This window comes from Cydia fagiglandana, chromosome 1, assembly GCF_963556715.1.
Source record: "Cydia fagiglandana chromosome 1, ilCydFagi1.1, whole genome shotgun sequence".
Classification (NCBI taxonomy): domain Eukaryota; kingdom Metazoa; phylum Arthropoda; class Insecta; order Lepidoptera; family Tortricidae; genus Cydia; species Cydia fagiglandana.
This window is the reverse complement of record NC_085932.1, coordinates 18,366,156-18,506,628: the sequence shown is the minus strand read 5'-3', so window position 1 is coordinate 18,506,628 and position 140,473 is coordinate 18,366,156. Positions and strand designations below refer to the sequence as shown.

The 140,473-nt window shown below is 38.9% G+C and overlaps 3 protein-coding genes across 3 annotated transcripts; 1 reads left to right on the top strand and 2 right to left on the bottom strand.

Annotated features, from left to right (window-relative positions):
* Nucleotides 1-14,094: 14,094 nt before the first annotated feature.
* Nucleotides 14,095-23,674, bottom strand: LOC134666073 (uncharacterized). The gene is made up of 5 exons (XM_063523191.1): nt 23,544-23,674; nt 16,435-16,556; nt 16,152-16,178; nt 15,114-15,362; nt 14,095-14,398 (listed from the first exon to the last, which is right to left on the bottom strand). Exons 2-5 carry the CDS (start codon nt 16,507-16,509, stop codon nt 14,261-14,263), a joined length of 489 nt encoding a protein of 162 aa, XP_063379261.1. The 5' UTR covers nt 16,510-16,556; nt 23,544-23,674; the 3' UTR covers nt 14,095-14,260.
* A 9,721-nt stretch (nt 23,675-33,395) lies between these two features.
* LOC134664600 (adenosine 3'-phospho 5'-phosphosulfate transporter 1) lies at nt 33,396-45,146 on the bottom strand. Its single transcript, XM_063521368.1, has 12 exons — nt 44,972-45,146; nt 44,174-44,278; nt 43,500-43,603; nt 41,945-42,135; nt 40,966-41,190; nt 39,606-39,756; nt 38,875-39,095; nt 38,661-38,801; nt 38,461-38,587; nt 38,233-38,423; nt 35,503-35,628; nt 33,396-34,871 (listed from the first exon to the last, which is right to left on the bottom strand). Exons 1-12 carry the CDS (start codon nt 44,992-44,994, stop codon nt 34,725-34,727), a joined length of 1,752 nt encoding a protein of 583 aa, XP_063377438.1. The 5' UTR covers nt 44,995-45,146; the 3' UTR covers nt 33,396-34,724.
* A 31,869-nt stretch (nt 45,147-77,015) lies between these two features.
* On the top strand, nt 77,016-131,900 carry LOC134665891 (prostaglandin E2 receptor EP3 subtype). Its single transcript, XM_063522935.1, has 6 exons — nt 77,016-77,286; nt 81,726-81,902; nt 107,881-108,064; nt 109,148-109,392; nt 131,186-131,374; nt 131,650-131,900. The coding sequence occupies exons 1-6, from the start codon at nt 77,020-77,022 to the stop codon at nt 131,785-131,787; spliced, it is 1,200 nt and encodes a 399-aa protein (XP_063379005.1). The 5' UTR covers nt 77,016-77,019; the 3' UTR covers nt 131,788-131,900.
* The last annotated feature ends 8,573 nt before the right edge of the window (nt 131,901-140,473 follow it).

The window sequence follows — 140,473 nt, the reverse complement described above, 5'->3', positions numbered from 1 at the left end:
CCCATGACGACTTTTATGGCATAGTGCATGGCCGCCATTTTGGACTCCAAAATGGTCATCATTTTCAAAATTGGGGCCCCCTAAAACGTATAAAACAACATCCATGACGACTTTTATGACACAGTGCATGGCGGCCATTTTGGATTCCAAAATGGTCATCATTTTCGAAATCGGCACTCCCTAAAAGCTATAAATCGACACCCATCTCGACTTTTATGACAAAGTGTTTGGCTACCATCTGCATGCAAGACATTTCTATTATTTTTACGTACATAAATGGCCCCCTGTCAACTTCCAACCGAGATTTAATCGATAATTTATTCGATTAATGTTCAGATTAATTCAATTTCAATCTATGTTAGGTCGACTAAACTAATCGTGATTAAAATTTGAGAATTAACTTTTTTTATTCCATTAATTAGTCGAATAAACAGTTAATCTATTAAGTCCCATCTCCACGGCATTTTTACACTTTGAGAATATCTGAAAACAAATGAACACAAGGAGCCATTTTGCAAATCCAATAACTTTGTTATTACTTTTGACAGCGCGTGTCATGTGTCTACACAGAGTCGACACAAAGTCGAAACATTTGCGACTACTTTGTGACTGCAATATTTCTCAGCCTTAAACCATATTTATACATCATAATTAACAAGTTTCGTAGTATGTAAAGCGTTATTTCTGTTATTTAAGTATAGTATACGCATCGAAGTACTAAAAATGCATCAAATAATATATTTATGAACACAGGCACTGAGAAGTAATCAATTTCATTTCCGGCTAAACTAAAACAATTTGGTGGCGCGTTGATTATATTACACTTAGTTTATCAAATCACTCGAGCAGTTTAATTCCCCATAATAATTTAAGTCCTATTGTAATATAAATGCAAACAATATATAATTGACCGAAGCGAAGCGAAGGTCTACGTTTTGACTCGGGCATTTTGCTTTCGTATGTCCGGATGTTCTCCTCTACAGGTCGCAATTCTTAACCGATTCTCGTGAAATTTTGTGACCGAATTTTATGACTAAATAAAATTTTTTTGTCAATCCGGTTTTTGGAATTTTTTAAAAATGGCGGAGTTGTGATACCTGGCGCCTAAACAAATAGTCGTATCGATATCATAAGCCTATTTTCTTTTTGAAACATGTTTACAGAGTTAATAGCAAAAAATGCAGAAAAAAATTATCGCTGGTTTAGGCGGTATTTAGATATTTAATTTTAACTAATTTTAATTTGAGAAGGAGTAGCTAAATTTCGTCAACCCATCTAAGAACTATTTGGCTCAGTTTGTAAACGTTCGCTTTTACTGTTTGCACAGAGGGTCTGGGTTCGATCCCCAGTAATTGTATGCTGGGATATTATAACTTTTTGTATTTTTTTACACATAAATTTCGTATTGTTTTTCTTTAATTTACTATACACCGTGTTTTTATTGAATTCCGTTAACTTCGGGGTATAGTTAAGTACGTTTATAAGAACTAAATGGCATAGTTAATTAAAAAAAAAAAAAAGTTTTTTGTTTTTTTTTTGTTTTTTTTTTTGTTTAAAAAGTAATTAAATGTAGCATATAGCGTTGTTGTAACACGGGCATTACATTTAACTCAACCAAACAATTGAAATCTGTAACATATCAATGTCATTTCGTACATCAATCGACCGAGATTGTACTTAAGTTTAGTAGCAAATGTATGAACTCATTCTAAACACTAATCAATATGTAAGCCGGCCCTAAGGCAAGTGTACACGCTTGTAGAGGCCTTATAGTAAAAAAATAAATTATGGATTATCTCCGAAATGGACTTAATTAGAACATCGGTGTCTTTGAGAAAGTTACTTGATTTAAGCTCAGGAATGCACCCTTGAAATTAACGGAAATCAAAAAAAACACGGTGTATTTAAAGCTCTTAGCACCATGTTATTTCAAGCTCTGCTCGCGAGGTCTACAGCTCAGATTAAATGTCCAAAAATTCAGAAAATTTGTATCGCTGGTTTTGGCGGTATTTAGATATTTCGTTTTTACTTGAGAATGAGTAGCTAAATTTCGTCAGCTTTAGTAAGAACTATCATGGCGCATTTTGCAAACGTTCGCTTTTTTTGTTTGCATCGGGAGGTCCCTGGTTCCATCCCCAGTAATCGTATGCTGCTACACAACTTTTTGTATTTTTTTATACTTAAATTTCGTATCAATTGTTGTTTTTTATTTTATTATTTTATTTTGAAAAGCGCGGGCTAAGCGTATTCGTTTAATTTTTGCAAGAGATGATGGCTTTTTGCGCTTTAAAGAAAATTTGATTCTTGAATATACGGCGCCCATACCTTTGGCCTCCATGCTCGTCTAGATGGCGACACCATTTTATATTTAACAATTTTTACTCATATCAGTAAAAGAACATGGGTCAAAATCATATGGCGTTCTAAAAATAAAAAAAATCATTTATCCATACATATATACATTTATTGATATTTTTTATTCATTTTCATTTTAATCCTGTATCGAAAGATGGCAGTAAATTTACAGCACTGATTTACAGTGACTACAAAATTTAGTATGACAATAACCCTCTACTATAGGGACCGTGCGCGTTGGAGGGTCTGCCATCTTGTGGCCTAAATCGGAAACATGTACATTGCCAAAGCAAGTTCTACCATCTACCGTTCTTGTAGGTACGTTTCCTAATGCATAGGTGCATAGTATAGGTTCTGTCATCTTGTGGGCTACATCGGAAGCATAAACGTCACATTTACGCCTCACGCCAAAAATCTGACGGCTCCTATGCCGCCCCCTATAGTTCACGCACGCCCCTTATAGGGACCGTGCGCGTTGGAGGGCCTGCCATCTTGTGGCCTGAATCGGAAACATATGTGCACATGTACATTGCCAAAGCAAGTGCTACCTTCAACCGTTCTCGTAGGTACGTTTTCTTGTGCATAGTAGGTTCTGCCATCTTGTGGGCTACATCGGAATCATAAACTAGACATCTACGCTTCGCGCCAAAGATCTGACGGCTCCTGTGCTGCCCCCTATAGTTCATGCACGTCCCCTATACAATCTATTCTTTTTAGAATTTAGATTAGTTAGATATTTAAATTCTTACTCGAAATAAGTAAGCAAATTTCGTCAGCTCAACTAAATGCTATCATAGCGCAGTTGGAACTCTGCCGCTTATAAGCAGGGATATGGGATAGGTACCCAGTTCGATCCCCAGTAAATGCAACTTTTTTTATTTTATTTTTGCACCTGAACATCGTATTGCTGATTGATCAAGCGAGCGCGAGGTAAGCGTATTCGTTTGAGTTTTTTTTTGTTGAACTAACATTATCCTAGAGCCTTTTAATTTGGATCGTCTCGCTAAAATTAAAAGCATGAAACTCCTTCTATTGCGACTCGAGGAGGAACAAAGACTGAAAAGACTGGCAAACCAAACGTGCACGAAGCTTCTCAGTTGCAGTTTACAGGCTAATTAAAAGGTAATGTTGGTTCCCTAACATAAGTAGAGTTAGACCAAGAAAAGTCTGCAGAGATTTTGACACTGGCACAAATAACATTGGCACTGCGTGTGCTGTCAAAATCTCTGCAGACTTTTCTTGGTCTAACTCTATCCACTTTTCTATACAATTAGTATGGCGACGTGGATACTTAAGTTGGGGCACCGACCGTACACTGACATCGGAATGATATTTTTATCATGTTATTTAGTAGTCATCGTGCGTCTCGCTTGCGCCAATACATGTACGGACAAGAACCAGCGAAATGCACGATAACTAAATGACATCAGTTAGACGTCATTCTGATATCAGTGTACGTTTGAATTGGCCTGTTAGCCAAAAATTGTTTCGTATGTCCATCTGTTCTACTCTACTGGTCGCATTTCTAAACCAATTCCCGAATTTTGTAAGCAGGTTCGATAGTTAAGGTTTTAATTGTCAAATTAGATTCTCTAAATTCTTCTAAACAACGAAGCCATACATTTACTCAGTTTTAAGCTCAGCTCGCGAGGTCTACAGCTCACAGAGCCACTAGTTACGTCTTGTAATCCGTTTTAGGGATGGCGTATTAATGTCACTTATTTTTATTTAACTATTTTTCCATCTGACAGTTTCCATTTGACAGGAACAAAATGAACGAATGAACGAATGATTTTGGCATAAAGTAGTCGCAAACTAGTAACAATGTGTGCACACGGCGACCACACTTTATGTCACTTTGTGTCATGTGTCGACCCTTCCCCATTTCTGGTAACTGTGTCGACACGGCGACGACTCTGCGACTGGAATTGTGACCGAAACAGACGGTGTCGACACAAGATGTGTCTACACCGCGTCGTAACGGCGACTGGAAATGGTTGTATGGGTTGGGACTATGCCAGAAGTGTAAGAGAGCCGGAAAAGACGCGTTAAGACCGGTGCCAACTCAGGAGCACACATCTTCAGCACAATCGCAGGGATTCCATCAGGCCCACTCGACTTATGAGTGTCGAGGGAAAGAAGTGCTTTACGCACTGAGCTTTGGTTTAACCGGATATCCGGCATACAGCTCTCGCACCGCGGTATGGTCGGCGGCGCGTATCCCCCGTCATCCAAAGTCGAATTGGACGCAAAGAGTTTGCCCAGAAGATCGGCTTTGTCTTTTGCGTCGTGGGCCAATGAATCATTTCCCATGTGCAGAGGCGGAAAAGATGGCGTGCAGAAATTCCCCTGGATAGCTTTGGCCAGAGACCAGAACGCACGAGTTCCCGAAGGGAAGCGCTCTAATTTCTCGCCAATTCTACCAATGTGCAGCGACTTTGCTTTGGCAATAACTCTTTTGAAGGACCTGGAGGCAAAGTTATACTCCTTTTTTAATGCGCTAGTCTTTACATCCCGTACTGCTGCTGCATCTACCCAGGCTTGGTAGCACTCTTGCTTTCGGCGAGAGGCCTTTTTGCAGAAGCGACCAAACCAAGGTTGGGATTTGCCACCAACAGGAACCACAGAGGATGGAATGAAAAGCTCCATTCCCTGCAGCACCACGTCAGCAACAGAATCAGCAACGACATTGGGATCATCCGGCGTGAAGCAAACCTGCCTCCAAGGGTAGGATGCAAAGAAGGAACGCATCCCGTCCCAATCTGCTGACCTGTAGTGCCACACACGGCGGCTACAAGCAACTCGCCGACGCGGCGGGCACGCGAGTGGCACCGTACTCCGGATCAGGCAATGATCCGACGAACCAAGTGGGGCTTCAACGGATACATTGTAGTCAACCGGATGAGAGGTCAGCAGAAGGTCCAACAGGGAAGGTTCCTGGCCTTCCACATCTGGGATTCGCGTAGGCGCAGTGACCAATTGTGTTAAGCCATGTGCCAGAGCAAAGTTATAAACAGATCTGCCCGCATGATCAGTCTTGCTAGAGCCCAGCCATTCGGCGTTGTGGGCGTTGAAATCACCAAGTATAATGATCTCAGCGGATGGGATCTGTTGCTGCACCGAGTCTGCAGCCGTTTGGATCTGCTCAATGAGTCGGTCAGTTTCGGCATCACCGCTATGGGACCTATATAGGCATGAATAGACACGGGGATGATCATCGTTGTCTATACGCAGCCATAAGGTGGAGAGGTCCCTACCTTCAAGATTGCGGAGGCGGCGAGAACTGATATCGTCTCTAACGTACACGCACACCCCAGCCCTAGGCGAAAAGGAGTGTTCCAGTCCATACCCAGGGTAGGAGAGATAAGATGTGTCCGCTGGAGACGATATCTGCGTCTCGGTCAAAAAGAGCAAGGCCGGCTTAGCTGTCTCGAGGTGTAGATGGACAGCATTAAGGTTGGAATGTAAACCCCTGATGTTGCAGAAGTCCACGGCCAGTGTGGCAGGGGGTGCCGAAGTTGCTTTGCTCTTGCCTCGGGCAGATGGCAGATGATTGAGCGCGGTTTTGCCCCCCCCAGAGTACGACGTGGGGCGGCCTCGGCGTCCACGCTCAGGCATAATGTTACCTGAGCATGGAAGCCCAGTGAGGGGTTCTCCAGCGCTAGCGCAGCTGGTACCCTCCTGGGGTAGCCTCTTTAACTGCGACATCATCATTAAGAGAAGAAAGGGGGGGGGAGGGGTTAGAGCTCTGGGAACCTTACTCACCATCAGAAACACAGCACTACAAACCTACAGAGTAAGCAGCAGTGCTATTATGGCTGTGGTCTTCTGTAAGGTGGAGGTACTTCCCCAGCTGGGCTGCTCCAGTTTCAAGCGTGATGACATTACGCTGTGCCCTACCTCTCTTGTTGGACGTAGTTTAAGGACATACCCGGGTCCATAGTGTCGCTTATAGTGTCGCCATGTCTGTCTGTCTGTCTGTCCGTTTGACCGAGGCTTTGCTCCGTGATCGTTAGTGCTAGAAAGCTGCAATTTGGCATGGATATACAGGGTCATTTTTGGACCATTAGCCATATTGTGCGAGGTGATCAAGTAGGCCATACTGAACAACTTTTTCTATAAGACCAACCCCGAAATCCCAAAAAAAAAAAATTTGGCCTTCCCATAGAAGACGTCGACATTCACTCGACCAAAATGTAACGGATAAATTTTTTTTTGTGATTTCGGAGTTGGTCCCATAGAAATAGTTTATCAGTATAGCCTCGTACAATATGGCTAATGGTCCTAAAATGACCCTGTACAAATCAATAAATCAGAAAAAGTCAAAAATATTTTTTTTAGGCTAAGTACCTCCCCTACACGTAAAGTGCGGGTGTAATTTTTTTCCCCTATGAGGATTGTACAGTCATTTTTCTCGTGGAGTGTAGTATTGTAAGTCTACAACAAACAATACCACTTATCGGCCTTAAAATACAATCGATATCTAGTTCTATTACTTACCAGCAGTCTAATCAAGTTGTCCCGGAATATTGTGAAAATCAGTATGGTCGCAATGACAGCAAACAATAGCGACATGGTAAATTATGGGTAGGTATCGTGTGGTACTCTGCACTTAGTTGTTATGTGGAGATGTCGCCTGGCCAACTGGTGGCCTTTAAGCAGAAGATGAGAAGGAAATTTATTGCTAGTTTTTGTATTTTTATAATTTTGACGTCACATATGCCTTCATAAGGCTTCCATAGACAGAGTTTTATTCTTAAGAAACTGTTTGAGGTGGGTTCTAAAGTGCGTCAAGCAAATCTTGTCAGTAGCAATGTAAAGCAAACTAAAGTAGGGCAACACTCAAAGAGTAGTATTGCGCTAAGAAAAGCAGCAATGTACAATGTACATCGAACCTAAACTTTTTTTTCCGCTGAGCGCGCCCGTCAATTCAAATTGTCACTCGCGGATTCTCTATTGGAAATGTTTGAAATTGTTATTAATAGGTATGGACGGACAATTTAAAAGCGGTGTGTGATGTTGATAAAAATGATTAACTAATTTGAAGATCTCAAAATAAAATTAGAAGTGGACTATGCCGTTAAACAAGAATGTATGAATAAAATCATTGCTTCAGCAGGTAGATGTCCTACTACTGGATTTTAATATTTTATTAGATTTCTCAGTTGCCACCGTAGGCATTGTAGGCGTCTTAGCTTTGATTAAGCACAATCTTATTTAATATATTCGTATTTAATGGTGACACAGCAGAAATATCTCTTGAAATAGAATCGATTCAGAATGTAAACAAAGATGATGGCTGTCATTCGCGATCCACATTCCACAGATAAAGCATAGATGACACGCGATTTTCGAATTATTCGAACACAGTGTTGCTAACCCGCGATTTTTCAAATTTGCCGCCGTTTGCTACTGACAAGATTTGCTTGACCCAGTATATTTTATCGGTACAAAGATGCGTTAGGCAGTCTGTGCGAAAAGAGAATAGAGTCGGACCAAAAAAATCTGCATCGGATTTGATAGCCCACGCAGTGCAAGTGTCATTTATACGTCATAATTTCATAGAAGTTTGACGTTTAAGATAACACTTTCACTGCGTGAGCTATCAAATCCGCTGCAGACTATTCTTGGTCTGACTCTAGTCGTAGAGTGTATGGGATCCTATACATTTCACGACTCTTCTCTTGCCGCACAGACTCTATATAAATTATTTCTAGTATTTCTACCCTTATATGTTATTTGATTCAACGAATATTATAATATACATTATATTGTATTCTAGATATACTCATAAAATAAGCATAATCGTAAAATGACAAATTTAGTCGTCTTTCGATAAACATTTTTACATATTATCTAAAAGTAACTATGTATAAGATGTATAAGAAACTATGTATAAGAACTTGCAACCTAACTACATTTACGTTTAGCTTTATATAAGGTGAACCAGGATCTATTGAGGGTGCGCCATGTTACGGAAATTTGTTGGTACTAATTTCTAGCAATGGCAACAATTTTAATAATAGACAACATCTACCCTCTATGATAGTTGTCAATATTGACAATGTAAACATTGCTTTGTCTAGTTTCGTGTGAATTATTATTAGACTGCAATAATTATGCCGAAAGTTTTAGATTTTACAGAGAAAAAGTTGTAAATAGTGTACCTATATAGTTATTTATTGGAAAAAAAAACGTGCGGGAGAGGAATTTCTTCCATTAGAAAACATAACGAAATTAGCATCTGAATTGACGGGTAAGTTTCAAACTTATGGACAAATGTCACTATAGTCAGGTCGTCACGATTTGGTTGATGTCTTGTAATAATTTGATTTAGAACATATTTGGTACGTTAAATAATTTAATTTGTAAAATTATCAATATAAATTCTTACTTATAACTCTTGCTTACTTATTGACTTTACGCTATTCATTTTATCTAAATCGAGTCAGCCATTTAAGCGTAAAAACCGAAGAAATATCCAAAATCCAAACTTCGCACTTATTAAAGTTGTCGGAATAAAACAAAAATCATCTGCCAATTTCCATTGTCCCCACTATACAAATTGTTGCTATATAAAATTCAAAACGAGCGCCCTCTTGACAATACTCCCAAAGTTCTGGTTTACCTATACATTACATGCTGATTACATGCCATATTAGTGACGAACTGACGATACCTTGTAGGTAGGTACCTAGGCGCGGTCATCGACTGTACCCAATTATGACACATTAGCGCGTTTTGTTGCTGATAGGTACTGTCGAATAGACGAGACCTTACTTAAGAACTATATTTGAGTGGATCTTTATGAGCGAATAAAATTACCTCTCGTTTGTAATACCCAATAGTATCTTAATGATTGGCCTACGTTACATTGTATTAATTTAAGTCACTTAAGTTTTCTTCTCCAAATTTTTCATATTTTTGGCCCATACGTTTCAACAGTTAGATGGTGGACACATTTATTTTAATTTTGGAGCGAATGTCTCCTAAGATATCCACTGAATGTTTCAAAGCCCTTATTTTGAAAGACCCCGCCAACAATACCCTACATCGTAAGGTATACCACATTAAAAAATCAAAATTTCAACTTATATCTATTTAATGAGCTTGCAAAGAAAATCATTATAAGAACTTTGGAAATATTCAATGTTGTTTTATCCCCACTTTTATGTACTTATAAACAAAGTACTTTATCAAAATTACCTATTAATTCAATTATTCCTACAGAAATTACACACAAGGCGTCAACGTGAACTAGGTACCTATTGGAAATAGTCTGTCAAGTATTTTCAATACTCATAGCTGCTCATAGTTATTATAGTTAATAGAGTCAGACCAAGAAAAGCCTGCAGGAATTTTGATAGCACACGGAGCGGAGTGCAAGTGTTATTTAATGCGTCATAATTTCATAGAATTTGACGTTTAAAATAACTCATGCACTACGTGTGCTATCAAAAACGATGCAGACTTTTCTCGGTCTAACTCTACCAATAGTTGATGTATTATGTCAACTGGTGATTTGTCGACATATGAGTATATATATATGCGTTTTAATTTAATTATCTACACTTTATTCGTTCATGATTCATGGCTGTAGCTGTGGGTGGCGCCCACTGGCGTCGGTTCTAATAATTATGTCAATAAACAAATATAATCATGCGCAAGATACTTACTGGAACATGATTTTGCGTTAACTAAGACAAATTATTGTGGAAGACAAAAAAATGTTTACCTATCGTTACATGTACCATCATGGTCCAATACAATTTTAGAAAGGATATACCTACCTATGTAAGTAGGTATTCCGGATTCAGAAGCATCGAGGTGCTCAATAATATCTAAACACGCCTCTATTGTCAAGGTGTTAGTGTGTTTATATATTTTTGAGCACCTCGACAGCTCCGATATATCTGATGGCGACTGTACTTACTCGTAAGATGTACTTAAAACTTGTATTAACATGATTTTTTGCAATAAATGCTATGTTATTATAGAAACGCGGGAGCTCAGGAGGACAAACTACAAAATCTAATAGTTAGGTAAATAGGTACTAAATAGTTTACCTAGTCTCGTAACTTAGACTAATAAACTTCGTACATTATTACCTACGTACGTAGGTATTTACATTTTAAAGTTTACATTACCAACTTGCATGCCTATTTGAATTTATTAGACCTCATGAAGATATTCATAAAATAAAATTATAGGTAGCTCTAAATGGCGTGAAATCGTCACAACTTGCATCCCAATAAAAAGCGAACGGATCAGTTTATAATCATATTACCATTTGCCAAGTTAATGCTCTGCTTTGTCCAAGTTATTTATGGAATCTGTTATGACTATAACCAACCTAAATCAGGTCTTGCGAAACGTGCCGTATGGCCTTACGGGCGATACGCCATATCGGCGATATTTGGTTATGAGTGTAACGCCAAAAGACCAACCTCCAGCCACCCACGGCGCTCACGCAGGTATGATGGACAGAGTGGCTTGTATTTACAGCAAGGCTGTTAACTGACCGTCAGTGGACCTTATTCCTTTGTAATAAGGTTCACGAATGGTCATTTGACAGTGTTGACGATGGCAGATAATACATCTATTAAGGTATAGTTGCTGGTAAATAAACCATTTTGCCATTAGTGTAGGTAGACCCTAATGTTCCCATTATTCTGAAATTATGTAGAGGAGCGTTGTTAGGACCGTTTGATGTGTACGGAGATAATACATCGATGTTTTCTATGCTCCCATATTTTTATTTAGTTAAAGCGGACAAAATATTTGTTTTCACCACTTCAGCAGGTACTTAAAGTCCACATTTGGGGCAAAGTAATCAGATGCAAATTTTGAGTTGTTTCCTTATGTTAGCTAGTAGAATTGACTTTCAAAGGATGATATTGAATAATAAATACCTATAATATTCCACTCGGGGCCAAATTTGTTTAAACCGCGTGCTTTGAAACCCTCGCAACGCTCAAGATTCCATTTTTCGAACCACTCGCTACGCTCGCTCCTGGTCCAATTATGGATTAATTCCCTTGCTCGGGTATCAATATTAACACGAGCGGTTAAACAACAAGTTTGCCGTCTTGTAAAACAAATAACTATTTAAATTAATTAGTATGTACCTATAATAAATTAATTAGGTACCTTTCCAGTGATTTGAATGCGTGAGAAAAATCCATACCATTCACGCCAGTGAAGTTCATTCATACCATTCACTCCACGCCAGACATTCAAATTTGCATCCCGCAGCCGTCCCGGATTCCTGCTTAATTTGCCTACAGCAAGATTTAGGCTTTCGAATGATATGCGCATTCGATTCCCACGCTTGGCAAATATTCGTCAAAGTATGCAAGTTGAATGTATGAATGGTTTGCTTCATCTACTTACTCGTACTCTTAACAGCAGGAATTTGATAAAACGACCAGTATTTTTAACCGACTTCTAGATTTTAAAGGGCTTACATACAGTTGGGTCCCATTTTTGTCAAAACCCAGCTCTGATATTGGGGTCAATGAGGAATGGTGGGAACTCTTCAACGAGACATAGTTATTTCGAAATAATAGATTTTCTAAAAAAAAGTCTAAATTTTTTTTCTCGTTTAGGTACTGCATAGATACCTACATTATGAAGATAATACCGCATACCTATGAGTTTTTGCGCAAATAATTTTTACTTAACTCACTTTGTGGCAATTTTAATTTTTAACTTAAATCCAGTTTTTGATAACATTGCCCACTTCGATTTAATAGTGAAATAAAGTCCGTAAGACGTTGGAATACAGGTCACTACCTTATAAAGTGTAATAATCATAGCATTCCTTTCTAAAAATTTGGGGTTTTGTATGAAATGGGTGGGTAATGTTACCTAGCCATTTTTTGCTTTTTTTCCATATAAGTCGCATAACTACAGCATTTTCAAAAGTGTTAGGGTTAATTGTCACTTAAGAAAATCTGTTACAATAGTAGTGTCAGTAGATCTTTTCCATGTACGTAAGTAGATCTTCTTCTTGCCAACTTAGAAAAGTGTCGTAACATCCTGCTGGATGGAAAACTGCACGATAACTTTTCATTAGTCAGTCATCGGTATCCCTGTAGCTAACTAACTTTTTTTATATATATTTTTCCTAATTAACAATCAACTTACGTTTCACAGCAGTATTCCAAAAACTCTCTCCAAATCCAAACATTAGCATCCAAAGCTCATAATCAATCACAACACAAATCACAATAAAACTAAGTAATCAAATGGCTAAATAAGTCACAAGAAAAACTTTCAAATTCACCATTCAAGTTTGGCGCGTAAATGTCATTACGAACTCAACAGATTAAAAATCCAAGATGGCGTTCAGGAGCGAGGCTCACACGATACTGGCATTCTGCTACTGCAGCGGGACCGTGGGCTGCCAGCCGCCCACTGCTGATCTCACGGGCCAATTCACACTTGCTGTGCCTCCGGTGAATGTTGCTAATGACATGCTGATTTGGCACCGTTGCATAAAGGACTAGTTGAAGATGTAAATACAAACTGGTCCTTTACTAGATACTATATAGATGAATATTGTAAGGACTACCTATACGTCAGCAGCGACATTTTTGTTATTTTATTAACAATTATTACCTATGGATACAACGTTTAATTCAAACGGTTGCAGGTTGATGAGAAGTTATTAAACATTATTACGAGTGTCTTCTGTGTGATTTCCACCTTCGCTGAGACAAGGCCTATGTGTAACTCATAATTGAACACATTCCCATGGGGTAAGGATGGGGTAGGTATTTCGACTCGCAACAACTTTGCCAACTTTTAAAACAAATAATCTATTTTGCCGAAACTGTCTTCTTCGGCGTATTACGGTTCCCATTAACATTAATCATGATATCATGAGAATTCAGTGACGGTTTCGCATTGATTCAATAGCTGGCAGCGGCTGTTGACTCTGTGACGAATCAATAACTGTACCTACTCGTAGTTACTGTATTTATCACTGTACCTGTTGATGTCACATCCGATATCAGCTTCAAAATAAATGGGAAATGGTGGCAGATTAGTTTAACACAAGGAACAATCGTGCGTGTGAAACTGATTTACCTACCCTATTCTGCCTGCAAAAAATTGGTATATAGATACATAAATATGTAGGTAAATGGTAACATACGGGTTACCTAAGAGAAAACTGTTAACTGTGGATTGCGTTACGTATAACAATAACTCTAATTTTCTATTATTTGTTGAATAAGTATTATTTAATATTAAATTTCCTTCAAATGTTTCGGACTAGTAAACAATTTCAGGAAATTGCGACACATCATCAGTAGAGGCCGATATGCTTCTCGGACCCGTTGAGATTCTTAGAAGGCAAAACCACGAATAAATTGTCGTTGTTAAGTTTTTATACTCAGACCTACGTAAGTAGGTAGGTATTTATCAGCGAGTGACGTTAGTGTGTAATAACGTAGCGATCTTTGTTTTGTCCCAAATATTATACATATTCAACAATACATTCTGCGAAAATGATACGATGATTATAATAAGAAAGAGATTTCAGCAGGATGTTTGAAATATCGTTTACCTAAAAATTTAATTGTCTAAGGTATAACTATTATTTACTCTGATGTTAACAATTAATACTTACTTCAAATTGCAATGTATTTATTGGAGAATATTATATCCATGTGTCTCGGGTATCTGAGAGAATTCTGCTCTACCATCGCTTCAGCAAATTAAAACGTGATAGAGATTTTGAGATATTATTTTATTTGAGGGAAACACAACTAATTTACATTGTTGCAAGTTCAGTAATAGAATTGGAAATGATAACAAGACACACAGTATAGCAATAGCGGCATTTACCGATGAGGCAATACTAGAGAGAATGATGTCTTTGTACTAGTCATTGGCGCTATGCTTCCAGAGTGCTCGTTGCGTTGGGCATGTAGTCAAAGAGAATAGCTTTCTTGTTGTAGGCGCATCGGAACAGGTTCCAGGTCAGGTCCTCGGGCGCGTTACCGTACTGGTGAGCAGCACAGTTCTCCAAGATCTAAAGAGAGTAATAAAGCCACAGTTAACCGATGGTACTCAAGACGAGAGAGGCCAAATATATGGCCTGATCTTGTCGCCATGATAGAAGCCCGATTAGCAGTTATTATATTGCCCTATGATTGGTAATCAACTTATTAGTTAACCTTTAATTTGGCAAAATCACGGAAAGTCGTGAGTGCAAAGAAAAAACAATACAAAAAGAGGGTATAAGATTGTGTACAGTATTTAGGACACGGCCAAATTAAGGGTTAACGTTTTGAACGCCAGACTGTGAATAAGGAATACCTATGCCGTGCCCCGGACACCAGGTTATCGCGATTATTTCAGCAAAATTGCATTGGCGAAGCTGTCGCGTTGTTGGCGTCCTTGGCAAGACTTTCCGATGACAACCACAGCCAACTGTGGCCACAGAATATATAATAGTTAATAGTACTGCGGTACAGAAAGGAAACTTCCTACAAAACCGAAGTTTGACACCGGTTCAGGGTCGAATCATGCTGTCCCTTTCTAATATCCACTATCCCTTTCGGCTATTTAGGGTTGACAAAATTCAAGCCATTATCTGTGGTCGTGCACGCAAAGGGACGTCAAGTTGTGTCAACCCTAATAATTGCTCGGAGCAATGCTGAGCCGAGCGGAGCCGAGTTTGGCCGAAGTCAGGAGTTTCGCACCCCTGCTGTGGCGGCGGTCAAAGGTTAATAACAATAAATCACCTTAGCAACATCCTTTCCGTTCCCGCGAACAGCGGGCTTGTCAAAGACGGCCGTCTTCTGCAGCTTGCCGTCTTTGCCGACCACCTTGCACTTCAACAGCACGCAGTACACGTGAGCCCTCAGCTGGGGTGTGTCCAGGAATTCGCCGCGACTCAGGGCGTCCACCTGCCCGGGGTCCGCTCTGGACGTGGCCAGGCAGGCGTCGGAGTGGGTGCGGAACATGGCCTTCTCTTCCTTGCCTATGGTCTGCTAATGATGGTAGGGGGTGTATTTAAAGACTAATAAGTAATAAAGGTAGTTACTCATTAAGGAAATTCGAGAAACTCAATTATAAAGTACTATTGTATGGTTTTTGGAAGGAGTTTGTTACTTGAGGATTCTAAAATCCTAAATAAAATTCTAAATTGGACTAATCCAATAAAGAGGTGTAATTTGACACATTAAAGTTTGAGATTAAAGCGTGAGAATGGCATAGGTAAAGTAAGGACGCAAAGCACAAAGAAATTCGCACATTGACCCCCCATTTCCTATCAATATAAATATAAATAAATAAATAAATATAAAAATATATTATTAGGACATTTTTTTTTACACAAACAAATAATATATGTATTTTATTTCACGCGCGTAATTATATTGCTGTCCTGCCCATGCGCCCATGGTCATGCCATTATGTGAGGGTGATAGCAAAACCTTACAACCTTCCTTTAGTAACTTTTAACTTATAGGTATGTGACGTTTTCAACCACATTGTCGCTTGTCGATAAGGTTGATTTCAAATTGAAGCTATATGGAAATAGCGCCTTATTGACAACCGACAATAAGTAGGTACAGATGTAGTGATAATGATTTCCCATCGTGTTTTCACGGAAACGTACGAACGTGTGCATTATATCATAGTCCCGGTACAAAAAGCACTGAGGTTGACTGAAGTAGCATGGCAAATACGAACGTTTCCGAGAAAATACGATGGAACCTACATTTGTATCCTTTTGGTTGAGAATATCACATATGTTTCAAGTGTTATTTAATACTTACTGAGCAATGTTTGCAGCCCGCTGAAGCCTGAAAAACAGAACTTAATTATATTTTTGCACCCAGTTTTTAAAACAGTCCTCGTTTAAAAAGTTTAAATAAAAAAAAACGACCATGTTTATTCATTATCTCATTTAGATCTTATACTTCTCTGGAATAGCGGGTGCCTATATACTTACACTTTATTTTTCGGCTTCACACTTTAAAATCACATCAACAAGGTGTGGGTAAAAAGTGATTTATTTTTTAAACAGAAACTGAAATTATTTTTTCCGATGTCACTGACCTCGTGAACTCCAGCCACCATGCAGAGCACCATCATCACCTTCGTCATGGCTCCCAATCTCATCATCTCCCACATTTCTTCAGTACGTGATCACGGGATTTTGATCGGGATTATCCGTAGTTCTTGAATACATAGCAAACATAATTATAATAACTAATTATTCGGTATTCGACATATTTTTCAATACTCATATTCTTAAACGGCCTAATGGTTCGGTTCGAACTGCCGAATATTTACCGAATAAACAATTTTTTTAAGGGCGACCGCTAGTAGAGCGCGGACTCACTTCGCGAACAGGTATTATATACAGACGTTTCTGTAGTTTGTTTTTTTAGCATTAGAAAGATAATTTTTAAGAAAAAAAAACCGACTTCTATGGGGCCCGGTGAAATATTATGGTAGATGGTGCACTATGTAGAAAAGGAGGTAAAACCAGTACTTTTTAGTAGCATTTCGTTTCCGTAAGGGTCGCAGTTCTAGCCTAACCTAACCCACTTCTCTGATAGCAGTTCGGTTCTGTGAGGATCGCAGTTCGAACCTAATCAAATCCACTTTTCTAGTAGCATTTCGTTTCTGTAAGACTCGCAGTTCAAACCTAACCTAACCCACTTAACGGCGCATGCGGTGCGGTGTACGGGAGTTTGAGCGGGACGGGTTTGGCATCATCATACCCACATTTTATGGTAGGTAATCATAGTGGTTTATTTAGTTTAGGTATCATAGTGGTTTTCCGGGTCAAGGTCCGGGTCTCTGAGTCAGAGTCCGGGTCCGAGTCCCGGTCCGAGTCCGGGTCCGGGTCCGGGTCCGGGTCCGAGTCCGGGTCCGAGTCCGGATCCGAGTCCGGGTCCGAGTCCGAGTCCGAGTCCGGGTCCGAACCGGACCCGGGTATGAGTCCGGGTCCCAGTCCAAGTCAAAATCGAAATTCGAAATCACCAAACATGTACTATGCGTCGTTGAAGAGTTCTGTTCTGATCATCATCAGCAGTTCCACTTCATCAAATGCGACAGTTTTTAATGAAAATGCTTGATTTTCTGATGAAAATACAAAAATCTCTATACGCATGCCTTTAAAATTTGAGGAGTTCCCTCGATTTCTCATGGATCCCATCATCAGAACTCAAGCTTGACAAAATTGTGGCTTAAAAACTTAACTTGCTTAACAAACATAACGAAGAGGACAAATCGCTAAAGGTGAACTATGCGTCGTTGAAGAGTTCCGTTCTGATCATCATCAGCAGTTCCACTTCATCAAATGCGACAGTTTTTAATGAAAATGCTTGATTTTCTGATGAAAATACAAAAATCTCTATACGCATGCCTTTAAAATTTGAGGAGTTCCCTCGATTTCTCATGGATCCCATCATCAGAACTCAAGCTTGACAAAATTGTGGCTTAAAAACTAAACTTGCTTAACAAACATAACGAAGAGGACAAATCGCCTAACGTGAACTATGCGTCGTTGAAGAGTTCCGTTCTGATCATCATCAGCAGTTCCACTTCATCAAATGCGACAGTTTTTAATGAAAATGCTTGATTTTCTGATGAAAATACAAAAATCTCTATACGCATGCCTTTAAAATTTGAGGAGTTCCCTCGATTTCTCATGGATCCCATCATCAGAACTCAAGCTTGACAAAATTGTGGCTTAAAAACTTAACTTGCTTAACAAACATAACGAAGAGGACAAATCGCCAAAGGTGAACTATGCGTCGTTGAAGAGTTCCGTTCTGATCATCATCAGCAGTTCCACTTCATCAAATGTCACGTTTTTGAATGTATATGCTTGATTTGTTGATAAAAACACAAAAATCACCATATGTATGCCTTTAAGATTTGAGGAGTTCCGTCGATTCCTCATGGATCCCATCATCAGAACTAGATTTTGACAAATAGCTGGGGTTCTAAGGTCCACCACCTTGCATTTTGGAGACAAAGCAAACCGCTTGGAACAGGTGTTCCTGGGGATGATCTGAGCCGATTAAGCCCGGTTGCCAAGAGGTTCCACCCAGCAGGTGGGCAGGGGAGGGGGGGCAAATGTGGCTCCGGCGCGCCTCACTCTAAGCTATATATCTGCATACATCTAGCAAGTATATCAAGTTTGGTGTCTTTTTCGTGTAATTCGAGGATGAAAAATTCATTTCTGTGACTAAATTTTCACTCTTCCATACAAAAAAATCGAGAAATTAAAAATTCCAAAAAAATCTTTTCACTTTTTTTTTCGAAAATCCTCTACAAAATTAAAACTATGAGGATTTGCTCTAGAAAAAAAATACCTGTGAATAGCCCAGTTATCTTACTATATAGAATAGTAAACTTGTTAAACATTTTTTTTTCATAACTCTGTTAAAAAAAATGTTTTGTGTCGCGCGGCGTACCTGCATTGTAAGAGCGGTATGCAGCGTTTAAGATTTTTAAGTATGTTTCGATGGTTTCTGATAAGTTGTTATTCTTCTGGTTGTAGAAAATTACTTCTGGACGTGATATATATACAAATATAAATTAAACGTATAAATATAGATGTTGGGAAAACTTTCGCCAATAGAGTTATTATAAATGTGATAAAATTAACAAAGCAGATGTTTGATTAAAATGCGGGTTAAAATACGAGTAAGATATATATTGTTCGCAATTGCCACTACATGCCCATGGGTCCGTGCATTTTAGTTTTTTCTTAACGCAGTTGCACCTCCCTGTCCATTTTGTTTTGCAGCGGCAACGAATAAGCTCTAAACAAGCAGCAGCCGCCGCAGGTAGGCTTGTACATATGGGCTCCCAATAACCATTTTGTTTGGACCAGCTCCAGTCAGCAGGACATGGAAGCTGTTGCTGAGGGGCTATAATCTGTCCCCAAACATAGCCTCCTTGGTAAACTGCACGGAGAATATGTTTACGTAGGTAGCGCATCTTCCATTGGAGGCAGATTCTCTAACTGAAGATTATTTTTTGTAAAAAGTACTTTTCGGCACTCTTTTACACTTGTACTTGAACCTGATCCGAACACTGTAACACAATGCATAGTATCAAAATAATGTCTAAGGACCAATTCACATCTCGTAATTCAAATCTGTTCAGATTTAATATTGTAAGACTCTTACTTGTCATACAAGACAATAACATTTTTTTCCAAAATTGGCTGCTCAATGTTGTTTTGTTTACCGTATTTAAATCCCTCCGGAACATTACAAGGACCACTAAAACCAGGATTGTCAGATCCCTCATATTTCCCACTTTTCTGTATGCTGTATGTCTCACATGGACACTAAGGGCATCCGAAAAACAGAAAGTGAATGCACTAGAGATGTGGTGCTGGAGACGAATGCTGGGCATATCATGGACTGAGCATATATTATTGAGGAGCTTGGCATTAAAGAGCGGTTGCTTTCTACGGGCAAAACTCGGTACTCAACTTCTTTCGACACGTGTCTCGTCGAGACGGAACCTCTACAGAAAGTCTAGTTGTGCAAGAAAGAGTAGGAGGTGACAGGGCTAGGGGAAGATCTCTAATGAGATGTACTGACCAAACCAAATCAGTGTGTCGGTCACAGTAAGCGAATGCTTACGGAAAGCAGCTCTACGGGAGGAATGGCGACGTGTCGTTAAATGAGTCGCTCAAAAGTTTTCATAATGGCCACGACCACTCTATCAAGAGTGTAACGAAGAAGAAGGCCCTCCGTTACAGCAGGATATGCGCTTTAAGCTTGAAATACGCTTTTTTTCCCTTTCCACACACAAAAGAAACTGTGTTGTAACCTGAAAAGGCGTGGAAGAATGGCAAGACTACTATCCTTTCTGGTCCTGTAAAATAAATCATATATCTATGAGTTACAAATAAAATCATATATTTAAAGAAAGTTTGCAGCACGTGACCATTAGCCCAGTTGACCTGTCTCTTATTGCGGTGACATATTTATTTATTTTATTTACAATTAATGGAAGAACTACAAACGTTAGCTTAAGAAAATGCAATAGCATGGCACGAGAGGAACAGGTGATTCTTTCCTGTGCCAATCCTCCATTAATTGTAAATAAAATAAATATGTCACCGCAGTATACGAGACAGCTCACCAGGGCAATTGGTCAAGTGCTGCAAACTTTCTTTAAATATATGATTTTATTTGTAACGCATAGATATATAATTTATTTTACAGGACCAGAAAGGTCAGAAGTCTTGTCATTCTTCCACACCTTTTCAGGTTGCGACACTGTTTCTTTTTTGTATGGACAGGGAAAAAAGCGTATTTCAAGCTTGGAGCGCATATCCTGCCGTAACGGAGGGGTTTAAATACGGCAAACAAGGCAATATTGAGCAGGCATTGCCAATATTGATAAAAATTGTGTGGATGTCTTGTATGGCAAGTAAGAGTCTTACAATAGTAAGTATGGACAGATTTGAATTACGAGGTGTGAATTGGCCCCTAGACGTTATTTTAACAAAATGCATAGTATTTTGTTACTGATTTTACGAGTACATCAGGTACAAGTACGAGTGCAAAAGAGTGCCGAAAAGTACTTTTTACAAAAAAAAATCTTCAGTTAGAGAATCTGCATCCAATGGAAGATGCCCTACCCACGTAAACATATTTCTCCGTGCAGTTTACCAAGGAGGCTATGTTTGGGGACAGATTATAGCCCCTCAGCAACAGCTTCCATGTCCTGCTGACTGGAGCTGGTCCAAACAAAATGGTTATTGGGAGCCCATATGTACAAGCCTACCTGCGGCGGCTGCTGCTTGTTTAGAGCTTATTCGTTGCCGCTGCAAAACAAAATGGACAGGGAGGTGCAACTGCGTTAAGAAAAAACTAAAATGCACGGACCCATGGGCATGTAGTGGCAATTGCGAACAATATATATCTTACTCGTATTTTAACCCGCATTTTAATCAAACATCTGCTTTGTTAATTTTATCACATTTATAATAACTCTATTGGCGAAAGTTTTCCCAACATCTATATTTATACGTTTAATTTATATTTGTATATATATCACGTCCAGAAGTAATTTTCTACAACCAGAAGAATAACAACTTATCAGAAACCATCGAAACATACTTAAAAATCCTAAACGCTGCATACCGCTCTTACAATGCAGGTACGCCGCGCGACACAAAACATTTTTTTTATCAGAGTTATGAAAAAAAAATGTTTAACAAGTTTACTATTCTATATAGTAGGATAACTGGGCTATTCACAGGTATTCTTTTTCTAGAGCAAATCCTCATAGTTTTAATTTTGTAGAAGATTTTCGAAAAAAGAAGTGAAAAGATTTTTTTGGAATTTTTAATTTCTCGATTTTTTTGTATGGAAGACTGAAAATTTAGTCACAGAAATGAATTCTTCATCCTCGAATTACACGAAAAAGACACCAAACTTGATATAGTTGCTAGATGTATGCAGATATATAGCTTAGAGTGAGGCGCGCCGGAGCCACATTTGCCCCCCCTCCCCTGCCCACCTGCTGGGTGGAACCTCTTGGCAACCGGGCTTAATCGGCTCAGATCACCCCCAGAAACACCTGTTCCAAGCGGTTTGCTTTGTCTCCAAAATGCAAGGTCCCCTTAGAAAACAGGACCTTAGAACTTCTGCTAAAAAACGGGACCAATCTGTATGCATATACATACAAACAAAAAAATAATTTTCGAAATCGGTCCAGTAATGACGGAGATATGGAGTAACAAACATAAAAAATAAAAAAAATAAAAAAAATAAAAAAAATAAAAAACATACAACCGAATTGATAACCTCCTCCTTTGGGATTTGGAAGTCGGTTAAAAAGGTAAGGGATCTTGACAAGATTTAATTACAAAAGACTTTTTAAAAATCAGTAACTATTAGATATGAAAGCAGAAGTTATATATTCTTATTATAAATGATCGTATTAGATTCATAATTGTTATATATTTGCCGTGACTTATTTTTAAAACGTGTTTTTTAATACAGTTGCTCAAAAAGTGCTACTTTACGTAGCTGTTTAGCGTGCGGAAAGTTGGTTATCCAAACTAGTGCTTTTTACTTTTCCAATTTTTTTAAATTTATACTTGTTCCAATTCACGACTACTTATTGATGAGTGTTAATATTAGTTTCCTTTAAACGTCGTAATCAGCATAAAAACCTACCGTTAATGTAAGAATACGAAAAATATTACATATTTCATATTTAATTACTTACCTCATCATCAATATAACACGTTTATTTTTTAATATTCAATATTGAAAATTCCGTTCTTAATAAGTTAACTGAATGGAACGGAATAGCTGCCAAACGCCCATAGATATAATATACTTAAAGACGACGTCTAACCGAGCTGTCACTTTTACCACTTTTGTTTAGTGTACGATTAACAATGTTTTTCTTATTTTTTCGCAACTGTATTAAAAAACGTCGTTCGATACACGTGCGGAAATGTCATTCTTCACTCGTCCCGAGTCTTGCCACTCGCCTGCGGCTCGTGGCAAGATATCTCGGTACTCGTGAAGTAATGACATACCTTCCGCACTAGCATCGAAATGTACTATTTCAATTAAAAGATGCATCAAGATTGTTTACCTTTTTTCTAATGCTAAAAAAACGGACACGAACATAACCGGTCAGTCGCAAGGAGAAGGGTAAAAAAAATACGTAGCCTGATGTTGACGATCTATTAATTATTAATTAAAATGTATGGACATAATGTGGCTTGTTATTGTAGGTTTGGTACCTAAACTAAAGGTAAATGGAATATAAATGAACTACTCGAATGCACAAACCAATTAACTGATCCTTGTAATTCATATTCTTAAATTAATGACTTATTTATACATAGAGGAGCGGGATTTCCTGATACAGGTATTTCTTTACCTAACAGGAAGTCTCTACCTTATTGTCATATTGTTAAAAAGTCTTTAAGGAAATAAATATTTTTGTATTTTTTGTATTTGTGGTGTTTTAACTAATGGTTTACCCAATCTATTAATTTAACTATAGCGGCATTCATCAGCTTATGTATATTTTGCGTAATATTAGGACGGGTCTGAAAAATTTCGGAACATAATATCTAGAAAACATATTTAGGCAGTTCAATTCATCTATTTATCTGTTATGCTTTCTATGTATGTAGGTACTAGGTACCGTACCTTTTAAACGCGCAGTGACAGCCGCAACACAACGTGACGAAGCGTAGATTGATGCACTTCTTGCACTTGCACTCGCGAGCATGTGCCTTCGTGCCATGATATATGCGAGCTTGCATCCTGCCCCGTACCACGATACTGAAATATTGCGACCTATTATTGCAATCGACTACTTAGCTGTTTCAGAGGCAACGTGCGTTTGGCGTGCTGTCCCTATACTGGATGATGCAAATGGTTTTACAAGGAAATTCAGACTGTTTATTAATCTTTTCTAAATACATATGTCTACTTTACTGTTCTTTTACCCCACACCGTGTAAGCGACACGTGTCGCTCTCAGGTACCTTAGCCATCAGGCCTTCGGCTTGAGATACATAGGTAGATTAGGTAGGTTAGCATTCTGATAGCGCTCTAACGGTCGATGTCAAAATTTCTATGAAATATAGATATATGCTCAGTAAAACTGTAACAGGTTACTGTTACGTGGTACAGGGCGATGTTGTGACAGCGAACTGCACTCTGTTTATAAACTATCTGACGGGAAGTAACGTAAACCTCCTCATTGTTAAAAAATATATGAAGACAATGCGCAGAATGTGCGGGAAAAAATCTGACGCTAGCTCATAATATATATTATTGATGCTTGCTCAACCAGTTTATTTCAAATGGTTTTACCGAAAGATCGCGTCACTGCGTGTGAGAAAAAAATACGATATGCGCGCTTGGGATTACATATACCATAGGTACTAATAACTTTTTTCGGCAGGTTAAATGGAACTGGGCAAGTCATGGTAGCCGTAGGTATGCCTCATGACCTGTAGGCTAACTAAGACAGGCACTCTTATTGAGATACCAGGATGTAGACTGGAAGACCGAACCCCAAGATCGGAATACGTCGAAGAGAAAAAAGGATCTTGCACATAAGTATAACCAACGGTACAACTATAAGTACCTACCTACAAAAGATATCATCATTGGCCACAGCATCTTTGCAGATGATAGTTGCAACGTCTAAGGTGGTATTTTGAGGAGATAGTCTACAGCTTACATTGACTGAATTTGCAACAAGTGCAGCATCATCAGTTCACGGGCTAAAGCCTCCTCCACACTCGTGCGCGAATCGCGGCGCGAAGTAAGTGTGGCGTCGATTTTCGCAGACAGCGAAATCGACTCCACACTCGCGTTCGCGGCTTCGCCCGCGATTCACGCGCATAGTCTGGAGGGGGCTTAACACATCATAGTGATTCCTCTACTCGATTTTAGGAGGTTATTAATGTTGAATGGCTTTCCCATCCTTTCTTGTATGGAGATGCACACCTGAACTGAGTGCCCATCCCCAAAACTCGATTTGGATTAAATCCTTTATTAAGGCCTCAGGGACTCAGGAGGTTACGAGGCGAAAAGAAAATTTAAAAGTGTTCGCGGCTTCGCGCCGCGATTCATGCACGAGTGTGGAGCGGGCTTTACAAAGAACAAAACTGACCTTGTTCAGATGATTTTGTTATTGGTATCTTCAAAACGTGCAAGTGGTTTACCAATATTTGAGAATGGTAATATCAAATACTTAGTTTCAGGATAGCCAGGTTATTGTTATCTGAAAAACAATAAAAGTTATCACATAAGGGAAGGACTTTATAGACGTTCAAATATCACATGTATCGAAAATCCTACCGAAATTGCTCGTTTGTTACAAGGTCTGCAAAGCCCTTTTTTAGACAGATGGCACAGTAATTGGTAATATTTACTGTTTCATGTTGCGTACGAGAATATTATCCCACTGCCTACCTTATTAAGTTAATCGTAGTAATTTCTCCATAATTTTGAAGAGGTCATGTTCTGTAAATCGTATAAATAAGGGTTCGGGATGCTTATGGAAACGGAAGCATAGTTTCAGAATCTGAAAAAAATGTTTAAACTTAGCTTGCAATAAAATAATAATAGACCATGTTGCGTACGAGAATATTATCCCACTTCCTACCTTATTAAGTTAAGCGTAGTAATTTCTCCATAATGTTGAAGTGGTCATGTTCTGTAAATCGTATAAATAAGGGTTCGGAATGGTTATGGAAACGGAAGCATAGTTTCAGAATCTGAAAATAGTTATTTACGATACAAGTGCGAAAAAGAGGAAATTCGAAACGAGTGGCGAATAATTAAAACACGACCGAAGGGAGTGTTTTAAATCGACACGAGTTGCGAATTACCTATTCGCATGTCGCTTGCGATAAAATAATAATACACGCAAACCACTCATACCTACCTAACTTTCAAAGTTGGTGATTTACCTACCTATTGATAATAATTTAGTTACTTACCTATTATAGAGCCTGTGCGGAAAAAGAAGATTCGTGGAATGTAAGGGAGCCCATACATTTCACGTCTGGGCCGAAAATCTGACCAAAAAAAGGGGAACAAGGCGCGAAGGCGTGAACAATCTGCGAACTCGACTCCAAACTCGCGTTCACGACTTCGCGCCGCCGCGATTCGCGCACGAGTGTGGAGGGCCCTTATAGTAAACATAATAAGTAACGAAAGGTCCAATAACACAGTGAAATATTATCTCGCTTAAATTGACAAGCTTCGTGTTTAGTTTGAATTGATAATTTATAAACATACCTAATATAATATTGAGCCATGAAGACGGCATTGCAACAGGATCTATGGAAGATGACGATCACGATAGGCCTGGTGACAGTAGGTACAATAGCTGCTAGCACCTTAGGTTCATTACCTATCCCCAAATTAATAATTGTCAGTGAATCAAAATTTTACAAAATACAAATGTACCGTCATTATTCATTGGGGTTGTAGCGATGCATGCACACGGAAGCGCTGGGCCGCGTAGACCGCGAATTACAGGTGCGTTGGATGACATATGGCGACAGGAAGATAGCCGCTAGTACCGTAAGAACCATTTTCGTTAAGCATATCATCGTTCCGCCTGGAATCAACATCGAAAGATAAGCCCGCTCCACACTCGTTCGCGGCTTTGCGCCGTGATTCACGCACGAGTGTGGAGCGGGCAGGGAGCGGGCTATAAGCTCATACAGGGGCCTAGCCAAGATGACAATCGTTTGCTAATGAATGTCTCTCTATCACTCTTCCATATTACTGCGATAGAGAGCTCTAGAGTCGTTTCGGTCGCTACGGCGCAAACGATAATTATATTGGCTAGCTTGCTGAGGGTCGTAGCCTCCGGAAATTGCTTTCCACTTGGTAAGTTGGCACTACTGTAGTGCAGTAATATTATAATTATTATAAATGTGGAGACTATTGCAACACGACACGATGGAGTAGATAGGTAATTGCTATAATTTTATTTTGCAAATGTAGGTACTAACAACAAATTCAGCATTCAACGTGGTGCTACCTACTTTAAGACTCGACTGAACCCACATGTACTGACAGCGTTGACTACCTGTATTATCTGGTAGGTGAGTAAGTATTATAGTTCGTTTTTTTCTGCATTAGAAATAAGGAAAACAATCTTGATGTGTCTTTTAATTGAAAAACACATTTTAAAAATAAGTTACTGCATATATGTAACAATTATGAATCTAATACAATCATTTATATTCTTCTGCTTTCATAAGTAGTAGTTATTGATTTTTAAAACGCGTTTTTCCATTAAAAGACATGTCAAGATCGCTTACCTTCTTCCAAGTTCTTTCTAATGCTAAAAAACGAACTATAGGTACGGTCTAGTAACATTCTGGGTATTGGAGGTTAAAGTTTTTCTATTTACCAGAAATTTGTATGATTTGCGGGAGTATTTCCACCAGATGATCGCTAAGCCAACGGTGATCTTTAGTATCCCTGAAAATGATGTACCTAAATGGATTTAGACATTTGGCCCCTGGTGGTAACAAAATCCGAGCAGACTATTTTTTTTCTCTGCGATTCTATCTAAGAGCGCAGTAGGTTCCTATAATAAATTTTCATGCAGCTCGAAATGCTCCTTGGCTAACCCAGTGTACAGTAGGGCTACCGCCAATACCGAAAATCGTCAATTGCGGGGATTTTTCTCTGTCACTCTAATTACGCCTTCGTTGGAGTAAAAGAGAAAGATCCCCGCAATTTGCGAATTTCGGTTTTCGCGGTAGCCGCCCAGAACAGTGATAGTAAAACTAGCATACCTTTCTTTTGTATGGAGTGTTACATTAAGATTTTACTTCTTGCAGGCCGCCTGAAATTCCCTGAATTCATAATAGCTGTTAATGTTGGGTGGATTGTTCAGCCAATACAGCATAATTCAGGATACAAGTGCCCTGCGAAACCAATAAATCATGCCAAGATCTTGAAAATGTGACAGCAATTGGCTGTCATTAAAACTTTTTTGACTGACAGTATTCTTCTTTTACAGGTAATGTTCAGACATGCCAGAAAAGTAAATAGTTTGTCAAATGACTGTCTCATTTCAACCATAGACAGATAGAATCAAAGAATATAGGTAGAGTCAGACCAAGAATAGTCTGCAGCGGATTTGATAGCCCACGCAGTGCAAGTGTTCTTTTAAACGTCAAACTTCTATGAAATTATGACGTACAAATGACACGTGCACTGCGTGGGCTATCAAATCCGCTGCAGACTTTTTTTGGTCCGACTCTAGATACATAATATGCTACTCACGTCGACAGCCGGATGCCAAGGGCATCAATTATGTTTAAAATGTCAAAACCAAAACTTAAAGTAGATAGAAATGATAATAGTTGGTCAAACCAATTTGTCAGTCAGTAAGAACCAGAAAAACTATACTCATCGTTTTCTTTTGGGTGCTAGTACTAGTGTAAGACAAAGATAGCATGCTTCTGTCTGTCTATTGAAATGCGACAGTTCTTTGACAAACTATATTTACTTTACTTTACTTACTTTTCTGGCATTTTCCCGAGTTCCAATAAAACATACGAACCACAATTTTGTGAAAATTTATTTCTTTGATAACCTTGACATTTTTTGTGCAAAAACACATTATAGAGCCAGTTAAAGTTAAGACTGCAGCGACTTGGCAACGACAAAGTGTGGCAGTGCCGCCATTTATTAAAGGTTACATTTCCATAGGAATCTTGTCAATTTGTCGCAGCCTTCGAGCAACACCGGCTTCCGTCACGTCGGAAGGGAGGGGCCCAAGCGATATCTCGCCGTACAATCTTTCTGCCATTTTTCGCGGGGGGAAAGGTGCACACAGTCGCATTTCTCACACACTTACATACAAAATCCAATCTGTAATGACGACACAAATACATAGAAAATGACACACGTCAAAGACAAATCTTGCAAACCTCGATCTCTTTTTGTGTACGGACGAGTGACTATTAGTGTCACAACACGCACACTAACACATTTTCGTTGAAGTATGTCATTGTATTCTGAGAGATGAGAAGTCGGATTTGTCGTTCGACCGATCCGCAATTTGTACTGAGCGAGCAAAATCGATAAATCCAACAATTATTATTATTATTATTATTTTATTATTTAAGCTTCATTTGTTCTACAGTCAGGTTGTTATTTATTTATTGATTTATTTTTTTTATTTGTTTTGGGGCTGACTGCAGATCCCATCTGCTGTGTGAAAGCCTCCTCACTTTTTCTCCACTCATCCCTGTCTTGGGCTTTTTGGAGCCAGTCTTTTCCTGCGACGGAGGAGATGTCGTCTATCCATTTCTTTTTGGGTCTTCCTGGACGCCTCCGTCCTACAGGTCCGGTCCATTTTGTCGTTTCTAATGTCCATCTTTTGTCCCGATATCTGGATACATGACCTGCCCATTGCCATTTTAGATGAAGAGTTTGTTGGAGAGCATCTGTAAGTTTGGTCTTTTGACGTATTATTTCGAGATGAGAAGTCGGATTTGTCGTTCGACCGATCCGCAATTTGTACTGAGCGAGCAAAATCGATAAATCCAACAATTACTTGAGACTAAAATATAATAATTGTATTTAAATGTAATTTAACGTATGATATGTAAAAAAAAATATTACATGTGAAATGTAACACTTTCTTTTTGTAAATGTGATGTCCCCGACCTCTTTTTATAACAAAAAACCGAGCAAACATGCATTTTTGTGCAGCAGTGTTCACGCGCGCGTCTGGACTCGGTCTAGTGAAAAATCCAAGTGCACCTAGTTTTATTACCCGCGCTAGATTAGATTGACGCGCTAATCTTGTACCTCGGCATTGTGGAAATAGTGCGAATGCCACCTCCCTTCCGTGTTGCTCGAAGGTCGCAGCAGACCTGACTTAACCGAAAATTAAATTTACATAATTTTAAACATTTCTAATAACACTTTCGTCAATCAAATATGACACTTATTATATCTTCATGTAAATGGTGTACAATTATGACAGTCAATAAATATTTACACAAATATAATTAAGTATTGTCATTTCATAAAAACTAATGTCAAATATTTTGCTACTCTAAGTATATATAGTCTGAAAAAAAAGAGTAGAAATTAAAAAGTGGCAATACTGTAGTGTCGTCCCGTTTTCTTAGACTGATTTGAAAGGGACGACACTACAGTATTGCCACTTTTTAATTTCTACTCTTTTTTGTCAGACTGTAACTATAAACTGATATGATAAATACCACGCACGCACAATAGCACATATCATATGACGTGCCAAATGCAACAAAATCACGTAATAGTACATTACTGCAGAGGCCGTGAAAGAAGGGCTTGCGGGCCGAATAGGTATAGACGGCTGAACGTCGTAGTCGGATAGGGATATGAGACAGGCAAGCCCTTTTCACGCCGAAGCTGGTATAGTGAGCTTTTCTCAAACATGCAATGAAATGAAGAAATAACTTACAAACTCATATTACAGTTTTACAAGAATCCTAGCAAGTAGTGAAAATATAATTATACAATGTTTTTTTTTAAATTTGCCTACAGTCCTCACGAGCTATTGCGCCCGAAACGGGCTACTTTGAAGCCTATTATAAGGAACTTAATGACAATACATACATACTTATTTCATTGCATGTATGAGAAAACGTAATTTTAATAAATATAGGTAATGTAGACTTTATTTGGGACAGTTTATGATATTTGTAGAAACAGTAACAATAATTATAAATTTAAGTGATTCTATACGAAAATAGTAGTTTTGATCTAATAAACAATATTGTATAAACCCATCACAAATAAATATTTTTGGCTATAATAATAATGCAAAACAATTCCACAGAGGCAAAACAAAATATGTACAAATGAAATAGTATGTAATTATGATTTTACTGGACTCACTTTGACTACCGAGAACCCGCCTGGTAGGCACTCGTAATGTTAGCTCAGATGCCGGACAACCCGCCCAGCGGGTTCTTTTGTACGCAGATATAGACGACCGGTTTCTGGGGTAGTGCGCCGTTTTTTGCCCGGTTGCGAAAGTGTTAAGCGTGGTTGTTTTATGCTATAAACGCAGCCTTGCGTTTGCTGCATACCCATTTTTCCTATGTGTATTCCGTTGACGCATGACTTGTTGCATTCAACGCTGTATTTATCGCATAAAATAAACGCGCGTTTAAGAAAACTCATTTACGCCTGACATAACAATACAATTGGAACTGAAACATAATATACAATTGCAACTGAAAACCGCCGTGTCGCCGAAATAATTTTTTAGCTTGTAAGATTTTACTATTGTATGTATGTTAGTTTGTAAGGTATGTATCTATGGGCCTTAGTTGCCTGATAATAAATGATATTTGATTTGATTTTGATAATATATGTTATGTCACACTTACAGGGGTTGATGTACTGACTACCTGACCCATATATACTCATGAACAAACTTAGAGGAAGGCAAAAGAAAAACAGGCTTAAGTAGGTACCTACTGGCCAAAAAAGTAATTTCCAAATTAGTAATTAAACCTTTGTTTTTTTGGGTTCGTCTAAATTTGTTCATGAGTATACAGTACAGGTGCCATCAGATATATCGGAGCGGCCAAGGTGCTAACAAATATCTGAACACGTCTCTATTGTCAGGGCGTTAGTGTGTGTTCAGATATTTATGAGCACCTCGGCCGCTTCGATATATCTGACGGCGACTTTACAAGAAGCTGCAAAGAAGTATTATAGTCAATGTCCAGCATAAGCCCCTTTAGGTACTATCCCCTTAGACACACTGCGGTACCGCAATACTTTTTTTTAATTTAGCTGGATACACTGTCGTATGTCTAAGGTCTGGAATATCTGCGAGTAAATAATCATTAATTAACTTCCAAACACTTTACAGGTAAAAACCATGTATAAAACTCCTAATGGCTAAGCTCCTATTTTTGATAAACATTGATGGAATCAAATGAAAAACTTTGGAGATGGAATATTATTACGCGTACCTACTTATGTAAATTATGTAAGGAATGACTTTTCTCTACCACCATGTGTCCCGTCGACTTTCTTGCCGGTCCCATATTAGGATACCGTCCCACAGTTTAGGAGGGATTTAAATCTTTTCATGTATTTTAAAGGGGTTCGAAACGTCGGGGTGACTTATAATTATAATTCATTAAACGCGATATAAACCGCCCCCATAGTTTTATGTCATGAGTAACTATCGCCACAAAACAGATAGGTACAGAAGTCAATCACATGTATGTACTTCACTTTTCATACCTACGCTCGGCGGTCGCTCTAGGGTTGTTAACTATAGCTTATGCACAAAAAACTATCGTGGTAGTGGCACTCGTATCTAGTTGTTTTATTTATTGTTGAGGATGGAACGGGAAGAATGGAAATATAAATTAATAATAACTAAAATATATTAATTTTAATGTCATTGTCCAACTGGTAGTTTAAAAAACCATAATTCACCGATTAATGTTGAATTTAAACAACCATCTACTGAACAGTAATAATAACTTTTTTTTTGTTTCTCCATTATTGCACAAAAAAGTTCACAGACGCGCGTCTCAAGCGGATGGCACTCGCGCTCGCAGTGGTCCCAACCGGTCCAAGATATCGTGTCCGTGAGCAGTGTCTATGTGTGCGTTGCTCGAGCGCACTTTGTATGTAGATTGATTTCTGTACCTATCTCTTTTGTGCTATCGCGGTAACCGAAAACAATAACAGTTTTTTAATTATGTAGAAAATATAATTCTCCAGGGAAAATAAAATTAATGCCACGAAAACTTACCTTATATTGCGCTTAACGTAACTATACCTACTATAGGTAATATAACAACCTATTACACCTCAAACTTTGCGTCCTCTCGTATTGCCTGAAAAGACCCTATTTGGCCTTCGCCATGTTGCGGATTTTCAGTGGTAGGTACTAGCTTATTTTACTAGCAACAATGTTTTGAAATTGGTTGTTGACTATACATACATGCCTACATAAAACTTACCCACATTATTAACATGTGTAAGCTATTTGTAGCGACACTACTCTAGGTATAGGCTGGAAGAGATCCCTCTTAGGGATAAATACGCTCTATCTGATGTACCTTTATCCATCTATTTCGTACAATAAAAAAGTGTTTACTTACTTACTTACTTCCTTACTATCTCATAATCTCAGGGCCAAATATAATCTTGTCAGTCTTCAGATAATACTCACAACCACTACAGAGGCTGTTGCGACGACGAATACTGCATCGAAAGCCACACACATACACACACCGAACACGCCTGCCTGCCGTTTTAAGTAAAACCGAATAAACAATTTTTATTTTTTATTCCCACCGTACAGTCGCCATCAGATATATCGGAGCGGCCAAGGTGGTCACAAATATCTGAACATGCCTCTATTGTCAAAGCGTTAGTGCTTGCCACACACGCCTCTATTGTCAAGGCATTAGAGTTCGCGTTCAGATATTGTGAACACCTTGGCCGCTCCGATATATCTGATGGCGACTGTACAAGCGGAGTCGGAGCGCATTTCACATTTGTATGGCCACAAGCATCAGGTCGATAGCTAGCGGACGCGCTCGGCTCCGGTCGGACTGAATCGCTTCTGCCATTTATAATGTACCTATAGTCACATTGAAAATGCGGTCCGACTCCAGCCAGTTTTATCCTAGTGACTTAAAATATCAATGCAATCGAACCAGTATATCGGAAATTAATTATTTAAATGTAATTCTGGCCCTCAACTTCTTTAGTTAAGTCAACATCAACATGCATTATATCACTTATATAAATAAGAATTCGAGCATCTTTCAGGTTAGGTTAGGTTAGAAGAACAGTTTTAGGGTCTCCCCAGATATATCTACGCGCATTCGGCAAAAGCCGATAGGAAAAAGCTTTATGTCCGCGCAATAAGAGCGAAAAAGGCAGATGCCGGCCGATGTGAGCCGAGCCGAAAGAAGACTTTTTCGCTCTTATTGCGCGGACATAAAGCTTTTTCTTCTCGTATTTTGCCGATTCCGCGTCGACATAAGTAGGGGAACCCTTATGCAACGTACTCTACACTACATACTACGTTCGTTCTTAACTCTGCCAATATTTTTATCTCAATAAGTCGATAAGTGGAGGGCAGATTTTCAATCCGGATCCAACCAGTAACGAACACACCAGATCCGGATCCAGATATAGGCTCGTAGATTTTAACACTGGTTTACTCCTCAAGCACTCCCGCTAACTACGGATATTAACCCTTTAACTGTCGAAGATGACAGGCGCACGGAATAAAATTTAAGATGGCTCGTTATATAGAATAGTCGTGGCGCTCAAAGGGTTAACCGTGTACTAGGTACGAGTACAGAGGCATACGTATTTACCCTATAGCCAAAAGGGCTTGGGGCGACGCAAGCTTAACTTCGTGGTCTGTTTCGGGCGGCTACGGAGCGACCAACAGAATGAGGCCTGGGCGCCGAGATCCTAAAATACACTAGCTAGGAACACATTGTCGTGAGTCAGGCAACAAGCCTATCCTTTAGGGCTGATTTCGACGGCGCGCGAACTCGCATGCCATTTTAGTTACATTGCGGACTGTTGGTTACTTCCAATTCAACCGACCGATCAAAAACAGCAATGTAATGAAACTCGCTGCACCAAGCTGTTCGTATCGTTAAAGAGTTCGTAAATTTTTTATCTATGGAGAGTTTCATAATAAAGCGACGAGGCGCGCCGGCTGACGATGATCAGTCTGTCAAACGTGGTTGGTGCAACTGGCCCCTAATGAGCCCTTATTCTACACTTGGCTCTCCCTGCGCACGTTCCTCGTCCCGTCGGCGCCGGCGCGGCGCTAGGTGCTGGCGCCGCGGCGGCGGCGCAGGCGCTGGCGGCAGTACACGCGCAGGAATATCGCCGTGAACACCACGCACACGCCCACCACGCCCGCGAACGACAGCCGGTGCCCGTACACGAGGCACGACAGGAGGATGGACACCGCCTGCAAATTTAAAATAAATAACTACTTGCCTTAAACTGATTGTAGGTAATGTAGATACGGAATACTACAACTTAGAACTAAGAAAACTTAATTGGTTCATGACAATGCTGCTCCTCATCCCACGTGAAATTTATCTAACCATAACTAGTATATACATATAGCTGGGGTGTACGCTGTACAATAGGTATTAGACAAGTCTATATATTTTACTTGCATCAGTTTGTTGACTACGTTGTGCAACCCTCCCTATTTGAACACAAATCAAAATGAAAAGGGTATCGGCTCATTTAGACGGGTGCGAGAACTCGCATGCGAGTTTCATTATATTGCGGTTTTTGATTGGTCGGCCGAATTAGATGTCACCAATAGTCCTCAATGTAACTGATTTCGCATACGAGTTCGCACGCGGTTTAAATCAGCCCTATATCTCTGACCTGTCGCAGTGTCATGATGATGGTGAAGACGACCGCGCCGAAGCGCGAGTTGGTGCGGTAGATGAGCAGCTGCCCCAGCGCCGAGCTCACCGACAGCAGGACCACGTCGGTCGCGAACTGCGGGTGCTGCGGGACACAACAGGCAAACCCTCCCTGGGTTTGGACACAAATCAAAATGAAAAGGGTATATCTCTGACCTGCCGCAGTGTCATGATGATGGTGAAGACGACCGCGCCGAAGCGCGCGATGGTGCGGTAGATGAGCAGCTGCCCCAGCGCCGAGCTCACCGACAGCAGGACCACGTCGGTCGCGAACTGCGGGTGCTGTGGGACGAAACAGGAAGATTTTAAGCGGTCTTCACATCGGACACGCACACACCGGAGCGGCATGAGAATTCGCATCAGGAGCATTCCACAGGCTGTCCCGTATAAACGCATTTTATTTCGTGACTTCGTTTTGGGCATTTAAAGCAGGCGATTATTTTTCTGTGCATATTTTTGACCATTTGTCATAGAAAAGGAAACTCTTATACCTCCAAATCTTTAGAAAATTCGCGTTTAGTACGGGACAAACGGTAGACAATTTCATGGAATGCTCCATCAACACGTGTATGATCCACATCAAATAGCGTACTAGCCCGATACTAGCCCTAACAACTCACTTGGAAAACGGTTTCCAGAAAGGGCTAAAGTCCGGGGCTGTATTTGTCGACCTCACCGCTGCTTACGACACCGTCTGGAGGGAGGGGTTACTCTGCAAGCTACTGTTAGCCGTCCCTAATCTGACCATCTTCAAGCTAATCTCCAACATGCTCTCTCAGAGGCGGTTCAACGTGTACTTAGGTTCGGCAGTTAGCGACACCAGAGTGTTAAGCAACGGCCTCCCCCAGGGATCAGTACTGGCACCCATTTTGTTCAACCTGTACATCCACGACCTCCCTAATACCACTGCCAGGAAGTTTATTTACGCTGACGATATTTGCCTCGTGAATCAGCACAAAAACTTTAAAAACTTAGAGGTTTCACTATCCGGCGATATGGAGGTGCTGGCTAAATACTTCAGGATATGGCGACTAACACCCAGCACTAGCAAAACAGAGGTATCCTGTTTCCATTTGACCAATCAATGTGCCACGCAGGAGCTTAAGGTGCAATTTGAAGGATCCACACTAAAACATAATTCTTCCCCAAAATACCTGGGAGTCACTCTTGACCGATCCCTTACATATAAACAACACCTTACCGGCACAGCTCGTAAACTCCAGACCCGAAACAACATTCTTCAGAAATTAAGCGGGACTTCTTGGGGAGCAAGTGCCGATGTCCTGAGAACTTCTGCTCTGTCATTGGTGTACTCCACGGCTGAATATTGCGCACCGGCATGGTTGGGGAGTGCCCACGCCGCCAGAGTAGACGTTGAGCTGAATAGGGCCATGCGACTCATCTCCGGTACGCTACTCTCAACCCCTTCCCACTGGCTGCCAGTGCTTTCTCGGATCGCTCCGCCAGACTTGAGAAGGAAAGAGGCCCTGATGCGAGAAGCGGCAAAGATCCAAAAGAACCCAGCCCTACCAATTTATGCGGAGTTTCTGAACCCAGCCAACTGTCGCTTGAAATCTAGGAATGACCCTTACAGTATCTTCAAGGGCCTTGTCGGTAGTTGTTTCAACCTGAAGCGTGAGTGGTCACAGTCGTGGAACTCATTGATGGCGGGAAAGCTGGGCTCCGGAATCACCCCAGGTGCCATAATCAAAGGATCTGACCTCCCAAGACGACACTGGTGCAACCTCAACAGACTTCGCACTGGCCATGGTCGTTGTGCTTACTACAAACACCGCTGTGGATGGGTGGAATCCCCGGCTTGCATTTGTGGCGCGACTGTACAGACAATCCAGCATATTATAGAGGATTGCCCCATAACGCGCTATGCCAACGGACCTCCTGAAGACCTGATCGTCCTTAGCGACGAGGCCACCAAGTGGCTGATTGGACTTAATCTGTGTTTATAACTGTTGTTTTCTGTTTATCATACCATGCCATACGATTAAAAAAAAAAAAAAAAAAAATCAAATAGCGTCAAAATAAGGACGCGTCTTAGGAGCCAACGGAATTTGATCCTTCAATACAACTGTACTGTAGTTGCACCAAGGCCACCTTATGCATCTAATTTCTAAGAGCTTCACAAAGCTATTCATTCTGTCATATAAAACAAGTCGCACTTACCACACATAAGATCCTACCGACTGCGCCATGTAAAATATGTATTGTGACGGAGGAATATTGTAAGACTGAATCTTTATTCCTCTACTCACACATAATAATATGAACATTGAAAGTGTATATAGAGTTATTTATAAATAGAAAACGGTAAACAACTATTGTAAGCAGGTACGAAGCTCTAATAGGAAACCGTGCACTTTATCATTATAACTGAGTATAGTGAGTATACCCAGTAAGGCTCGTGGCAAATTAAGTAACATGAAACAAACGGCATTCTCGCCGCAACTTTGCTTTTAGTATGGAATGGTATATGATCATACACACTTTACCGCCACACCGCGCACCCGCGCATGTAGGGGAGCCGGCAGCCCGCTGGCGCCGACAAGGTTGCTATATGCACTGACGGTTGCGCCGCGGTTCTTCAGTGCAGCCTGAGAGCGGTGCGCCGCCATGGCCGTTAAACTGCCTATAATGGAGGTAGCAACCGCAAATACGTATGAACTCTAACCTCCTTATTCATAAAACTTTTTACGGGCCTGATTTAGTTAAATTTTGTTTTATTTCTTTCTTACAAATACATAAGTCAAAACAGATAAAGACAAACGATTCATAGCTAATTCAGACCAGTAACACGTTTATCAATAACGCCATTAGTTTATATCCCCGTCTCCACATCGCGCGGCAAACCATCGAACATTGGCTTGGTACCTGCAGCAGCGACCAGCGCGGGTTGACGGCGGTGGCGGGCGTCTGCTGCAGCAGCGCGGCGGCGGTGAGCAGCGCGGAGAACAGGTTGACGCCGCCCACCATGTGCAGCGGCGCGACGCGGGTGCGCGCGAACAGCCGCGCCTGCCACGACGACGTGAAGCTGTCGCAGCACATGTACAGCGCGAGGAGGGTTTATGATGTAGAGGCACGGTACCTGCAGCAGCGAACAGCGCGGGTTGACGGCGGTGGCGGGCGTCTGCTGCAGCAGCGCGGCGGCGGTGAGCAGCGCGGAGAACAGGTTGACGCCGCCCACCATGTGCAGCGGCGCGACGCGGGTGCGCGCGAACAGCCGCGCCTGCCACGACGACGTGAAGCTGTCGCAGCACATGTACAGCGCGAGGAGGGTTTATGATGTAGAGGCACGGTACCTGCAGCAGCGAACAGCGCGGGTTGACGGCGGTGGCGGGCGTCTGCTGCAGCAGCGCGGCGGCGGTGAGCAGCGCGGAGAACAGGTTGACGCCGCCCACCATGTGCAGCGGCGCGACGCGGGTGCGCGCGAACAGCCGCGCCTGCCACGACGACGTGAAGCTGTCGCAGCACATGTACAGCGCGAGGAGGGTTTATGATGTAGAGGCACGGTACCTGCAGCAGCGACCAGCGCGGGTTGACGGCGGTGGCGGGCGTCTGCTGCAGCAGCGCGGCGGCGGTGAGCAGCGCGGAGAACAGGTTGACGCCGCCCACCATGTGCAGCGGCGCGGCGCGGGTGCGTGCGAACAGCCGCGCCTGCCACGACGACGTGAAGCTGTCGCAGCACATGTACAGCGCGAGGAGGGTTACCCCTGATGCGAGGGAGAATGTGCCCGCTGCAAGACAAACACACTGTGTTATAGTCGTTCGATTTGTAGCTGGCCCCGAATAGACAATAGACAAAAGGATTAGCCGTCCGGGGCCAGCTACAAATCGAACAACTATACAGCAGGATTTGATATTTAATACCTAATTAAGGAATTTCTGACATCTCTACTTAATATTATTTCATAATTTTATTTCACCGATTTCTCAGAGATATAATCTTTGTAAGTATTTTTGTTTGAAAGGCTTCTCAAATTTGGTTCCATCACTTCCATGGTCCGGACCCCAACTCTAAGGAAATCAAGGAAACTTTAAATATAATAGGCTTGAAATATAATGATTTGGGTATTTTTAATAACTCGTCCATTTTTTATACGATTTCATTTGACGGCTGAAACTCCTCGTTTTTTTTTAACCTCGTTTCCGTTTTTGTTTTCGTCCTTTAAGCCAAGTCTTTATTTAAAGAAACTCCTCGTTTACAAAGTTGGTTAGTATTTGTTAAAGATTTGTATACTTTGTACCTGCATATTCATCCTTGCTGGCAAGCATGAACAACACCATGCCCAGCGAGATCATGGCGGCCGTCACGTATTCGTACAGCTCGTACTTGTTGCCCGACACGGCCTTGCCCATCAGCATCACCGGGATCACTTTACACGATTTGGATAGCACCTGCAAATGCGATACCATTGACAGCTGACTAAAGAGATAACGTTTAAGGATTTCTTACAGATTGTTGTGGATTAAGGGTCGGTTGCAACAAACCGTCTGTCACCGTTAAAGCATTCGCTAAATTTTATTGTATGGGAAGTTTCACAAACTGCTGATTGACGTTAATCAGTCCGTTAAATGTGGTTTGTGCAACTGGCCCTTAGTCTTCAATTGGTCTACTAATGCGGTGGCTTGCAAGTAATAAATAAATATTGAATACTAATCTGGTACCTATTAAGTAGGCAAGTTATGTCCACCACTATTCGTAAGCGCAATAGGAAGATATGACTTATACCACATCTTGATCAATGCAAACAAAATCATAGTCAGCGTATAATACTTAATTAAATTTAGGAATTAGGGTCGGTTGCACCAAACTGTTCGTATCGTTAAAGAGTTCGCTAAATTTTTATGTATGGAAAGTTTCATAGTAAAGCGCCGAGGCGCGCCGGCTGACGTTGATCAGTCTGTCAAATGTGGTTGGTGCAACTGGCCCTTAGTCTTCAGTCACTATTTATATTTATTAATTTCTAGGGTTCCGCATATCAAAAGGAATAACGCAATCCTTACAGGATCACTCGTGTATCTATACGAACGGACAGGTGATCGCCGGTTTAAAGTTGAAAGCCGGTCAGTAGGAAAGCTGACATATTTGAGCGCCTCATACTGACACCAAGCGCTGACTATGTTACTGAGAGAACAGTACGAGAACTGGTACAACGGCACCGGGAACAGGGGCGTCCTAGTCCAGAGTAGACGGCCCACCGCGATACAGATCGCGAGAAGCCGGTTGATGATATCTATTTGGACGACTTCCCTCGCACTCAAACTCGATATTGAATCGTCAGTTCAAAGAAACCGTATGTGTAAATACACGCACATTAACGCGCCTAAGCTTACCTGCATAGGGAAGCTGACATATTTGAGCGCTTCATACTGACACCACGCGCTGACTATGTTACTGAGCGAACAGTACGAGAACTGGTACAGCGGCACCGGGAACAGGGGGGTCCTAGTCCAGAGTAGACGGCCCACCGCGATACAGATCGCGAGAAGCCGGTTGATGATATCTATTTGGACGACTTCCCTCGCACTCAAACTCGATATTGAAACGTCAGTTCAAAGAAACAGTATGTGTAAATACACGCACATTAACGCGCCTAAGCTTACCTGCATAGGGAAGCTGACATATTTGAGCGCTTCATACTGACACCAAGCGCTGACTATGTTACTGAGAGAACAGTACGAGAACTGGTACAGCGGCACCGGGAACAGGGGAGTCCTAGTCCAGAGTAGACGGCCCACTGCGATACAGAACGCGAGGAGCCGGTTGATGAACACTAGCAACTGAGAGTCGTTGAATTTCACTGTTGAGCCGTCGGACATCGTGTAGGTCTGCAAGAAACACATCTTGTTTAATATGAATTATTTTGTTAACTATACAAAAAATCTATAGTGATTAACACATTCACTGCCAAGAACCCGCTAGTTGAGTTAATTTTGTATTTGAAATGGGGCGCTTCACACTGAAAATGTTAACTAATTGATGCTCGTAAGACCCACCATGTAAAGTTATCAATTATTTAATTTGAACCTTATTCTATAAGTAAATTAGAACGAATTTCGTTTGTTTTAAAAAGCAATGAAACAAAAGAAATGCTACTTTATTTGGTTCATAGAAGGTTCAAATTCGGTTGCACAAATATGTACATTGTAGTGTACATTTAGTCTCAGGAGATTAAACCTATGAAATTCTTGAGCGTGTCGGCACGGCGGGGATTATACAGTGCTGAGTTAGCAAATTTCCGGTTAGGTATAAGAATTATATAATATTTGTCTTCATAAGTTCGCGATATTTCGGCATTGCCATCAAATGAAAATGCCATCATAACGAAGTAACTTACGTGCTACAAGTTATATAATAATATTACAAGTTATAATTGTGACAAACATACTAACATCGTAAATATACTCCGTGTTTCTATAGTAGTTATCATTTAAATTATGTCAACTTGAAATCGTAGATTTCCGGTTGCCCCGCGGCGAGGATTGCCTTCTATCTTAAACATAATCAGCGGTTGCCAGATGCTCAGATGCTCGGCAGGGTAGCTGTACAATGTGTCAAGTAATAAAGCAGTGTATGATTAACCTGTGTCATTATTTTCTCCTGTAAGAGCCCCCACACGAGGTAAGCCGTCATGAGCCCGCTGAAGCAGAGCGCCAGCTCGGCTGCCTCGCGCCGCGGACTGTCTTCTATTTTTGGTGCATCTGTGGTGGGCAAGCGTTCGCCGGGGTCTCCAAATATGGCGAACAGGCTGCGTGACAAACAGCCTGGTGAGCCTGAAAGAAAGCGATCCTGTACTCAAAAACAATTAAAATAAGTTTTTTTGTATATTAATTCCGTAACAATTTAACCGATTTTACTATTTCTATATGAACATTACCTACTAAGAACACTACTGTTACTATCTTAAGAACACTGCGCCCGGGCGCACTTCTTATGAAATTGATTTCAATCTCACTGGCAGTCATTTAATCTACAAATAAGCGTGCTGGAGTAGAAAAAAACCGGCCAAGTGCGAGTCTGACTCGCGTTCCAAGGGTTCCGTACATTACTAAATTTTTAACAAATATGTTTTAAATGTGAAACGCGAGTGAATTGCCTTTAAAAACCCGTAGGGGTCGAATCAAAAACTAAGTAATTAGTCCGACTAACGCTTGACTGCATATCTCTAATAGGTTTTCCTGTCATCTATAGGTAAAGAACTTTATTGCATATTTTTTTCAAAATTTTAGACCCAGTAGTTTCGGAGATAAAGTGGGGGGAATGGTAATTTTTCGGCTATTTTCTTAAATAACTTCTGAACTGTTTATTATAAAATTACAAAAAAATATATTTGAGATTCTCAAAATGAGCTCTTTCATTTGATATGTAACACGATATAGTTTAAAAAACATTATTTTTTAATTTTCTCTTTTGCCCCCCAAAAGTGGCCTCCATGTTTAAAATTCATTTGTTTACGTAAGATGTCCGTCTTTGGATCACTAAATTACATATGTGTATCAAATTTCATCTTAATTGGTCTTGTAATTTTGGACAAAATGGGCTGTGACAGACGGACAGACAGACGTACGAGTGATCCTATAAGGGTTCCGTTTTTTCCTTTTGAGGTACGGAACCCTAAAAAAGAATAAATGAAACTGTACGGCTTTGTTATCAGTTATTAACGCCGGTCAGCCGCCAACCTTGGGAAATTAACAACACCTCATTAAATTAATCTTCATGCTTTGGCTCTAGAGGCTTTTGTCAGTTAATTTCGATATTTGCTTTGATAACTTCATTAAATTATACTTGTTGTATCTGTTTTTTATTTGGTTATGAATGTTATGATTTAGTTCCTAAAACTGCTCATTAATTAATTATTTGGGTATTTAGGTTATTTTTTATCTAATCAGATTTTTGTTGATTTCCCATACAAACTAACTCTCGTTTCACCCCCTAAACTAAAGGATGACTAATTGGTCAAAAATGCATAAACGTCACAAATTGGTATACTTGTGTAAAAAAGTATAGCTAAATAAAATACCTAACCAATTGTAAATCAACACACTAACCTATTATTTTTATGGTTTTATTCAAGTATAATCTTGCATCTTATCCTGTAGTTTATTTGACACTCTGCAAATGATATGGAGTGACTTACTCAGTTTGTCGAAGTAGTTGGTTTTCTGTATGTACTTGTAGATGACGAAACCTGGCAGCAATATTGTGGAGTACCCAGCCATGTTTAGTAACAAGTGAAAGAACCTACAAAAATAGAAATTATATTAATTTATATTTTATATATGATGCAACTTCTAGACTAGACAGTCAATTGATGTGAGAAGTGTAAACAAAAGGGTCTTATAAGTTATAATATATACAATTAAAACTGTAATACATTTTTAAAAAAGAGTATATCGACCTGGACTGGTCATATATGTCCAATTACAAATGACCATTGGACCAAACTTGTCACAGAATGGATACCTACTAATATACCTAATTTGTTTTTCACTTTAAAATAATGGTGGAGAACAGCCCAGAATAGGAAAGGATGGGTAAAATTGGTGGAGGCCTTTTCCGCATATGTGACATACAAAGAAATAAATATAATATCACTTACTATGAAATGTACTAAAAACTTCTGCCTGAAATAAAGGCTATTACTAGGTTATATCAGCTTAAAGCCCTGCAAGAACTCACATACGATTACATTGCGGTTTTTGATCGGTCGGGTGAATTGGACGTAAGCAACAGTCCGCAATGTAACTAAAATTGCGTGCGAGTTTGTTCGCTGTCTAAATCAGCCCTTACTCTCGTCTTTTAGTTACGTACCAAGAATATTCATGAGCAGGCGAGCTCTGCTCATAGCTTATAAGCAGGTCTCTGTACAGACGAGTTGCCAGGAAAGTCACAACCACCGTTGACAACCCCAAAAACCTGCAAAGAAACATATTTTATTTGTTACACATAAGTTTTAACGCATAATAAATAAAAAATAAATATTAGGGGACATCTTACACAAATCTACCTAGCCCCAAACTAAGCAAACCTTGTACTATGGCTGCTAGGCGACAATATTCATACTTATACAGAAAAAGACATACTTATGTACATAGAAAACACCCATGACTCGGGAACAAATATCTGTGTTCATCATACAAATAAATACCCTTACCGGGAATCGAACCCAGGACTATCAGCTTCACAGGCAGGTTCACTACCTATTAACAGGGTAACAACATATATATGCATATAGTAGCTTCATGGCATTAAACTACCAGATATTAGTTATAGTGGATATTCAAAATGAATTGTAGTAAAATGCTGGTACCTAAGTTGCCGAAGAGCTTACAAATCTGGGATATTTGGTTGAAAAGGAGTATTTCTCTCAAAAAATTTCATGTATTTCTTTTGAGGAAAATAAAACAGTTTATACCTATTCTACAAGACCTAGGTATTAAGTAGGTACAATAAAACTGATCTGTTGATGACAGTAAAACAACGCAAGTAATTAATCTATAAACTTGATATAACGTTTACACAATATAAAAATATGCTTTAGATCAAATAACATTCACCCGATAATGTGTGAATTGTGTACTAATGCAAAAAATATAGAAAGCATCTTACCCAATCATGATTTTAGAACCCATTTTCACTTTAAAATAAAATCTAGAAAGAATACTGTTTGTAATAAAAATTGGTCATTTTCGAATTAATCGAAATTAAGACAATTTTGTAATTTACAGGCAATTTATTACTATAAATCGCCTACCTAACATCTAGGAGCTAGAGACCATAGCTAGATTAGCTAGAGCTCTGCGTCAAAGAGCATATAATCACTACGTTTTAAGAGTCGGCACTCTCGAACAATCCTCGAACCGAATTATGAACGTACATATCCCAACACACCAAATACAGGCTTAAAGATCTCGCATCCAGGCCATAATTGTTAAAAAAAGAAAAACCACACAATACTACCAACACAAAAAAAACAACGCTAGGGCTCGACACTTCCAGTACCTACTGTTTATCGATATCGATAAATGTGCGATACGTGCTGCTGTATTTACCTACTGTACTACCTATTAATAAAATAAAAGAACATTATATATATATATATAACAATTTTATTTTACATGATAAAAATAACATAGTTTATTATTCAAGTAGGCATATTACAATATGCTGAATTCGCGCGCATTCTTTTTTAATCTGGTCCCTTTTTATTGAAGGCACTGGATGGAGAATGATTTCCACAAATGAACTTGTTTCCATTCAGCTTTTGAATAGGTAAATAAATACGCCAAATCCTCATTTCCTTTTCCTCAGCTTTGCCCATAATCGACATCTGAAATAAAGAGATTATCGATAAAATTGGTCGTACACTATTCGTGTCATAAGTTACTTAGTTTTTTACTTAAAAATACTTTATTCACAAAATATTTTCGTTTTAATCATGGATTGTACACGACTAAAACTAATTAAATTAGTAACTGTTAACGACTCAAAGTAAAAAATGAAAATATTGCATACAAACATCAGTTTACCGACCTGTTCGGATCAAGTTGGAAATTTGGCCAAAAATGCGTCAGTAGTTAGTCTTCTTACACACCCACTACAAACTTCACATTTCCTTAAAGATTTGGCCCCCATTTAAATAACAGCTAAAGTTATTTTACCAATTACAATAAAAAATAACCACGTATTTTCACGTTCACGACAATTCAAATGACGTTTGACGTTTTACTACCAATCATACCAACCTAAAGAAAAGTAAGTATAATACGTCTATGTTAAAAGCAAGTATGGTATGTGCCACCAAAATGCAACAGCAGTCATTTTAATTCGATAAGATTATTTCTATGCCTCAATGTTGGTAACAAGGGCTTTCATAATTTATCAAAGTATGGGGTGTCGATGGGCTGCTCTGCGTGAGTGCGTGACACTCCATGTCAAAGTCAGGGGACGATAGCTGCAGATCACATTCGGATATCAAGAACGTTCTACAATAATAATTTATTGTGGATGTATTTATAAATTAACATGCAAATTGTAACAGATTTAACTGATGCAATATCAATTTAATCGTATTACATGGCTTATACAGTTAAATATAGAATAAAAGCAAAAATAATGCTGGATGAAAGTTCTTTTACTTGAATAATTATTTCATGGAATTTGAATGACTCCTCAATCAATTGTCACTAATGTCCAGAGAGGAAATTATCAAGGCCCCAACGTTTTCTGTTCTCTTTGACAGCGCAGCAACTAGTATCATTTTTCTTTCCTCGCTCTTTTAAAAATGCCGTTTGTCAAAAAAGGACAACCATACTGTTGACAAGATGGACTTCAAATCAAGGTGTTATCGTTTTAGCACAGAATAAATAATAGTACTATAGATGGTCTAATCTTGTCAGTAGAAAAAGGCGCGAAATTCAAATTTTCTATGGGACGATATCTTTTCACGCCTATATTTTTCAAATTTGCCGCCTTTTTCTACTGACAAGATCTGCTTGACGCAGATTACCGTACAGAAAGGAAGCTTCCTACAAAACCGAAGTTTGACAGCGGTTCAGGGTCGAATCATACTATCCCCTTCTAATATATGGCACTATCCCTTTCGGCTATTTAGGGTTGTCAAAATTTAAGTGATTATCTTATCTGTGGTCGTGCACGCAAAAGGAAGTAAAGTGGTGCCAACCCTAAAAATTGCTCGGAGCAATGCTGAGCCGAGCGGAGCCGAGTTAGGCCGAAGTCAGGAGCTTCGCACCCCTGGTTTTAGGTAGAACCAGGTTGTGTATGTGTGCGTAAAAGCGTATATGTGTGCTCTTTTAGGGATGTGAAAAGTCGATTTTAATCATGTTATATATATATATATATATATATATATATATATATATAACATGATTAAAATATTATCTATATATATATATATATATATAGATAAACGCTACACAGCGGAACGAAGTAGCGATTAATTGAAGCTTCAATATCTTCGTTAAACATAAACATAATTGAAATGCTAATGGACAGTGAATATATTATGTATAATATAAATAATTCAATTATTGCGGAACACCTATTTTAGTAGGTATTTATGTATTTTAATTAAATATCTGAACTTTTCCTTGGTTCCCTGCTGGGGCGTGACTGTAAAATTGTGATCTGATAACCACAATAAAGAATAAAAGCGTTTTTGTTCATTTTAGGTATCGTTAAACCTTTGAAGTAAAATTAAAATTGCAAGAAATGTCGATAGTTTATCAATATGACTTTATCGACATGGCTACAGCAAGGTGTTTCCACATTGTTAATCGTACACTATACAAAAGTGGTCCCAGTGACAGCTCGCTTGGAAGTAATCTCTGTATATTATATATCTATGGATGAGATATCAACTGCTTGCGTAAAAAAGGTGGGATATTTAAAATTTATAAGCAAAATAACGTAGGGATGGCATTGTCTTTGGCTTAATTTAGGCTAAAGAAAAAAAGCATGTCAATGTAATTTCTAATATTTAGTAACATTTGGTAACGTAAACTTTTTTGTAATCCGCTTTTGAGTTTTGACCGCAACTATTAATGGGAGCGAAAAGCGCTAACAGCCAAAATGTTGTGGGTTGAGGTAGCTATGCTCCTAGTGGAGATTTTAGCGGCGGCGTGTGCTGTAGCGGTGTGTGGACCTTGCTTCTTAGCGTGTGCCAGGAGGTTGGCACTTGGGGACGAACTGCTAGCTCGAGGGGGCCCGGTGATGCGAGAGACTGAGGTGCTTGGCTGCGATGAGCCCTTCTGTCCGTACTATAAAAAGAACGTCCGCCTCTTCATGGTGCCTGCCCATCGTCGAAGCTTACACGGCCAATAACCGTTTAAATCAATTGACTTTTTGATCTAAATATACACATCGCTTGTATAGTGTTACTATGTTTTGTCATATATGGTCGTTCGTGGTTTCCTAGGTACGTCCAGGAAAAGTACCTATGTTCAATTTATTATTTTCCCTGACACTAGTTCGGTAAGGTCAAGTAACTAAATTCGAATATGACTGGATTGTAATGTGAGACAAGACATGCAGGTCCTGCTGGAATTTGTAGGTACCTACCTATTATCCATGGTAGCGGTGAATTCACGAAGCCTGAAATTTAAAGGTTACTTACTATACCTGTTAAAATTCGTGTTCTACTTAATAGAAAAGGACTTGAAGAAATAGGTATGTAGGGGAGACCGGGGACAATAGAAACAATTTTCCTTTAACCGCCTGTAACCGTTATATTTTTATGAGTAGAAAGATGTACGCCCAAAATATTTCAAGGTTACTTATCTGGTTCCTAAATGAAATGTATTTGGATGGTCTATAATCCATAGTTTTTTGACAATAACTTAATAAAGAAAATGGGGCAGCATGGTTCAATTGACCTCACATGACTGTCAATTCAAACACTATGTAAGGTCAATTGAAACACTCGAATATCTTCGGCACAATGAAAGTACTTATGTCTGTTTTAATCTTTTTCATCACTACCTCTGCATACAATGAGCTCATCAAAAGTTCGCAAGCATAAAATAAATATTTGCCAATTTATAAGCATCTGAAGATTTCGATATAAACACGCGGGAAAAAAACAAGAGTATACGACTTTTAGTTTTCTTTGTTGCTGCTACCTTATACATTTATCTTAAGCAAAGTAGTTTTAATGCAATTATAAAATACTAGATGAAAACCCGGCTTCGCTCGGGTAAAATAAATTATAATAATAGGTACTAATTTTGAATTGAGTAATTATTATTTACTTTAAGACTTCAAACCATAAAAACAAAAAATCCATAACATACAGTATAACTCTAAACGTACTATTCCGATATATCTAAAAACAAATATGTAATAAAAAAACGTAATCTAACCCAGGTTAGGTTTTTTAATTACACTTTTCTGGTAGCAGTTCGGTTCTGTAAGGGTCGCAGTTCTAACCTAACCTAACCCACTTCTGGTTCCAGTTTGGTTCTATAAGGATCGCAGCTCTGATCTGACCCACTTTTCTGGTCGCAGATCGGTTCTGTAAAGCCCTTATTTATAACCCCCCCCCCCAAATCATCCAAAAATCATGCTTCGAATGACCCCGTTTCCTCCTACGTCATGCTACCATCGTCTGATGTCCGGACCCCCCCCCCCCCATTTGAAATGACGTAATTTATGAATAGCCCCAGAGGCGCGTTTTCCGGGCGGGGCGCGAGCGTTTAAATGAAAAAGCGGCGCGCCCCGCTCACGCGCCGCTTACAAAACGCGCCTGTGTGATGGGAGCCTTAAATGTTATATACTAAGAAAAACCGACCAAGTGCGAGTCGGACTCGCTCACGAAGAGTTCCATACTTTTTAGTTATAGCGGCAACAAAAATACATAATCTGTGAAAATTTCAGCTGCCTAGCTACTTACATATCACGGTTCATGAGATACAGCCTGGTGACAGACAGACAGACGAACAGTGAAGTAAACTGAAATAAATGTCATATACCTTCTAGGACCGGCCAAGTGCGAGTGGGAAGGTTTCGGCAAAAAAATACGTTTGTTGCATGGGAGCCCCACTTTATTTATTTTATTCCGTTTTTAGTACTTATTTGTTGTTATAGCGGCAACAGAAATGAAATATCGGTGAAAATTTCAACTGTCTAGCTATCACGGTTTATGAGATACAACCTACAGACAGACAGACGGATAGAGGTGTCTTAGTAATAGTAGGGTCTTGTTTTTACCCTTCGGGTACGGAACCCTAATAAAGTGTATAGATTTGTAACCGGTCAGAGATGCAGAGAGAGATGCTTTCTAGTCACTAATAGCCTTGTATGCTTGTTTGCCACCAACATGGCATTTTAATAAAAACTTACTCATTTCATCGCTCATATCCAACCTAGTATTGGCTTTAATATATATTGGGTCTTATATTTTTTTTATTAAATTTTTTAATATTTGTTGTTATAGCGGCAACAGAAAAACATCATTTGTGAAAAATTCAACTGTCTAGTTATCACGGTTCATAAGATCATGAAATACAGACAGACGGACAGGGGAGTCTTAGTAATAGGGTCCCGTGCTTACCCTTTGGGTATGGAACCCTAAAAAGTGACCAAGGCCTCCAGTGCCCCAGGCTGGAATCGAAACAGCGTCCTCTAGCGGCTGGTGCCTGTGCCATTTGGCCACCGGACCCCAGCGGCATAGGTCGAATTTTTCCAAGTATATGCACTTCTTACTGAAGGCCCAGCGTTCCACCTGGCCACCCCTAAGGTAAAATTGAAATTATTTAGAATTGGGAATATGTAGAATTAAGCTTCTGTAAAATTGAAATTATGTAGAATTGGGAATCTGTAAAATTGAAAATCTGTAGAATTGGTAATCTGTGATAGGTATCTGTAGAAATGAGACTAAACCCTTAGTAATAGGGGTCCCGTTTTTACCCTTTGGGTGTAGAATCTAAAAATCAACCTTGTTTTGGTACTATGTACTAAGCTTCACTATGACTCTGAAATTGTAGCAGTAATTAATTTTGTTTTAGTTGTCACCTGACGATTTATTTAAGTCAAACTCTGAAGTTATTATTCACACTTTTATTTGAATCAGCATAAAATATATCTTTTTATACATACTATATTATATATACAGTGAAACCTGGTTAAGTGGGACCTGGATAAGTGAGAAACCTCTATAGCTGGGACTCATGGTGCGGTCCCGACACTTTAGCACTGAATTACCTCTGTTACTGAGAAAAAACGAACCTCTATAACTGGGATTCGTTGTTGTGATTTTATAGTCACATTTACCTCTATAAGTGAGACGGAGAGTGTATTTTACCTCTTTTACTGATACTATATTTATAAGATTACATTTTCCTAATTGTTTTTTAGAATTTTATAGGGAACTAGCTGTGCCCGCGGCTCCGCCCGCGTGGAATTCGGTTTGTGTCAGTAAGCTGCTAAATATATAAAAAATAGTAAATTACATTACGCTGTATTTTTTTATTAAAAAAATTATAACATTTATTATTTATTTGTTGTTATCGGGTTCTATTGTAACACTAAAATTTCTTTGTAATTTTACATGTATGTAAGATGTATGGTTATTGGTGCAATAAAGAATATTTACTTACTTACTTACTTTATAATTTCCTGCATGATAATTTCTTAAAATAATTCTATCTTATTGTTTCATAATTTTTAGAGCGCGATTTGTAGTAGTCCGACTACGCCCGACTCTTTTAGTATGAGAAAGTCGAAGACGCCTAGCTTTGGACCGCGTGCAGTGCGCCACATAAGTACGTCGGGCAATTCCTGACTCTTTTAGTATGAGAAAGCCGAAGACGCCTAGCTTTGGACCGCGTGCAGTGCGCCACATACGTCGGGCAATTCCTGACTCTTTTAGTATGAGGGCGCCGAAGAAGCCCGGCTTTGGAACGCATTCAGCGCGCCACGTGCGTCGGGCTTAGCCCGACGGTTTCAGTATGAGGGTGCCTTCGGCGCCCAACTTTGGCAAGCGTACAGCGTGTCACGTACGTCGGTCTACGCCCGACTCTTTTAGTATGAAGGCGCCGAAGACGCCCAGCTTTGAAACGCGTACGTTACGCCCGACGCTTTGAGTATGAGGGAGGCGCCCGGCTTTGGAACGCGTACAGCGTATCACGTACGTCGGTCTGCGCCCGACACTTTTAGTATGAGGGCGCCGAAGGCGCCCGGTTTTGGAACGCGTACAGCGTGCCACGTGCGTCGGGCGTAGCTCGACGCTTTGAGTATGAGGGCGCCGGAGGCGCCCGGCTTTGGAATGCGGACAGCGTATCACGTACATCGGTCTACGCCCGACTCTTTGAGTATGAGGGCGCCGAAGGCGCCCGGCTTTGGTAACCATACAGCGTGTCACGTACCACGTACGTCTCTTTTAGTATGAGAAAGTCGAAGTCGCCTGGCTTTGAACCGTGTGCAGCGCGCCAAATTGTCGGGCTACGCCAGATTCTTTTAGTATGAGGGCGCCGAAGGCGCCCGGCTTTGGAACTCGTACAGCGCGACACGTACGTCGGGTTAAGTCCGAAGCAGTGCCGGATTAAGATATTTTGATGCCCTAAGCATTTCTAGACCATGGTGCCCCCTCTCCCTAGGGTCATTAAGATTACTTTTTTTTTGTAAATTGAGTGAAGTTCATTGCCGCATTACAGCTGAGAATGGAAATCAGTCACATCATTTTATCACGAAAATTGACAGTGCCGCAGCAGTAAAGTTGCAAAAGAGTACCTAATGCTGCTGCAGTCGCCACCCGAATGTCACCTTTATCATATATGAGGTTAGAATGTGATTGAAAACGCGAGCGAAGCGAGCGCGAAATTTTTTCAATATAAAAACGCAATTTGATAGACAGTTGTACATTTTTACTTTTAGTATGGAAATCAGTCACATCATTTTATCACGAAAATTGACAGTGCTGCAGCAGTAAGGTTGTAACAGAGTAATGCAGCTGCAGTCGCCACCCGAATGTCACATTTATCATATCTTAGAAAGTGATTGAAAACGCGAGTGAAGCGAGCGCGAAAATTTTTCGATATAAAAACGCAATATGATATAGACAGTTGTACATTTTTACTTTTAGTATGGAAATCAGTCACATCATTTTATGACGAAAATTGACAATACCTACCGCAGCAGTAACGTTGCAAAAGAGTAATGCTGCTGCAGTCGCCACCCGAATGTCACCTTTATCATACCTTAGAAATTTATTAAAAACGCGAGCGAAGCGAGCGCGAAAATTTTTCGATATAAAAAACGCAATTTTACTTTTAACCAGGCGCGAATCCAGGATTTCATACAGGGATGGGACAGTTTTCTATCAGCCTAGCTTCGCATAGGGCTCGATATTTATGGGTCTCAGCGAGGTTGTTTTCATGCATAAAAGATGCAATAAAGCAGAGCTTGGAATTGACCAAGTGAATTGAATTGGCGAAGTGTGAGCAAGGCAGAAGGCCCAGCTGCGAAAGAGGAAAGCTTGGATTTGGATCCACGCCCAAGTGTAATTAAGGCAGAAGATCAACTTTGCCGTAAGGCAGAAGGCCTCGCATAAGACCTAACGCCGAACCGCAAAAGAGTGGGTTGAAATCGAATCTGTGCATGAAATCACGACTCTTCTACTGCTACCGATTGTTTCCCAAAGAATTACGCGCCATTATTTTTGCAAATTAGCTTTTGGACAGCTAAAAAAAAATCGTTTGGTAAAAACGATGTGTCTGTCCCTAATTTTAAAATTTGTTCTGTTTTTTCAACTCGTGCTTGTTTTGCTTATTGGTTAATCCGGCACTGGTCCGAAGGTTTTACTATGAGGGCGCCTTCGGCGCCCGGCTTTGGTAAGCGTACAGCGTGTCACGTACGTCGGGCTCGGGCTAAGGTTAAGGCATTCAGAAGTAAAGATGTAATAAAGAAACTCAGATACCTAAATAAATATATACCTAGATACAAAAACGAACGCTGAAAACACAATAAACTCTCTCGCTCTTTTTTCTGGGTAGTCGTGAAAAAGATGGCACTGTGCAATGAGGGGTAATTAATTTACTGTCGTTTTATTTTGTTGTATTTTATTAATTCGAATTGATGTCCGTACCCCCTCATCTAAACTTAGAGTTAATTTGGCAAAAACCTTCGTCGGTGGCTATTCATGTCACTATGTATTAAATTCAGCGCCATCTGTTAGTTTACCAGGGTACTCAATAGTGGTAGCACATATTTGAAAAAAGTTTGCCCCTCCTTCCTAAGTAGCGCCATAAGATTCAGGGGCAAACTTAAATCAAGCGAGGGTTGTGGCTACCCCCCCTTTTAAGGGTTGAATTTTTATAGCCTATAACCTGGCCGGAGATTTTCCCGACAGATTAGTAAATTTTGCATCAAAATCCGTTCAGCCGTTTTCACGTGATGCGCGTTCAAATAAACAGACAAACAGATAAACAGATAAACAGATAAACAGACAAACAGACAAAAATTCTAAAAACTGTTGGAACGTGTTCTGTTATCGATTCTAAGTATCCCCAGCCAACTTTTTTTCAAATATCTTCCATGTACAGACTTTCGACCGTCTTCAGCTTTATTATATGTATAGATGTATAGATTGACTTCTGTATCTGAGATAACGTCAATCTATGACCTCTATAACTTGGATTTCATTGAACGATTTCCGTATTCTTACTAACTTTTAGTCTATCCACAAATTCCGCATTTGCCTAATTGTGTCTAAACAACTTCAAACTTTGATTTAGTTAATTTATCTAAGTAGCTAAAACTACCGAAACGAAAGCTGAAATTTTGATAAGTAACACGAAAAAAATAATTTTCATTTATTAAATTTCTAATACGCAATGAAGTCCGTATCAAATTTAATTTAATTTTGATATATCTATCCATTGGAGAATCATTCAAAATAAATTCAAGAAATATTTATACAGGCTTAAAACATATTTAGGGACAAGGGTTATTTTACCTTATTTAGTTTTAAAGATATTAATTATTAAATACCTTATTAACCACCTCTATAACTGAAATATACTCTATTCTCACCTCTATTAATGGAAACCTCTGTAAATGAGACAGAACTTTATCTGTACCTGGCTAACTGGGAACCTGGGTAAGTGGAAAACCTCTTTAAGTGAGACAAATTTGCTCGTCCCTTGAGATCTCACTTATCCAGGTTTCACTGTATATATATATATATATATTTTAATCTTATATTCAACTTACATTGATTCCGGAGATTACTTCTTCTTAAACCTTGCGTTTTCCCGGCCTAGCGCCGGGATCTGCTTTCCTGCTCAGTCTTCTCCGCTGCCCGGTCTTCGGCATCCACTCACATCACTCAGATTCTTTGAAGTTAGTCTAAAGCACAAATATGTCCACCATACACTGTAGTTGTTCGCACTGGTTCACATCACACTGGATCATATAATCAGAGTGGAGTCAACTGATTCTTTAACTCAAGAGTTTCTTTGAATTACTTTTGTGACTTAACTTCACTTTCATCTCACTTTAGTTTGTCAAGCACATTCCTTCAAGGTTCTTCCTTCCATTCTGAAATGTATAAATACAACTGAGTATACTGTATATAAAATTTGTGTCCCATCTGGTCTAGTGGGTGGTGACCTTACCTATAAAGCCAAAGGTCTTGGGTTTGAATCCTGGTAAGGGCATTTATTTGTGTGATGAGCCGAGATATTTGTTACCGAGTCATGGATGTTTTCTATGTATTTAAGTACTTCCAAAGAGACGTTCAGCGCTATCAGCTATGAACTTTGTAACATGTAATGGGTCTCACATATGGAATACAATGGGAACTATTGTCATAAACCAACAATTGTGGCAAGGTTTGTCCAAGTAACAAAATTATGTGAGAAATTATGTATCAACAACAAAACAATAATGAAAGTTGAAACAATTATATGGTTTGAAGATACTCACGATTTTCGGCATAGGTTTATATATTTGTTTTACGCGTTGGTGCCGTGTCATCGTTAGTATTGTAGTCACAAACATTTAAACTGAAAAATAAGTTTTCGTTTTTACCCGTCATTCCCATCAATAATGCATCTGTCATCTTACAGTTAGTGACAGTAGTCGTTTTTTTTTAAATAGGCTTTCTACACGCTCGAACCAAACACCTTGTCGTATGTCACACGCATGCCGGATCCAAAGGTAATTCAGAGTTTCCGAACGCACTTGTCAATGTCAACCAACATGGCCGATCTTTTTTTTGACATTGATATGGCATTGATTGTCGAAATTTTTTCACTTTTAAATGCAAAATACTCGACAATACGAATTTTGCGGATACATGTTCTCGATTCAAAAGTGATATTTTTTCAAGCTCTTTCGATTGAGCATAATTTCATTTAGGTCTACCGTCAAACCGGTTCACGATTATTTATATAGATAACGATATAGAATCGCAGAAAACAAGCATAATCATGTTTCATACAAAAGTGCTTGTTTCAACTATAACAATGTTTCAATCACAACCATTCCGTGTACCTACCCTGTGACAACGAGTGTTGCAAACATCGAGATGTAAAATGAAATAATAGACGCAATAAAATAATCAGGTTAAATTGTTTTAGTAAACAAAAACATGACATAGCTTTTTAGCATATTAAGCTCTTCTAGCTCTCTATATAATGCCCTGAACTATACGTTCACCCAATTTCATTTAAATTAGAACAAATTTACTTAAGTTATTGCGTATCAAACTATCCTCTGATAGTTCAGCTTAAAAACATCGAAATGCCGGGATGTGCCCCTAGCCAGCCGTGCGGAAAAAACTGCAGATTTCTAAAAAATACTTCGGAGATCCATAATTTATCAACTGGGTCAAAAACTACATAACATAAATAGTGAACATAAATAGAACAAACATGTGCATCGAATACTGAACCTCCTTATATTTTGAAGTCGGCTACTTTTGGGGACAATTAAAACACGAGGTCGATTGAAACGTTTCAATCGTCCACAAGCAAGTTGTTCCTATCGTCCCCACAACCCGTTTTTCACTTCAAGGTCAAATATTATATATAAAAAAGACTCGAACGCTGATCAACGGCCATTAAAAACATTCGTTTATTCCTAACTCAAACACCAAAATAATTTGATTATTCAAAATACAAGAGTAAACGAAGTTATAAGAAAACATACGAGAGCGCAAGTGCTTACTTTTTACCGCGAAAAACTGTTTTGGCTCGTGGACACTCCCGTCTCGCACCGTCGCTCGAGCCCTACTGGCCAAGGATTGAATTATGGCCGTCCGCATATACCGAGTGTTGCGTCAGACGCGTAGGTATTATAGTTTTCGAGAAATTTGACTTGTTTCAATCATAACGTGTTTCTATTGTCCCCGGTCTACCCTATAGTAGGAACCTACAATACATTACGTAGAATGTGAACATAACTATTCATAAAAATATTGATCAACAGGCCAATTTGAACCTGACTTCAAAACGATACATAAGTAAGTATTCAAATAATGTCCGTTAGTAGTAAATAATTCGCGCGTTTATTTTGCTCGGCCTCGCCCGTATAGCGGAAGCAGTTATAAAGTTGACCCAAAATTTTTTTATTAAGCTATGAGCTTCATCACATATGTTCCTTGAGTAATTCTAAGCATTTCAAGCCTGGGAGGCAATAAGAAATGTGTGTCTACTCGGATTTGTAATGGATTCAAACTTTCAACCCCTTTTTAACCCTGTTAGGGGATGAATTTTACAAAACGCTGAAATTACTTTTCCTGTCTTTTAATAATATCCCCAAATACAAAGATTCAAGTCCCGCCTTCGAAAAATTTTTTGATATCCATACAAACTTTCAACCCCTTTTTCACCACCTTAGGGGATGAATTTTCAAAAACGCTGAAATTAGTTTTCTTGTATTTTAATAATTTATCGTTTTACGAAGTTTCAAATTCCTAGCTTAAAATAAAACTTGAACCCCATACAAACTTTCATCCCCTTTTTAACCCCCTTAGGGGTTGAATTTCTCAAAATCGCTTCTTATCTCTTGTACACTTTATAAATGTAATCTAGTGTGCAAATTTCAACTTTCTATCTTTTGTAGTTTCGGCTCCTCGTAGCAAAAATCTCCAACCAAATTTTTCACCTTTTTACGTTTTTCTTGTAAAATTACTATGAAACTGAAAAAAACAAATATTAGCAATGAATTCTACGTCTGTGGTTTATACGAAAATGATACCAAACTTGCCCTAGTACCCACCAGGATCAGAATAGATTTTTTTTAAAGATGACGGGTGGCGGCCGTCTTTGTACCCAACCCTCCCCCCCACCCCAGGCTAGAAATGCTTAGAATTACTCAAATATCAGATGTGATGAAGCTCATAACTTAATAAAAAAATTTTGGGTCATGTATGGCAGCGTTACATAACTGATTCCAGTAGTACAATTACCGCGAGCAAGAGGCGCTGGCGAATAAGAAGCAAATAACAAATCTTCCGTGAGACACAGACATATTTAATATATTAAGAACTCACGTTTAAGTTGAAAAACGCTCGACATGTTTCACTCCGTACCGAGGAATGTCATTAGGAGCTTGCGTTGACGGTGGCGATGGTTGTGGTTTTTAGACTTAAAATACGTGAGCACAGAATAAATAATAGTACTAGGTACAGAAGACTCACTCTGCACAGATATGGCCGCTATAGTTCGTTTTTTTAGCATTAGAAAGAAGTACAAAGAAGATAAGCGATCTTGACATGTCTTTTAATTGTAAAACGCTGTATAAAAATCTATTACTATTACTTATGAAAGCAGAAGAATATAAATGATCGTATTAGATTCATAATTATTACATATTTGCTGTGACATATTTTTAAAACGTGTTTTTCAATTAAAAAACACATCAAGATTGTTTACCTTTTTTCTAATGCTAAAAAAACGAACTATAGGTGGCGACAGCGCCACGCGCGGCTTATGGCAAACCCCAAAATTGGGGTCGAATGGATGTACTTTTAGCTACCTGTAGCAAAGCGACGAAATCGCGAAGTGAGACACGCCTGACGTGAGTGACTCGATCTTAATATATTTAAAATTACAGTAAGTATTTAGATATCGTTTTGATGCCAATTTGACGATGAAACTGAAAGTACAATACGTACGTACATAGGTAATTATTGTAAATTATGGAAGCTTATATAATGCTACGCCGCCGTAGCGCTGCTACGAGGCTTTGCCTGAAAGTTGTTTAATATTTACGGCCTGATTCGAACAATGCTTATAAGAAGTCATAGCGGTAGGATTCCGATCTGTCATTGTCAAAAGTGACCTTTTTTGGTTGAAGAAATGTTAGTCATGAATGTTATTCAAAATATGGTAAGTTATTATCTTTCTGATTTTAAGTATCTTACTTACATATCTTATATACTCGTATTATGTTTAAAACGTTGATAATTCTCCTAAACGTCTTTGAACCTGTCTTGGATATGAAATCTCTATCCTAATAGTTGTCGACATAAGTATACAAGTTTGTACCTATGCTAAGTAAATATTTACTACGAGCCCCGATGCACATGTTTTCGTCTAGTGAGACCATTTTTTGAGGTTCTCGCGTTTGTTCAAAAATAATGTTTTAGTTTTAAAATTACTAATATTTAATGCTAATACTAATGTAATTAAATGTTATATGGTAATACTCTGCAATAACTAAATCCAAATACAAGAAATACCGTTTGTACTGAAAGAAAAAAATAACGAATTTTTATTTTTTTATTGGCGGGTAGGATTACAACATATGTGAAAAGGGCTATTACTAGGGAAAGCAAGCAGGGCTCTGCCAATGTGCTGACAATTTTGTTTCGAGCCCATGCATGCAGCAGTGCTGTAGGAGAGGACAATATGATTTGGACAAGGTTTTTGAAAAGTACGTTTTTTCAGCAATAAAAGTCTCATGCAATTTTATTATACGATGAAAATAAATTACATTAAATATTACTATTATGGTTCCCATTACTGGGTCATTTTATGTCCATGTGTAAAATTTATCAAAATTAACAAAATTGTTGCGTGGAAATAGACGAAATAATTTGCATCGGGGCTCGTATTAACCGATGTAGTCGATAACATAGTAAAACTACTCCAAAGGGATCAAAATAATCGCTCTAATATATTACTTATGATATTTTGTTACCATCGTTCATAAGCCACCAGATCACACGAGAGCGATTACATAATATACCTAACATAACAACGTTTTACAGGACTATGGATATAGCCTTTATTCTTTCTAAGGGTTACAATCAACTTACAAAGCCCATAAGTTAGACAAAAAAACAGCCCATATATAACGTCGTTAGTAAAGGTGTTATCGCAAACAAACTGCAATTAAGCAGATAGCTTAATAGTTGTTGGCGAGCGACTAAATAGATATATGGCATAGATATATGGTATGAAAGTTAGAAGAGCTGTAGTAACGAGGTGAACGCACGCGCCACTTCCGGTGGGCCAGCGTCCACTACAGCCAACCTACCACGTTCTTGCTAAAGCTACAAAAAACTTTTTACAAAAAAAAGAAAACCGACTTCAAAAAGGATGAAATAAAATATTATCCTTTTTAAGTCTATGCGTTACCAACTGATATGTTTGAAGTCGGTGCCAAGCCAACTTTTGAAGCATACCATGATTTTGGTGCGATTCTATAATGATTTACGTTGGATTGCCTTACACGACGACAATGAACGTACTTTCTGTAGGTACAGTCGTCGTTAAAAATATGTTTACACTTTTCGTCTTATATTACATATTACAAAGGAGTACGGTGCAAAAGTGTAAACATATCTTTGACGTCGACTGTACCTAAAAACACACGATCAAACCTTGTTGGTACAGTCCATACCATGTTTGTCGGCACGCAAGCGTGGGATTGGGACTGAGTTATTTCCCGTCCCTTATTCAGAGGACTACATTTCAAAATATAAAACAAATCAAGGAATTTACGTTCTTGCCAAATTTCACCTAAAGCGGTTCAGTTGTTTAGCCATGAAAAGGCGACAAAGAGGCAGACAGAATTACTTACACATTTATAATACTCATTAGTACAGTTCTAATGGGATTTATAGTCATAAAGCTGATTATTTTTGGCGGGTATTGTTACTACTTGGCTTGGCACCGACTTCAAACATATCAGTTGGTAACGCATAGACTTAAAAAGGATAATATTTTATTTCATCCTTTTTGAAGTCGGTTTTCTTTTTTTTGTAAAAAGTTTTTATTTTTCCATTTTTAGTTTTAACGCATTGTTAAGTGCGCGACGCATGAATGAAAAACAACATCATGATTAACACTAAATTCGTGTACCTACTTTAATAAATATGTACTTAATCAGGTTTTTTTTCGAGTCCGTCTGGAAAATTATAATTCCTGTCACTACACTAAATCCATCCTCCGCCCCGCCACTGACCCAATCCCTCAACCCCCCGATGGCCCCGATCACTCTACCTCACAGCGCATCAACCCCTGATCCATGAACCCCTCGACCCTGAACCAGCAGCCCTTCAACCGCCATTTCCTTAGCTTCGCTTCGCCTTAACTCCTAACCCTAACCCCCGATCAGTAGCCTTACCAGCTTACCAAGAGTTTGACATTGATTTATTCGCTAGCGTGTGTGTAACTTACTTTCTTTGCATCTCGCTCGTACTGGCATATTAGTGCGAGCGAGATGCATAAAAAGTAAGTTACGAAGACGTTAGCGTCGCTAACTTAGCGAATATGTCAATGTCAAACTCGTGGTAAGGCTACACTTGGCTACACTTGCACTACATCAAATTGGCGGTTTTCGGAAGCAAATGCTCGAATTACTTTAGAAAACACCGAAATCACTTTACACGTGCCTTTAAAAACTGAGGAGTTCCCTCAATTCCTCATGGATTCCATCATCAGACCAGAACCAAAAATAATACGGAAACACCTTGGAGGTAACTCCTTCCAAACAAAAAAATAATTACTCAAATCGGATCACAGGTGCCGGAGTAATTGCTGAACATACTACATTTAAAAAATCATCATCATTATCATCAAAACAATCATCATCATCAGGTCTACTTCATAAAAGTGGTGGTTTTCGGGAGAAAATGCTCGAGTTGCTTAAGAAAATACCCAAATCACCATGCATGTGCCTTTAAAAATTGAGGAGTTCCCTCAATTCCTCATGGATTCCATCATCAGACCAGAACCAAAAATAATACGGAAACACCGTGGAGGTAACTCCTTCCAAACAAAAAAAGAATTACTCAAATCGTATCACAGGTGCCGGAGTAATCGCTGAACATACTACATTTAAAAAATCATCATCATTATCATCAAAACAATCATCATCATCAGGTCTACTTCATCAAAGTGGTGGTTTTCGGGAGAAAATGCTCGAGTTGCTTAAGAAAACACTCAAATCACCATGCATGTGCCTTTAAAAATTGAGGAGTTCCCTCAATTCCTCATGGATCCCATCATCAGAACAGAACTAAATTAAAATGGGACCAACTCGGAGGTAGCTCCTTTCAAACAAAAAAAGAATTACTCAAATCGGATTACAGATGTCGGAGTAATCGGTGAACGTACATAGAAAAAAAAAATAGCCACAACCGAATACAGAACCTCCTCCTTCTATGAAATGGAAGTCGGTTAAAAAGTGGAAAGCAACTACATGCCGTATGGGTATGATAAGTTGGTAACACTTAACGCACCTCGGAAAGAGAACAGTCATGAAATGTATAGGATCCAATAGTTACCTACATTCTTTGACTCTTCTCTTTCCGCACAGATTCTATCAGTTTTTTCTATCTGCTAAATAATTAAGGCCCGTAATTAGGACCCCTTACTGTGTAGGATTGACCTCAAGAGTCTTTAGACAAGCGAAAAACGTAATCGAGTATTGTTTTTTGACGGTGGTTTGTTATTAACCGACTTCCATTTCATAGAAGGAGGAGGTTCTGTATTCGGTTGTGGCTATTTTTTTTTTCTATGTACGTTCACCGATTACTCCGACATCCGTGGTCCGATTTGAGTAATTCTTTTTTTGTTTGAAAGGAGCTACCTCCGAGTTGCTCCCATTTTAATTTGGTTCTGTTCTGATGATGGAATCCATGAGGAATTGAGGGAACTCCTCAATTTTTAAAGGCACATGCATGGTGATTTGGGTGTTTTCTTAAGCAACTCGAGCATTTTCTCCCGAAAACCACCACTTTGATGAAGTAGACCTGATGATGATGATTGTTTTGATGATAATGATGATGATTTTTTGAAATGTATGTTCAGCGATTACTCGGCATCTGTGATCCGATTTGAGTAATTCTTTTTTTGTTTGGAAGGAGTTACCTCCAAGGTGTTTCCAAATTATTTTTGGTTCTGGTCTGATGATGGAATCCATGAGGAATTGAGGGAACTCCTCAGTTTTTAAAGGCACGTGTAAAGTGATTTCGGTGTTTTCTAAAGTAACTCGAGCATTTGCTTCCGAAAACCGCCAATTTGATGTAGTGCAAGTGTAGCCCTACCACGAGTTTGACATTGACATATTCGCTAACTTAGCGACGCTAACGTCTTTGTAACTTACTTTTTATGCATCTCGCTCGCACTAATATGCCAGTACGAGCGAGATGCAAAGAAAGTAAGTTACACACACGCTAGCCAATAAATCAATGTCAAACTCTTGGTAAGCTGGTAAGGCTACTGATCGGGGGTTAGGGTTAGGAGTTAAGGGGTCGGGGATTAAGGGGTCGGGGAATGGCGGTTGAAGGGCTGCTGGTTCAGGGTCGAGGGGTTCATGGATCAGGGGTTGATGCGCTGTGAGGTAGAGTGATCGGGGGGTTGAGGGATTGGGTCAGTGACGGAGCGGAGGATGGATTTAGTGTAGTGACAGGAATTATAATTTCCCAGACGGACTCGAGAAAATTCCTGATTACATATTTATTAAAGTAGGTACCCGCATTTAATTTTAATCATGATGTTGTTTTTAATTCATGCGTCCTGCTCTTAACAATGCATTAAAACTAAAAATTGAAAAATAAAAACTTTTTACAAAAAAAAAGAAAACCGACTTCAAAAAGGATGAAATAAAATATTATCCTTTTTAAGTCTATGCGTTACCAACTGATATGTTTGAAGTCGGTGCCAAGCCAAGTAGTAACAATACCCGTCAAAAATAATCAGCTTTATGACTATAAATCCCATTCGAACTGTACTAATAACTATTATAAATGTGTAAGTAATTCTGTCTGCCTCTTTGTCGACTTTTCATGGCTAAACAACTGAACCGCTTTAGGTGAAATTTGGCAAGAACGTAAATTCCTTGAATTGTTTTATATTTTGAAATGTAGTCCTCTGAATAAGGAACGGGAAATAACTCAGTCCCAATCCCACGCTTGCGTGCCGACAAACATGGTACGGACTGTGCCAAGAAGATTTGATCGTGTGTTCTTAGACTTCTTAGTACAGTCGACGTCAAAGATATGTTTACACTTTTGCACATTACTCCTTTGTAATAAGACGAAAAGTGTACCTAAACATATTTTTAACGTCGACTGTACCTACAGAAAGTACGTTCATTGTCGTCGTGTAAGGCAATCCAACGTACATCCTTATCGAATCGCACCAAAATCATGGTATGCTTCAAAAGTTGGCTTGGCACCGACTTCAAACATATCAGTTGGTAACGCATAGACTTAAAAAGGATAATATTTTATTTCATCCTTTTTGAAGTCGGTTTTCTTTTTTTTTGTAAAAAGTTTTTATTTTAATTTGCGTACTTAAGTATATATTTTTGCGGTGGGAGGGTGGAAACATTAATTACATGAAAAAAATACGCAAACTAGTAAATATAACGGGTTAGCACTGATTGACTAGCACGCGTCGCACGAAAGTAATATGTTGGTTTTAATTAATATTTTTCGGATTTCCGCACAGTATCGAAATTCTATTCATTACATCTTCTTTTGTTAGGCGTTACAAAGAATCAAATCAAAGAACATTTACGAAAACTTGTCAACGAAAACAAAGATCCCATCACCAGGCTTTGGAAACTAATCAAACTTTTAATTGTAAACGTTAATTTGAGTACTTGTGAATGGTTAAATATTATTATTGACTTAAATTTCAAATTCTGTTTTTAAAATGAGATTGACATTGTAACACTTTTGACTACTAAGTTTAATTTTATGGTTAAAAAGTTATTTATTAAACTTGAAATTATTGATTTTGGAACACATGAAAAAGTATCCTTTATTTCTCATATTACACAGAAGATTTAAAAAATATGTCATTTAATTAGCTTTTAATATCCCTTTACTAAACTGGATCCGGTCCGGCTGGATCCGACCGATATATGGCCAAAATCCAGTCGGATTTGAAAATCAGTCCGGTTTGAAATCCGTAGACACGGGCTGACGATGCGTTCTGGGCACTATACTAGGTTCAGCTGGGTCCATTTCAATAGACTTTTGACTATTCAATGTGAAATATGGCAATCATTATCGGTTCAGTCAGTCGGTATTTTTATCATCGAATTTTATTAAAAGCGACAGTAAAGTTGCGTAGATAGTGGACAGCGAACTTAATGAGAAATTGTGTAGCTACTGTAAATATTACCATTAAATATATTGTTTCAATTTCTTGGAACAATCTAGAAGTATACCTACTTAAGTTAAGTATAATGCTGTATCATTGTCAAGGAAAGGTCAATTGGCTGCCTAACTAAGCAAGTTCAAGTTCATTGTCAACGATTTCAAGAGCAACGGCGGGAACCTGCTGTCTTGTGAGTTTGCTTTAAGCTATGTGTACCTATAATATCCTTAGTCAGTACCTACTTAAAATCAACTTACTGAACAGCTACCAGAGGACCTGGCAGCTGTTCATCGTCTGTTATCATAATTATTATCAGAAACTTTCGGAAACAAGGCTTCTGAACAATGTGACCTTGCTAGTTTTCTACCGTATAGCCTTTTGCGTGGTTTAACACGTCTAACTTAAAATAATTATATTTCAATTTTCAAGACTAAGCTAATTTGATATAAGTATAAAGGTACTTAAAATACTTATTATATTGAAGCGCTGGTGGCCTAGCGGTGAGAGCGTGCGACTTGCAATCTGGAGGTCGCGGGTTCAAACCCCGGCTCGTACCAATGAGTTTTTCGGAACTTATGTACGAAATATCATTTGATATTTACCAGTCGCTTTTCGGTGAAGGAAAACATCGTGAGGAAACCGGACTAATCCCAATAAGGCCTAGTTTACCCTCTGGGTTGGAAGGTCAGATGGCAGTCGCTTTCGTAAAAACTAGTGCCTATGTCAAATCTTGGGATTAGTTGTCAAGCGGACCCCAGGCTCTCATGAGCCGTGGCGAAATGCCGGGATAACGCGAGGAAGAAGAAGACTTAAAATACTTAATTATTATATAATAAGTATTTTCATTTTGTTATTTTTCTCTCCCATTCTAGCTAAATTGTTGAATATAAAATGATTTTGTGTTCATTCGTAGTTTTTAGCTACATTTACTTTAGAAGTAACTAGATACCTAACCGTCCTACATTGTTGTTTATTTATACTAAAATATGTGTGAACTAAATATTCAACCGCATAACGATGTGGTAACAATGCAAGCATTTAGTAATTCATTAATACCAGACTTCTAATTGACTGCCTAATAGTACATTGTATTAGTCATGGGCGCCGGGTCGTGGCTCCATGCCCACCATACAAGCGACCATACATACCATACACGAGTAGCCATACACGTTATCTGCCCATTGTTCCCCAAGCTGATTTACATTCAAGTAGTTAGTGCTGCGAATGTTTTGCATGAGGAGTCAGTCACTTCCTACCGAATTCTTTACACTTCTGTCATATAGAAAATGTAAACATGGGATCAATGAATATTTCATCGACCTCCTCAAATATTATGTGCACACATATATTATAGCAAATTTTGTATTTTCATTTAACAAACCAAGTATTTGCATTAAAAAACGTGCCATTTGATGGCATGGCATTTCGCTCGTTTCTTCTCAGAATGTGCAGAATGCGGAATGAGTTACCTCCTAAGGTAGGTATTTCTTTTGCGCTACGACGTGGGGTTCTTCAAGAAGCGTTTTTTAGGGTTCTCAAGGGCAACGTTTTAGTGGCCTCTCCGATGTTGATTAAAAATGTTACTGGCACCGACTTCAAACATATAGCGCCAAGGTAAAAAGGAAAAACATTATCCCTTTTAAAGCGATCCTTTTTATGTGCAATTTTGTACGAGATTGGACTTTTGGTTACATCATTAACCTATCTGAGTCACTTTTTTGCTTGATTCCGTTGCGCCAATGGATTCTGGTATAGCACGTGTCGTAGTCTAATTGCGGTTTTCCGTAAACCATTCATAACTACTCTTGTCGTCATTCACTACTTTTACGAATACGGCCATGATTCGTCATCGCACGTGCGTAAGACCTATGTCAATAACAGTGGTATAAAAAAAACCGGGCAAGTGCGAGTCGGACTCGCGCACGAAGGGTTCCGTACCATAATGCAAAAAAAGGCTGTACCTGTGACCATGTACTGACCCCGCCCGACGTTGCTTAACTTCGGTCAAAAATCACGTTTGTTGTATGGGAGCCCCATTTAAATGTTTATTTTATTCTGTTTTTAGTATTTGTTGTTATAGCGGCAACAGAAATACATCATCTGTGAAAATTTCAACTAGACAGTTCGTGTAGACACGGTTCGTGAGATACAGCCTGGTGACAGACGGACGGACGGACGGACGGGCGGACAGCGAAGTCTTAGTAATAGGGTCCCGTTTTACCCTTTGGGTACGGAACCCTAAAAAGAACCACTGGCGTAATGGTAGTGGTATAGTAGTTTTTTATACTTAGAACAAACTTTTTAAGACTGCGCGATCGAAAGAGTCAAACTTATCACGCATTCATGTTGATATACTTAACTAGGTACTTTATTTTTCAGCCGAGTTATGAGTGGCAAAAACGCCGGGAAAACACTAGGAATAACTGGGAATGATGATATTTAGATAGCTAAAATAACAGCAGATTAGGTAGTAGATTGGGCAATCAAACACTGGTCTTTCTTACCTGGAATATTTTGAAAATGCAATGGTACAATAAAATTATCGTCATCAAGATGGTGTAGGTACTGATGAAGAAAGAAGGACAGATAATCCTATCGAGATTAGGCTTATTTATTAATGCTTATTTATGTTTAGAAAAAGACAGTTGGGAATAATATTTTTACCATAAATGAAATTGGTGACAATGTTTTTTTTTTGTCGTGATTAGACGCAAACTTTTTTTTGCTTGCTCAATCGGCACAATAACAAAAATACCTACTAGTAGTTATTTGGAAGAGTATTGTAATGAATAATAACACTACCCAAAAGATGGAAGGGAAATAATTAGATCTGTACGTGGTGTCGTTAGAAAATTATACTAACAGATATTACTTTTGAGCACAATAGCGAAATAATAATAACAATCATCAGAAGACAATTCGCAATATAAATCAACACATTACGTATTGTGCTGCAGAAATAAGAACGCCAACGTTAAGTTCTGCACAACAACTCTATTGCCAAGCCAATAAGGATTATTTGAATCAGTTTTATTGCGTAGCTACTTGGGCTGCAGACTACTGAGCGATGTGAATAGTAGTATGGCGGAGTTCCATATTTGGGTGGTAAATGGCGCGCGTCACAAATGGCGCTATTCGCTATTGTTTTAAAACTCGTTATGCTTATTCCTTAATAGTATTTGTTGGACAGTAACGACATCAAAACTACGAATGAGTTTGGTACAGTTAACTACGAGTACTTAACTACATGTACTTTTTTGATGACAAACGCTTTTATAATACATTTATGAATATGGATGACGTATAACTACTGCGCTCGTGCTACGAAACTATAGTGCTACGCCGTAGCAAGAATGAGTTGATAATAAAAACAAATAAGAACGGCCAACGGAAGTTTCCGTGTCTTCATGCAATGAAAAAAAGATAATTAAGTATATTGAAAAAAACGGCCGGCATTTGTGCCCTTTTATTTAGAAAGGCAGGTTTTTGGCGGTAGTTACTGTAATTAAATTAGGCATGAAAGGGCGAAGCTATTTATTTTCAGAATAATATTTTTCAACATCAACAAGTTCTTTTTCAGATATTTTTTAAAACTTACGATTTTAACATGTAAAACAAACATTTATATTGTCAAATGAAGGTTGTTGAAATATACTTACCTACATATACATATACATAGATCGGTTGATGTTAAATTTGCTGCTGACTGTACCGAATCGTCATGAGATGCACTATTTATTTATTTATTTAAACTTTATTGCACAAAACATAAATATAATGTACAAATGGCGGACTTAATGCCTAATGGCATTATCTACCAGTCAACCACCGTAAATGATTTTAATGGCATTTTAATCTCTGTAATAGTAGTTTATGTGACTGCTACATAATGAAAGGCATTAAAATACGAGTGTGGGTTTATGAAACCAATGAAATGAGTTTCATAATAGTATCACACGAGTGTTTTAATGCCTAATTATGTACAGTTACATACACTGCATGCTTTATCTACACACATGTTATAAACTTTCTATGATATATTCACTAACCTCATATTACAGCCGACATTAGGGCACTTTCCTCTCTGGCGGAACTCGCGGATATGAGGTGGCGTCTCCGAAATATCTTTATCGCCCATTTTACACGAAACTTTTGTTATAGTTACTTTAAAAACAATAAAACAAATATTTTTTTACTTAAAAACTAATTAAACGATAAACTGTACGTCAAATGGCGGCAAATGAAAACTTTTTTCACGCACGTCACGCATCCGTAGTTTTTTTTTTTTAATTCATAGACAAACTAGAGTCGGGGTCGATTACCATATCGTCCGATACCAACTTACATGCGAGATTTGTCAATATTGTATGCAATTGTCATTTGATCTCGAATATAACGTCATCTCGACTGATATTAGAATAGGGGTCAAATCAAATTGCTTTTTTTTTTCAGAGATGTTCGAAATTTGAATGCATTACCAAATCGATTTTGATATAGTAATGAAGCTATTACCACATTTTCACAGATAAGAAATTTGCTGTAACAAAACAGTTTATCGTAATGAGGGCCATTATTTACGGATTTTGAAGGCATCATAGAGAGTTTATGATATGTGTGTAGATAAAATCGTTTATTATTTAATATGCCAACATTAAGACGTTACTAAGTTACCTACTAACTCGCCAAGAGCGTTCGTAGAAAAAGCTCCCTAGGGAGTTATAAAGTTTCTAGTGCCATAATTAACAGTATTTTGTCTTTATACTTAATTGAAGTGAAAACTTCTTTAGCGGCGCTGAGCACTTTTTGAGGTGGGGAAAAAATGATAAACTCGAGACAGCGTAACGCGTAACGCGCTGACGTCATGTCATGTGTGACGGACAAGGTTATTCACCAAAGAACTTTAGTCATGTCATAACTCATAACGTGTCATAATCAGGTCAATTATTTAAAACTGGACTATTATATTAAGCAATAAAGCTCAGTCTTGTACGGGCTGAAATACGATGGTCTCACAGTTACGTTCTAACTTTATATCACTCCAATATAATTCAATAAAGCTACCTCTTGATGAAATCGCTAATAAAAGTGAACTCTAGTACTGGTGAATAAAACTCAAAATATCATGAATATTTAGATGCGAAGTCTGCAAGGTAACTTTACAATTTCTATTCGAATTTTAAACAATTAACGCTACAAATTTAAGCTCACTGGCCAGCAATTTCGGAACTAAAGTTTTTCAATAGAAAGGAGGATGGGTGAATTATACATAGTGCTGCAGACATTTTGGACTAGTCATTGAGTTTTCACTTCTGTCGGCACTCCCGGAGTGCAACCCGTTGTTTATTTAACTTACTCTCGTTTGCAATATTCAACTTACGCCCCATGTTGAAGGTACTATTACAATATGTATTGTGCTATAATTACCGCACTAGGGCGGTAAAGTAACACCATACAATACAATACAATACGTACGTGCCTATGTCGAAAATTTAATGCAGCATATATATATATATATATATATATATATAGTAACAGCACCAGTCATGGGACATTTAAGAGGAAATTTGGAGTATTTATGATATTTCCCTTATATATGTAAATGGTCTACTGCTTAGCGTGTTAAAATATGAAAGTCCTATCCGTCTTTCATGTTTTAGGCGTGTTGTATCAAAGATACTGCAATTAGTTTCCACATATTTAACAAATTAAAACTATGCTTTTTTTCTCCAGTCATGGACACCAAAGCTCCAGTAATGGGCCCCCGGTAATGGACGTGGATCCAGTAATGGGCCCCCTATAATGGACATTGCTCTATCAGTATAAAATATTGAAATGGGGAATAAGTTACGGCAAAAAAATCAATTTCTGGTATAAGCTTTTATCGCTGAATGTATTTTTCTTTCCACAGCCAATTATTATTGTATTAGATCCATCGAGACAATTCTAATATACCCAAACATAATTAGTTAGGGTTTATTGCGATAAAGTTCCCATGGCCACCTCCTGTCTCCATCATCAGATTAGGTCCATGTTATCATAATATTGCATTATCATCCGATTTGCATACTTAATTACGTACTTACACAAAATTTCAACTGAATCGGAAATCGAAAAGTGGCTTAAATTCAGCTACCAAGACTGGACCCACACTAACTAACAGGGCAAGTTAAATAAAAGTTTGGAAAAACGATATTAATTTATCCGAAGTCCGAGAATACCTCCTGATTGACATATTTCGTAACTACATTTTACTTCTGTATTGTTTAAACATGAAATTATGGCATGGCAAGCATCATTCTGTCAATTGTCCCATCATAGGAGGTACGCAGTTTTACAGCTCCTATAATGGGATTGGGCCAAATACCACTATTTTTTTACATCTGTGGAGTCACAACATCGTGTGTTGTATACCTTATCTCATGGTAAATGCAATTAACAAAACACATTCTAGTTTTCATCAAGTATTAATTAATTAAAATTTAATAAATTAACTCACCTCTCTTAGCGAAGTTGTTAAGAATTCGTAGTGGTATTTTTTTTCAGTGACACGACAACTTTTGGGTTGACGCCAATTTCTTAAAAAGCAACCAAATTTAATGAAACTTCTAACTGAAACAGCTCTAGGACTCTAATTTATGATAATATACAGCCAGTGTTTATAAACTACTTTTAAATACTTATCTTAGAGGAATTATGTTTTTTTGTCCCATTACTGGTTCCACGTCCATTATAGGGTATACTACTATATACATATATATTTTTTTTTTGACATTTTTACACAAAACTATATTTACTGTAAAACGTTGTACGAGTACAATACACGTGAGAAAAGGTAATTCGCAACTCGTGTCGATTTACGAGTATTATAACACTCCCTTCGGTTATGTTTTAAATTTATCGCCACTCGTTGCGAATTTCCTACTTTTCGCACTTGTATCGTAATGTATACTAATATAATATTTATGAACAATCAAGCATATGAGGTCTACAGGAGGCAGTCCCGAAAGTGTCCAGCGTGCCTCAGTCTAGCTTGACCCACCGTCCGCGCTGGTCGCCGTGGAGTGCGCTTGACGCAGCCCGGTTCGCGCCAAACTTGCGTTCATTTCCGAACTATGTTTCGATTTCTAGTTTGTACTGTATGTTCAAGTTACGAAATTTAATATTACGACGGCAGACTATTGAAGTTAATAGTATATTTGGATAGTGTTAATTAGCGATTGACTTGTGACCGATGGAGTAAACTTATTTTATTTATTGGTAAGTTACTTCCTATTAGGTACTGTATTGTGTGCTATCGATTTTAATGTAGTCCCAGACACAATTAAAGTTATCCGTGAAATCCGAAAAACTCGGGTCAACACTTTGTTAAAAATATTATCCGTAATTCCGTACCCGGAAATAAATGCCGCGTGCAGTAAAAGGAAAATTATGAAAACCATAAATATTTAGGTATCTCTGCGTAATTCCAGCCCGATCGTGTTGGTCGGATTTTTCAGCGGAATGGTGTTAACGGAATTGGTATATATAGATAATTCATACTTACAAGGTAAATTAAGGTTAATATTAATGTAATTAACGCGAATTAATCATTAGTGTTGATATATTGTTTATACCAATTCCGTTAACACTGCTGCACCGAAAATGCTATAAAATTTACGATGTCAGCTGATCAATTACATTCTGAAGGAATTAAATAATTAAATTATTTTTTTATCAAAATCAAGGTAATTGAATTATTTATTTATCAAAATCAAACATTTTGCGTAAAGACCAAATAAGCTTTAAGTAGATTGGATATAGGCTGACGAAGTTAAAAAAATCCACCAGAAGTCCACACATATGATCGTTACTAGTTTAACCGGAATTCCAAATACTGGTAGTCTAGCTAGTATTATAAATAAAATGATAAATACACCTGCCGCTGCGCTTATTTTTCCTATAACTATATGACAAAATTTTTGAGAACTTAACAACAGCAAATAACAAACCAACAAAAGCAAATTTTGAGCTTCTCTCATTTCTCAACTTCTAATTAAAGAACATGGTTCACTTTACTTTAAATTCTCAATATTGAACTTGTACATACGGAAGATAGAATAGTTACTACTTAAGTACTGCACCGTTATCTAGGCTTAACGTTGTACGTCTATTCTCTTTGGATTTTTCATAATTATTATAGTTTATTTCAATTCACGACGTCGCGATAAATTGAATTTTTAAAAAGTGAAAAAACACATAAATGAATGATAGGTAAAGGTTTTTTTTTTTTATTGAAGTTTAGTACCTAGCCTAGCCATTTTTAAACAGAAGTCAGTACACGAACACTCGTGCGCCCACTAATTATATCATTCTGTAAACAGGCAACAGGACGTATGTAAATAATTATAATCGTTTAATAACACTCGTATAACTAACGTAAACGATTAGTTTAGGTACATATTATGCAATTGGATTTTTAGTGCATTATACTTCACAAAATGACGACAAAAAATTAAATCAAAATCTGCGTAAATACCCATTTGTGATAATTGTAACACTTTACACGTAGCGCAAAATTTATTTAGCGTATAAATTTACTAAGACATTTTGACTTCACTAACCTATAGTTTTTTTTTTTTGCTAAAGTTGTTTATCAGGGCAAGTGCTTAATAGCAATATAACAGCCTGTTGAGCGCTGCCACTTCGATAAGCCAGATAAGCTTATGATAATACTCGCGAAAGCGGCGACATTTGCGAACTTCTGCTACCGTGGGCATCCATGTTCATGAATTTCATGAGAATATTTAAGTATGATTATTGAATAAATAATATCCAGTTAAACAAAGATCAGCTATTACCTATTAGGATACCTACTTAACTTTTTGATTTTAGGGTTCCGTACCTTAAAAGGAAAACCTTACAAATGAACAGTCTGGACGATGGCAGGTACAGTCGACGTCAAACATAATTATGTAAAATCTGTAAAATAATATAAGAAACCACCATTTCTATCTCTGCCGTAACTCTAAAATGAGTTTCTTCTAAACATTTTTTTTACGTATAATTTCAGTATTGAACATACTTCCCCATTTAAATTACTCAGACTATCGGCGCGATTCGGAAAGTGAACTAGAGATTAACTAGATACCATGTAGTAAAGATATGTGACGTCCCACGGAGAAAGGTACCTTGTGGCGGTTGGCGCTTACGATTATTAACGTCGCTCCAATATTATTGCGGTGCTTTGCGACGTAAGCGTCAGCCGCCATAAGGTACCGTTTGTCGTGGAACGTCACATAACTTTACTATTTCATATCTAGTGAATCTCTAATTCATTTCCCGAATCGCGGTGCCAGCCGCCATAAGGTGCCTTTTGCCATGGAACGTCACATATCTTTACTATTTCATATCTAGTGCATCTCTAATTCATTTCCCGAATCGAGCCGTGTCTCTATATTGGTCACGTATGGTCACGTCCTCACGTCGGCCCCAATTATGAAACTATAAATACAAACATTCTTATAAATTCCACCGAAGACATTAAGATACGAATTCAAATTAGGTGTTAAAATGAAGATACGTCTATGTATTTAGTGCGACTACGTGCTGCTTGTCACCAGCAGTAATTTCGTTCTAATCACCAAATAATCAGCAGCAATTTGCTTTGTTTATGATGTAGGTAGGTAGTCGCCAATCGTTTGTATTGACAAGGTAGGTAAGAAGGAGAGTAAAAAACATTTTGTGAAACAAGTGACTGTCAATAATATTTTTGATACACACTTTTATCGCCGACTGTAAGTACCTTCTCTCCTTTGTATGTCTATCAAGTTGTTCTCGAGATCCTTCTAATGAGCCTAAACTAGATAGATATGTTTATTGTTTATGTTTACCCAATGAAGAGTTACATTGGCTACCTTCTGACTGCATCTGATCATCAGATCAACTCCATATTTGTAGGTATATTGCATTTGTCATCGAATATAAAGAAATATGCCAAATTTCAGCTCAATCAGATACCGGGAAGCGATTCAAATTAAAAGTTACAAGATTTGAAGCACTTTCAAAGAATATAATTATCTACGCGGTGAACCTAAATAAAAGCTAGTGTGTAACAAAACAAAGCGGCTGAAAGACTAGTAACCAAACTACCTACGGTATTCTTTCTTCTTCCTCGCGTTATCCCGGCATTTCGCCACGGCTTATGAGAGCCTGGGGTCCGTTTGACAACTAATCCAATGATTTGACGTAGGTACTAGTTTTTACGAAAGCGACTGCCCTGACCTTCCAACCCAGAGGGTAAACTAGGCCTTATTGGGATTAGTATGGTGTCCTCACGATGTTTTCCTTCACCGAATAGCGACTGGTAAATATTAAATGATATTTTGTACATAAGTTCCGAAAAACTCATTGGTACGAGCCGGGGTTTGAACCCGCGACCTCCAGATTGCAAGTCGCACGCTCTCACCGCTAGGCCACCAGCGCTTCTACGGTTTTCTTTGTAAGTACCTAAAGGTTCTTTAAAAGTCTAAAACGTAGCTCCGACAGATCATCACAAATCCATCGCAAAATACCTATTTAATAAATGGTTTCCTGCAACTACAATCATACGGTACAATTACACTCAAACGCCATGAAAAAAGGTGACTTTGTATTAAAATACTCTACGAGTGTTTTCATTGCTATTTACTGTTGTAGGTAACTATAGCTTTAACTATTGTTTTTGTACCTACTGATACTGTGTATGAGTGTGTGGTTTGGCGTTACCCTGGTTTAACCACAAGGAAGGAAGCTTTACTTAACACCTAGGTAAATTGTTATTAATAGTATGACGGAAATCATCGTAAGATTAACAATTAATTTAAATGTTAAATCGGCAGTTAAAGGAAAGGGTTTTAATAAATATCTACAAGGAGGCGTATTCAGATTTAACAATTGTTACGGTTTTGATACGGACTTGAAGATCACTCACGCTAACTGATGCATGCAAAATGAAGTGAAAGTCGTGCGTGATGAGCTGCGCGCCAATCACCAATACGATCGTCAAGGTCGTATCAAAACTAGTTCAAACCCATATCAAATGGTTAACTTAGAATCTACCTACGGATTCTTTTCATATAGTGTAGTCCTAAATGTTTTTCTATACGTCTTTTTATTTCGGGTGTTTAAATGAATATAATAAAATAAAATATTCAGTCAATTAAATGCATAATAAGTAGCTACAACAATTACTAAAGTAAACAAAAGAGCTCCGAAGATTGTTTAGCATACCATTTTATGCTCCATCTATTGTATACAATTAAATAGGTACCTAAAAGGACAGTATTTTTTTTTAGTACTTACACAGTAACGTGACTCTAACTTTGAACCTTTCTTTTCAGAGTGCACGAGTTAGACGCAGCCGAGCACGAGCAACGACACGATTGAACCATCTACATTTTTTATAAACATCACTCATTAAATATTATATCAATGGAATTGAAAACGCATAAAATATAGTTACTACTTAATTAGTAATACTACGTAGCTAAAAAATTGAAGATAATGTAAAGATCGTAAAGCAAAAGTTGATTTTTTCCACATATACTTACCAACATGGACATAACGACGTTATCACCCGCGGACTTCACCGAGTATAATTTCCTCAACGAATCTCTTCACTTCGTGAACGGCACATCCAAGCCATGCGTCACCCCACATTTGGGGAAGATATTCAGTATAATTCTGAAAGTGGTGTACGTCATTGGCATCCTCGGGAATGGTGTTGCGATCATGTGTCTGAGGAAGGGAGAGAAGAGAGTACGCAACAGGAAACATCTGCTGCTGCTTACTTCCTTAGCCTCTAACGACATCGTTGCCTTGGTAAGATTTCCATATCTTATACTTATGAGCATAAAGGGTACATCATACCACATACATACGCAGGTTTAGATGAAGAAATTAGCAAAGCAAAAATCTCTAGGGAGGAAAAAAAATTAAGCAGTTTACTACTTATAACTTTTTTTTAAATTAAGCTATTAAGTAAATGACTTTTACTTTTAAAATAATGATTACTTTTTGACGATGAAAATAGTAAAATAACAATAAATTTATACACGATCAAATATTAAAGTCGTGGCAAAATTTTAAATCGTGGCTGTATGGTGTATGCCGAATAACCCGAATATAAGCTATTAAGTACCTAATTAAATTCAGAATTTTATTTATTTCTTACATTTCTTTAAAACTACACTAGATAGATTCTACTTATCAAAACATAATTTTTAAGAAAAAAAAACCGACTTCCATGGGGGCCGATGAAAGATTATTGTAGATGGTACACTATGTAGAAAAGGAGGTAAAACCACCCACTTTTCTACTAGCATTTCGCTTCTGTATAATGGCTCCTCTACAGGATGGGCCAACGCCGGCCACTCCAAGGGACGCAGCCATGCGGTAGAATGAGATAGCAATATCACTTGCTCCCTCTAACGCATAAATGCGTCCCTTGGAGTGGCCGGCGTTGGCCCATCGTGAAGAGGAGCCATGAGGGTCGTAGTTCTAGCCTAACCTAACCCACTCCTCAGATAGCAGTTCGGCTCTGTGCGGCTCGCAGTTCGAACCTAATCAAACCCACTTTTCAAGTAGCATTTCGTTTCTGTAAGGCTCGCAGTTCTAACCTAACCTAATCCTTGTTCGGTTCTGTGAGGATCGCAGTTCAAACCTAACCTAACCCACTTAATGGCGCATGCCGTGCGGTGTACGGGGGTTTAAGCGGGAGGGGCTAGTAAGATTGGCATCATCGTACTTTATACCTACATTAATTTTATGGTAGGTAATAATAGTTGTTTATTTAGTTAAGGTATCATAGTGGTTTTCTGGGTCAAGGTCCGGGTCCGAGTCCGGGTCCGAGTCCGGGTCCGAGTCCGGGTCCGAGTCCGGGTCCGAGTCCGGGTCCGAGTCCGGGTCCGAGTCCGGGTCCGAGTCCGGGTCCGTATCCGGGTCCGAGACCGGGTCCGAGTCCGGATCCGAGTCCAGGTCCGGGTCCGAACCGGATCCGGGTATGACTCCGAGTCCGAGTCCCAGTCCAAGTCAAAAACGAAATTCGTAATCACCAAACGTGTACCATGCGTCATTGAAGAGTTCTGTTCTGGTCATCATCAGCAGTTTCACTTCATCAAATGCGACAGTTTTTAATGTAAATGCTTGATTTTATGATGAAAATACAAAATAATCTATACGTATGCCTTTAATATTTGAGGAGTTCCCTCGATTCCTTATGGATCCCATCATCAGAACTCAAGCTTGACAAAAATGTGGCTTAAAAACTTTACTTGCTTAACGAACATAACGAAAAGGAAAAATCGCCAAACGTGAACTATGCGTCGTTTAAGAGTTCTGTTCTGATCATCATCAGCAGTTCCACTTCATCAAATGCAACAGTTTTTAATGAAAATGCTTAATTTTCTGATGTAAATACAAAAATCTCTATACGCATGCCTTTAAGATTTGAGGAGTTCCCTTGATTCCTCATGGATCCCATCATCAGAACTCGAGCTTGACAAAAATGTGGCTTAAAAACTTAACTTGCTTAACAAACATAACGACGAGGACAAATCGCCAACCGTGAACTATGCGTCGTTGAAGAGTTCTGTTCTGATCATCATCAGCAGTTCCACTTCATCAAATGCAACAGTTTTTAATGAAAATGCTTGATTTTCTGATGTAAATACAAAAATCTCTATACGCATGCCTTTAAGATTTGAGGAGTTCCCTTGATTCCTCATGGATCCCATCATCAGAACTCGAGCTTGACAAAAATGTGGCTTAAAAACTTAACTTGCTTAACAAACATAACGACGAGGACAAATCGCCAACCGTGAACTATGCGTCGTTGAAGAGTTCTGTTCTGATCATCATCAGCAGTTCCACTTCATCAAATGCAACAGTTTTTAATGAAAATGCTTGATTTTCTGGTGTGAATACAAAAATCTCTATACGCATGCCTTTAAGATTTGAGGAGTTCCCTTGATTCCTCATGGATCCCATCATCAGAACTCGAGCTTGACAAAAATGTGGCTTAAAAACTTAACTTGCTTAACAAACATAACGAAGAGGACAAATCGCCAACCGTGAACTATGCGTCGTTAAAGAGTTCCGTTCTGATCATCATCAGCAGTTCCACTTCATCAAATGTCACTTTTTTGGGTGTATATGCTTGATTTGTTGATAAAAACCCAAAAATCACTATATGTATGCCTTTAAGATTTGAGGAGTTCCCTCGATTCCTCATGGATCCCATCATCAGAACTGGGTTTTGACAAAAACGGGACCAATCTGTATGCATATACATTCAATCAAAAAAAGAATTTTCAAAATCGATCTAGTAATGACGGAGATATGGAGTAACAAACATAAAAAAAAAAAAAAAAAAAAAAAACATACAACCGAATTGATAACCTCCTTCTTTGAGATTTGGAAGTCGGTTAAAAAGCGTTCTTATTGATGTCAATAACCAGACAGATTTGCATTCAAATTTTTAGGCAGGCAGAGACTTCGAGCAACACCGGCTTCCGACACGTCGGAAGGGAGGGGCCCAAGCGATATCTCACCGTACAAATCTTTCTGCCATTTTTCGCGGGGGGAAAGGTGCACACAGTCGCACTTCTCACACACTTACATACAAAATCCAATCTGTAATGACGACACAAATACATAGAAAATGACACACGTCAAAGACAAATCTTGCAAACCTCGATCTCTTTTTGTGTACGGACGAGTGACTAGTGTCACAACACGCACACTAACACATTTTCGTTGAAGTATGTCATTGTATTCTGAGAGATGAGAAGTCGGATTTGTCGCTCGACCGATCCGCAATTTGTACTGAGCGAGCAAAATCGATAAATCCAACAATTACTTGAGACTAAAATATAATAATTGTATTTAAATGTAATTAAACGTATGATATGTAAAAAAAAATATTACATGTGAAATGTAACACTTTCTTTTTGTAAATTTGATGTCCCCGACCTCTTTTTATAACAAAAAACCGAGCAAACAGGCATTTTTGTGCAGCAGTGTTCACGTGCGCGTCTGGACTCGGTCTAGTGAAAAATCCAAGTGCAACTAGTTTTATTACCCGCGCTAGATTAGATTGACGCGCTAATCTTGTACCTCGGCAGAGGGGAAATAGTGCGAATGCCGCCTCCCTTCCGTGTTGCTCGAAGGGCAGAGAGAATTGAGTAGTCCTTTGTCTATGGTTTAGGGATGAATGAGACCTTGTCACAAGATAACATAACAATAATTTTATTATTGTCAACGCCCCAATTGCTTGATAATTGGGTCACGACTGTTAAATGTTGAACTGGTATGTTTGCGAATCTATTGAAACCTGAAACTGAAAGGGGGATGACGATGACGATTTATTGCATTATCGTTCAATTCAAATTAGTGAGCAACCAAGCAAATTAGGTTAAACGGATTTGTTTCCAAATAAAGTATACCAACTACATTTTTATTAAGGTTTAATAGAACTTTTGGCTGTGAACATATTAAAAAAAAAACAAAACACAACAATATTGAAATCGGTTAAAAATGGAATTACTTACATACTTACGTTATGAGTAACGCAATGGTAGAGTAGCATAACAATTTAATAAATATTTAGGCATCACTTGCGTAAATAATTTAGTCACCAGCTAATGTAAAAAATTATTCAATATTCTTTGCCACTTGTACAGTCATCGGCAATAGTATCTTACACAACTAGGGCCGCAAAAATATATGACGCGCTCTTATTGCGCTCCAAATAAGAACGTGTCACATATTTTTGCGGCCCTAGTTGTGTAAGATACTATTTCTGATGGCTGTACGCTGATTTTGGACGAGAAAGAATGTCATCGAACTCGTGAACCTGGATTGGATGGCTAGCCTATGAGTTAACAAATTTATCTCAGTCTCACACTAATTAAGGTACCTACAACAAATTAACTCTCCCAATAAACAGTCTTGGCGTCTTACTCTAATTCTTGCCTCGCTGGAATTAAGTACCTAGGTGAAAATTGGATTAATCTTTGTAATCCCTGCAAGAACATAATTTGTCATTATCTGATCAGCCAATTATTTTTATGGAGTAATTAGTGTATAAAATACTAGGAAACCGCTATTCTCATTATAAATACACCGTTATCCTTTATTAATTCTATTAAAACTGATCATTTTTGAAAAGAGAGTGCCAGCGCTAGCACATGATAAATAAAATATGATCATATTTCCTAGTGTCTTATTTTCTAATTTCTAAATGTTTATTTTTATGGCAGGTGGGCATGATGGCATCGATGTTGGTGGCCGAGGCTATCCCCTGGGTGAGCGCGACGCGCGCGTACTGCGCCATACGTGTGGTGTTGCGTGTGTTCGGCATCGGCAGCGTTTGCATCGCCGTCACTATGGCGTTGGAGCGGTACCTGGCGCTCACTAGGCCGTTTCTCTATCAGAAGGTATGTCGGAGTTTTGTTGATGATGTCTAATGTGTGTGCGATGCGCGTCTACTGCACCATTCTCATGGTGCTACCTGGTGCTTGTATTTACATACTATTCGTCGGCCCTCAAGTAGAAACCTTTTAACCGCTTCTTAGATAAACTCATGAGCAGGGGCGTATTTTGAAATTTAGCGCCCCGGGCCAATACGTTTCGCCGCCCCAGAATTCAAAGAAGAAAAAGTCAATGATTGGCGCCCCGGGCCATGGCTCGGATGGCCCCAGGGTAAATACGCCCCCACATGTTCATGAGACAAGCAATGATCGGAGATTTATAATATTATGATACTCAATACTGGTGACATTAATTTACATACCTAGCAATTATTAAAATGATCCTTATGTAGCAAGATAAAAGCTAAAAACGAGAGTCGCCACAAAATACCCAATTACAAGTGGAACGCTCCATTAGCCTGTTATATTGTATACCATTTATGCTGATAAAAAAAGAGCGTAGTAAATTTACAACATCATGACGTGTTTTTCCTATTTATAGAGCCACGTTCCTTCATCACAATATAAGGAAAATCTCTCCGCTTGTTTTAGATGCAACTTTTTTAGCTTTTGAAGTACAAAGAGACCGTTTACGAGGTGATGTGGTAAAAAAATAGTTACTTAGGTATGATAGGTACCAATAAAATAACGTGAGAAATTCACTTACTTGTATATTATGCAATGTAGGTAATTAACCCACCCTGCGCAAGGTATAATGTCTCACGTTTCGAAAAGTTAAGGGCGGAATACAAATGAATCTGTTCGGCCTTTATGAACAAGTTAAAGATTTGAACTTGGATAATTTGAATTAGTTTCCATAAATTAACGAGCTCATGAAATATAAGAAACTCTACATGATTAATGCCTGATATTTCGTAGTCATTGTTATTATGTTTGAAACAACGTATGTTTATTCAATTGAAGTAAAACAAAAACCCAATTCAATTTCATTTTATACCTGTTTCCGCCCTTCACCTCACCGAAATCATTCAACAATGTCAGGGGCGAACGCGGCACATGATGTGACTGACACTCGTTGCTCTGCTGACCTTATAGTCTGCCCTACTTGTACCTTTAATACAGGTGGACTTCCAAATTAGAAATTATTAGTCTGCAAGAAGACAAAGAAGCCTTTTATTTATATTCTGGTTTATTTACTTAGTGAAATAAAAATTAGGTTTACCTAAATCTGCGCTGCCTAATTTACCAACCTATGTATTTATATTTACCTACTATTCAACCTATTACGTAACAATACAATTATAATTAATTACCTAAGTATATATGTGACGTCCCACGGGTAAAGGTGCGGCGGTTGGTGCTTACGCTATACGCCGCTCCAATATTATTGCTAGTAGAAGAGCCGGCCGCAAATTTTCTAACCGACTTGATACCACGATGAAATACACAATGGGAAACCATAAAAGTGATGCTAAGTCCGAATTCGATAGTCTGCCACGGCGGAACTTGCCGAAAGTACGAAAAAGAAGGCCACTTCCGGTGCGAAAAAAGGGGGCTGATTTAACCCATCTGATACCGAAATAATAATTATGGCAGCAGTTAGAAATTTACATGTAGACACATAAAAGCGAAGTCTGCCAGTATTTTTTTAGCCGGAAGTGCTTGGCAGACGCTCTCAAAGGTGGCCAACGGGACCCCTAATTTAACCCATCTGATACCACCATGAAACCAATTCCAGTCGGTAGGTATGAACCCTCATGTCAGGAATATATAAGTCTGCCAAGGCTATTCCTGCCGAAACACCTTGGCAGACGAGATTATGTAAGCAAGGTCGGCATCGGTTACCCTACACTAACCCATCTGATACCACCATGAAACCAATTCCAGTCAGTAGGTACGAACCCCCATTTTAGGAATATATAAGTCTGCCAAGGTTTTTCCTGCCGAAACACCTTGGCAGACGAGATTATAAGCAAGATGACCATCGGTTACCGTACACTAACCCATCTGATACCGCCATGAAACCAATTCCAGTCGGTAGGTATGAACCCTCATATCAGGAATATATAAGTCTGCCAAGGCTTTTCCTGCCGTAACACCGTGGCAGACGAGATTATGTAAGCAAGGTCGGCATCGGTTACCCTACACTAACCCATCTGATACCACCATGAAACCAATTCCAGTCGGTAGGTATGAACCCCCATTTTAGAAATATATAAGTCTGCCAAGGTTTTTCCTGCCGAAACACCTTGGCAGACGAGATTATAAGCAAGATGACCATCGGTTACCGTACACTAACCCATCTGATACCACCATGAAACCAATTCTAGTCGGTAGGTATGAACCCTCATTTCAGGAATTTATAAGTCTGTCAAGGCCTTTCCTGCCGAAACACCTTGACAGACGAGATTATGTAAGCAGCATCCGCATCCGAGGGATCCGTATTTTGGAATCATACAGATTACGGACATTATTAATAGCTGTAGGCTTATTTATTACTTTATGATTATACATATTTGTATATTATTATGTTATTAATAAAATATATTTATAATTTATTAAACCTAAACTTAATACATTGGGAAATCATTACCTGCTTACGGCAGTAGTAGGGATTAGTGGGTGAGTTCTGGCTCACTGAGCCAGGCCAACAGTCCCTCCCCCTTTTTTCCCTTGTTGAGGCCCTGCAACCTTGCCTTGAACCCAAACTAATGTCACTGTAGCTCTAATCTAACCTAATCTATTTTTATTGCTTTTAAAATATTTCAATTATCTACTTTTGCAAAGTTAAATGTTGTAATCTCTATTTCGCAAAATGGAATTTTAATGTGACTTTAATGTATGTGCAGTCTACTTAGTAATTGGGTTTAAAGATATAAAAACACACATTTTATTTCCTATCCTAAGTATCCTATCCTAAGTTTATTCAAATAATATTCTGAACATATATAGTAACATCATTACTTATTCTGTGTACAGTGGAGAAAACGAATGAAATCATGCAATTTGATTTTGCTATTTTTAAATAAAGAGTAACCAAACAGTATTTTCCACAGTTGTTGGTAATGATCTTTTCCTTTATTTGATCCATGTACGCTCTCCTTGGTCTTCCCCTCTTCCTGTTTGCTTCAACTTTCCCTTCTATGATATTTTTGATGAATTCGTCGTGTCGTATCAGGTGCCCAAGCATCCTTCCTCTTCTATTGTCTATAGTTCTTAACAAACTCCTCCTCTCTCCTACTATGCGTAAAACCTCTTCGTTAGTTTTCTTTTCAGTCCAACGTCGTGTCGTATCGGGCTGTCAAAGAGAAGGCGGAGGACCGCCAAACATGGAAATTGCTCCACCGACAAGAGTCATACTCTTAAATATATGATGATGATGATGTTGGTAATGATACCATCTCTTACAATTTCTCTTCATGAACATTTTATGATACCTAACCTTCTAGTTTTCGCCCGAATTAATCAAAAAATTCACCAACACCATTTACACCAACCAAATAGAAAACGGGTCCGTGTCCGAATTCGCGATCTCGAGTCCGGGTCCGCGTCCGGGTCCAGGTTCAGGTAGAAGTCGAATTCAAAATATTGCTTGTTTTGCCAGTGGGGTAACTTGCTTAACAATCAATTAGAAAAAGACAAGTCGTCGAGGAGTTCCGTTCTGATCACCATCAGCAATACCACTTTATCAAATGCCACTGTTCTTAATGTAAATCCTTGTTTGCCTGATGAAAATACAAAAGTCACTATACAATGCCATTCAGATTTGTAGAGTTCCCTCGATTCCTTATGTATCCCATCATTAGAACTTGAGCTTGACGAAAATGTGACTTAAAAACCTAACGTGCTTAACAAACATAACGAAGAGGACAAATCCCCAAACATGAGCTATGCGTCGTTGAAGAGTTCCATTCTGATCATCATCAGCAGTTTCACTTCATCAAATGTCACAATTTTGAATGTAAAAGCTTGGTTTGTTTATAAAAACACCAGTATCACTATATGTTAGGGTGGTTCAAAAAACATTTTTTTTCCTAAGGGGCACCCCCTTATTTAGTTACACTTATTATGTTGATAAAATACACCAAGTTTCGTAATTTATCTCAACTACAAGGGGGTGCTTCACCACGTTGAAATTTTGTATGTTGTTTGAAACCCAAAAAAAAGAGTATTATTCAGAATTTTATTTAAATATCTGGTTTCACACTATTTGCACATGTGATGTATAAGTTTTGAAGTAGAAAAACATTTTCTTTCAAAATAATATCTTTTAAGTCACACTTTCAAATAATGTGAAAACTACTACTTACATAAAAATCTAAAAAATAGTAACTTATTTTTTTTGGATTTCATTATTATTATTATGAGCCTATATTGTCCCACTGCTGGGCAAAGGCCTCCCTCTTATTTCTCCACGTATCCCTATCACCTGAAGTCTCCCACCAGTCTCTCTCATAGGTGTCAAGCTCGTCCCGCCATCTCCGACGAGGTCTGCCGTGACGCCTTACAGTCCGTGGGACCCAGCGGGTGGCTGTTTTCGCCCACAGATCATCCGGCATACGGCAGACGTGTCCCGCCCAGTCCCATTTAAGCTTGGCGGCAGTTTCAGCTACGTCAGTGATTCGCGTTTTGGAGCGTAGTATTGTATTTTTAATGCGATCGGTCAATTTCACGCTCAAAATACTACGCTCCATGGCCCGCTGACAAACCTTGAGTTTGGATTTTTGAACTTTTGTCAAAGACCAAGTCTGCGCTCCGTAGGTAAGGACGGGGAGAATGCACATGTCCATGAGTTTTCTTTTTAGCGGTATAGGAAGGTTTCCCTTCATGTACTCCTTCATAGACCAAAAGCTCTTCCAGGCATTCTCGGTCCGTCTTGCGACTTCTTTGTCTTGCCGTGCCTGGAAGGAGACTATTTGGCCAAGGTATATATACTCATGGACATATTCTATTTCTCTCCCATCTATTCCTATTCTTATTGGTGCACTATTGGTCATGAGCTTAGTCTTTGACATGTTCATCACTAATCCAACCTCAAGGCTTGCCCTGCTTAGGTCCTGTAGCATGTCGCAGAGGTCGGTAGCTGAAGATGAGAAGAGGACTATGTCGTCGGCGAAACGCAGATTGGTTAACTGCCTTCCGTCGACGCCAATGCCCCTCTGTTCCCATCCTGCTGCCAGCTTCCGGAATACTTGCTCAAGGGTACTGTTAAACAATTTGGGGGACGGAGGATCGCCTTGCTTGACGCCCTTGCTTATGTTAAAGGAGGGTCCGGGAGACTGCAGTTTGATACTGGCGGTGCTAGAGGCATAGATATTGCGGATAAGGTGAACATACGTGGATTCTATGCCTTGGTCTTGTAGTGCATCAAATATGGATGTGTGGGTTATACTGTCAAAAGCTTTCCTGTAATCTATAAAGGCTAAATAAAGAGGGAGGTCAAATTCGTGATACTTTTCAATAATCTGATTTAGGGTTTGTAGATGGTCTGTGGTAGAAAGTCCTGGTCGGAACCCGGCCTGTTCTGGAGGTTGGTTGCTGTCTAATTTACCAGCAATTCTACGTTCGATTACTTTAATAAAGGCTTTATAGAGGTGTGAAATAAGGTTAATGGGTCTATAATTATTGATGTCCGATTTATCGCCTTTCTTTGGATTTCATACAATTTGAAAAATTTCTAAGTGTTTGAGCACCCCCTTGTAGTTAAGATAAGATTACAAACTTGGTGTATTTTTTCAACATAATAAATGTAACAAAATAAGGGGGTGCCGCTTCTTCTAGCTAGAGTTTGAATTTTTCCCATACAAACGTGAACCACCCTACTACTATATGCAGCACAACATCCTGAGTGGCGCAGGCTGGTGCATGACAAAGTGCGAGATTTCGAGAAGCAACGTAAAGTTGACCTCGACACTAAACGCGATGATCTGAAAGCGCGCCAGCCTGCATTCACTACCACTATGTGGCTGGTGTTCTCACGTGCCCTCAATGTGCGCGGAGGTTCACCTCCAAGATCGGCTATGTCAGCCATATTCGGGCGCACGAGCGCCGAGCTAACTAGGAGTCGAAGTGGTCGCCATGGTCGAAATCGGCCGGAAGGATCATCATCATCATTTCATTCACCTAGAAGATTTGAAGAGTGCCCTCGATTCCTCATAAATCTCACCATCAGAACTGGGTTTTGACAAAGACGGAACCAATCTGTATGTATATACTTACAAGTTACAACTCAACTAAAAAAAGAATTTTCAAAATCGACCCCGAAATGACGGAGATATCTAACATTAAAAAAAACCGAATTAATACCTCCTTTTTAGGGTTCCGTAGCCAAATTGCAAAAAACGGAACTCTTATAGATTCGTCATGTCTGTCTGTGCGTCTGTCCGTCCGTATGTCACAGCCACTTTTTTCCGAAACTATAAGAACTGTTGAAACATGGTAAGTAGATGTATTCTGTGAAACGCATTAAGATTTTAACACAAAAATAGAAAAAAAACAATAAATTTTGGGGGTCCCCCATACTTTGAACTGAAACTTAAAATTTCTTTTTCATTAAACCCATACGTGTGGGGTATCTATGGATAGGTCTTCAAAACAAAAATGATATTGAGGTTTGTAATATAATTTTTTTCTATACTGAATAGTTTGCGCGAGAGACACTTCCAAAGTGGTATTGTGTGCACCCCCCCCCCCCCCCTTGAACTTCTAAAGTAAGAGAATGACAAAACTAAAAAATATATATGGTGTACATTATCATGCAAACTTCCACCGAAAATTGGTTTGAACGAGATCTAGTAGGTAGTTTTTTTTTAATCGTCATAATCGTAAACCGCAATTTTGTTATGTTACTTGCTGCTACGGAACCCTTCATGGGCGAGTCCGACTCACACTTGGCCACTTTTTGGGTTTGCTTTATTATTGTTTTTGTATTATTGAAGTGAAAACTTCTTTAGCCGCGCTGAGCACTTTTTAAGGTAGGGAAAAAATGATAAACTCGAGACAGCGTAACGCGTAACACGCTGACGTCATGGGTGACGGACAATGTTCATCATCATTGAGATGATGATGATGAACATAGGCCTCCCCCTTGGACCTCCATTCGTACCGGTTGGAAGCGACCTGCATCCAGCGTCTTCCGGCGGCCTTAACAAGGTCGTCCGTCCATCTTGTGGGTGGACGCCCTACGCTGCGCTTGCTAGTCCGTGGTCTCCACTCGAGCACTTTTCGACCCCATCGGCCATCTTCTCTGCGCGCAATGTGGCCTGCCCATTGCCACTTCAGCTTGCTAATCCGGTGGGCTATGTCGGTAACTTTAGTTCGTCTACGGATCTCCTCATTTCTGATTCGATCACGCAGAGAAACTCCGAGCATAGCCCTCTCCATAGCTCGTTGAGCGACTTTGAATTTTGAGATGAGGCCGATAGTGAAAAACTACGTTTCGGAGCCGTAAGGCATCACTGATAACACACATTGATTAAAGACTTTCGTCTTGAGGCACTGAGGTATGTCGGACAAAAAGACATTACGTAGTTTCCCGAACGCTGCCCAACCGAGTTGGATTCGGCGGTTAACCTCCTCGAAGTTGGACCTACCTAATTGGACTACTTGTCCTAGGTAGATGTACGAGTCAACAACTTCGAGTACCGAGTTCCCAACAGATACTGGGATGGGCACAACATTGGCATTTGACATAAGTTTAGTTTAGTGGAACAAACATGTCCGGGGGGCTCACTTGAAGGCGAGGCTTTGTTTTCAGGAATGGTGTGCACACGGTAAACCTAAATCCGGCCGCTTATATGAGGAAATGTGCAGTTCCAGGAAAGAATTCAAAGCCAAACTGAAGTTTTGTCAAAACAACAAAGACCAAATTAGAATGGATATAATTGCCTCACACCATAAGTCAAAAAACTTCGTTCAGTTCTGGAAATCCACTAATAAAGTAAATCCTCGAGTGAGCCCACCGGCTAGTGTTGAGGGTATTAGTGGGCCCAGTGACGTTGCCAACCTTTTTATGAATCACTTCAAAGTGGAACCAATGTCAGCTGTCGGGGGTGGACAGGTGCTCGATGCTGAGAACCGCGGGCCTGGTGACAGCCTGATCAGAATTACGCCAGCAGAAGTGTCTAAGGTAATCCGACAGATGACGAGAGGTAAATCGCCCGGGCACGACGGCCTCAGTATCGAGCATCTGCAATATGCAGGCGTGCATCTCCCTAGAGTTCTGGCCATGTTTTATACATTCTGCTTACGCCACAACTACTTGCCGGATGACCTCATGAAGACTATAGTCGTACCTATCATAAAAAATAAGACAGGTGATGCCTCCGACAAGTCCAATTATAGGCCAATTTCTCTGGCTACTATCTTGGCGAAAGTACTGGACAGTGTGCTTAACACGTATATGAACAAGCATATTAACCTCCATGACGCCCAGTTCGGTTTCCGACCGGGACTATCCACTGAGTCAGCAGTTCTATGTCTCAAGCACACTGTTCGGTATTATACTGAGAGGAGCACGCCGGTATACGCATGCTTTTTGGACTTGTCGAAGGCATTTGACCTGGTGTCATACCAAGTGTTGTGGAACAAGTTAAGCGTGAGCTCGAGTTTACCAACTGAAATCATAAAAATTTTCAAATATTGGTATGACAACCAATCAAATATGGTTCGATGGGCGGGGGGATACTCTGATGTCTATAAAATGCAGTGCGGAGTCAGACAGGGAGGGTTAACTTCGCCCACTTTATTCAACATGTACATTAACAGCTTGATTGAGGAGCTCAGCAGCGCAGGTGTCGGATGTTCGGTGGATGATTGTTTTGTTAACAACATAAGCTACGCAGACGACATGGTGCTGCTGAGTCCCTCAGTCAACGGCCTTCGGATTCTGCTGGATATATGTGAAAGATATGCGGTGGCCCACGGTCTAAAATATAATGTGAAAAAGAGTGAGGTATTACTGTTTAAGTCTGGCACTAAAACATATCCCATTCCGCCAATAATGCTCAGTGGTTCTCCTCTTCAAACAGTAACTACATTCAAATACTTGGGTCACTGGGTTACTGATACTCTAAAAGACGATGTTGATATAGAAAGGGAGCGCAGAGCACTGTCGGTAAGGTGTAATATGCTGTCTCGCAGGTTTGCGCGTTGTTCGACAGAGGTAAAAATAACCTTGTTCAAAACGTATTGTCAAACCTTATACACGTGCAACCTGTGGAGTCACTACACCAAAAAAGCCTAAAGTGCTTTGCGCGTCCAATACAATAACGCCTTCAGGGGGTTGTTGGGGCTGCCCTGGCGCTGCAGCGCGTCAGGAATGTTCGCCGCGTGGAGAACCGATGGTTTCCAAGCCGTGCTGCGCAAGCGAGTGGCGTCCCTGGGCGAGCGCGTGCGGGGCAGCGCCAACACTCTCCTGAAGGTGATCGCCGAGAGGATGGACAGCCCTATCCTCGCTCACTGGATGTCCTTGCATGTTAATTGTAATTATAATTATACTTTTTACTAACACACCTACCTTAATTTTACTAACATAATATGGATGTATTTGTATCCGAAATAAATGCTTTCATTTCATTTCATTAGTCATGTCCATGTTCATTTTCAAGCCCACCCGTTGTGAAACTCGGTTGAGGTCATCGACCATCATGCTGAGTTCCTCCATCGACTTTGCTATGAAATGAAATGAAATGAAATGAAAATCTTTATTTCAGGCAACTAGTGGCCCATACATAAATACCTTAAAACTAGCATACATATTATAAAAATATATTTTAAAACTAAACACTACAAATCACATTATGGCTGCGATGCATTACGCAACCCCGCAGTGTCAGGGAGCCGGCCGCGGAATCGCCGAAACTTGACACCCTTCGGCCAAAACTCCTCCTTGGTGAAGGTCGCTAGATGATCAGTCGGAACGCTCACCACAAACGAATACGCACGCTACGCTATGACTACGATATCGTCGACAAACCAAAGGTGAGTGATGTATTCGCCGTTGATGTTGATGCCAAGTCCTTGCCATTCCAGGTGCTTGAAGGCGTCTTCCATTACGGCAGTATACAGTTTCGGAGAGATAACGTCTCCTTGCCTTACACCTCTTTGCAATAGAATCGCCTTCGCACTCTGCTCCTGACTCGGACCGACATGGTGGCGTAACTATACAAACACTTCAACACTTCGATGTACCGATAGTCAATATTGCATCGCTGAAGAGACTCAAGCAGTCTAGAGGCTAGTTTAGATCTCGTTCAAACCAATTTTCGGTGGAAGTTTGCATGATAATGTACATCATATATATTTTTTAGTTTTGTCATTCTCTTATTTTAGAAATTAAAGGAAGGGGGGGGTGCACACAATTTACCACTTTGGAAGTGTCTCTCGCGCAAACTATTCAGTTTAGAAAACAATTATATTAGAAACCTCAATATCATTTTTGAAGACCTATCCATAGATACCCCACACAAGTGGGTTTAATGAAGAAGAAATTTTAAGTTTCAGTTCTAAGTATGGGGGACCTCCAAAATTTATTGTATTTATTTTCTATTTTTGTGTTAAAATCTTAATGCGGTTCACAGAATACATCTACTTACCAAGTTTAAACAGTTCTTATAGTTTCGGAAAAAAGTGGCTGTGACATACGGACGGACAGACACACAGACAGACAGACAGACATGACGAATCTATAAGAGTTCCGTTTTTTACCATTTGACTACGAAACCCTAAAAAGGAGGTATTAATTCGGTTTTTTTTAATGTTTGATATCTCCGTCATTTCGGGATCGATTTTGAAAATTCTTTTTTTAGTTGAGTTGTAACTTGTAAGTATATACATACAGATTGGTTCAGTCTTTGTCAAAACCCAGTTCTGAGGGTGAGATTAAGGAGGAATCGAGGGCACTCTTCAAATCTTGTAGGTATACATACTCGTATAGTAGTAGGGTGGTTCACGTTTGTATGGGAAAAATTCAAACTCTAGCTAGAAGAAGCGGCACCCCCTTATTTTGTTACACTTATTATGTTGACAAAATACACCAAGTTTGTAATCTTATCTTAACTATAAGGGGGTGCTCAAACACTTATAAATTTTCAAATTGTATTTCACATTATTTGAAAGTGTGATTTAAAAGATATTATTTTGAAAGAAAATGTTTTTCTACTTCAAAACTTATACATCACATGTGCAAATAGTGTGAAACCAGATATTTAAATAAAATTCTGAATAATACTCTTTTTTTTGGGTTTCAAACAACATACAAAATTTCAACGTGGTGAAGCACCCCCTTGTAGTTGAGATAAATTACGAAACTTGGTGTATTTTATCAACATAATAAGTGTAACTAAATAAGGGGGTGCCCCTTAGGAAAAAAAATGTTTTTTGAACCACCCTAACATATAGTGATACTGGTGTTTTTATAAACAAACCAAGCTTTTACATTCAAAATTGTGACATTTGATGAAGTGAAACTGCTGATGATGATCAGAATGGAACTCTTCAACGACGCATAGCTCATGTTTGGGGATTTGTCCTCTTCGTTATGTTTGTTAAGCACGTTAGGTTTTTAAGTCACATTTTCGTCAAGCTCAAGTTCTAATGATGGGATACATAAGGAATCGAGGGAACTCTACAAATCTGAATGGCATTGTATAGTGACTTTTGTATTTTCATCAGGCAAACAAGGATTTACATTAATAACAGTGGCATTTGATGAAGTGGTATTGCTGATGGTGATCAGGGGGCCGATTTTTGAAATTCGACCACTCGATTTCGTGTATTTCGTTAAATGATATCTCCACTACTAGGCATTTAAATTCTACTAATAGAATTGAAATCGAGTGGTCAATACCACTAGATTCCAAATTTCGATCGCTCGTATTTCTAAAATTAGCATTTCGTCGATTTCCACCGATTTTCGAGTGACGAAATCGAGTGATAGGAATTCAAAAATCGGCCCCCAGAACGGAACTCCTCGACGACTTGTCTTTTTCTAATTGATTGTTAAGCAAGTTACCCCACTGGCAAAACAAGCAATATTTTGAATTCGACTTCTACCTGAACCTGGACCCGGACGCGGACCCGGACTCGAGATCGCGAATTTGGACACGGACCCGTTTTCTATTTGGTTGGTGTAAATGATGTTGGTGAATTTTTTGATTAATTCGGGCGAAAACTGGAAGGTTAGGTATCATAAAATGTTCATGAAGAGAAATTGTAAGAGATGGTATCATTACCAACAACTGTGGAAAATACTGTTTGGTTACTCTTTATTTAAAAATAGCAAAATCAAATTGCATGATTTCATTCGTTTTCTCCACTGTACACAGAATAAGTAATGATGTTACTATATATGTTCAGAATATTATTTGAATAAACTTAGGATAGGATACTTAGGATAGGAAATAAAATGTGTGTTTTTATATCTTTAAACCCAATTACTAAGTAGACTGCACATACATTAAAGTCACATTAAAATTCCATTTTGCGAAATAGAGATTACAACATTTAACTTTGCAAAAGTAGATAATTGAAATATTTTAAAAGCAATAAAAATAGATTAGGTTAGATTCGAGCTACAATGACATTAGTTTGGGTTCAAGGCAAGGTTGCAGGGCCTCAACAAGGGAAAAAAGGGGGAGGGACTGTTGGCCTGGCTCAGTGAGCCAGAACTCACCCACTAATCCCTACTACTGCCGTAAGTAGGTAATGAATTCCCAATGTATTAAGTTTAGGTTTAATAAATTATAAATATATTTTATTATAATCATAAAGTAATAAATAAGCATACAGCTATTAATAATGTCCGTAATCTGTATAATTCCAAAATACGGATCCCTCGGATGCGGATGCTGCTTACATAATCTCATCTGTCAAGGTGTTTCGGCAGGAAAGGCCTTGACAGACTTATAAATTCCTGAAATGAGGGTTCATACCTACCGACTAGAATTGGTTTCATGGTGGTATCAGATGGGTTAGTGTACGGTAACCGATGGTCATCTTGCTTATAATCTCGTCTGCCAAGGTGTTTCGGCAGGAAAAACCTTGGCAGACTTATATATTTCTAAAATGGGGGTTCATACCTACCGACTGGAATTGGTTTCATGGTGGTATCAGATGGGTTAGTGTAGGGTAACCGATGCCGACCTTGCTTACATAATCTCGTCTGCCACGGTGTTACGGCAGGAAAAGCCTTGGCAGACTTATATATTCCTGATATGAGGGTTCATACCTACCGACTGGAATTGGTTTCATGGCGGTATCAGATGGGTTAGTGTACGGTAACCGATGGTCATCTTGCTTATAATCTCGTCTGCCAAGGTGTTTCGGCAGGAAAAACCTTGGCAGACTTATATATTCCTAAAATGGGGGTTCGTACCTACTGACTGGAATTGGTTTCATGGTGGTATCAGATGGGTTAGTGTAGGGTAACCGATGCCGACCTTGCTTACATAATCTCGTCTGCCAAGGTGTTTCGGCAGGAATAGCCTTGGCAGACTTATATATTCCTGACATGAGGGTTCATACCTACCGACTGGAATTGGTTTTATGGTGGTATCAGATGGGTTAAATTAGGGGTCCCGTTGGCCACCTTTGAGAGCGTCTGCCAAGCACTTCCGGCTAAAAAAATACTGGCAGACTTCGCTTTTATGTGTCTACATGTAAATTTCTAACTGCTGCCATAATTATTATTTCGGTATCAGATGGGTTAAATCAGCCCCCTTTTTTCGCACCGGAAGTGGCCTTCTTTTTCGTACTTTCGGCAAGTTCCGCCGTGGCAGACTATCGAATTCGGACTTAGCATCACTTTTATGGTTTCCCATTGTGTATTTCATCGTGGTATCAAGTCGGTTAGAAAATTTGCGGCCGGCTCTTCTACTATGCGGCGCTACGCGTAAGCGCCAGCCGCCATAAGGTACCTTTTACCATGGAACGTCACATATTATAAGTCGGAATCTCAGAATCATACGCAGGATTATGGGCGAAAGAAACTAAAGTAAATTATAAGAAAGGTACACACTAAGGGTGAATGGGAGAAGGCGCTATGTTTACAAGATCAGTTTCACTCATCCTCATCATGAGTAGTTTGAAATCATTATTATGACAAAGTATGCAAGACAAAGGTAGCTCGTCTTAGAATTTGATTTTGAGTTTCTCAAATTTTGGAGCAGTTTTATAAAGATCGCGAATTTTATATAAGTACCAATCTACCTTGCAGATCTAGATCAAAAATCGATATTAAAATAATAAATATATGTTTTATCATAGGTTTAAAAATTTTTATCATCATAATTACCTCGAATTTTAATTCACAAATAATTAAGTAAATATAAAACATTAAATTAGCTTACAAATAATAATACAAACTATCTCTAAACTAAATAAACTTAAAATAAAAAGCCTATAAATAAAAAACGTCCCCCAAGTCACTGCCGATGGGCAGTGTGCCCAGAAGGCTGGCCGCATTGCCACGTTGTATGGCAATACTTATGCGTTGAGCAAAATACTGGCCAGCCCTCTGGTCTCCTGCGGCATCTATAAGGCGCTCCGCTAAGGCCCTGTATATACGGCGCGCGCTTGGCCCCCAAGGCCCCAGCGTTTCGACCCCAAACGCCTCAAAAATATAACTACTGCCAAGGGGATATTTGCGGCGTTTGAGGTCTTCTGCCATGGACGCGGCATGACCAGCATCTCTGCTGGTGCCCGGAAGGTGGGACGGCGCGAGGGTGTCAACACATGTGGCATCCCAGACTAGAGGCCGTCCCATCTTCCAAGGCACCAACGTCATACCGTCGGGCCTCTTGCCATCGTCCCTAGCCAAACCGACGGGCTCGAGTATGGCCGGGACTTTGACGCTGACAAAGGCCCTTCGGATGACGTCGTTGATGCTGGCGTGTCTGGGTATGCGTCCGGCGCTTCTGCCGCAGGAAAGTCCATGATGTCCAAATTTGTCCACCATGGCACCACAACGGCAGTGATGGGGGACGTTTATCATATAATTGTAAACTTACGTCAATGTTGTATACAAATTTTCTAAATATGGCGGAGGCAGCCAGAGGTTATCGCGATGCCAGTGCCGTACCTACCACCCAAATGGCGCTTTGTCTCAGCACCACACAGTCCACACACTGCCAATGCACGGTTATATTATTGGTATCAGTAATCCAACTACTTCGTTGACTCAAAAATTCAAAATTTTACAGCTACATCACACCGCCTGGCCAAAATTAATCTACATTCAGCCTATTCGATCGTTAAGCATTGTCTTTTCGTTCCAAAATTCACGTATATTCTTCGCGGAACCCATCTTTGGAAACACCCCAATTTGGTCTCAAAATTAGATACATTGGTAGTTGAAACACTCACATCCATCTTTAACATCTCTTTTGACGAAAGGTCTTGGACCCAGGCTAGCCTACCCATTAGCTTTGGCGGCCTGGGCATCCGCAAAATTTCTTGTGTATCCTTACCTGCGTTCTTGTCCTCGGTGCATGGTGCTCAAAGCCTTATAGGGAAAATACTAGGTCCTTCTATTGGATCTATAGAGGCCGCACACTGCTCCGAGGCCAAGAACGTCTGGTCTATAACCTGTCCCAACACAGACCTGCCTGAAAATCCCTGCTCGCAGAGGCAGTGGGACGAGCCGCTCTGTCAACTAGTACGGAAAAACCTTTTAGATACGTCACCTAGTTCGACAGACCGAGCTCGTCTCCTTGCGACTGCAGAGTGGGAGTCAGGTCTGTGGCTGCAGGCGCTACCCTCTCCAAATATTGGGACTTTTCTAGACAATACTACCTTCCGCCTAGCAGCTAGCTTACGTTTAGGGGCATCTACCAATCAGCCACATCGCTGTCAATGTGGCACCACGGTGGACATTCTTGGCCACCATGGCCTCTCATGTGCTCGAAGCGCTGGCAGGATCCCCCGCCATGCCAGTATAAATGATGTCCTCCGTCGGGCTCTTGTTAGTGCCAAAGTACCTGCAGTCCTCGAGCCCAGCGGTCTGGCCAGGGATGACGGCAAGAGACCCGACGGAATGACACTGGTGCCTTGGAGCATGGGTCGGCCGCTAGTTTGGGACGCTACTTGCGTTGATACCCTGGCACCGTCCCATGTTCCAAGTACCAAAGATTCTGCTGGCGCTGCGGCTTCCTCAGCCGAAAGCCTCAAGCGCCGCAAATATGCCGCTCTGGGAAGCAGCTACATATTTGCGGCGTTTGGTGTCGAAACTTTGGGGCCGTGGGGGCCAAGTGCGCGTCGACTGTACAAAGACTTGTCGGCGCGCTTAATAGAGGCTTCTGGTGACCAGAGGGCTGGCCACTATTTCGCCCAGTGTATTAGCATCGCTATACAGCGGGGAAATACGGCCAGCCTTCTGGGCACCTTGCCCATTGACGGCGACCTAGGGCAAATTTTTTATCTTTAGTTTTGTAAGTTTTATTATGTTTGTTTATTCCTTTCTTTGTTTTTATCAATAAATAACTATGAGTTAGAATTATCAACATTGTAGCAGGATCTACACAGTCAGCGAGCGAAATGTGCGTAATCTTCTAAGCACAATTTTATTTTTAAGGGCACGAGCATTCGTGTCTAGATTTTCACTTCAGCCATCATACCCACTTGAAAACATAGCAATTTCTGTTACTGTACGTATATTAGATACAAGCATAAAATCGATTTTTATAAAATTAATGTCATCATTATATTTTCTGTATTGCTAGCGATCCCCCTTTTCGATGTCGTCGCATATAATATGCATTCTGAATAATAAAAATAGACACGTCTTCGTTTTCTTGCGTCTGATCTTTCAATTTTACATCTCGCAACAAATGAAACTCTTGAAACGTAAAAGAATCAAATAAAAGATTTTTGAATTTCCGTGTCAAAACGAGATGTACGTGTTACATGTGCATAAACAAATAAGATATGTTTTCCCTGCTCTTTAAATTATAATACTTTTGATCGTTGTTATTTTGTTTTCCAGTTTGATGTGTGATCAATATTTTTACAGTACATAAGGTGGCATTAACCCTTAAAACGTTTCTGTCACTTTTTTAGTACAGGTACTAAATGTGGCGCCAAGTTTAAACACTAAGTGCAGGCTAGAAAAGGAAGTACGTTAAAGAAAGTGCGAGAATTGTACTTTTTTTCCTAGTTTAAGAAAATATCAGACAAAATTCGGTTTATGCGCAGGCGGCAGTTGAAATTTGAAATTCGCTGAATTTGCGACGGTGTGTGTTCTTGAGGTCATAGAATATAAAGTTAATAGCCAAATTGTTTTCTTTGTGTTGATATTATTACTAGATGAGTTAAACATTGTTATTCTATATAAAGCTCATTAAATCATAGATTAATTCTAAGTCAAAAATTGCGAAATATATCTTGTCCCATTTTTGTGACATTGTCGATAGTACTGGTAACAAGGTACCATTTAGCACGTCCTAAAAAACGGACAGTGCCGACTTGTGCGGAGACAAGATTGTGACAGAAAACGGACATTGCTATACTTGGGGTATATGCTTTGTTTTCATTTATCGTTATTTTATAGGCTATTGTTGCATTGGGGTTATGTTATACATAAGTATATGCATACATTTATTTATATTTTAGTTTCAGGTGGTTCCACCATCTGACTCAGAAGAGTGAGATAGCAAAAAAAACGACGATGACGAAATTTTACTAGAGACAGATTGTACATCTGCCTTGCCCTAATCTGACTCTTTTTCAGCCAGGTCACTTTCTACGAGGATGTCAAATATGATGGACAAATATATGTTAATTTACGAACACGCGTGCTTTTATTCTTATTGTCATGCTATTAAAGTTTATTGCGCCTCATTGTGAATGGCACTATCTGTATTTAAATGTAATTTCGAAGTCTAACGTAGTCATTGTGAGAAAAAAGTTGTTCATAATATTCGACCTGATGACCTAAACACGCTCTGTCCTCTAGTACTCCATCCACAAAACTTAATTCCTCGCCATTAAACGCATAACTCGCTTCAGTATCCAAATTATTGGCACTTCTTGAAATGTCCTACGTTAGAACCTATTTCAAGTCGATGATGAAGATGCTACAATTCCTGAGGCCTGTAAAATGTAATCTCTACAAATTTCAGGAGAGTAAATAGCTAATTTCTCTAGTCTAGAATATAATCTAGTCTTTCATATGTCGGGCAGACGAAGAAAGCCATTTCTACTCGGGTACAAGAACATATGACATAGCTGATGTCAAGCACCGCCAACTAAAGTCTGCGGTCTGGGAGCATGACATGGATAAGACTCTGGTTCTCGCCAAGGAGGAGCCATATATTCCCAGAATGTTGCCAGAGGCCATTGAGACTGAAAAATATCTAAACTTTTACAGGAACTACAGCTATTCTTTACCACCAGCTTAGGTTCCAGATACTCCGGGTAATAAGAAAACAAGCAATACATAGAACTGTGAGACCATAGTGGTAAATGGTGTGGTCATTTAAGTAAAGTAATGTTACTTACAATAATTGTAATGTGTAACTATCTTTATGAGCCTATTTTGCCTGTATACGTAGCTTTATAATGTATATTTTTTGTTTATTATATCTGTACGTGGGTCGTTTTACATATAAACACTAGAAGTAAATATAGTATTATTATGTTTCTCATTACTTTTTTCTTCTTAATAATATAATTAAACATTTTTTCCAAACATTCCCTAGTGTGTTATTGAAATAATTATAAATTTTCTTGCCCTGTAATTCTTTAATATTTTTTATTTTGTGAAACTGTATAACGGCATTGTCCGTTTTTTAGGACAACCTTGAGAGCAATCAATCTATAAAGTTCGTGGCAATGTCCGTTTTAACGGACGTCCTGAAAACCCTACTTTCAGAATGCTTTTAATTTTTTTTTCTTAAATTTAGTACTTTTTTACTCATTACTATCCCCAAAAACATTCCATGAAATAGGTGGATACATTATTTCATGTCTTGCCATGACAATACGTGCCTGTGTATGTATAAGTAGGTACCTACATAAAATTTAAAGGGCCATATGTATTGTAAAACGTTGTACAATACACGTGCGAAAAGGTACTCCCTTTGGTCGTGTTTCAATTTATCGCCACTCGTTGGGAATTTCCTACTTTTCGCACTTGTATCGTTATAGTAGATTGGATACAGAAGATTCCTATTTTCATTTTATAACCTTAAGGCCAGAGGTCCAGTCAGCCACATTCATTAATAAAATTGCTTAACAAAAATATATACTTACATTTAGGGCAACATCAGCTACCGCTGATGCTAACTGTACATATATTATGATGAGGCTGTCACGCCCCACGACTACATTATACCCACGATCATCATTTAATCTCTGTCTATTAACTGTAAGAATGGGGTGGGGGGCTGTATTAAGCGGTAAAGTTACAATACTGGCGACAAAGCTATTTTTGTCCTGCGCGCGTCAGGCTGACGCGAGTCCTTGTGCGACTTTAGCAAAGTCTTAATTAAGCAATTACTGTAACACTGCGATCGCGGACAGTGGCGCTGTTTATTGTAGTTCCACACGAAGCTTTCGGAGTAAGGTTTCTGACCTCAGAAGTACCCGTAGAATATTAAAAAAATTATTTTAATTTTAATCTTCAATTTACACCATTTGAAATCTAGGGCACTCTAGGGCAGCCTTTTACACTCTATACTTTATTACACTTTATCAATCTTTATAAAGGAAAGAAAATATAACGGCTTTCATATATTATTTAATTCGTCAAGATATACCTACCTAAACTTAGGTCCACTGCACAAGCACTACAAGCAGGCACTAGTAATCTGGTACCTACTTACTTAATACATAAATGCACAACCCAGTTTCTTTAAAATAAAATAAATGTATACATTAATTGATCTTTCCCCTATTTCCTGAATTTTTGAGGGAACTGCAAGTGTTATGCCCGCCTGTTCCACCTATTCCTACTTATCCTACTTAGGCACCTATGACAAGAGATCACTGCCTACGATAATGCAAATGTACCTATACTTACCTACATGTTTAGACGTCATATCATCATATCAAAAGTTCTGTATATCTGTAATTGGGTCCTTCTCCTTCTCCTATATTTGTGTCATTAAGTGACGCCGCTTTTATTTGCCGTGAATGACCGCTGTTGGCAAAGTCCCAACCTCGACCGTGAAACATTTCCAATAGACTTTTATCGCTTTCCTACACTTCCGCGTTTCATATCAAACAGCTTCACCCTTGTTTTTCTCCTGTTTTAGCTGGTTTTATTCGCTAACTTGTTTACAAGGCCAACTAAAACTAACTTTTCTTATTACAAACTTTTTTTTATTTTATTATGTAAATTCAGGACTTCCTATTATATAAAATAAGATGCATCTGACAGAAATTTCGTATTCAGTTAAGACCTTTCGAGTATTACTTGGAATTGTTTTTGTAAACAAATTTAATGCTGAATGTTAAATCTACTTAAATAATTGAAGTTTACAGATACTTATAGCGCATTACCATAAAAATGCAAAGTAGCTATGTAAAATTTTGACTCGTTGGAAAGTTTTTTTTGTTATTGTAGGTACTGATCTATTATCATAGGTGCCTAAGTAGGATAAGTAGGAATAGATGGAACAGGCGGGCATAACACTTGCAGTTCCCTCAAAAATTTAGGAAATAGGGGAAAGATCAATTGATCAATAGGCATACATAGCCACGATAAATATTTTCACAATAAGATAATAGACTCCGTAGTTTTCCGAAACTAAAACCTTTTGTGCGATATGGGGCCCATTATTTTAGAATTTTACAGTTCTATAAAACAAATGCAACGTATGTATCTCACTAATGCTAGCCAGATCCAACCAGGCGTGGTAGGTATCAATAAAGTCAAAGATTTACCTACAGTATTGCAAATATATTAAATTAGCTTTACGACTTTGTAATGAAAACCCTTTGCTTGCTCGTCACGCGCGGTTTCTGATTCACAACACCATTGCTGTCCAGTGTGCCGCCAGTTAGCCCGATCCGATCATGCAAATGTACCTATACCTACCTACATGTTTAGACGTCATATCATCATATCGAAAGTTCTGTATACTCGTAGATCTACTCGTATAGATCGTACTTCATACTCTACATAACTGGAACTTTACAAACTTCGGCGCCTACATGTTACAGAAATAATAAATTTGTAACTAATATATCCAGCACTTATTAGCAGATGTAGCTAAACGGAAGAAATTGAGTCGGGGTGCAGACAATGAGTAAATAAGAGATATGTAGTACTTACCACTTTTGTGAGCATAATATTATCCATATAAAAAAGTATTAAATAATAAAATAATAAATTAAAAATAATATAAAATTAAATCTCATACTTGTAATACCAAATTGTTGATGACATTCTCTGCTTTTAATTAATTTGTTTGTCAATTTGTGTTTTAATTAATTTGTTAAGACAAAGTTATTTATTAAATTAATTTGTTTGTCAATTCAATATTATGAAGGTCGACTTGATGCCATTTTAATAGAAGGTATTACTGCAATGTTCTGCCGCCAGAGTGCAGCACTAATTTTTGACTAGTTTTTACTATGACATTGATGCATCAAGGCGGTTTGTTTACAGGTGGCCTGCCGCGAAACGCGAATATCTAAATTTCGTTATGTGCCTCTCTAATATCGATCGAATAAGCAGGGTGATAGAGAGGCAGAAATCGAACTTTCGGTTTCTCGGTAGGCCATGTGATTGAGTTAGTGACGCCCTCTATGCAGAGTTTTGCGTAATATTCCTTGTGGTCTCACACTGATATTGCACTGGAAAGATGATGATCCAGTGTAATAACTGCTTTATATTTGACCTAATATGGTCTCGATTTCTTTCATACAACATGAACATTAAAGAATAACAAAGGAACGTTATGCCAAACTCTTCCCGAGCGGCGTAAATTGGAAAGAGCGCATTTTGTTTTTATTCCTCGTAAAGCATGAAGCTTTTGTTCTCGTATTGTAGCAAAATATTTGATACGCCCCCACTCGAGATTTAGAGTGATTGACTTGTCGTTTTGGTATTATGGTATACTATGTAGATATTATTTTTATACGTTTTTAAAGTACCTGTCATTTAAAAAAACGTTACATATCATGGTTATAGTTAGAACGATTTTTGATCTGGATTATATTTACAATCTACTAATCTCTATTCTAATTAAATATTAAAGATTTTAATTACATATTAAATAAGGAATTAACGTACTCTTACCTATGATTGAATAACAGTCTTCCTCATCTACACGAGTCATAATTTCTAGTTGTTTAGGGTCAAACACACTTTACGAAAAAAGTCACTTCTGTGGACAATACAATAAAAGCAAACGACACTAGTACTATTTCCCATTCTTCTTATTTGAGTCTCAAGTACTGAAAAAAAGTAACTCGCCTGTAAGTGTGCGACGTATATATGTATAAATTAGCTTTAAATAGATTCGTACCTTCGCGATGTCTAAGTACAGAAAAGACGCGAACGAGTTAACCATACTATAAAATGTGTTTGACACTTTACCTCCCAATAATCGAGATTTAACGTTATAATAATGAAAATATAAATAACAATGTCTATGAGGCAATTTTACAGTGTCAGAGAGTTTTGTATTAAGTTATGCGTAAGGCCTAACTTAGGTACCCAATTTGCTTATATATAACGTCCTTTACCTTAAGCGCTATCCTACTTTTACCCTTACAAAATTACCATTTACTCACCTATTCTTTGCTTACCTATCTAATTATTAACGCTAGGCCTAACAAGGGCTTACTTAGGTACCCTTTCAGTAAGTGTATATACCTATCTTATACAAAACGACTCATTATTTAGACTGCCACCTCTATCACAGATACTTTAGAACGCAAACTGTAGAGATATAGTATTTATACTTGGAAAATAATTCTGATGGCAGTTTTCGAGCGTTGTTTCATCCGCTAGTTACTATTGATGCCACAATTGATGCTAATTACAGTAATTATTCTAATAAGTACATCACTGTTATTTTAAACACATTTCCCGTCAAATGTCACATGCCGAATGTACTTTAATCGTCAAGAAGGCCGTCAATTGTCTCATACATAGACGATGTTGTTGATCCCGGGCGCGCAGAAAGCGCGTGCGCAGAATAAATGCATGCGCCGAGTATAAATACAATTTGTATGAATTTGTATTGTATGTTGCGTACCAATCATGTTTGCCGGCATCCGCTCCGTACATAATTAGACATGATTAATGTTATTACATTATCATAAGATTACGTGTTGGTGTGTAAAGCTAAACGGCTAATCAAAGTTTTCAATATCTTAATTGAATAATTTTTTTTTATTTAGTTATTTATTATACAAGAAGTTACAACTTTTTTGTTAAAGACGTACAAATGCTCCACAAAACTACATTTTGTTTGACTGTGGAGTCTCACTATACTATACTATACTTAATTAAATTTAAATATTATAATAAGGTAATGATTGGGTATGATATATAATATATAGGGTATAAATAGAGTATGACTGGCGATTGAAAGTACCTACCTACTGTCATTGGCCCCACTTTTATAGAAAAATCACAATTAGGTACTACTGCTTCCTTTGTGGTTGAAGGGTCACGGGTGGCTGTCAGCCAACATTAGTATATAGTTTATAAATGACCCCCTCTTCATCTATAACTATGTACATATAAGTATATGTGATATACATATAAATAAACCGAGCGAATATTGTACGTGCTCACAGGCTTCGGGTCGATCACATTCCATTAATATGTTTGCTCATCTGATGAGGAAAGTAGAGTTCGCCCAACTGCGATATCTGCGACAGCACTTCCTAATGGAATGTTCGGACTCGAGACAAGAGGGCACAACTATTTGAAGCTACGGGTTATGCAGTAGGTAAATAACTGATATTGGGAGTTTTCACTAACTGCGAAATTCGTATAAAGATTTTTTGATATCTAGGTAACACTTATTGAAACTCTGTAATGTAGAAGCCCAACGGAGCTGACATGTCTCAATGATAAAGGCTTCTTTTAAATATGTAGATTAAAAAAAAGTATGTAAATATGTAGATATATGAACATAAGAAAATTCTAAAATCTTAGACTTATTTTGTGTTCTCCTTCGTATCCTGCGGTGTTTCGAATTTCGATGAAACTATACATAATTATGAACTCCTTATCTTTACATGCCTACAGTTACCCTACTTTACGTCAGCTAAACGGTCGCTCTACTATTGATCTCGTTTTTTATAACAACATGTTAGTGATTCTGTGGGCTGTGGTCAACCTGGTTGCATGCGTAAGTGGTGCGCACACACATCTCGTTTGAATCGCAGATGCGCATCCCGTTGTGCAAGTAGCATATAGGTCAAACTAGCTGAACTAAAATATTGTTGTACCGAACTGCTACCAAACGGGCCTATTCGAACTTTAAGATACGTCAAGATACGATATGGATTAGATATGTCAATGTCAAAAGTGAAGTTTTTGTTTGAAGTAATCCATGTGAATCCATGTCGTATCTAGACGTAATATTTGACGTATCTTAAAGTTCGAATCGGGCCGATAGGCATTCATTCACAAGGCACTCTGATTCAAGATATAGGCCTGGCAGTCTATTTTATTTATCACTCTTTTAATTGTTTCATATATTTATAGGTATATACCTATATATATGGTGGTTACCTAACAGTGCAGTTGTTTCATTTAAATTTTTTAACTCTCAGTCCTACAGTACTCACACCTGCCGGCCTATTATGGATGGCTTTATCCATCTTTATCCACGTGATAAAATAAGTGTCACTTTTTAACACCGCCGGATAGAAAGTGATGGACACCGTTTTATCACACTGTCACGTAGACAAGAATGACCATCATATCCGGACTGGGGGCCGATTTTTGAATTTCGATCGCTCCATTTCGTCACTCGAAAATCGGTGGAAAACGGCGAAATGCTAATTTTTGACATACGAGCGGTCGAAATTTGGAATCTATTGGTATAGACAAGTCGATTTCAATTCTATTAGTAGAATTTAAATGCCTAGTAGTGGAGATATTATTTAATGAAATACACGAAATCGAGTGGTCGAAATTCAAAAATCGGCCGCTGCCTGTTTTCAACAAAGCAATTTCAATTATAGGATTTTAAGGGGTGCGTAATCTCAACTTTTACCTACTTATCAAGTCAGATTCTATAAATTCCAATAACCCCTTATCAAAACCCAGAGAATATTCGTTTAAAAAGTATCGGCTATACCTAATTACCTATTGTTTTTACTTATCTGAATAGTATACGCATACACTAATCAATAGGGTACTACATACTTACATATACATTTTTAAACGAGCTTCGTGTCTTGTCCTTCGAGCAGTGTCGGAAGCCTGTGTTGCTCGAAGGTCTTGTCACATCAAGGACTCGTCTTATTTTCGGATAGCAAAAAACGAATGATATATCAATGTCAAATACCCGTATCGAACATATGTTTGTATTGCGGTATGATGACGGTCATACTTTCCGCCCACGTTCAAGTTGCCCAATATCTCCGTGGCGACCCCTTTTTTATTGCCCAGCAAACTTCTTACAATCGTTATCTACTTGTGTGTAATATTGGGTGTGTTCCTAATGGCGTCTGGACACTTAGGTGTATTAACTTCATATCGCAATTATTGTTATAAGAGTAACCAAGAAACTATTGAAAATGAGTGTTACCTATAGGTATAGTGAAGTGACTTGTGAAATTCCAAAGTAACATTATATTTCTTTCAACAAACCTACGTAGAATAAACGATTTACTGAAACATCTAAGTATTTAGGTCATTCTAATATAACAAAGAAAATATGTTTAGCAACGAGGATATTATAATGAGTATTATTTATCGAGAGCTCACGTCGTTTCTACAACACTAACAACAACAACGTTAAATTATTGTTTATGTATTAAATCCCCTACTCCTTCCTCCTTGTTTCAGCAAGTGACATACTACGTGATCCGCACGGCTCTGCTCGCCGGGTGGTTCTGGGCGGCGGTGCTGACGTGCGCTCCGGTGCTGGGCCTCGGGCTGTACTACAACGAGAGCACCGGCTGCTGCATGCGCTACCGCATGGCTGTCGACACTACCGACGTCGTCTACGCCTGGATCTACGTCACGTTCGGTGAGTGGAGATGACATACTACGTGATCCGCACGGCTCTGCTCGCCGGGTGGTTCTGGGCGGCGGTGCTGACGTGCGCGCCGGTGCTGGGCCTCGGGCTGTACTACAACGAGAGCACCGGCTGCTGCGCGCTACTGCATGGCTGTCGACACTACCGACGTCGTCTACGCATGGATCTACGTCACGTTCGGTGAGTGGAGATGACATACTACGTGATCCGCACGGCTCTGCTCGCCGGGTGGTTCTGGGCGGCGGTGCTCACGTGCGCGCCGGTGCTGCGCCTCGGGCTGTACTACAACGAGAGCACCGGCTGCTGCATGCGCTACCGCATGGCTGTCGACACTACCGACGTCGTCTACGCATGGATCTACGTGGCGTTCGGTGAGAGGAAATGACATACTACGTGATCCGCACGGCTCTGCTCGCCGGATGGTTCTAGCCGGCGGTGCGGTGACGAGCGCCGGTACTGATTGCTAGTTTAGCGATGCAGGATTACCTATCATCGATCAGTATCAGATTTGAAAAATAACGAATTATGCTGCTTTCTAGTTGGCATCTTACGCAATAAAATCCTTATCAATCTAGGCGACCCATGTCCCTATTTTATTTACATAGGACGGTTGTGCTCAATACATACGGACCTAACTAATGCCAGTCGATTGTTAATTCCACTTTTTATTTATTTACTGATTTCAATAGTGATCCCAGACGTCGAATAAACCATGTGGCCCATTTACCTAAATGGGCCATTGTCCACTCGCGCTAAAAATACCGTTCTCCTTTGTGTAATTGGTACGAGATAGAATGACAGTAATTTGCTTGGTATGCAATACTTAATTGTATGATGGTACTTACACTCGTCCTAACCTTTTAAACGCCAGCAATTTTTGATCGAGCGTGCTCGTGTCGCCACCGACAGTAATTGTACCACGCAGAGTATATAAGGGTGGCATAGTTACGGGAGTTATAAATGTGCTGTAAAAACCAAATCAGATCTTTGTCTTATTTATCTTAATGTCTTATATATCAGACTCTGGTGGTTAAAGGGTTAAGATACTTATATGATCGATCACTTGGTTTCTAGGTGCCCTGCTGTGCGTAATTCTCGTATACTGCAACTTGGCGGTTATCCGCGCGCTATACGAGATAAGCGCGCCTCGCGGGGCTCCTGTGATGCGCCGAGTCTCCAAGAGCAGCTGTCGGCAGAGAGCCACCGTGCCCGCCTCTGAAGCCGGCCACCACAATCCCGCCACGGCCGAGGAAGTCGCCTTCAGCAGACTTATGGCGACGCTGTCTGTACTGTTTATGATCTGCTGGCTGCCACAAATGGTAAGTACGTGAACTTTTTCGATGTGTTATCGTACGAGTTGCTTTAATGACCTACTCACGACCGCAGAAATGTGACCTTGACTACCACCGTTGTTCTTTTACCTATACATATAATGAATGGCTGCTATTTAACTGATCACCAGATTTAATAAAATTTAATACCAAAAAAATCTACTTTACCACCCTAAAATAATGAATGATCACCAAAATTATAACACCATTTTAATGTGAAATGATTACCAATTTTATTACATTTTACTATCCTATTAAAGGAAATAACACCAAATTAATCATTATTAACCCAAAAATTGTAAATAATTACCAAATTTCAAACCCCAATTTAATGTCAATTGATAACCAAACTTTTACATCGTGCTATCCTATTAAATAAAATGACACCAAAATAATCATTGTAAACCCAAAAATAGTAACTGACCACCAAAATTAGAACTCGATTTTAATGTAAAATTATAACCAAATTTTTAAATCTTGCTATCCTATTAAAGCAAAGCAAAATTTTCTAGTAGCATTTCGTTTCTGTATGGGTTGCAGTTCAAACCTAACCTAACCCACTTTTCTAGTAACATTTCGTTTCTGTAAGGTTCGCAGTTCAAACCTAACCTAACCCACTTTTCTAGTAGCATTTCTTATCTGGAAGGGTCGCAGTTCAAACCTAACCTAACCCACTTTTCTAGTAGAATTTCGTTTCTGTGTGGGTCGGAGTTCAAACCTAACCTAACCCACTTTTCTAGTAGCATTTCGTTTCTGTAAGGGTCACAGTTCAAACCTAACCTAACCCACTTTTCTAGTAGCATTTCGTTTCTGTAAGGGTCGCAGTTCAAACCTAACCTAACCCACTTTTCTAGTAGCATTTCTTTTCTGTAAGGGTCGCAGTTCAAACCTAACCTAACCCACTTTTCTAGTAGCAATTCGTTTCTGTAAGGGTCGCAGTGTTAACCTAGCCCACTTAACTGATAGCAGTACAAACCTAACCTACTTTTCTAGTAGCATTTCAGTATGCCTACCTAAGTTATGCGGTGCGGGGTACGGGGGTTGAGCGGGAGGGGCTAGTAATGTTGGCATCATTTTACTTTATTTGGTAATATGTATAAATTTTTTGGTATCACAGTGGTTTATTTAGGTGAAAATATCGCATTTTTTTGGTCTTCAAGATTTGGTGATCATTAATGATTTTTGGTAATCATTCAGTATATTTGGTATTCGAATACAATTTGAAGTGCAGTCGTAATTAAAATGGTGGTACATTTGTAATTTTAGGCCTTATTTTTTTGGTGTTCAGTAATTTTTTTTGGTAAGCATGATTTTTTTATTTAGGGTACCAAAGTATTTTTTGGTGGTCATTATATTTGTAGCCATAATGAATAACATAATCATAAACCCTCTCTACGATGCGTTCAAAAACCGCAAATTACGAGCAGCATTAAACTGTTTTGTTACCTACTATTATACTTTTTTATTGCTTGATGAAATCGATTTTATGAACATCTCTGAAAAACAAAGCTATTTTATTTGTCATCAGTCGAGATGACTTTTTAAGTGTCAGCTGAAAACAATTCCATAAATCTCGCATTATTCTCGCATGTTACTTTGATATTGACCGATATAGCAGTTGGATACGACTCTAGTTTGTCTCTGAATTAAAAATAAACTAGATACGGTTCATACGGTTGCGACTTACGAGACATGCGTAAAAAATGTTTTCATTTGCCGACTTACCTTGTTTTGTTGTTTATAAACGAAATAATGTAATTATAGCCAAACATTTGTGTAAAATGAGCAATCAAGATATTTCGGAGACGCCATCTATCCGCAAGTTCCGCGACTGAGAGACAATGCTGCACTGGCGGTTGTAACAAGCGGTTCCTGAACTCATCATAGAGAGCTTATAATAGGTAGCCTAGGTAGGTGTGTAAATAAAATAATGTTTGTAGCTGTTTATAATTAGATATTAAAACACTCGTGTGATGTGTGATCCTTTCATAGCGCTCACTTAGTTCGATTCATAACCCTACAATCGTATTTTATTTAATAATGCCTGACATTATGTAGCAGACACATAAACTACCTAATATTACTGTGTTACAGTTAGATTGACTGTCCAACGCAGAAACTTACCTTGTAACCGTTATTTAGTTAGTATTTTCGCGTTTTCGGAACTTCCTAGTTCCGTATAGTTAAAACAGTGACATTGACAAAAAGTGGCCTTACTGAGCAAAAAACCGCATCGGATGTCAAAGGATTGTTGCATCTAGTTATATAGTGTGACCGTTAAATAAACAAGTGGGTTAAGGTCGGAATTGTCTTGTACAGTTTTTTCGTTCTAAAGGTCTCGGACTCTAGAGTAGAGGAGTATTGATTGATGGCGATGGTGAAGATATAAACAACATTTCTTAACTAAATAAATAGGAGGTTACAAAACCTACAAACATAATTTTCTTATAAATTGAAATAAATGTCATATACTAAGAAAAAGTGACCAAGGCCTCCAGTGCCCAGGAATCGAACCAGCGTCCTCTAGCTGCTATCGCGGCAGGTGCCTGTGCCATTCGGCCACCGGGCCACAGCGGCACAGGTCGAATTTTTCCAAGTATATGCACTTCTTACTGAAGGCTTATGGCACCCCCTGGTAATTTTCTTACCGTCAAAGGAAAATAAAGGAAGACATACTCAAATTTTCTCAACACCTGATCGAGAGAGGATCAAAGCGTTCAAATAATTACGCGCGAAAAATGTGCTAATCACCTTCAAATACCTATTCAGTTCAAATATTCTTTAATTTGCTTCTTACAGACATTTTAATGTGCCTTGATAATTTAATATGTGCTTAGTAGGTATAATATCAGTGATTATTATATTTCATCATGTTAACATTGTTTTAAATTTTAATCTGTAGTTATGGAAAAAAATACGTACACGTTAATTAGGTGCGTCTTGGTACATTCTTATAATTAAATATCGAATTAAAATAACTAACATATTGTTATACGCATACTCGCATAATATAAACGAATAGATTTAAGATTTATTTGGTAGAACTAAAAAAAGGGTACAAATTACAAATTTAATTACAATTAAATCTCAATATTATTCTTAATCATTAACGTAAACATGTGTACCGAGCAACAGCAAAAATTAATTCCCAGCCTTGTTCTGGTGTTATTCCAAGGTTGAAGAGCAAATACCCCCCAGGGAAACGTTTCAGCAGGTCACTCTTCCGGAGTTTCAGTGTACTTAACTCATTGTGGATTGTGGGCTTTCGGCAACTATTTATGTGGGGTACCTTACCTATTAATGTCGGGCGGTGACGGCGGAAAACTTTGGACGCCCTTATGGTCTTGAAGGCCAGTATTATGAGAGTGTGGAAAAAATACCTAATCACAGAAAAATCACACTAGAAAAATCATTTCTTTACGTTACGAGTAAAGAATGACCCACGTTAGACCGGGCCGGGTCCGGGCCGGAACTTCCGGCGCTACGTTTTCAGTCATAGAAAAGTAAACGCCCAGTGTAACGTGAGTCATCCTTAAACTGAAGCCTATTATCCACATATACAATATTAAATCTATAACGATGCATATGCTAGCATATATACTTTCAAGTGATCATCCCAGTAAAATAAACTCAAGAGCAATGAAAAGCAGTCACAATTCCTGTAGGTACAATGTAACCCGTATGCATTGCGCTTGAGTGTACGTTCTCGAATATACATACGACATATCTCATATAATAGTTATTGCGATGTAGTATTTAAATACATAACTGAATCTTTACTTCAAAACAACGTTCATCTGTTTCAAAATTCCTATCTCCAAGGAGACTGCAAGTGGGGTAATTGGATTTTACAATCCAAGAACCCTTTGTGCGACGATTTTGTAGAACTTATCTCAGTCAATAAAGTTTACAAATAGATACTTAACATATCTTTGATTAAACATTAACAGACAACACTGCCCTTACTTTGTTTCTTTTTATAGGTAAGTATGTACTTATACTGGAATCAGTTATGTAACGCTGCCATACATGACCCAAAAATTTTTTATTAAGCTATGAGCTTCATCACATCTGATACTTGAGTAATTCTAAGCATTTATAGCCTGGAGTGGGGGGGAGGGTGGGGTACAGAGACGGCCGCCACCCGTCATCTTTAAAAAATATCTATTCTGATCCTGGTGGGTACTAGGGCAAGTTTGGTATCATTTTCGTATAAACCAAAGACGTAGAATTCATTGCTGATATTTGTTTTTTTCAGTTTCATAGTAATTTTACAAGAAAAACGTAAAACGGTGAAAAATTTGGTTGGAGATTTTTGCTACGCGGAGCCGAAACTACAAAAGATTTGAAGTTGAAATTTGCACACTAGATTAAATTTATAAAGTGTACAAGAGATAAGAAGCGATTTTGAGAAATTCAACCCCTAAGGGGGTTAAAAAGGGGATGAAAGTTTGTATGGGGTTCAAGTTTTATTTTAAGTTAGGAATTTGAAACTTCGTAAAACGATATATTATTAAAATACAAGAAAACTATTTTCAGCGTTTTTGAAAATTCATCCCCTAAGGTGGTGAAAAGGGGGTTGAAAGTTTGTATGGATATCAAAAAATTTTTCGAACGCGGGACTTGAATCTTTGTATTTGGGGATATTATTAAAAGACAGGTAATTTCAGCGTTTTGTAAAATTCATCCCCTAACAGGGTTAAAAAGGGGTTGAAAGTTTGAATCCATTACAAATCCGAGTAGACACACATTTCTTATTGCCTCCCAGGCTTGAAATGCTTAGAATTACTCAAGGAACATATGTGATGAAGCTCATAGCTTAATAAAAAATTTTTGGGTCAACTTTATAACTGCTTCCGCTATTAGTGGTTACTATGTAGTAAAAAGTTTGGAGACCCCAGGACCCCTATTCGACAAGCGACGTTTGACGTATCGTGTTGATCTCCCGTTGATGTGGGAAAAATCATAAGTTCTCGAATACGTACAATGTCAAAATTTGACATTAACAATCCACAGTTAGGGTGACAAGCAAACCAAACCGAACCACGCTTAGTTTAGAATTGAGTTTTGGTTGTACCAAATGATATCATCCACCGTTGATGGAATCAACACTCAGTATGCAATAAAATCAACTATTGATTTAACGTGGATGCGAAATCTGACAGTTGTACATGTCGAATTTGGCCCCTGTAGTAGGTACTGCTTTTATACTTAGATAGGTATTGGGTAGAAGAGCAGAGGCACAGATTTTAAAATGGTAATAAGTACATATTGGGAATGTTAACATTGTTAACCCGCCTTAAAAATATTTCTCGCTACACAATCAGTCGACAGTAAAATTTATATTCTTTTCAGAAATATATTTTATACGATAGGTAAATATTACCTCAGTAAATTTATCAAGGTACTTTCAGGCGTTTGGGGACTATTATGCTTTCGAATTTTCGAATACTCTAGCTAATTCTTGGATTCCGACGAAGCTGTAAATACCCTTACCTTTTCTAGAAAACTAATTAACTAATTAGGGCAGGGAGCTGTCACCGTTTGCTAGACAACACAACCTTATCAACACTGGCGGCTATTGTCGCCTGTCTACTGGAAATATAAGAAGGTGGCTGTCACGCCGGGTCTATTTATGTATTAGTAACTACTGAGACTTAGGTTCAGTAAAACTTATTCTTTGAGCACTGATCTGACTGGCTGACTGATGACTGGCTTGAAGATTATTTGTTTTCGTATCATGTTTAATATTAAATGAGAGCTTGGTGACACACAGACTTCAAGCTAACCTAACCGAGAGGATGCGTCTATTATTCCTCCTATATTTTGTGTTTGAAATCATTAAAAGCTTTCAACGAACGTTTTCAATGCTTGGTGCAATTTTTAGAACCATGCGTGTACCTTTTCGATACTAATAAAAGAATATGAGTCGTAGTTACTTACATACTGGTAAATATCGTTGTTCTTAGAAACTGAAAAGCGAAAGAGGTAATCGGTTAGAAAACTCCGGCACTTTCTATTTGCCGCACCATCAGACATGTTCGCGTTCAATCAAACATTTCATCAAATCCGCATGATATTACAAGGTGCAGTATTTTTTATGTTATTGTTTTATCTGAAATTCACACATTCGAGTCAAAACCTATTTGATTCTGAGTTAACTTACTGTGTTTACTTTGTCCTTGTAGGCATGTCACTCGTGGTAGGTATCTTCTACTTAATCTGTGCTATTAAAATCGCTGCAGAGTAATCTTGGTCTAACTTTATTATATAAGCATATACGGTGTCCCACTGCTGGGCAAAGGCCTCCCCCCTTGATTTCCATTCGTCTCGATTTTGGGCAATCTCCGGCCAGTCGTTAAGATATGCGTCCAGGTCGTCCCGCCATCTCCGATTGGGCCTACCACATCCTCGCCCGTCTTGCGGCACCCATACCGTGGTTATTTTGGCCCACCTCTGTGGGTGCATGCGGCAGACATGGCCGGCCCAGTCCCATTTCAGCTTGGCGGTCTTAGTTCCAACATCGGTAATGCGCGTTTTTGAGCGCAGCGTAGAGTTACGGATTCGGTCAATCCGTTAATACTCCTAGTATGCTGCGCTCCATAGCTCTCTGGCAAACCTTCAATTAGGTCTTTTGCGCCTCGGTGAGTGACCACGTTTGAGCACCGTAGGTTAGGACAGGCAGAATGCACATGTCGACGAGTTTCCGTTTTAAGGTCAGAGGAAGGTCGCCCTTCATCAGCTCCTTCATAGACCAATAGCTCCTCCACGCGTTTTGGATCCGTCTAACTTATTCTAACTAACTAAACTTAATAACTTTATTAAAGTTTTATAGAGTTAGACCAAGAAAAGTCTGCAGCGATTTTGATAGCCCACGCAGTGCAAGTGTTATTTGTAGGTACGTCATAATTTCATAAAAGTTTGACGTTTAAAATAACACTTGCTCTGCGTCTGCGTGGACTATCAAAATCACTGCAAACTTTTCTTGGTCTAACTCTAACTTTCCTATTTTTATTTAAATTGTATGTTCGCGTAATGTAAGGATGCCTAATCTTAAATTAAAACGTTATATTTAGTTATATACCTATTTATAGTAATTATAAAATTTATCAGGTTGATTTGCCAAATACCTACTTACGTGGCTCTCACAGCTCTCACTTCCGCGATAGTCCGGGAGCCGGCTGCATGAAACAAACCTCATCAAAAAATAGAATATACCTACCCTGTAGAGGTACCTGACATTTAGTAGATTCCAACGCACTTGGTCGGCCTAGGCTTAACCTGGCAGATTTTGTACAAATGGCAAAAACGTTGGACAAAAATTCATCAAAAAAAACCTCATCGAAAAATAGAATGAAACTTGTATGGTAGGATACCTGACCTTGAGGACAGTAAAAAAAAAGTGGTCGGCCTCACCTTAGCCTGGCAGTTTTTGCAGTCCGACCAGATTTATTGGGTCACGTGAGAGCTACAATTTACCTCATCGAAAAATAGAATGAAACAAACGGATTATAATAGCTAAAATAAGCCTGTTGACGTATGTCTTGGTCGGCCTCACCTTAACCTGGCAGTTTTTGCAGTCCGACCAGATTTATAAAAAAATCATCAAAAAAATTTTATCGATAAATCGTATGAAACTTGTATGGTACGATAGCTGCCTTTGAGGACAGTAAAAAAAAATGGTCGGCCAAATCCTGTGTTTGCAGGTTCCTGTGTCCGACCAATTTTGTGGTACCACGTGAGAGCTACAATTTACCTCATCGAAAAATAGAATGAAACAAACGGATTATCGAACGAGCGAGCGAAGCGAAGCGAAGCGAAGCGAAGTTCTTACATTCGACTTGGATCACGCGGCTGGCTAGCGGCACGTCCCGGCATTTCGATGTTTTTAAGCTGAACTGTCAGAAGATAGTTTGATACTCAAGAACTTAAGTAAATTTGTTCTAATTTAAATTAAATTAGGTAAACGTGTAGTTGAGGGCATTATATTTTAGTCATTAAATTTTGAGCAGGCTCGAATAAGAGGTTATTGAGCTAGAATAGCTTAAAATGCCAAAAAGCCATTTGTGAGGGGTCTTGCAATTCTGGTCATTTTTATTGCAAGAAAGTATAGTCGAGTTTGATATCAAATGAAAGTGCTCGGTTTGTTACACATTTATAATATTGTCTTTTTAATTTTAGTTTTTTTCAAAAATGATGACTATTTTGGAATCCAAGATGGCGGCCATGCACTATGTCATAAAAGTCGTCATGGATGTCGTTTTATAGGCTTTAGGGGGCGCAGATTTCGAAAATGATGACCATTTTGGATTCCAAAATGGCGACCATGCACTATGTCATAAAAGTCGTCATGGATGTCGTATTTATAGGTTTTGGGGGCGCAGATTTCGAAAATGATGATTATTTTGAAATCCATGCACTATGTCATAAAAGTCGTCATGGATGTCGTTTTATAGGTTTTAGGGGGCCCCGATTTTTTAAAATGATGACCATTTTGGAATCCAAAATGGCGGCCATGCACTATGTCATAAAAGTCGACATGGGTGTCGTTTTATAGGTTTTCGGGGGCACAGATTTCGAAAATGATGACCATTTTGGAATCCAACATGGCGGCCATGCACTTTGTCATAAAAGTCGTCATGGATGTCGTTTTATAAATTTTGGGGAGCGCAGATTTCGAAAATGATGATTATTTTGAAATCCAACATGGCGGTCATGCACTATGTCATAAGAGTCGTCATGGGTGTCGTTTTATAGGTTTTAGGGGGCACAGATTTCGAAAATGATGACCATTTCGGATTTCAAAATGGCGGCCATGCACTATGTCATAAAATTCGTCATGGATGTCGTTTTATAGGTTTTGGGGGGCGCAGATTTCGGAAATGATGACCATTTTGCATTCCAAAATAGCTGCCATTCACTATGTCATAAAAGTCGTCATGGATGTCGTTTTATAGGTTTTAGGAGGCGCAGATTACGAAAATGATGACCATTTTGGATTGCAAAATGGCGGCCATGCACTATGTCATAAAAGTCATGGGTGCCGTTTTATAGGTTTTAGGGGCCACACCCACAGATTTCGAAAATGATGACCATTTTGCATTTCAAAAATGACGGCCACGCACTATGTCATAAAAGTCGTCATGGATGTCGTTTTATAGATTTTTGGGGGCGCAAATTTCGAAAATGATGATTATTCTGGAATCCAAGATGGCGGCCATGCACTATGTCATAAAAGTCGTCATGGATATCGTTTTATAGGTTTTAGGGGGCGCAGATTTCGAAAATGATGACTGTTTTGGAATCCAAGATGGCGGCCATGCACTATGTCATAAAAGTCGTCATGGATGTCGCTTTGTAGGTTTTAGGGGGCCCTGATTTCGAAAATGATGATCATTTTGGAATCCAAAATGGCGGCTATGCAGTGTGTCATAAAAGTCGTCATTGATGTCGTTTTATTGGTCATGATCATTATTTTCGAAATCTGCACACCTGTTTCAAATAAGGTATAGGTAGATGCATCCTAGTAAGCCAACAACATCTATATCTACTATTGAATTGTACTTTTGATAGTAGTAGTACAAAATGTAATCTGAAAGGAGTCAAGTAATATATTCCTGTAATGAGGAATCTACATTGATTCCAATTACTAGTAATTGTAGTATTCGAAAATTGATTCCTGATTCCTCAAATGGAATTGTACTTAGTAATTCGGTATAGTTGGATTACAAAGTAATCTGGGAATCGGTAATCAGATTACAAAGTAATTTCGAGTAATCGTGGAATCAGGAATCAATTACGAAATGCCCATCTCGGACTAAGTAGCACTGCATTCAATTGATCTTTTGGCGAACCGCGAGTTCACAGTTCGGGGCGAACTACTAGTAATAGCTTAAATAAGCCTGTTGACGTATGTCTTGGTCGGCCTCACCTTAACCTGGCAGATTTTGCAGTCCGGCCAAATTTATAAAAAAAACATCAAAAAATTTTTATCGAAAAATCGTGTGAAACTTGTATGGTACAATAGCTGCCTTTGAGGACAGTAATAAAAAAACTGGTCAAGTGCGAGTCGGACTCGCGTTTCAAGGGTTCCGTACATCACACAATTTTCAAAAAATTTTTTGTACGTGTAACGTGACGTAAGTGAAACGCCTTGAAAAACCCGAATGAGTCAATCAAGTTTTCAACACATGTAACATGAAGTTTTCTGGCGTGGTGACTTATATCTCTGCAAATATGCAAAGTAGCTTCTAGATAGGAAATTAAATGCCGAACAATAGTACAAGTGTCTAAATGCGAAGACTGAAGACCGAGCTCCGCGTAGGGCTGAAACTCGGAGCGTCCAATGGGTCGCGCTTCCTACAACTTCCGCAAGTGTTTTAAAAGCGAAGGCCGAAGAGAGATAATACCCACAGGGTGGCCAAAAAATAAGTACATTCCCGTAACCAGGGAGGTATTGGGATTATACCTACCTACTGAGCAACATTTACTATGGGACCCGAAATCGCGAAAAGAAATGTATCCTCCCATAGAAAACGGACCAGTCAAAACGTATGAAACAGCCAAATTTTTCTTTGCGATTTCGGGGTTGCACATCGACAACGGAAATACACTTAGTTTATTTTTTGGCCACCATGTATAGTGCTTTTTAAAACACGTGACAATACCTAGTAACCTAATCAATCAGTACTACAAGTAACATTGCGGCTGTGTGCCAGATACAGCTTAGTCGCATTTTTTATCTTAAGTCCGACTCACGCTTGAAGCTAAAGGCACGTCTCTTCGGGACGCTTCGGGTCTTCGGCCTTATGCGGATTTCGGCCTAGGGCCTTCGCAATAGCTGTCTAGAACTCTAATACATCACGTTTCACTTAAACCATTGCGGCTGTGTCCCTAAAAAACCTAAACCGCATTTTTGTTCTTAAATCCGACTCACGCTTGACTCTAGATTTCTAATAGGTTTTCCTGTCATCTTTAGGAAAAGGACTATTTTGTGTATTTTTTTCAGAGTTTTAGACTTAGTAGTTTCGGAGATAGAGGGGGGAATGGTCATTTTTTGTCTATTTTCTTGAATAACTTCTAGAATTTTTATCGTAAATTTATAAAAAAAATATATTTGAGATTCTCACAATGAGCTCTTTCGTTTGATATGTAACACGACATAGTTTGCAAAACTTTGATTTTTAATTTTATGGTTTACCCCCCAAAAGTAGCCCCTATGTTTAAAATTCATTTGTTGACGTTACATATCCGTCTTTGGGTCACGGACTTACATATGTGTACCAAATTTCAACTAAATTGGTCCAGTAGTTTCGGAGCAAATTGGCTGTGACAGACGGACGGACAGACAGACGCACGAGTGATCCTATAAGGGTTCCGTTTTTTCCTTTTGAGGTACGGAACCCTAAAAATGGTCGGCCAAATCCTGTGTTTGCAGGTTCCTGTGTCCGACCAATTTTGTGGGACCACGTGAGAGCTACAATTTACCTCATCGAAAAATAGAATGAAACAAACGGATTATAATAGCTAAAATAAGCCTGTTGACGTATGTCTTGGTCGGCCTTACCTTAACCTGGCAGTTTTTGCAGTCCGACCAAATTTATGAAAAAATCATCAAAAAATTTATATCGAAAAATCGTATGAAACTTGTATGGTACGATAGCTGCCTTTGAGGACAGTAAAAAAAAATGGTCGGCCAAATCCTGTGTTGGCAGGTTCCTGTCTCCGACCAATTTTGTGGTACCACGTGAGAGTTACAATTTACCACATCGAAAAATAGAATGAAACAAACGGATTATAATAGCTAAAATAACCCTGTTGACGTATGGCTTGTTACGGGCGGCTTTCATAAATTCAATGTGGCAGTGTGCGGCAGAATCAACTTGCATCAAATTTGATGCAACACATTGTGGCTGGACATTAAGAGATGAAATGTATAAGATCAAATGGTTTGAAGGACACATAACGCCTTTGCGAGTCGAATAAATAACAATAAGATAATCACTTAATATATGTGAGGTTATCTTGTGTATTTTTATTTATTTATATTTATTGAGAAGTTCAACAGCGTTTACATTAAATAAATAATATACAAAAAACATGAGAACTTATAGCATAGCCAATAACAGAACTTCCTGTAATTTATACATAATAAAAAATCATCTGTGGGTAGACTTGTAACTTGTGCTGTACAAGAATCGTAAATATAACTTAATTTGTAAGTCTTTAAGGTACAAGGAAAAAGAGAAAAAATTAATAATAACTGTAAACTGGAAAAAAAATCCTAAAATAGTAGGTAGAGCTCTAATTTTGCGTAAACAATAAATAAAAAATAGTAAAATAAAAATACATACAGTACCTACATAAACGAGCGAATCTATTAGTTTGTATGCATTTATTGGAATTTATGTGTTCGTGTGTGTGTGTGTGTGTGTGTGTGTGTGTGTGTGTGTGAGTGTGTGTGTGTGTGTGTGTGTGTGTGTGTGTGTGTGTGTGTGTGTGTGTGTGTGGGTGGGTGGGTGTATGTGTGTAAGTGGGTGTGATAGTGCGTGACTACCAGGAAAGTTGCTTTGCAATTTGTGATTTGAAAACATGTCTGGAGGAGAAGAAAGGGTCAATGTTTTGGAACGATTTATTATAGGTACGTGCGATTCTACTCAGAATTTAATAGAATAGAATTTTGGCCATAATTGGTACGATGACAGGGAATATGGAATAGTGTGGTGTGACGAGTTCGGCGCGTGGGAGCGCGGAGCCCTAACTGTGACAGCAATCCAACGCAGTCTAGATGCCCGTTGAGAACATCGTGGAGGAACATTTTACCATTTATTTAAATTTTGGAAGGATCACGTGCAGTTTTTCCTCTTATATTACAAGTGTTCGATTGAAAACTAAGCTTTGGTGTATACCTGGATCACCTGCACGTACAAGAAGGCGTTTCATATACGCCCGCCCATCAGATAGGTAGACAAAGTCATGATGCGTATGGAATACAGCATGTGTGGTCCTATTCTAGCTGTCACGTGGTATCACAAATTTGGTCGGACTGCAAAAACTGCCAGGCTACGGTGAGGCCGACCAAGCCATACGTCAACAGGCTTATTTTAGCTATTATAATCCGTTTGTTTCATTCTATTTTTCGATGAGGTAAATTGTAGCTCTCACGTGGTACCACAAAATTGGTCGGACAGAGGAACCTGCCAACACAGGATTTGGCCGACCACTTTTTTTTTACTGTCCTCAAAGGCAGCTATCGTACCATACAAGTTTCATACGATTTTTCGATAAAAAAATTTTGATGATTTTTTTATAAATTTGGTCGGACTGCAAAAACTGCCAGGTTAAGGTGAGGCCGACCAAGACCTACGTCAACAGGCTTATTTTAGCTATTATTATCCGTTTGTTTCATTCTAATTTTCGATGAGGTAAATTGTAGCTCTCACGTGGTACCACAAAATTGGTCGGACAGAGGAACCTGCCAACACAGGATTTGGCCGACCACTTTTTTTTTACTGTCCTCAAAGGCAGCTATCGTACCATACAAGTTTCATACGATTTTTCGATAAAAAAAATTTGATGATTTTTTTATAAATTTGGTCGGACTGCAAAAACTGCCAGGTTAAGGTGAGGCCGACCAAGACCTACGTCAACAGGCTTATTTTAGCTATTATTATCCGTTTGTTTCATTCTATTTTTCGTTGAGGTAAATTGTAGCTCTCACGTGGTACCACAAAATTGGTCGGACACAGGAATCTGCCAACAAAGGATTTGGCCGACCACTTTTTTTTTACTGTCCTCAAAGGCAGCTATCTTACCATACAAGTTTCATACGATTTTTCGATAAAATTTTTTTGATGTTTTTTTATAAATTTGGTCGGACTGCAAAAACTGCCAGGTTAAGGTGAGGCCGACCAAGACATACGTCAACAGGCTTATTTTAGCTATTATAATCCGTTTGTTTCATTCTATTTTTCGATGAGGTAAATTGTAGCTCTTACGTGGTACCACAAAATTGGTCGGACTGAGGAACCTGCCAACACAGGATTTGGCCGACCACTTTTTTTTTACTGTCCTCAAAGGCAGCTATCGTACCATACAAGTTTCATACGATTTTTCGATAAAAAAATTTTGATGATTTTTTTATAAATTTGGTCGGACTGCAAAAACTGCCAGGTTAAGGTGAGGCCGACCAAGACCTACGTCAACAGGCTTATTTTAGCTATTATTATCCGTTTGTTTCATTCTAATTTTCGATGAGGTAAATTGTAGCTCTCACGTGGTACCACAAAATTGGTCGGACAGAGGAACCTGCCAACACAGGATTTGGCCGACCACTTTTTTTTTACTGTCCTCAAAGGCAGCTATCGTACCATACAAGTTTCATACGATTTTTCGATAAAAAAATTTTGATGATTTTTTTATAAATCTGGTCGGACTGCAAAAACTGCCAGGTTAAGGTGAGGCCGACCAAGACATACGTCGACAGGCTTATTTTAGCTATTATAATCCGTTTGTTTCATTCTATTTTTCGATGAGGTAAATTGTAGCTCTCACGTGACCCAATAAATCTGGTCGGACTGCAAAAACTGCCAGGCTAAGGTGAGGCCGACCACTTTTTTTTTTACTGTCCTCAATTTCAGGTATCCTACCATACAAGTTTCATTCTATTTTTCGATGAGGTTTTTTTTGATGAATTTTTGTCCAACGTTTTTGCCATTTGTACAAAATCTGCCAGGTTAAGCCTAGGCCGACCAAGTGCGTTGGAATCTACTAAATGTCAGGTACCTCTACAGGGTAGGTATATTCTATTTTTTGATGAGGTTTGTTTCATGCAGCCGGCTCCCGGACTACGAGTGCAGATCCTAAATATTTCTTACGTAAGCTACACCTCAATATAAATATCTTGATACTTACTTAGATATTGTGAGACAAGTTAGTAGGACAACGTGAAGTCTTTTCCTCATTCTGAATATTTTTACCTGATTTCACGGTTCATAAATATTTAAGTAGGCACGAGTAGGTACCAAAAGTCTCAATAAAATCTACCTAAAGTTTTTCTACTGACTTCTAACTTCACAACAAGTTACTAACTAAGTACCTACTACTAGATAGTAGCCACCAAATTGGTAGGTGTCTAAGCTACTTTGTATGCGCGCTGTGTAATGAGCGAAAATATTTCATTGTCTCAATAAATGGATACTAAGCCATGGATTGAAATTTTAAACTCGCCGATGTCAACCTCTAGAATTTAAACGAGCCATTACTTGCAGCTAATTCGGAATGGTGATTTTAATTAAGTTCAATAGCCTCCGTTAACACGAGAAAATACTAAAATGCTACGCCTTAGAAGTACTTCAGTTCAACAGGAGCTTTAAGTACTTTGTGAGCTGTAGATGGACCAGAATAAGTCTGACCTATGATTACGCGTATCTTTTAATTTAAAGTAAAGGGTTCAATTTATACTGGAACGCATATATACATTTAACAGATAGGAGGAAAGGAACACTTGGTGATTCTTTTTACCGCTAACCTAGCCCGGGTGAGTCGGTTATCAACTTTTGGTTGAACTACAACGATTGCGCTAGCATAAAACCAGTTTGTTAATTTTATTGATGACTAGCTGTTGCCCGCGACTTCGTCCGCGTGGAATCTTATCTTCAACATTTTACATCTTTAGTAGGTAGGTACCTATAATTTTCATATCCAAGCAATGTTGAAATTAAGTACTTTTCATTTTTAGCAAGTTGTATGAAGTTTTAAGTCAAGTGGATTTTGATGTTGGTTGCTGAAATTACTTTTCTTGTATTCTCATAATAGGTACCTATGCCCTTATACAAAGATTCAAGTTCCGCATTTCGCACTCACAAAATATCTGATCTCCATACATACTTTCAACCCCTTTCTCACCACCTTGGGGGATGATTTTGCTTGAATTAGTTTTCATGTTTTTTAATTTATTACCTTTTTTTCCAAAAAGTTAAAGTTCCTAGCTTAAAATTAAATTTACACCCCAAGACGAATTTTCATCCTCTTTTTAGTAGCCCCCTTAGGGATTGAATTTCCAAAAACGTTGTAATTACTTTTTTTTGTAATCGGCTATTATGTCTTTCTAAGAAGTTTCAAAGCATTTGTAATGGATTCAAACTTTGAACCCCATTTTAACCCTGTTAGGGGATGAATTTTACAAATCGCTGAAATCACTTTTATTGTCTTCTAATAATATCCCCAAACACAAAGATTCAAATCCCGCGCTCGAAAAAATGCATGATATCCATACAAACTTTCAACCCCGTTTTCACCACCATAGGAATGAATTTCCAAAAACGCTGAAATTAGTTTTCTTGTATTTTAATACAATACCTTTTTACAAAGTTTCAAGTTCCTAGCTTCAAATAAAATTTGCACCTGAAGACGAACTTTCATCCCCTTTTTAACCCCCTCAGGGGTTGAATTTACAAGAACGTAGTACTTTTTTTTGTAATCGGCTATTATGCCTTTCTAAGAATTTTAAAAGCATTTGTAATGGATTTAAACTTTGAAATCCATTTTAACCCTGTTGGGGATGAATTTCACAAAACGCTGAAATTATTTTTATTGTCTTCTAATAGTATCCCCAAATACAAAGATTCAAGTCCCGCGCTCGAAAAAATGTTTGATATCCATACAAACTTTCAACCCCTTTTTCACCACCTTAGGGGATGAATTTTCAAAAACGCTGAAATGAGTTTTCTTGTATTTTAATTTAAAACGTTTTTACAAAGTTTCAAGTTCCTTGCTTAAAATAAAATTAGCACCCGCAGACGAACTTCCATCCCCTTTTTAACCCCCTTAGGGGTTGAAATTCCAAAAACGTTGCAATCACTTTTTTTGTAATCGCTATTATGCCTTTCTAAGAAGTTTCAAAACCATTTGTAATGGATTCAAACTTTCAACCCCTTTTTAACCCTGTTAGGGGATGCATTTTACAAAACGCTGAATTTACTTTTCCTGTCTTCTAATAATATCCCTAAATACAAAGATTCAAGTCCACCACTTGAAACATTTTTTGATATCCATACAAACTTTCAACCCCTTTTTCACCACCTTAGGGGATGAATTTCAAAAACGCTGAAATTAGTTTTCTTGTATTTTAATAATACAGTAGAACCCGGTTAATACGATCACGTTTAAAACGATTTCCCGCATAATAAGCCATTTTACGCCGGTCCCTGCAACTTTAGGCCTGTTTTCATACATTTTTTCACGGTTAAGACGACTCGCGTCCCGCTTAATACGCCATCTAAAATTCCCGTTACGAACCATCTACACGTTTGTGTTATTGCCACAACCATCGTACGGTCGTATTGTTATGCAATACGCCGTTAGTCAACATTTTTTAATGTGTTTATTACCTACCTTAGGTTTTTTGTTTTGTCTAATATCTTTTGTCGGGTCCTTGTCGGCGTGAGAATCCTATGCCATCTGCATGACGGTTATGGACCACGGAGTGCAAGCTATCGCTCCCAGATTTTTATTTGTAGTTAGTTACTCCACAACTTTGTAGTTGAGCCTATTGTTAGTGTACCTAATCTAGATTATTTAACAGCGTGTGGAGTCCTACCGACACTAAAGATATCATTCGCTCATTATCACCGCTGCTGTGTTTGTACATGAAATAATACTAGTTTTTATTTCACGTTTAATACGATTTCCCGTTTAAGACGCGTATTTTGCTAGGTCCCCTCAGAATCGTCTTAAGCGGGTTCTACTGTATATCTTTTTACGAAGTTTCAAATTCCTAGCTTAAAAGAAAACTTTAACCCCATACAAACTTTCATCCCCTTTTTAACCCCCTTAGGGGTTGAATTTCTCAAAATCGCTTCTTATCTCTTGTACACTTTATAAATGCAATCTGGTGTGCAAATTTTAACTTTCTGGCTTTTGTAGTTTCGGCTCTGCGTTGATGAATCAGTCAGTCAGTCAGTCAGTCAGGACACTTGCATTTATTATTCAGCTCATCTCAATTTGATTTTGATACACGGTTTTCTCCCCTGACTTTATATTCCCTGATTGAGCTTTCGCCTCAGGCTCAATCGTATAGTATGGTTCGTCAACAGGCGAATACTCGGTAAACGACCGAAATACAGCTTGGTTTTCATATTGCCCTGAATGAGCTCACGGCGCTTCTTCATTACCATTAGGTACGTCGTATGTAGGTACGCGCCAGAACGCTTTACGATGGCGGTAAGAGTTACGCTCTTCTCAAGGATCAATTAAGGCGAATGGGTGTGTTATTATTATTATTGGCACCCTGCGTCTTCCTTAATGACGAACAAAACATCTATAAATGAAGTAAATAAAAGCCTCTGAATTTCGTATAGTTTATGTTTCCTAACATCAGCATCAGCACGTTTGTCGTATTAAGTATTTGAACATTTCAATTTATAATTTTTAAGAAAAAAAAACCGACTTCTATGGGGGCCGGTGAAAGATTATTGTAGATAGAGGTACACTATGTAGAAAAGGAGGTAAAACCACCCACTTTTCTACTGGCATTTCGCTTCTGTAAGGGTCGTAGTTCTAGCCTAACCTAACCCACTTCTCTGATAGCAGTTCGGTTCTGTGAGGATCGCAGTTCAAACCTAACCTAACCCACTTAACGGCGCATGCGGTGCGGTGTACGGGGGTTTAAGCGGGAGGGGCTAGTAAGATTGGCATCATCATACTTATATACTTACACATTTTATGGTAGGTAATCATAGTGGTTTATTTAGTTAAGGTATCATAGTGGTTTTCCGGGTCAAGGTCCGGGTCCGAGTCCGGGTCTGAGTCCGGGTCCGAGTCCGGGTCCGAGCCCGGGTTCGAGTCCAGGTCCGAGTCCGGGTCCGAACCGGATCCGGGTATGAGTCCGGTTCTGGGTCCGAGTCCGGGACCCAGTCCAAATCAAAATCGAAATTCGTAATCACCAAATGTGTACTATGCGTTGTTGAAGAGTTCTATTCTGGTCATCATCAGCAGTTCCATTTCATCAAATGCGACAGTTTTTAATGTAAATGCTTGATTTTATGATGAAAATACAAAAAAATCTATGCGTATTCCTTTAATATTTGAGGAGTTCCCTCGATTCCTTATGGATCCCATCATCAGAACTCGAGCTTGACAAAAATGTGGCTTAAAAACTTAACTTGCTTAACAAGCATAACGAAGAGGAAAAATCGCCAAACGTGAACTATGCGTCGTTGAAGAGTTCTGTTCTGATCATCATCAGCAGTTCCACTTCATCAAATGCGACAGTTTTTAATGAAAATGCTTAATTTTCTGAGGTAAATACAAAAATCTCTATACGCATGCCTTTAATATTTGAGGAGTTCCCTCGATTCCTTATGGATCCCATCATCAGAACTCGAGCTTGACAAAAATGTGCATTAAAAACTTAACTTGCTTAACAAACATAACGAAGAGGAAAAATCTCGAAACGTGAACTATGCGTCGTTGAAGAGTTCTGTTCTGATCATCATCAGCAGTTCCACTTCATCAAATGTGACAGTTTTTAATGAAAATGCTTAATTTTCTGATGTAAATACAAAAATCTCTATACGCATGCCTTTAAGATTTGAGGAGTTCTCTCGATTCCTCATGGATCCCATCATCAGAACTCGAGCTTGACAAAAATGTGCATTAAAACTGAACTTGCTTAACAAACATAACGAAGAGGACAAATCGCCAACCGTGAACTATGCGTCGTTGAGGAGTTCCGTTCTGATCATCATCAGCACACTTCATCAAATGTCACTCTTTTGGATGTATATGCTTGATTTGATGATAAAAACCCAAAAATCACTATATGTATGCCTTTAAGATTTGAGGAGTTCCCTCGATTCCTCATGGAACCCATCATCAGAACTGGGTTTTGACAGAAACGGGACCAATCTGTATGCATATACATTCAATCAAAAAAATAATTTTCAAAATCGGTCCAGTAATGACGGAGATATGGAGTAACAAACATAAAAAATAAAAAAAATAAAAAAAATAAATAATTTTTAAGAAAAAAAAACCGACTTCTATGGGCCCGGTGAAAGATTATGGTAGATGGTGCACTATGTAGAAAAGGAGGTAAAACCAGTACTTTCTAGTAGCATTTCGTTTCCGTAAGGGTCGTAGTTCTAGCCTAACCTAACCCACACTTCTCTGATAGCAGTTCGGTTCTGTGAGGATCGCAGTTCGAACCTAATCAAACCCACTTTTCTAGTAGCATTTCGTTTCTGTAAGACTCGCAGTTCTAACCAAACCTAACCCACTTTTGTTCGGTTCTGTGAGGATCGCAGTTCAAACCTAACCTAACCCACTTAACGGCGCATGCGGTTCGGTGTACGGGAGTTTGAGCGGGAGGGGTTTGGCATCATCATACCCACATTTTATGGTAGGTAATCATAGTGGTTTATTTAGTTTAGGTATTATAGTGGTTTTCTGGGTCAAGGTCCGGGTCTCTGAGTGAGAGTCCGGGTCCGAGTCCGGGTCCGAGTCCGGGTCCGAGTCCGGGTCCGAGTCCGGGTCCGAATCCGAGTCCGAGTCCGAGTCCGGGTCCGAGTCCGGGTCCGAATCCGAGTCCGAGTCCGGGTCCGAACCGGATCCGGGTATGAGTCCGGGTCCCAGTCCAAGTCAAAATCGAAATTCGAAATCACCAAACATGTACTATGCGTCGTTGAAGAGTTCTGTTCTGATCATCATCAGCAGTTCCACTTCATCAAATGCAACAGTTTTTAATGTAAATACTTGATTTTATGATGAAAATACAAAAAATTCTATACGTATGCCTTTAAGATTTGAGGAGTTCCCTCGATTCCTTATGGATCCCATCATCAGAACTCGAGCTTGACAGAAATGTGGCTTAAAAACTAAACTTGCTTAACAAACATAACGAAGAGGACAAATCGCCAAACGTGAACTATGCGTCGTTGAAGAGTTCCGTTCTGATCATCATCAGCAGTTCCACTTCATCAAATGCGACAGTTTTTAATGAAAATGCTTGATTTTCTGATGAAAATACAAAAATCTCTATACGCATGCCTTTAAAATTTGAGGAGTTCCCTCGATTTCTCATGGATCCCATCATCAGAACTCAAGCTTGACAAAATTGTGGCTTAAAAACTTAACTTGCTTAACAAACATAACGAAGAGGACAAATCGCCAAAGGTGAACTATGCGTCGTTGAAGAGTTCCGTTCTGATCATCATCAGCAGTTCCACTTCATCAAATGTCACGTTTTTGAATGTATATGCTTGATTTGTTGATAAAAACACAAAAATCACCATATGTATGCCTTTAAGATTTGAGGAGTTCCGTCGATTCCTCATAGATCCCATCATCAGAACTGGATTTTGACAAAAACGGGACCAATCTGTATGCATATACATACAATCAAAAAAATAATTTTCAAAATCGGTCCAGTAATGACGGAGATATGGAGTAACAAACATAAAAAATAAAATAAAAAATAAAAAAAATAAAAAACATACAACCGAATTGATAACCTCCTCCTTTGGGATTTGGAAGTCGGTTAAAAAAATAAAAAACATACAACCGAATTGATAACCTCCTCCTTTGGGATTTGGAAGTCGGTTAAAAACAGGCTTAATTTGCACACCAAAGTCTTTTGATCGACAGACGAATATTCGCGTTAAAAAATAAAGTTTTTTTCAATATTTGTTTTTTTATAGTTTTTTTTCATATGTTATGTTATGGGGCACGTCAATATATTAGTACCCCATAAATTATACATGGTATTTTATGTTACTTGCAGATAACGTCGTCCCTATATTTGTCCCTGAACTCGCGGTACTGGCCGCGTCTGGCGCCACTGGGGGCCATCTCAGACCTGCTCATGCTGCTCAACTACGTGCTCGACCCCGTGCTCTACGTGCTGATGCGCCGCTCGCGCCCTCGCTGCCTGCGAGCGCTGAGCCACGCTCTTGCGCATTGTTTTAAGCGGGTCAGTGTATTTACACAATTTCATCTCTGTACTTACAGCGTACACACGCCCCTAGTGCCACTGCGGGGAATTTAGCCCTGCTCATTTAGGTAATGTCTGCTAAATTAGGTACGTTGCTCTTCGTGCTGCCAATTTGGCCCGCGAAGAGTGCGAAATTCCATATAAACTTGTCCGAAAATAACTTGGAGACCCCTGATGCAGATGTAGTTAGGCACTATCCCATAGTTTATCTCTAACCCAGCAACTTACAGTCAATTACTTATTTATGTTAACAGAACCACAAGACATCGACGGAGTCAATGAAGACATCGTGTTGCCCGCAGGAGACACTGCTGGTGAGCGATAGCTCGGGCGCCGAGATGAAGCCGCTGCGCGCTTTGCCGGCGCCCACTCCCTCGCACTTGCTGGACTGACCGTGGAGGGACCGCTCTCTCTAGACTCTTGTCTAGTCGGGGAGCTCGCTCGAAGTCTACGAAGTTCACTAGACTGTGAAGACAGAGCTTCCCCCTGGAGACACCTGGCAGCTCGGGCACCGAGTTTAAAAAAGCTACATTGGCTTGCGGCGGCGTGCGGTGTTCAAGCTCGAATGACCAGTGAGCGAGCGCCCTCTCCAGACGCGATCTGGAGGGCTCAGTGTTTCTAAAACTACGTGAGATGTGATTGTGGTTAAACTTGCTCGAATGTGAAATTTACATTTAATACGACGACGTGCGTATGTGTATGCTTGGAAAAAGTAATTTTAAGGAAAGTTAGTTGTTTGTCTCTCCTAAAGAGAAAGGGAACATTTTAAGTCATGAAGTAAAGTATGAGACTATAAGCTAAATAGATGATTATGATGTAAGAACCTATGCTTTATATAACATAACGATGTATGTAAATGTAAAACTTATTAGGAAATAGGTAACCATAAGACAGAAAACATACCAAATGCACCTTTTAACGAGTCGGTTAAAGAAAAACCAAGACTTCGTTCTTGTACTTAGCCAAAAATATATAGGATGAACCTGAGGACTATCACATGTACCTACCTATCTACATATTAATTAGATTTTGATTGTGAAGAACTAGTCTCAAATTTTACATTTTATAAATATTACACATACCTATTTAGTGTTTATATTTAGGTACTTATTTATTAGTTCTTTTAAATGGATAGGAATTCTTACGTGCATGGAAGTGTACTTACCTAACTGTTAATATCCACACAGGGCAAAAGTTTACCGTAAGATTGGCATTGTAGGTACCTACATAGAACAAATACGTACTTAGATATATAGGTATATTACTTTTATGCGAGGAACTAACGTTCTATGAGTAATATACATTTTTAAGCAAATAAATGTATACCTACCTAGAATGCTATGCTTGAAGTTTAACAATTGAATACCTAATTAAATATGCGCATTGGTGTAATTAATAATGACTTGTGTAACTTTAATTATGTGTTAAGTAGGTATAGCGATATAAATAAATGCTTCCTAAAGAAAAAAGTTACCAGAACTTTTCATAATAATTACAGGTATTCTATTCTATATAACGTACCTATTACCCTTAAGTAAGTAACAAATCATACCTAGTTTTATATGTACCTATAGATTTGATTTAAGAGTAGGTAATAGTCAATTAGTATAAAAAACAATCCCTACTAATATTGTAAATGACGAAAGTAAGTTTGTCTGTCTGTATATGTAACCTCTTCACGCTTTAAAACCGCTGAACCGATTGAGATGAAATTTGGGGTACTAGCACAGAATAAATAATAGTACTAGGTACAGAAGACTCACTCTCTAACAAAACGCGTCTGTTACGATCAGCACAGATATGGCCGCTAGGTGGCGACAGCGCCACGCGCGGCTTATGGCTTTCCCCAAAATTGGGGTGCGAACGGATGTACTTTTAGCTACCTGTAGCAAAGCGACGAAATCGCGGAGTGAGCCACGCCTGGTCAGTCAATTAGTATAAAAAACAATTCCTACTAATATTGTAAATGAGAATGTAAGTTTGTCTGTCTGTATGTTACCTCTTCACGCTTAAACCGCTGAACCAATTGAGATGAAATTTGGGGTACTAGCACAGAATAAATAATAGTACTAGGTACAGAAGACTCACTCTCTAACAAAACGCGTCTGTTACGATCAGCACAGATATGGCCGCTAGGTGGCGACAGCGCCACGCGCGGCTTATGGCTTTCCCCAAAATTGGTGTGGAACGGATGTACCTACTTTTAGTTACCTGTAGCAAAGCGACGATATCGCGGAGTGAGCCACGCCTGGTACTAGTAGTAGTTTGGGGTAGTACCTATTGGTAACAGTATCAGGTAGTGTGATTGGCACCAATTGTATTGATGACACCACCAAGGCCCTACCGCACGAAAGAAAAATAAATTTCAATGTTCATTTTTCAGGTAGGACCTCATGCTTTTGTCCGGCTTACATTGCCCGGATTTATTTACCTACTTGAAGTTGCAAAAAAGTTTCACGGAGTACCTAAAGGATGACTCACGTTTAGACCGGGCCGAGTCTGGGCCGGAGCTTCCGGGGCTTAATTTTCTGTGTCTGAGGTGACTGGTGATTCTTTCCATAGAAAACGCAGTGCCGGAAGCTCCGGCCCGGACACGGCCCGGTCTAACGTGACTCATCCTTAACGCAATAACAAACCACGAAACGAGGTTTTGGGTTATTTGTATTTGACTACTTTAGATACCTTTATTACCTGCTATTACTGTGTCCATTTTTGGTAGATATAACGTAATTAATATAGTCTTCACGAAGAATCTCAATAAGTACACCGAAATTCTTATCATTATTATTTTGTATAAATATGCCTATTTTTATAAAATAGGATTAGTCTGTTACATATAAGTATCCTAGGATTAAATTAAAGCACATATCATAAAACAATGTTTTATTTATTATTTTTCCCTCCGTAAGTACCTACCTACCTTTCACTGCATTCTTTCCGTAGCCCACTTATCACTTCTATACCAGTTACGGCATCACGAAGGTCCCCTTAGAGCGTTGATGCTCATGCAAATTGCAGGTTGCATTTAAGTCCATCTACCAATAACAGACGTAGGCGTGTCCAAACTTTTAAATTCAGGCTCAAACTCTCCCATTTTCTTTTATGGGGCCTGATCGTATGGATATTGACTTTCTTGCTTTGTAACAGGCCAAAATTAAAATGCATAATTATGTAGGTACAGCCACCTGCAATAATATGTTACTCTTCGATGTCCACAAAAATATGTGACACGCTCAATACCATACGGCTCGGCTATTACATTTTGATTAAATGATGACCTTAACTATAGACGGTCAAACAAGTTTGTCATTAGAAATAAGGTGCGAAATTCAAGTTTTCTATGGGACTCTTCGCACCTACTTTTTTTTTAATTTGCCGCTCTTTTCTACTGACGGAAATGGCTTGACAGAGTATATTTTGCGTGTGCTCCAATTTGGTTTATCAGCAAATCATAGAATATTATTTCTTGAAGGAGACGCACGTTACGCATCTATATGGTAAGCAAGGCCTATTGACTTCCTTGGAATGACGTGACCCTTCATAATTGTACATGTGTGCTCCGTTTCTAGAGCTGTATTGCCAGTAATTACCATAAAAATATTTTACTACAGCAACATTGCTAGAACTGGCTGAAAAAGCTCAAGATGCTGTTGGAATTTTCTGTGATCTGTCAAAGGCATTTGATTGCGTTGATCACGAAAATTTAAAGAGAAAATTAAGCCGCTATGGGATAAAAGCTAGTGCCCTTGACCTGGTCTCATCGTACCTTTCGGATAGAACTCAGCGAGTAGTTATTAATGGAACTCAATCGGCGGGGTCCCCGGTAGCCCTCGGAGTGCCTCAAGGTTCAATTCTTGGTCCCTTCCTGTTCTTGGTATACATTAATGACTTACCAAAAGTTGTGCAAGATAGACATGATATAGTGTTATTTGCAGATGACACTTCCCTTATATTTAAAGTGGACAGAAAGGAAAATAGCTTCGAGAGCATTAATGACGCGCTATCTACCATTGTAAACTGGTTTACGGCAAACAATTTGCTTTTGAACGCCAAGAAAACCAAATGCATCAAGTTTACGCTACCTAACGTCAAGCAGGTAAATAACAGCAAGATTAAAATAAAAGGTGATACGCTGGAATTTGAGGACCGAACTGTTTTCCTGGGAGTCACTCTAGACTCCAAACTGCAATGGCATGCACATATAGGCACTCTAGCCGGAAAACTTAGTTCAGCAGCCTATGCAGTGAGGAGAATCAAACAGCTGACAAACGTAGAGACGGCCAGGCTGGTATACTTTAGTTACTTCCATAGTGTTATGTCTTATGGAATTCTGTTGTGGGGAAAAGCGGCAGATATTCAGACAATATTTGTGCTGCAAAAACGAGCTGTACGTTCCATCTATGGACTGGGCGCTCGAGTATCCCTAAGAGAGAAATTCAAAGAAGTTAACATTCTTACCGTTGCATCTCAATACATACTAGAGAATATTATGTATGTTCGGAAAAACATCCACGAATTCAAGGTTAACAGTGATATCCATAACTATAACACTAGAAACAAACATAAACTTGCTGTGCCCGCCCACCGCCTCCGTAAGGTTAGTACGTCTTTCGTCGGGAACTGTACACGTTTTTATAACAAAGTCCCCACTGATGTAGTGAATTTACCACTTCATAAATTTAAGTCGCACATTAAGCACTCCTTGTTACGTAAGGCGTACTACACTGTAAATGATTTTATAAACGATAGAGATGCTTTTAAGCCGGTAGCTTGATTTCATTAGTATAATAAGAATTAAATAAATATTGTTTTTTTTTACATTGTGAATTAAATATGCTAGTGTCCAGTAGAATTGACACATGAGACAATGATGTTCTCGCTTGATTATATTGTTTAATTTAATTTTAGTTTTGGACACTTGGAGACCTTATACATCTCTAAGTACATATTTATTTATTTGATTTTTATTTTTGATTGTACATACTTACCTATATTTTTAATGTTTCTGACACTTAGAGACCTTTACATCTCTAAGTCAACTTAGGCTAGTAATTATGTGAAGCTATATTACTGTCTTTTTATGTAACATATGAGCACAAAATGCCGTGTCTTACAGCTACATGTTATTACTATTTTAATATTAATATAGGCCGGTAGCTTGAACATGTCATGCTCGCTTAAAAGTCTTTGCTTACGGTGGCGTTGTTGATCGGGTCGCCACTTTCCCGAATGAAGGTTGAGGGAGGCGATGGCTGAGATACGCGTCATACTCGTGAACGGGTGCTGTTTGTGGAGACTGGTCTGTTAAGCTAACACGAGCTATTATACTTAGTAACTTTTATTAATTAATTACAGTGAGACGCCTCATTCTGTTCTCGTATGTTTCTTTTCTTTTAATGAATGTATTAATTATACAGGATATTGACTCTTGGAGACCTTATACATCTCTAAGGATAACTTGATAAACTATATAATCTTATAGTTCTGACACCTAGAGACATTTACACCTCTAAATATTATAGATTTTTTTTGTGTGTTTTTTTATCTGTATTTTGTATGTAATTCGACATTAAGAGACCATATACATCTCTTAGTAATTGTAATACGTTAGATTGAATTGTTAGTTTTATTTTATAAAATTGTTGATGTTATTATTTTTGCTTTTATGTAAATTCAATGTTGACGTGTAAAAGTGCCCTTGTGGCCTATTTGCTGAATAAATGTTGATGTTTGATGTTTGGCTTTGTCTATACGATTTCTAGGAACAAATCCAATTATTTTATCAAATATATTTTGATTTGTATTTTATGAAGTAGTCAAAGTCATATGTAAATTATTATTTATTTTTTGAAATATGTAAATTATTATCTATTTCAGTTTGTCTTTGTCTATGTTCATAAAATCTATGAAGGGTAGACGTGCCTCTACCCTCCTTGATAAAATTTTAAAAAAAATCTTTGTCAATAGGCCTCTTTGATAGGCCTTGATTTGAGTCTGGCCGGTAAGAACATAGACAAGACAAAAGTCTGTAATGTCAATGCTGTCATTTAAGTCATTTAACGCCAAAAATAAAAAATTTCATATAAAACGATTTATTCACTTGAAATATATTTATTTACCTATTAATTTAAAAATAAAAACTATTCATATGTACGAGCAACATATCTAAATGCGTCTTCGCACAGACTTAGTTAAATTTAAACCGTTCTCGCTCTTCCTTCCTTGCTGTATTATGTATCCGGCAATGGCGACTTCATCAACAATTCTTATCCGGATTATGAAAAGCCCTAATGTGTGTGTGGAAACCGTTGTAGTAAACCAGAAACAGCGATAATTTCAAGGTAAGAAATATATCAATCTTTAAATAAAAATGAGCGTACTAATTACCAAATTCAAATATAATAATTTAATCTTACTATCCCCGTAAGTCCCGCGGACGCTATATCGCGTCCGAAATTATAATCTAAATTCATCATAGATGTAAAACCTCTCATTGTTTACGAGTAAGCTGATAAATTTAGACCTTAGGAATTAGCGACGTTAGTAATTAGGAAGTTAGATTATATTGTTTAATTTGTGACTATTTTGTTTTAGAAAGTGAATCATGGCTTGAGCGTGAGATAATAATATAATCCTGGCCCGTCATATGATTTCTTGGAAAAAGCTCAAAGGGCACGTATCTGCTGCATATACAGACTAGTTTTCCGGTGACCAAGAACGCTGCGTGGAGCTGTGGAGCAGAAATGTCCGGCGATAACCGGATAGATGTAATAACAACTTGTAACCATTTGCCATATCAATGTATGTATTCATATGTATTGCTCCTAACATATATACACTAATCCTAATAGGAATGATAATCTTAATAATACGTAACTTTTTGTAACCTTTTATATTTGACGAATTTTCAAATATAGTACCTAATCATTATCTTATAACGTATTTCTTTATTTATTTGTGATATGCTAATTTAAGAGCCCAACAACGTGCACACTAGCACCCCTGCTAAAATAAATAATCGTGATTATTTAAGTTAAATTTAAATTTTACAGGTATTTAAAAAAGTGGCCGCTACTGACTGTATTGTGTATTTAAGTACCTTTTGAATACATCTAACTAGTTTTTATGTTGCTGGATTCGTCAATCTATGAGCTCAAAACAAAAACGGCCGTTTTAGTTTTGAACGGGTAGGTTGACGAATCCAGTAACATAAAAATTAGTTTAATGTATTCAGCAGTGGCGCTAGTGTGCACGTTGATGGGCTCTTAAAAACCTGACCCCAACAAAAAATAAAATAATACAAAAAGAAATTCCCTCTCCGGGATTCGAACCCAGGACCATTAGCTAATCCTGAACTGGATCACTGCCAATACCCGCTAGGGGCGCTAGGCTAAACGGGTTGTCAATTCTAATTACAATGGTATCCTACCGAGCGCTAGTAATATAAACGAACTTTTGAAGGGGACATTTTTTTGTATGGAGTTATCGTTCTTCTTCTAGTGAGTATTATATTCTTTGATGGTAAGCAAGCTTTTGTAGGGTTAATACTTCAAAAAAACTCCTTAAGCTGCTGTCAAACGTTTGGCTTAAAAGACTCGCAGCCGGGCCATAACAATAATTATTAAAAAAAAGTTGTCAATAACTGTCAATTTTTTGTAAGCTCTCGGAGTATAGTATTTCTTGTATTGTAACTAATGTATTTCAGTAAAAATGGTGATATTTGTAAAACTCTGAAGCAGCTTTCATATTTTTTAAGTGATACTTGTCCTTCTTAACAGATCTCATACTAACATTGGCCAAGATGTCGAAGTGGTGAGTCACATTATTCATTTAAACTTAACACTGTTGCATACTTACAAACAATATGGTTGTAATCTAAGATCGTTTAGTATAATTGGGAAACGTACTCGATTCTATTAGCTGCATTAGAGACTACGTCATCTTGTTTATTTAGCAGTGAATTTGTTCTAATTAGTTGCGTGTCTTCGCAAGGTCTCAGTTCTATAACTCAATGCATATATAGTAGAAGAGCCGGCCGCAAATTTTCTAACCGACTTGATACCACGATGAAATACACAATGGGAAACCATAAAAGTGATGCTAAGTCCGAATTCGATAGTCTGCCACGGCGGAACTTGCCGAAAGTACGAAAAAGAAGGCCACTTCCGGTGCGAAAAAAGGGGGCTGATTTAACCCATCTGATACCGAAATAATAATTATGGCAGCAGTTAGAAATTTACATGTAGACACATAAAAGCGAAGTCTGCCAGTATTTTTTTAGCCGGAAGTGCTTGGCAGACGCTCTCAAAGGTGGCCAACGGGACCCCTAATTTAACCCATCTGATACCACCATGAAACCAATTCCAGTCGGTAGGTATGAACCCTCATGTCAGGAATATATAAGTCTGCCAAGGCTATTCCTGCTGAAACACCTTGGCAGACGAGATTATGTAAGCAAGGTCGGCATCGGTTACCCTACACTAACCCATCTGATACCACCATGAAACCAATTCCAGTCAGTAGGTACGAACCCCCATTTTAGGAATATATAAGTCTGCCAAGGTTTTTCCTGCCGAAACACCTTGGCAGACGAGATTATAAGCAAGATGACCATCGGTTACCGTACACTAACCCATCTGATACCGCCATGAAACCAATTCCAGTCGGTAGGTATGAACCCTCATATCAGGAATATATAAGTCTGCCAAGGCTTTTCCTGCCGTAACACCGTGGCAGACGAGATTATGTAAGCAAGGTCGGCATCGGTTACCCTACACTAACCCATCTGATACCACCATGAAACCAATTCCAGTCGGTAGGTATGAACCCCCATTTTAGAAATATATAAGTCTGCCAAGGTTTTTCCTGCCGAAACACCTTGGCAGACGAGATTATAAGCAAGATGACCATCGGTTACCGTACACTAACCCATCTGATACCACCATGAAACCAATTCTAGTCGGTAGGTATGAACCCTCATTTCAGGAATTTATAAGTCTGTCAAGGCCTTTCCTGCCGAAACACCTTGACAGACGAGATTATGTAAGCAGCATCCGCATCCGAGGGATCCGTATTTTG

Coding starts and splice junctions, on each gene's coding strand:
- LOC134666073 (XM_063523191.1), bottom strand. CDS start 16,509: ATGTGGGAGATGATGAGATTGGGAGCCATGACGAAGGTGATGATGGTG. Junction 16,179..16,434: donor TGGTGGCTGGAGTTCACGAG/GTCAGTGACATC, acceptor TCTGTTTTTCAG/GCTTCAGCGGGCTGCAAACA. Junction 15,363..16,151: donor CGGGCTGCAAACATTGCTCA/GTAAGTATTAAA, acceptor TACCATCATTAG/CAGACCATAGGCAAGGAAGA.
- LOC134665891 (XM_063522935.1), top strand. CDS start 77,020: ATGGACATAACGACGTTATCACCCGCGGACTTCACCGAGTATAATTTC. Junction 77,287..81,725: donor CTAACGACATCGTTGCCTTG/GTAAGATTTCCA, acceptor TTTTTATGGCAG/GTGGGCATGATGGCATCGAT. Junction 81,903..107,880: donor GGCCGTTTCTCTATCAGAAG/GTATGTCGGAGT, acceptor TCCTTGTTTCAG/CAAGTGACATACTACGTGAT.
- LOC134664600 (XM_063521368.1), bottom strand. CDS start 44,994: ATGGGTTCTAAAATCATGATTGG. Junction 38,588..38,660: donor CGCGCTGTTCGCTGCTGCAG/GTACCGTGCCTC, acceptor TCGTCGTGGCAG/GCGCGGCTGTTCGCGCGCAC. Junction 38,424..38,460: donor CACCGCCGTCAACCCGCGCT/GTTCGCTGCTGC, acceptor CTACATCATAAA/CCCTCCTCGCGCTGTACATG.